Here is a 138,270-nt window from a genome sequence, read left to right on the forward strand (position 1 = left end):
ATCGAAGCCACCCACACCCCAACGCCGAGGGGGGGGTGGAAAAGGGGTGGCTTGTTGACGCACCGCACCAACTGAAAAATCTATTTCCGCTTCCCGGGCAAAACTTTCCTCTGCTCGCCGGGAAGAATTTACATAATAGCATTTTCATAAGTTGTCAAAATCATTTCCGCAGCAGTCGCACCGATTTTCCCACACTATATTGTTGTGAATTTGATTTGGTCAAGCAATAGAATAAACTTTCGCCACACAACAGCGAAGGAAGGAATTTCCTCATTGCCTTTTCCCCGCACTCTCCGTGTCACATGGGACAAATCGCAACTCTCGCTCCTCTTTTCACATCCTGAACTCTCTCCCAAAGAAGTCCCTTTTGTGCTTACCGGACACCCAAGGGGGAGATATTCCAATAGATCTTCAATATTATATCAGAAAACATGCTAAAATTTCAGCACGACTATTAAGAAATCAAGATATGTTTTGAGAAATGATTGGGATTTGATGAGGACATTCATTTAAGGCTTTTTATCTGAATCTTTGAAGGATTCTCAATAATTTGTGAGATTAATTGACCTTAAAATGACGCAGAAAACTCTTAATTGTGATATTTTTGAGGTTATGATTGACATTAAAATCGATTTTACTCCTAGAAACCCTTCAAATCAATGAATACAAATATTTTTACTTATCCTACCACTTAAAAATACATCTTTTCCCCACTTAATGCATCAGAATAAATGTTTTTTTTTAGGTTATGAATCAATTTAATCATGAATTAGTCACATAACCTTAAAAAAAACTCATGAGGATCGATATTTATAAGCGAAAAAGATCAAAGAAGTTCACAAAAGAGCTCTAAATTGGGTGGAAAGAAGCTTTTTAGAACAAGATAATCCAGATTTTCACTTCTCAACGCTTCTGCCCGGAATATCTCCCCCTTGCTGTGACTCACTGGACTCAATTCAGCCCGGACAGAGTGTGAAACCCTGCGAAATTAGATTCCAAATCGCCCTTCGGGAGTGCCGTGGAGTCTAAGAATGCAGGATTGCCACTTTGTCAGGGCAGAAATCTCATGAATTGCTTACAGTTTCTCCTCGCGTGGATAGACGTCAATTCATCTTAAGGATCTCGACGCTCCAGCAATGCTGTGTATTTGAACACCCTCGAAAGTGCAACAGCTACTAAACAACCCCGCCCTCGACCAGTCAAATCCTCCCCAACAAGCGCGCAGCTTCGAGTCACCCTTCGGAGGGAGCTTTGCAAGCACACAGACAGAAAGCTGCGGGGAAACAATAACCGCGGGAAGCGCGTGCTGGTTTTCTGTGAATGGGAGCGAAAGCTGAGAACACCTTGCGCCACCATCACCACTCTTTGTGCAGATTTATGTGCTCTTGTGTTCGCGAGGAGCGCAAAGAAAAGAGTGAATGTTGTGCGAGCCAAAGTTGCTTATGTGAAAGATGCGAGATTTCCGCAACATTTCTCAATAAATTCACTTTACCCGAAAGAGTCAAACTTTGTGTTTATCGCCGGAAGTGTTTTTCGGTGCACTATTTTAATTACTTTTCCGCACAAACTCATGAAACTATATGTGAATGGAATTGGAGACAAACTTTTGACGCAGATTGTGAATGATTTTTACGCAACTTGACAGTCTTTTAAAGCTCGCATTTGCAATTGTAAAAAGCTCCATCAAAATCATTGTAATTTGCATGAATTTCAATCAGACTTTTGTATGAATTTTTCATCTTGATCTAATGCAAAAGTCCTCCTTATCACTCACCAACTCTCTCTCTTCTCTATCCTTTTTTTCCCACCGTCAGTGCTTGAGAAGTGTTGGAAAGCTGCGAAGTTTTGCCGTGGATTTATTCCACTTTCTTTCACATCTTTTGTCTCTCACTCCTCACGCCAAAGCACACACACACACAGCTCAAAAGCTCCTCCTGCCATCCAGCCGAGCTTTCATCGGCAAGGGTGGGAAAAGGGAGGCTGGAATTGTATTGGAATAAATTGAATCTCGGGCGCTGAACGACGTGGAAGATATGTAAATATGCGTGTGTGTCTGAATGTTTAGTAATAATCCAAATTTGTATTCAGAGATATAAAAGTTTATTGACAAATGTAAAAAAGCACAGGCTCGTATTTATCTTGTTGATACACACGACGACACATCCGGAGAACTTCTTCTACTTTTTTTCCACCCAAGCGCCGTCAGAGGGTGGAAAAAGTAGCGATGAACAGCTGCCAAAATTGCAAAAACATTCAGTATGTGTGTGTGTGGGGGTGGATTTTCAGCGCACAGCCCGTGATGAAGATGAAAACAACCCCATTAAAGTGTCCCTCCAATTATGTCACAAATACGCCAAGCGAGGGTGAGCTTTCGCACGGCCACTGACATCTCTCCACCCACCCTGGGAAACTGCCTGGGAAAATGTGAAAAATTCTCACATTGAAGAGGACGCGCGGTGTGTGGAAAAAAAATGAAGCTCAATGGGACTTTAAGCTCTCACGAGTCAAAGTTTATTATGTGTGTAGATTAAATTGGAGTCCTTTTGAGTGGGATCATCTCCACTGTTTACACTGCGATGGAGATTAAAGCGAAGCCCCGTCAGAGAACTCAAATTGACTTCCACTGTGAGATTTTTCAGCAATTTTCCCCATTTCTAAAACATTTTGAGAGCAAATGAGGAAAAGCACCAGCGAGATTTCTCCATGTAATTACTGAGAAAAGCCATGATTGACAATTTTCTCAGAAACACACAGGAATTTGTTAATTGGTTTTTGTGCTGTAATTAGAAAAAAATATCAAAGCTCTTCTATATATGAACATTTCATCACTTCCTTCGCGTTATCTTTAAATTTTATATAGGGAAACACTTTAAAACTTTTCACCATTTTCCAAAAGTTCTTGAATTGTTTCTATACATTTCTCACCGTATTTTCTGTAAATTACGAGCTTTTGTATCGAAAGAATAGTTAGAAAATCTATTTCTTGCCAAAAAGATGTGTTTTTGTGAAAAACAAGGGGGAGATAATAAAATAAAACTTCCAAATTAACCATCAAACACTTCTAGAACGTGAAGTTTTTACACTGTTTCCATCATTAATCCGATATTTCTGCAGAAATTCATTTAAAAACGCTCTTTAGGACTTCTTTTCCGATCATAACCTCAAAATATAACCAAGAAATCTTCAAAAATTCACTTTAGAAGGTTTTTAGATAACAAAATCATCTGCTTATTGCTGATTGAGAGTCAAAATCATGAAGAAATTTCTCTAAAATGTACATTTTTGATATCAAAATGACTATTTTTGAGGTTATGTCCGAGTTCAATACAATTTACCAGTGTTTCGTGGCATCAAAAGCTTAATTCTGTCAATAAATAACTTTTTTCTCGGACTCAAGCATAAGAATTAATGCGCAAAATGTGGATTATTCACTAAATCTATCCGTGATTCTTTACATAACCTAGAAAAGTATTATTACGATTGTTTTTGTGTAAAAATCCAAAGAAATCCGAAGTATTGAGATAATTTTGTCAATCAACTTTTGAACACTTCCACTTCTTAAGTACTTTTGCTGAGCTGTACTGAAAAACTGTCTCGTTTTTCTACTCGTTTTATTAAGAAAAACACAAAGAAATGCAGAATTATGCTTAAATTTGTAGGTGAAACATATTTCCTCTTTGAATTGCAACTCAATTAAGTGGTGCATTAAAGTGGTGAATAGAAAGGATCTTCAACAATGCCATAGTTTAATGAGTGACTGTAATTATGTCTGTTTTATATGCTTGTCACTGTGGCTCGTGATGGAATTATTTCTGCACTCATTGATGCATTGATGCCGCAGTTTCTGTATCGATTCACTGGCGAGTTTGTCCAGTTTTCCATCGATTTCCGCCTTGCCGAAAATTGTCACATCCGATAAAATATCACTGAGTGAGAAATATAAATTTTATAAAGAAGAAAATACACAGAGACAAAAATGAACTTCACAGTTGAACTAACTTCCATGGGTGAATTTTCCTCGGCACACATTCACTACCATATATATAGTGTGATTCTTGGAAGAAAACAGGAGAAACGGGAGAAATTTACGAGTAATATTTGTCACGGACGGCGGACTCTTCATCCTCGACGAGGCGCGGCGAGGAAAAAAAAGGAGCAGAGATTCTCCGGAGGTCCTTTTTGCGCCGGCCGAGATCTTGCACGGGATTCTGCCGCGTGGGAGGGAATTTCTCAATCGATGGCATAATTTCTCAATTATCTCACTCCAGAGCACACAATCAAAGAAGTCAGTGTGAGCGCGAGAGTCTTCCGCCCTGTGAATTTCCACCTGTCTGGGGAAATTGGATGTCATCCGTGGCCAGGAATAGCTGGGGATCAAGGACAAGTTGCTGGAGTGTCCAATTTATATTCGTCAAATGTTTTTCCATCATTTCCCACCTCCTCGCACTTTTCATCGGAGCGCCTTGAGAAAGTTCGGGCATGCGAATGAATGTAATTTTCAGGTGATAAAAGCTCTTCGCTCTCTCGAAAAAGGTGACCAAAGAAGCTTCTCATTGGGGTAGATGGGAATTTATTGAGGCGTGAAATTCCTCGAGAGAAATCACCAATGAAAAATCCTTAATTGATTTCACTTTTCCAAAAATCCTCGTAGCAATATTGATAACATTTCGACATTGATTGCAGAAACGAAGAATTTCATTGGCTTTTCGCGAGAAAACTATCTTCTCACACCCCAATAAAATTGCTTTCACCCTCTAACTTTCATCAGACGGAGCTTTTTCTCCGCATCTCAATAGAGAAATGACACGTAAATTATTCGTTTTCTCAAGAACTTGTTGGAATGATTCCCGTTTCTTTTTTTCTTCTCCTCCACCAACTCGAGCGAAAAGTTGCAAAGAAAAGTGTCGGAGAGAAATCTCCTATATATATAGAGATATTTTGATGTATAATTCAGCGAAGCAAATGGCAGTCTTGTTTGGAAGCGAGCTTTATTCCAGCACAAAACCAAATCGAAACTTTTACATATTGTTGCCCATTAATCTTTTTATGTCACATTAAAGAGACTCGCTGTGGGTGGAACTGAGAGTGTCCCATAAATATTTTTCACTTTTTCTGCCCTTCTCGGCGCATTTTAAAACACATCATATCCGCCGATGTCGATAAGTTTCTCCCCCTCCTTGTCCGCCCAAGGGGGAGATATTGTGTTTGCGAGAATTCAGAACAGAGCCTCGAAAATGCTTTTCTAAGATATATCGTTGCAACTTCACAGATCCCAAATTTCAATTCGTAAGAAATATGAATTGATTTTGCGACTTTACGCTTTTTATAGCTTATATTGGCGGCCGCCAGGCGGCGCTAGTGTAAAGTACGATTGAAATACAAACGAGAAAGCGTTGCGAGGCAAAGTTGAAAGTTTATTTAATACGAATTTCAGCTGTTTGAAAGTTATTCAGTTTTAAATGTTGCTTGCAAATGCTTTGGGACATTAATCAGTTGTCCGGAAACACATAACCTCAATCTGGTGCATTGAAATGTGAACAAATGACGAGATGAATGCAATAAATCTGTATTTTCTTGCTCTTCAGGCAATTTTTCTGGTTTCTTCCAAGAGTTTTTCTTGATTTTACTCGATAAGTTATAAGAATTAGACGCTATAAAGGTTTGAAACGTTTCATGAATGTTATGAATCGTAATCTTGCATCACAGTTTCACAAATTCATAACTTTGACAGCTTATTTAATATGAACTGAATATAAAGTTGCATAAACGCATAAATAACGTTTGAAATATCAATCTTTACGTCTCAACTGAAATTATTTCCTTTTATTTGTTGAATTAAGCATTTGATTTTAATGAATAAACGCGAAATTCTAGAAAATGTGGTAAAAATAGCGTCAAATTCAAACATAACCTTAATTTTTAAAGTAATAATAAGTTAGAAATATTCTTAATAAAGATCAATTGAAAGTTTATTATCTAGAAATGTGTCTTCAAGAACAATTTTCACAAATATCGCCTGGAAACTTTTGTCTGGAAATGTCAATAGTTGTTGTAAAGCTTCCAGCTCCACTATTTCCCCCTTGGCATCACCTCTGTTCGCAAGGATAAAAAGTATTGTGCCGATTCGGCAGTGAGCGGAGGATGAAATATGCGATTTTCTGATCAGGCTGAGGATATGGGATTCGCGAGACACGTCGACAGTTGCTTTGGCATCTATTTGGGAATGTCGCCCTGCGACTATTCACCCCCCGTTGCCGCCGTTCGGGGTATTAATGTCGGAAATTAGACGCCATATGTGATATTCCTGTCTTATCGTGTGTGACAAAGGGTGCGCCAGTCTGTAGAATCCCCGGAATTCCTCGCTCGGGTGTATTTAGTTAGGCATATGGCTCGAGGACCTCCGGCGAGGAGTTCTCCGGCGCGCACACCGAGAGGCTGAAGAATGTGATTTATACGGAATATCTCTGCAAGAAAAGCATCTCTCCTACACCAGGCGAAATATTAAATTTCTCACAAACACACACACACGCGCTCTCGAAGGAGCCGGAAACGCCCCGAAAGGAATGCGGCCGAGGGTTAAAGTTCTCAAGGTATCTCGCTGACTCTCAGCCGCCGAAACTTCCCCGGCGCACAACACACACAAAAGAGAGAAAAGAAGTTGCAAGGAAAAAGGGATGCTGCAGGATCTATAGCTTGCAGAATTCTTGGCTGTGGCGCGCATTGAAATATGTTCAAACTTTTGCCTTTCCAAAGTCGAATTGTTCGCCTGTAATTCTTCTTGTATTACACCCCAAAACTCACTCGCATAAGCAGCAAAATCTCACTTAAGTGCTCAACTTCTTGTTCTTCAAGACACACACAATATATAGTGTCCGAATAAGGGGGAAAGTTTTTCCTCTTTTCCCTCTCATTAATTGAAAATATCTTATACTTTTTATCCCAAGCTTTAGAATCTTGTGAAAAGTTTCATATTCTTCGAGCCTCGAGGACGCTTCAATCAGTGTCCTGAAGAGTGAAATCCGGTGAGTGGAGACGCCTGGTCGCTGAAAGCTTCCTGCTGCACAATTTTCTTTGCTCGCTCAGCCATGCACAAAGTTGACACACTGATCAATCAGGCTTATTGACGGTGTTTTGCATGCTCGAGCTTCCTCTTTTGATGAATCACATCACAAGATTCTGTGAAGACAATTTTTCCAGAAATTCCTGCAGTTTCTCCCTTGAATTTTCACAAATCAGAATATGCGCTATATTAGGTGGCTTTCTTTCTTTTTATCACCCCAGCGCTTTTGGCAAGATATATGCTCATCCATTCAACTTTTCTGGGCACATTTAAGGGAAAATTTTCATACAATATTCATCGCATATCGTTTGGGAGAGAAATGAATTATGGGGATTCCTCTATACATACCATAAAAATCGAACAGTCGCTTTCATCGCTCACAGAAGGCCCCAATCTGTGTGCCAGGAAAACACCCTTCCTCCTCAAGGGGTGGGAGATATTAAATAGAGGAGCAGTGGTTGGAAACTTCCAATGTATGTATGAAAAATATTTCATCATTGAACCCTTTCCGCGATTCAATGGTGGAATTTCTAAATAAGAATTCACTCTCTCTCTCTCCCCACAAATTCACCCCCGATTGCATCAATGGCGAACAGACTCGCGTTATGACGTGAGGAAATGTTCATATATATATATTCAATATATATCGGAGGCGCACAGCGAGTGAGAAAAATCGCTAGACAAATTTTATGCGGAAACATCCATTGGATTGTATAATAAATGCATTTGCATAAATATCGAGTACATTGAGTTATATAATTTGCATAAAACATTATTTGAAGGGTGGCGGAGGGATTGAAATTACAGTGTGTTCACCACACTTTGCAAAAAGCTCCCTCAAAGCTCCCTCTCCAAGGGGTTGCTAATGTGGTTTTTCACTGCCACAGAATCTTGCATCTCAACTGCATTGCGATGCAATTTATTCGGGAATTTCCAGATTGATTTGATTCGTCGTAAAAAATAAAAATAAATGAGAGAGAAAAGGACTACAGAAAACTCTCATCTTTTCTCACCACAAATTTCCACTAAATCCGTGCTGAAAATTTTTATTTCCAATCAAAACTCTCGCTAAATAATTTTTTAAACTCCTCAATTTATCAATTTTCCTTTAGAATCCTTCCTAACATTCTCTTTGACGCTTTAATGTCCTTCCTTGGGTTTTGAATCTTCTCCTAAAGACTCTTTTTAGAGCCCAAAATGCCATTTTTCACCTTGTTTCCCACAATTCTCGCTTGGAAAGCTACTGATATCGCATTTTCGCGTCCTTTTCCTTCCTTTTTCACACATTTGCACACTCTTTGACTTCCTGGCGTGATCCTGATCAAGAAAGAGAGGAATTTAAGTGCGAAAATAAAGCTGTTCAGTTTATCAGAACTTCTACAAGTCTTTCCAAGTAACCTAACTAGTCCGAAATATGTTGAATATTAACCAAGGAAACTCTTATTTTTCACAGAAAAAACATTCTAATCTCATCATAATCACTAGTTTGGGATAAACATTGATGAATTGACACTTAATTCAACTCTTTATTACAGCATTTTGGTAAATTCTACACCGAAATATCTTTCAATTCGTCTGTTGGCATAAAATTTTGAGGCTTTTGCACGGAATTCAAGTTGTTTATGACTTCATCTGTTTCTTTAAGACCATTCGCGAATATCGACAACTTTTCTCGAACCAAAAGACTCTGCATCCCCGACATTAGCAACCCCTTTTCTCTCTCTTTCGTTGGCTTTTGTGGATGGCAAATTGCGAAGCCCGTAGAAATGCTTTACAATTTAAATGCACACGCACACAGAGGCTGTCAATGGGACATGCGAAAGGGATATCAATCACATTGTGGAGGCAAATAGGCCGCAGATCATCCAATATGTCATCAAAAGCAACAAAAGCAAACACTTGATATAGTTTTGGGCGGCAGAATTGCTTTCACAGCGCTTCTCCGGAGAGCCTGAATTTCCCCCAAAACTTTATTGTATGTTTCCAAAAGGGGAGCAGGAAAAATATTATATACACTCAATATAAACTTTGTAATATTCCACACGTTAATTACATTTTATACTTGATGAAGCTCTGGCTCTTGTCATAAACTCACCATCGATTTCCCTCCTCACGATTAATGATAAATCAATTATTCAGAGTTCAATGAGTGGAATTATCTTCATGAAATATTCCATTTTCATTAAATACCACATATTCTCTCCCTTTCGATACACAACGAGCTTAGGGGTTGCGCAAAAGGGGGTCAAAGTGGAGTTTGCCGAGAGGGTCGTGCGGCTTCTGGGACGGACGGTTCACCGCAGACTTCTTGATATCTCATCCCATGTGCGTGTTATCTGAGATCTAGGCGAGATGGGCCAAAGTTGGGGCATTCCGAAGAATCCATGATGAATTTGCGACGCTGTTAAAACATCCAACCCACGTATTTTCGAATGGGGGAGGCTTTTCATTTTGGACACCCCCGCTATGTGTGTATATGCTTTCCACCTTGTGGAATTCGATTTCCACATAAACCACCTTCTGACGAGTTCATCAAGTGAATTCAGGCCACTCTCATCTCACTCCCTGAGTTGGACTTTATGAGGCACAGAGTGGCCGCAATTTATGCTGAATTGCAATTCCTTCTTCTGTACTTTGCGCTCATCCTCCAGGACAGGATTTCCTTGGGAAAACCAGATACCAAAAATCGATCTTGGCTAAACAAAAGGACACCAAAGCGACCACAGGGAAAAATAAGGGGCTTTCACTCTCTCTCTCTCTGCTTTCCTCCAGAATCACCCCTTGTCGTCGGCTGCAGAGCAAAGTGTTGTGGGGAGAAATATATCTGTGAATTGAACTTACTTTAAGCCTAAAATAAACGGCTGCAGCAAATTTGTCAGTAAGAAAGCAGTTTGGTCAGTAAAAAATGTCATAAAAGGAAGTATTTTTACGGTTTGGTCAGTAAATAAAATTTTTGTTATCAGTAAAAGAATTAGTTTGCTCACCAAAGTTAATAATTTATTGACCAATTAGTAAAAATACTGTTTAAATTTATTATTTAAATTTGACTAAATGAATTATTTACTGACCAAAATGATATTTTTTTACTGGCCAAACAAATTTTGCCAAAATAAAGTGATTTCCGATTGAATAAAGCTCCTGAATTTATGGTTATTCATTCTTTCCATTGCATTGTTAGCAAATAAATGTTAAGTAGCTAATTTTCCATGGAATTCACAATTATTTTAACACTTCTAATAAATTTCCTGAGGAGAAATAGAACAATAATTTCAATAGATCAAAGAAAACTGTTGAAAATGATTCTAAAAACTGTGTTTAATTTATATTTATTGATAAAAAAAAGTCTCAATTCTTCTTTCTCAAGTTCTTTCTAGACTCATCTTAGCACGAATGAGAGAATTCAGAGAGCAATTTGGTCAACTTAAAGCTCTTACAGCACATAATCGTGAATCCAACGATATGCAATGCTTGAAATATATTACAGAACTTGAGCTTTAAATTGAAATGCAATTCTTTAATCTCAATTCACAAATTCACTGTATCGCAAAATAAGAGCGAGTGTATTTCTTTGGAGAGAGATTTTACTGAAACGAGAGAAAATCTCAAGCACTGATGCGAACTTTATGGGCGTTTTATCCACAGTCAGTTCTTCAATGCTCTCTCACGAGTCCATATCAATGGGGAAACAGCTGAAAACCCCAACGAGACCCGAATTGTTCACCCCTCGCTCTTCAATAGCAGCTGGAGAGATAACCGACAAGTTTCACCTCTGACCACTTTAGCGTCTGTGCTGAGTCTAAAGGCTCACCCCCTTTTATCGGTCATTTATTCAGGCAAATGCCAGTTTTGGTTTTCTCTCCGTGCCAACCCCTTTCTCGTCCGCAACACAACCATCCCCCCCCCCCATCCGCTCTCACCCCCGCCGCCCCTGAGAGAGCTTTCTTTCGCCCACCAGCTCGGCGATGCACTCGCCGAGCGGGGCTTTGGGGAGTTCTTTTCGGTCTGTGTGCCACTATTAAAGTTTCAACTTGAGCGATTTAATTTGGCTGAAGGCGATAATTCCCCACGAAAATTTATTAATCAACAACAGAGACCGCATTTTCCCAGCGCCGATCAACTTTTTAATTCAATTTTCCACCCCATAGTGAAGTGGTTTCTGGCTCAAAACTGTTCGCACACTCATTAAAAATAAACAGTCACACGAAGCCATGCGGATGAATAAATAGCACACACACACAGTGTAGCAAATCCCTCTTCGTCCTGACCTCCTTATTAAATTACACGCCCGTGATTTAGGGAGATCCTTCTGCGTCTTCCGGATATTTCGGGGCTCCTCCTCGCCCCATCCCTCATCCCTCCAGCCGAGCGGCAAGGGCAAATACACTGTGAGGCCGATCGAGGAGGGAATTGCAAGTCAAACAAACTAGCACAAGATAGATTACATCCCGTGTGGTTTCCGCAAGATTTCCTTCCAGCAGATAAGCAAATTTCTGCGTTGGTAAGTGACACGTGGAGTGCAAAAATGCCGGAGCCTCGGGGGAGTCAATATCCCGAAGACAGTGGCAGCTGTCGTCGAGGGATGGCGCCCAATTCGATTAAATGCTCTTCAAGCGCCGAAAGCTCGAGAGGTCAATTGTGTGCGCGCATTGAAATATGGACGCAATTATTTATTGTCTTGTGCAATTTTACGATCAAGGGGCAAATCTCAAGGCGATTTTTGAGGCAACTTAATGTTCTCTAATCAATAATAATCAAATAATCAATATTTTGAATAATATAATCAAAAAATTATTATTTTCCCAAGTAAAATTGCATAATAATTCAATTTTGAATAAAAAATGGAAATAAATTATTATTTTCCCATGTCGGATTACAAAAGAAGCGAAAGACTCAAATTCTAAAATAAATTATTAAAAAATTAATATTTTCTTAAGAAAAATTGCAAAATAATCAAATTTTGAATAAAATATTCAAGGAAATATTAAAAAAAAATCATTATTTTCCAAATAAAATTGAAAAAAAAATCAAATTTCAAATAAAAAAAAGAAATAAATTATTATTTTCCCAAGTAAGATTACAAAAAAATCGAAAGAATCAAATTCTAAAATAAATTATAAAAAAAAATTTTTTCCCAAGTAAAATTGCAAAATAATCAAATTTTGAATAAAATATTCCAGGAAATTATTAATAAAATGATTTTTTTTTCCTAGTAAAATTGAAAAATAATTCAATTTTGAATACAACAATAAAAGAAATGATTATTTTCCCAAGTAAGATGAGTTTAAAAAATAAAAATAATCTAATTTTTATTAAAAAAAAATTAAAAAATAATTATTTTTCCAAGTAAATTTGCAAAATAATCAAATTTTGAATAAAATATTCCAGGAAATATTAAAAAAAAGATTATTTTTCCTAGTAAAATTGAAAAAAAAATCAAATTTTGTATAAAAAAGAAATAAATCATTATTTTCAATCAATAAATCAGAATATTCCGAATATTCACAATAATTTAATATATTTAAAATTTATTAAATATTCAAAAAATTACAAAATTTGAATTAAAATCACAAATAGTAAAAAAAAACAGAATTTTGCATTAAATAATCAAAAATTTGATAAAAATTACGAAATAATAAAAAAAGGATTGAATAATCACAAAGTTAATGATCTCAACTTGCGAGTCACTTCCCCCTTTTTGACGATATTCCGAGGGCTCTTTTTTCCCTCGCGCGCTTTCGCGCGTAAAAAGCTGAAGCCCGAGAGTCGATTTGTGGCTTCGAGGACGAGCCACAGCGCGTGTTATCTAATATTGCAGATCGGCAGGGAAGGTGAAGGGTTTGCCGTCCTGAGCGGAGCTCTGTTTATACCGAGATTTATATGTGGGTATCCATTATTTGAGGAATCAACCCATTTCATCCCCTAAAGCTGCTCAGTGTCTGAAATCTGAACGACGTTTCAATTTGTTTTGCTCTGGAGACTGCATCACTAAAACGGATTATTGGTGGCCCCGGATGTGAGGCTCTTGTGTGTCTGTGCGGCGATGGTTTATTTTTGCGTTTGGGGGGTGGTGGGTTTGGGGGGTTTGCGGGCACATGAGAGCAACCGCCCGGCTTTCGTGCGATAAAATATTGCGCTCTGTGACACCGATGTCAACGTCAACCGCCCTTCAACCCCCGCGTGCGCGCGCCCCGAAAAATCAGCCAGCCAAATCGGAAGTTTATACACAATACTTCCTCTCCACCTTCGGCCCTTTTTCTCATTTTCCGCGCCGCAGACGCCACCACGGCACAAATTCGATTCACTCATCGACAGATACGCGCGCGCCCCGCGTGCAAATTCCGGCCCCGCACTTTTCACCCTCGCACGAGCCCGAAATCGACGGTGTGTGCAATGGAAGTCATTTGGAAAATGACTTCACTCCCTCACTGCCGAGTGCACTCGGAGAAATCGCGGCATTAATGGCTGGCAGCGTGTGAATAGAGTGAGATAATTGATGACTTTCCACTGTTCACGCGGAGCAATATTGACTGTGCACTGAATACTCTAATTCACAAACACTCTGTAAAGAAAAATTCACACTAGAAGTAGTGACAATTAGCAAATAATCCACAGATTTGATCCACACAATCAACTGTATTAATTGTTTTGAAGAATTTTTATACTTCTGAAATTCATCTCTCAATAAATTCCTTCTTTCAAAGCAAAAACATTCAAACAGAAATTCAAAAATAATGCTTAACACTTCAATTACAGTTTAACACAGCTGATAAATTGGTGAAAAGTGTGAAAAATTAGGAAAAGAGCCAAAAAATTGACAGTCAGATTGCAAAAATTGTGAATTTTGACCATTAAAAATGATTTTCATCGTCATTCTGGGACGCCACGTGTCTTGTCTTGAGACCAAGCTGCAGTCTTAATCCTCAAAATCTCAAGTCTCAAAGGATTTGTGGTTTCACGTTCTACAAATCGTACTTTTGATAAGTAAAAACACTATAAAATCGTGAGTTTTCCGTGTAAAAACTGGATAATTATGCTTCTAATTTGAATTTTTACTTTTAAGATTCATATTTGATTTTAGAATGCAAATTTTTCATTGAGTGCGAATGCTGAAATTTGCCAAAAGGAACATAATTTCAATAAATTCATGCTAAAATACTTCACGTGTGCGTGATTTATCCCAGTGTATGTTTTTTTTTTAAACCTTCTCACATGTTCAACAACCCCAAACCATCGAAATTGCCTCGGATCGGTGAATTTGAGGGTGGCATGATTTCCACACCCCAGAAATCATGTTTTGTAATTGAATCTTCTCGATTTCGTCTGTGTGTAGATTCGCGCAAAAATGTCACATCTCTTGGCGCGGCGGAAGTTATTTTTCGCATCTCCCACGGGCCCGATGATTGTGACGAGTGAGGAATTTGGGTGCCATCAGAGCGCACAACCCCTGCGGATTTGGCGGGAAATGAAGAGACTTTCGCCATTCCCTCGCGCGCTGCACCGCAAATTCATGCCAGTCCACCTCGAGCATCCAATCACGCGGATTCCGCAGAAACTCCCTCGGCGATACGCATTTGCCAATGAGTCTCAGAAGACATCAAAGGAATCTTCGTCTCCTGTGCATGGCGCATTTGCACAAGACGCTGGCGGTCTGAAGAATGACGCAATTGACGGGTGGATTTGGGGCGCTAATTTGACTTCAATTGCTAAATCAACACAAGACGTTGCGCGACAAGTGAGAAGATTGAAAGGCAAAGGAGAGACAATTTTATTGACACAAACTCACTTATTTGTGCGCAATTAAATTCCCATTAATCTCACTTTGAGACACGCAAATCGATTGTGTCACACTCCAATGATATCTTGCCATCTCTCTGGGCTGCCAAGATGGGCGGAAGAGTTTACTCAGGAATGTTCATTACATCTCCTTCGGCAAACTACATCACTGAGAGCGCACACGAAAGGTTATTAAGTACTCAAATGTCTTGGCACGAGAGTCAATATTCCAGCTGTGCCGGGGATGAAATTAATTAGCACTTAGTGGGCAAAAAAAAATATGATTCCTCCAGTCAAGGTGATTAGATTAACGTCTTTTTTTCCTCTGCCAATATCCAACAATCATGCATGAGTGAGACGTTATCTGCCAGCTGGTGAATTTATTGTGAGGTCAGACAGTTTAAGATACACTAAAGTACATAAAACTAAATAATGGAGTGTATTTAACCCAACTCCCTTCGTCCTTAATGCTCTGCGCCGAGAGCCAAGAGGGCGAGGAGTGTATTTTTTGAAAAGCTCTGGAAGGGGGAGAAAAATGATCAGAGATGGGCAAATGGAGTGCTATTGACGGAGGACTGACTCGCCCCACAGTCAAGGCATTAAAATCATATAAGTAGATTATAAATAAAGACAGAGCGAGAGAGAGAGTCATTTAATGTCCCGAAGAGATAATGAGACTTTCCCAAGAGGGCTTCTTTTTGTCCACATCCTTTGTGTGTGTGTGCTTTTTCCCAAGGGACAGATAATACGGCTAAATAGTGTACAAATTCTGTGAAGAATCACAGACACTTCCAGAACATTTGCAGTGCTTAAAAAATTTTTCCAACTGTCTAAAGTAACATAACCTCAAATTTAGAAGTCTTTGTACCAAAAAAGACGCAATTTTTACTTTTATGTCTATGAAAATTCACAAAGAAACAGTATTTTAGATATTTTCAGCCCATATTTTATAGCATGATTAAATTTTCAATCGCTTTTTGGATACACTTTTAATCATAACCTGAAAATTGCCTTAAGAAATCAAAAAGAATCCTTGAAAGAAAGTTATTTGAAATCTTTAAACGCTCAATTATTCGAAAATTAGCAAAAATTGTCATTTCAGAGTAGAAAATCTATTAAAAAGCTCTTCAATTAGACAATTTTGTATAATTAATCAATATTTTAGAGGTTATGATCAGTTTTAGCATAATTAACACAATTTAATATTGAAAATTGCTGATATTTTCTCAAATTTCACTATTAAATGCAAGATTAAATGATTTTGGAAGTTATTTTGTGGCATTCAAAATTCAAAACAATCTAAAGAACATTATTTTTCACTTAGAAATAATTCTTATTGGCTTTAGATAATTTTCCGATAAAATGTGAGGTTATGAATTTGTTAAAAATCCATTCAAGAGGAAAATGAAGTGAAATTTATCATATTTTGCAGTTTATTTGATCAAAAACGCTCAATTTCACTTGAAATTATTCATGCACTTCCACTTCCAAATACTTCAGCTGAACTGTACATCACTTCTCACCAATAATGTCTCCCCCTTGGCGTGTGCTTTTGCCACAGACAGAGCTTTCCCGAAAGGGTGCGGACGAGGGAAATATATGGAAATTGACATTCGAAGGTTTTAGTTAATGAGAACGACTTCATTAAGAGCACACACAGACATTATGAAGGTAATGAGAAAATATTCATCCAAAACACACAGTCAAATCAAATTTTCATAGACAAACTTCTCTGGTGGTTATTGAATAAATAATCAATTACACCTCAATTTGTCATCTTCATCAATTTTACCGCGCCGATTTGCAATTAAATATTAAAATTGCTCATTCACCATTTATGTTTTGGATCATTTCCGCGGTGGATTTGCTTCCTGTGCATTTCCACAACAGTCCAATATTTCACCATTCAGCCTCAGAGGCTTCTGCATTAGTAATATGACATGAAAAGCCCGAACTTTTCCCCTCAATACATAGATATAGAGCATAATTTCAATGAACTTCCCTCTCTCTGAGATCAATTCTGCTTCATCATTTCCAGGCGTGCAAACAACTTTATGTGAACTTACGTAAGGTCACCAATTGACACACGATTCAATTTCTACGTGCCAAATAAGTAGTGCGAATGATTATGTGTAGATCTAGAAATTATGTGTGTGAGAAGAATTAATTGCAAGTCATTTGTTTTCAAGCGATAGCACTCAAGGCGTCTTTGAGATACACAACTTATCGCTAAGAAGCATCAAAAGATTGTCGTGCATTCCATCAATCCACTGATCAAGAGAAGTCTTCCTCACCAGCTAGATGAAAACCAGCCAAAAACAGCGTGTGCAGTTGAAGTGCCTTGATGAAAATGCTCAAGAAAAACATCTTTTCACGCTTATCATCTTTATTATTACGAATTGAGAGGCATAGCGTGATTTTTGGGTATGGAAACAGCTGCTTATCAGTGTTATAAATAAGTATTTACAGAATTATAAATTCATCACTTCGCCCAAGTGTTCAATCAGAAAAGTGTTGATCATCCGCGTGAGAAGATCTCGCGAATCCTTCCGCCGATTTTGACGTAGAAAAGTGCATCAGAATGCTGGACGACAGTGTGATATTAACTCGATCTTCGGGTGTTTCTGCCGAAGGCGTCAAGGATCAGTATGCTGACGGAAAGGCGGCCAAAGTGTGGGAGATCTTCATCGGTGACAAGCGCTCAAGGACGGACAATTACAGGAATTTCCTCGTGAATCTCCTGAAGAAGCACGGCTGCAAGAGAATCCTCGATGTTGCGTGCGGAACTGGGTAAATTATCAATGCGTGTTATCAGTGCATTTTGTCAGTCATTGAGCGACTTTCCTTGCAGTGTTGACTCCATTTTGCTGGTGGAAGAGGGCTTTGAGGTGGTTTCCGCCGACATTTCGGACAAGATGCTGAAATACGCGCTGCAAGAGCGCTGGGAGCGTCGCAAAGAGAAGGCCTTCGACAATTGGGGTAAGTTGAAGATCACGCGCGCTATCTAAAGGTCAAGAAAAGGGGGAGATAATGTGCCTTAGATCTGTACATCACTCCGTGACACTTCTGACAGTCTCTGTGCAGAATCTTTAACACTTCAGACACTTTTTCCATCGCTTTAAAGCCTCCTTCAAGTGTTTTTTACACTTATTTAAGATTCGTTTAACCTTAAATTTACTTTAAACCCTTCAAATGCTTAGATTTCAGATTACTAGAAAATATCTTAACGTCTAAGAATTTGCTTTTAGACCATTTTTGTCTTCATTTTCAAGTTTTATCTTTGGAAAACGCTTAGAAAAATTATGAGCAAATTGTGAGGTTATGAAAACCGTCTTTTAAACCTTTTTGGACTCATTTTAATCATTTCAACGCTGGAAATTACTAAATTTAGTGAATATTACAATGTTTCTACACGATAATGAAATTGAATTTTAAATTGAAAGAGACATTATTCTTGACTGAAATGACATTTTTGAGGTTATGATTGACTTTTAAGCTTTTTCTCAGAGAATATGAATTTATTTTGCACACAAATGCTCAACTCTGCCGAGAAAAAGAAAAATATTCCCAGTTTAAACACAAATTTCATGATTTTGAGTGTTATTTAATCGCCAGAATCTGTTTTTAAAGGTTTTAAATCAATGACATAACCTAAAAAATCAATAAAATACATTTTTCTAGGGCCAAAAAAAATAGAAAATGATTGAATTTGTTGAAATCGAAGCTTTTGCAATACAAATACACTTCTGTACACCATTTCTGGCAATTATCTGCCCCTTGGGTCAAGAAACCCGCGGGAAATGGCCTGAAATATCGCCACATGATCTGTGAGAAACTGGTTTGCAGTGATCGAGGAAGCCAACTGGCTGACGGTGCCTCAGGAGCTCGGCCACCTGATCGGCGACGGATTCGACGCTGTGATTTGCCTGGGAAACTCCTTCGCGCACATGACGGACTCTTATGGCGATCAGCGCGATCAGAAGCTCGCGATCGCGAATTTCGAGCGATGCGTGAAGCCTGGCGGTCTTCTGCTGATCGATCATCGCAACTACGACAACATTCTCAAGACTGGAAGCACGCCGTCCAAGTGCATCTACTACAATGTAAGTGCAATCTGTCCATCCAGCGACAATCTCACTCTGATAGCGACTAATTGCAGAATGATCACATGTCTGACATCAAGACCTCCGTTCTCTATGTGGGCGGAAAAGCCACGCAGGTCATTCTGGACTACTCAATCAGCAACGGCAACGGCGAAACGAGGTATTTATGCGATCGCCACAGCTGATTTTCACACATTCTTCTCAAAAGCACCTTTTATATGCACAGTGAATTCCGATTGTCTTACTATCCGCACAAGCTGGAGGTCTTCAAGCGCATTCTGGAGGAAGTGTTCGGGAAGAAGGCAAAGTACGACATTTACGGTGACTTCAAGCCTCTGACTGAGACTGCGACTCCCGGATTTTACATCCACGTTGTCCAGAAGGCCAAATAATTGCCGCTTAATGAGCTTCACGTGAATTAATCGCACTTTATTAGATAACTATGGCATAGAGTTGGGCGATTTTCTTACATTTCAACCTTCACGTCATTTTTTTTTATATGCAAAAATAGAGATTTTTATAAAGAGGAAAATATTGTTGTGTGTTTTTCACCATTAAATCGTTCATATCTCAGGAAGTTTTCATCCGATTGTCTAGAGTGGTACAGATTTGGAAAGGTCATTTTCTAAGCTAAAACTCATTAGAACATATCAAAGTCGCCAAGTGGTCGCAAGACAGTCAAAATTGACACTTTTTGCTGTCAAAGCTGAAAATATTTACTGTTTCATACATAAATAAATTCCTATAAAATAGCGAATGAATGCGAAAAATACGAGTTAAACCTCAACTTATAGAGCATTTCTTAGGAAACATTTCCACAATATATAATTTTTTTCTACGAAGCCTCTGAGTATAAACAATTGAGCTTAGGTATTAATTTAGCAGTTAATAATACATCATTTCCACCACATAATGCCTTGCAGATGTGATAAAAATCAGCGGATTTTCACAAGTAAAGCAGTTTTGGAAAGCTCAAGGAATTTCCTCAAACTCTTCAGAACATTGCAATTATATTGAGCCAAGATTTTACTAATTTTTGAGCGGTTTTCTGCAAGACGTCACAAATAATAACGTGTTGAGTGTCTCAAGCACAACTCTGCGCACGAGTCATAAATTGAGTGTGTTTCTGGCGAAAAATGGTGCTCATTTATATGATCTTGAAGCGCGCGCAATTGGTGATCGCGAAAAACTGGTTCTGCACTGCAAATTGAGCATCTGATATGCAGGCCAGACACACACTTTTGATGTTGCAATGTTGCGAGCAGAAAAACACCCAGGCAATGTGCGAGGATGACACACAAGATTGTCACCATAATTGCATTTTTTGCACAATTAGCCTGCAATTGAGAGACACTTTCGCACCTCTTTGGCTGGGAGAAACTCTGGCGGGCTAATCGCCGGGTAAATGTCACGGTAAGTGAATTAATGGACTCACAGGTGACAACATCGTCATCAGGGTATCTCCGGGGGGAAGAGCGGATGCCCTCTCTCTCTCTCTCACTCTCTCGGCCGGAGATTATCCGCCCCCAAACCTCATGAAGTATTAATCTCCGAGATGACGGAGTGTTCGCAACTCGAGAGGGAGAAATTACATTGCGAAACTCTGTGGCAAGGGGCAGATATTGTGGTCGGAAGTGGTGTACAGCTTTGTGGAAGTGTTCGGGAATCGGAAGTGGTAAAATATCTTGAATATTTGCATAGCAAAAGCTTCAATTTCTATATGATTTTACTTAGATTGAGCAAGTTTGATTGGTTTGATTGCTTTTCTAGGTTATGTGATTGATTTAAAACAGATTCTTTCGATTTAATAACACTTAGCAAGACACTCAGTCTTCAAATTTGTGGTTAAGTTGAGATTATTTCTCTTTTTCTCCACAGAATTTATCATTTTTGATCGACAAAACTTGATATTGTTTGAGAAGAAGCTTAAAAGTCAATTATAACCTCAAAAAATCCAATTTCAGTCTAGAAGAATGTTTCTTTGTTGATAAATTCAACCTCATTATCTAGAAGAAACATTCATAGATTCACTATATTTACTCAATTTGAGGTTTATAAAGATCTAAATCAGTCCAAAAAGGGGTTTTTAAGTCCACTTCATAACCTCACAATTTGGTTAGAATATTTCAAAGCATTTTCTGAAGGCAAAACTCTAAAAGAGCGATGAAAAATGCCTCCTTGAGGCGTTCAGGAGTGCCTAAAGTGTTGAAAATTCCGCATCAGAGGAATTGTGGGTGTGTCTGAGAGTGGTGTACAGATTTCAGGCATATTATCTCCCCCTTGCTCTGGTGGCAAAACTGATTCCACTCGTGATAACGTGGGATTCATAATGAATAGTGAGAGTGCGAAATGCAATGGAACAGCATCTCTCCAGTTGATAGCAATATCCGTGACTCTTCCACTAGATTATGCACAGGGAAATTCAATTGTTTCCCTGCTCTTTATAAATATGAGCAGAATTTTCACCACCTTCTCAATGCATTCGCGGGAGTTTTCATAGTCGCCAGTGTGTCTTAAATTGTGCGTTATGCTTTCTTCCGTGCTGGCAATTTGCGTTGCTGCGCTTCTTCTGCACCACTTCTGGACCAACAGAGATCTCTACAGACTCTCGTGGATCATGCCAGGCCCCATTCCGATTCCCTTCCTGGGCAACGCCTACAATCTCATCGGGCGCAGCCACGAAGGGCTTCTTGAGATGCTGAACAAGCTGGTGAAAGATTATCCGGCGCCACTGATGCGATATTGGATGGGAACCAAGATGTACGTCTTCATCAAGAAGCCCGAGGACTTGCAGGTCATCCTCACCACGCCAGAGTGTCTCAATCGCGATGATCTCTATGAATACACCAAAACTCTGGCCGGAAATGGACTTCTTGTGCTTCCAGGTGAGTTAATTGGCCATCAACACAAGTCTTCGACACTTCTGAACGCCTTTAAGGACATTTTCCATCATTTTTCCGACTCAAATCACAATTTCTGTCGTGATTTTCTCTTCTGACCGAATTGTGAGGTTATGAATCCGACTTTAAAACCCTTCTTAGACTCATTCTAATCCTGCCAAACCTAGAAATTAGTGAATAATATAATTAATAATGCCACTTTAAAGTACAAAACGCGGAAATAGCCAAGAAAATATGTTTTTTTCTATACCGAAATGATATTTTTGAGGTTATGTTTGACTTTAAAGTTGTTTATTAGTCAATTTTAAGTTTATTTTTTGACTAAAATACTCAATTCTGCCAAGGAAATGAAAGTATTCCCAGCTTAAATACAAAATTGATTATATTGAGGGTTGTTTAATCACTAAAATCTGTTTTAAATCAATTACATAACCTAGAAAAAGTAATAAAATTGATTTTTCTGAGCAAAATGATGTTGGAAAATGTCTCAATTTGATTGAACAGAAGCTTTTACAGTGCTTCAAATTCCTAACACTTCCACAAAATCCGTACATCACTTCCTACCATAATATCTTCCCCTTGTTAGTCAATAATTTGCATGGAAAATTTGCATTTCGCGTGTGTTTTTGCTCAGTTGACGCTTGGAAAGACCATCGAAAGTATCTCAACCCAACATTCAGCCTCAAGATCCTTCAGAGCTACATTCCGATCTTCAATAAGGAAACCCAAACGCTCGTCAATCGACTGAGGAAATTCGATGGAAAGCCAGAATTTGATATCTATCAATTCATGGACGCTTGTACTTTGGACATTGTTTGTCGTGAGTGTGAAAAAAGCAGTTTATTTCGGTTAATTTCACAGTGAAAGCTCTGTAAAATCCTCAGAAACCACGATGGGAAGCCAAATGCACATCCAGAAGGATCAGAACATTGACTATTTAGAGGCCGCCAACAAGTGAGTTTGCATACAAAGTGATTTAATAGTATAATATCTGCAATTTTGTCTGACATTGAATTGGATTTTTTTGCAGTTTACTCTCAATCATCACGACACGCATTTTCAATCCACTTCTGCACGTGAATTCACTGTTCAGGCTGACAAAATGGTACAAAATTGAGCAGAAGAGTGAGAAAATTGTCTTTGGATTTGTCGATAAGGTATATATATTTTCTGTTTCATCAACTTGAACTTGACTAACTGACTTTGCAGGCGAAGCTGGTCTATTTAAGATGTTCTCATGCTCGCCATATTTCACCTCACAACATTGCGCTCAACATTATTTCCTCAAGATCCGGTTCTGTGCAATCGGGCAAAAACAGTCAATTAGCATTGGCAATATCGCTCTCTAACATCTCCCCAGACAAGTTTCACATGCAATTGTCTTCTGTGGTGTTTAATTAACTTTTATGTGAGTTTTTTTGCAAACATTTTAATCACACATCAATTATCATTTTGCAACACAAACACAAACACACAGATTCTGCAAAACAAGAAGAGAGATTATCACGTGACGCCAAAGGAAGATGACGAGCAGATTTCCTTCAAGAGTCCTCAGCTGTACATTGATCAACTCCTTAAGCTCTCCGTTGAAGGAGGAATTTTTACCGATGACGATGTCAAGAGCGAATCAAACACAATCATCTCAACAGTGAGTAATAATTGTCGCTTTAGAGAGCTTCTCACTTAATTACCGGAGAAATTCACAGGGTTTTGAGAGCACGGCGCTCATCACGTCTTATTGCGTCCTCATGCTGGCGATGCACCCCGAAATCCAGGAGAAAGTGCACAAGGAAGTCAGCGAAGTCGTGGCTGATCCCGCGAACGTGCAGTACGAGGAGTTGGGCGACCTCAAGTTCACCGAGAGGGTAATTAAGGAGACCATGAGACTCTTCCCCACAGTGCCGGTGATTGGCAGAGTGGCGAGTGCTCCTTTTCAGCTGAGTAAGTCTCCTCGAAGCTCTCTCCGTGGCCTCAAGACTCAAGACTCTCCCTTTCTTCCCCCCCTTCAGGAGAATTCACGATTCCCGCCAACACTCACTTCCTCATCTGCCTCGTGACGCTGCACAGAGACAAGGCGATTTGGGGCCCCGAAGCGGATAAATTCAACCCCGACAACTTCCTCCCCGAGCACTTCCAGACAATCCACCCCTACGCCTATGCGCCCTTCAGCGCCGGGCCGCGGAATTGCATCGGCATCAAGTACGCCTACATGCTGATGAAGGTCCTTCTGGCGCAGCTCGTGAGCAGCTACAAGTTCCGGACGCATCTGCGACTCTCTGACCTCAAGCACCGCATCGACATCACGCTGAAACTCAACAACAAGCACATGGTGTCCGCCACGGCCAGGAACAAGTGACAGAGCGGCGCAAGCCGAGGCATTTCCACCCTCTGCAGCCCAAGAAAATGCTCAATGTATATTCTGAAGACAAGGAGGAAATAAATGCAGTCGCACGATTTGTTTGTTCTTTCAAATTTCAAATATGAATTGGAAAAAGCATTAGAAATCTCTTGAGAAATCTATAGAAATCCGGTTAAGAACATCCCAATGACAAAACATAAGCAATTTTGACTCAATCAAGAAGATCAAAATGAAGATTATTAGCTCGAAAATTGACTTTCACACAATTTTTATCCACTAAATGCTCAAATTTGCATTTAAATTGAAAAATTTCACAATAAGGACAAGTGTTTAAAACCTAGAAAAGCGATATAAAATTGTTATCTTATACGAAACGACGATATTTACATAATAATTTATATTTAATCGTGATTTGAACCGGAAAAAGTATAGAGAAATCTCTCAGAATCCGGTTCAGAACTTTCCAATGACAAAGATAAGCAATATCAATTTATAATGACTTGATAATTGGCTCAAAATGAAGAGAATTTATCTCGAAAATTGACTTTCACACTGTTTTTCAACACTAAAATTACAGTATATTCCCAAATTTGCTAGTAAATACGAATGTTTGCAGTGTTATTGGCTAGAAAAGCGATATAAAATGGTGAATTCAGAGCTTTTGTTGCACATTCTTAAGATTTCTGACTAAAAATGTCTTGAAGAAGCATGGAAATTTCCACTCTTTGCCCATCTTGAGTCGCGATCGCGCAAAACGCGAAGTGCTGGGCAAGGTTTAATCGCAATGCAAATGCTCCAATGTCTGTTCTTCGGCGCGATGTTGAGGCGTGTCCGCGTCTTGATTCCCGATTCAACTTTTGCGTTTTGGTCGACCAATGGACGATCGTGAGATCAGCAGCATTTCGTTGTGGCTGGAGTGATTATAAAAAGGCGCGACATCAAGTGGAGAATCTCCAGTTCCGTGTTGAGGTGTTTTTCGAGAGCTTTTCCTTGACTAGGCGCGATGTGGGCAATTCTCGTGCTGCTCTTCCTCGCCACGCTGGTGTGGCATTTGTGGTCGAAGCGTGAGCTGTACAGACTCACGCTGCAGATGCCAGGACCCTTCATGATCCCGCTGATTGGGAACTACCAGACAGCTTTGGGCATCTCCAATGAGGGACTGCTGAAGCTGGTGCAGTTCCTCACCACCAGCTTCCCGACGCCCGTGCGATGGTGGGTCGGCACGACGATGTACGTGATCGCGAAGAAGCCCGACGATCTTCAGGTCATCCTCAACTCGCCCAATTGCCTCAGTCGGGCGGACGTTTACGAGTTCCTGCGCTCCTTCGGCGGTGACGGATTGGTTTCCCTCGAGGAGCCGCAGTGGAAAGTGCACAGGAAACTCCTCAATCCCACCTTCAGCCTCAAGATCCTGCAAACTTACATGCCAATCTTCAACAAGGAGGTGAAAGTCCTCGTCTCGCGCCTCCAGGAGCTGTGCAACAAGCCAAATCCCACGGACATCTACAACTACATGGACGCCTTGACTCTGGACGTGGTTTGTCGTGAGTATTTTTCGAGGAATCGCCGCATAGCCAATTAACCGCACGAACATTCCGCCAAGGGGGAGATAATATGACCAGAAGTGGTGTACAGATCAGAAGAAGTTTAAGGAAGTAGAAGTGCTTCAATTTATACAATATTTGGGTCACAAGCTTTGATTTTCTGTTGATTACTTCACTTTTAGAAATTAATTTCTATCCAAATCCTAATTTTGACATATTTTTCTAGGTTATGTGACTGATTTAAGACTAAACAATAACTTAAAATTGAAATTATTGTGCTTAAATTGAAGACATTTTCATTTTATGAGTAGAATTGCGTATTTTTACACCATAAAAATCGATGATTTTAAGCAAAAACAATTCAAAAGTGAAACATAATCTCAATTTTTCTTAATAAACTGTTCCGATTTTGAGTAAGAAACGAAAAAGGAAATGCTTTAAAGGATTGTGGTTAAGAAAAATGCACTAAAGTGTAATTTTAGCTGAAGAAAACCACAAAATATTGTATGAAAACGTGAATTTTGAAGTTTTCAGTCAGATTTGAGTCAGATTTCAGTTAAATTTCAGTTATTAGTTGATATTACTCTTAGAAAATGGTGTACAGATTGAATACTTACTATCTTCCTCTTGCATTCCCGCCATAAATTCTCAGAGACGACAATGGGAACGGAGATGCACATTCAGAAGAACCAGAACATTGAGTATCTTGAGGCGGGAAACAAGTAAGACGCGTAGTTTACACATGTTTCAATTTGCATCTCTAGAAAATTATGACTTGCGCATTTTGCAGTTTATTGTCCATCATCACAACTCGCATGTTCAATCCTGTTCTGCAGTGGGATTGGTTCTTTCGCCTCACGTCTCTGCACAAGGTTGAGAAGAAGAGCTCTGACATCACCTTCGGATTCGTCGATAAGGTGATCTTATCGCAGAAGAAACACATGTTTGTCGCGTGAGAGTGTTTAATGAGTGACTTTTGCAGATTCTGCAGAGGAAGAAGATCAACTACAAAGCGCCCGAAGTGAATCTTGACGATGATCAACCGCTGAAATCACCCCAAATCTACATTGATCAACTCATGAGGCTGCGAATGGAGGAGCGGAAGTTTAACGATCGCGATGTTGTCAGCGAAGCGAACACAATTGTCGCCACGGTGAGAATTAACGCTAGAAAATCAAGTTTTTCCTCACTTTCTTAACACAATTTGCGGTGTCTTTTAGGGCTTCGAGAGCACAGCTTTGGTCAGTTCTTACTGCATTCTCATGCTGGCCATGTTTCCTGAGCATCAGGAGCGAATCTACGAGGAGATCAAGTCCATCATGCCCAATAGAGAGGACAATGTTCAGTATGACGACTTCAGCAAGTATGAATTCTTGGAAAGGTAATTGTAAATCACTCAATTAAGCACAATCAGTGCATAAATGCAATCGATACAATCAATTAGACGATTTAAAAGCGTCACATTGAGTGCATTCTGAGCATAAATCAGGTGCACAATGCATCGGTGGCTATTAAAAATCAATAACTCTTGCAGATTCATCAAGGAGACAATGCGCCTGTTCCCCTCAGTGCCGCTAATCGCCCGAACCGCCACAGCTCCGTTCCAAATGGGTTAATCGAGACACTCAAAAGCCGCTCAGCCACGTTTTCTCATATTGATTTTCCTCTTGTCGACAGGAAAGTACGTCATTCCGAAGGGGACAAATATCGTGTGCGCCATCAGCATGATGCAGCGCGACAAGGAGGTTTGGGGCCCGAACGCCGCCCACTTCGATCCTGACCACTTCCTGCCCGAGAACCTCGAGAAAATGCACCCCTACGCCTATCTGCCCTTCAGCGGCGGCCCGAGGAACTGCATCGGCATCAAGTACGCCTACATGTTCCTCAGGACCATCGTCATCCACCTGGTGAGCAACTTCCGCTTCCGCACGGACCTCAAGATGAGCGACTTCCGCCACCGCATGGACATCACCTTCAAGCTCATCAACAAGCACATGGTGTACGTGGAGAAGCGCGCTGAGCAATAAATCCCGACTAAAGGTGGCGATGAAAGTCTCATCATTGGCGAAAAAGTGTGCTAAGAAAGTGATTTATGCACAAAACCCGCTCAGCTGCATTCAAATGGCCGAATTAGCAAGTCTTCTGCGAGTCAAGTTCATGATCTTAGACGACAAGGAGGAGATATTGTGCAAAACACTCTGTAAAACACTTTTTCACAATAAATTAGAGCACTTTTTGTATCGCTTCGGAATGTTTTACATAAAGAAATCAATTCTTATGATTGTTTTCATGATTTCGTGACATTTTAAGATGAAATTTAGTGAATAAATAGATTAGTTTTAATTCCTAAACAACCTATAAATAACTTACAATTGCAGTTTTGAAGCGATTCCCACTCAAATAGGGAATGTTAAAAATGTGTTACATTAGTTTTAAACAGTTTTTATTAATCTGAGTAACACATAATATGACTTACAATGCTGATTGTTTTGAAAACTTCACAATTTCTGTTAAAAAAGTTACCAAAAGTCGTAAAAATTTCATCACTTGTGATAAAACGTTAAATTTGTAATTTTAAAACTTTCTCCAAATCGTGTTTTAACCGTGTTAACAACAAAATAACAGATTGGAAGCTGTGGAATAAGCTGCGATCTCAATCAATATTAAAACACGCTTTAGCGATAATAGCAAAAGGTGTTCTTCCTTGGAAGATTAAGCTTTTACATGTTTTAAATTCAACATTCGTCAGTTTAAGTGGGAATCGCACAATTTTTCAGGGTAAAATCGCGTCTAAAATATCATTTTAATTTATTTTAAACTCAAAATAACCTCAAAATATTGTCTCTAAAGAGTTTTCCGGGGGTTTTTCTGTCTTAAAGCCCAATTTTTAACTGTTTTCCTAATATTTTTGGCAAAATATAATTAATTTCTGTATGAAACAAGTTGAAAAATCATCTCTTTGCTTCATAATCTCACAATGGATTGACGTACAGATTTAAGTGCATTATCTTCCCCTTGGACTGGAGATTGTCTGCAATTCAACACTGTGTCTGGCGTGGATTTTCACCGCCTGTCCAGTGAAGTCCAGCCGAAATGCAGGCACAGGAGATTAAATCAATTACCGCCAACATGAGTGATGATGTCAAGTGTGATGATTTGGGCCACTCTCTGTGCGGCAATCTCGATGGAATCATGAGGGACACAATGGCAGACACTTCCTTTCCACCCCACAAATTCACGTGTGTGTGTTTGTGTCACACTTTAATGCTTTTCCACCCAATTCGCCTGCAATTGTTTGCACACTCACACAAGCGCGCTCTAATGGGGAAAATCATATTACTTTCCCACGGGATTCCACTTAAGAGCCATCATTAATTTTCCCCACGTTATTTGACAGGGTGGCGGATTGGAAGAAAATGGGAAATTCTATGACATTTACAGGTAATTCTCAATTTCTCACATTTCACTGGGGAAGAAAAAGCGTGGGAAGAATTCTCGAAATTCTCTCTCGCGCGCACGTAATTTGCAAATCATGGGAAAACACTTGCGATTTCAACTGAATTCATTACTATCGATGAGTATAGTTTCTTCCACTGCAAACACTTTGATTTTTCTCCCCTCTTCCGTGAGAGGAAATGAGCTGAGAATTCTCTCATTTTCCCCAGCGTTCAGCGCTAAACGTGCGCGCGCAGCTTCGGGAAAGGTTATAAAAGTGCGCTTAAAGCTTCCGTGAGCTTACTTGAAGTCAAAGTGGCGTCGAGATAAGATCACGATGCTGGGAATTGCGCTGATCTGTACAGTGTTTGTGCTCTGGTTCCTCCACTATTTGTGGCGCGACTGGGAATTATATCGCGTGGCATGGAAGATGCCCGGACCCTTGATGTTGCCCTTGATTGGCAACACTTACTGCACTCTTGGACTGTCGCACGAAGGTAGATTTGATTGCTGTGGAAGTGTGAGTGTTTCTAGCGTGTGCATTTGCAGGTCTTCTGGACTATCTGAAGGAGTTGTGCACAAAATATCCCAGTCCGATGCGATTCTGGCTCGGACCGAAGCTCTTCGTCATGATCAGTCGACCGGAAGAGTGCCAGATTGTCTTCAATGCCCAGGAATGTCTGAGCCGAGATGACATTTACGACTACATAAAGCCTTTCACGGGCGATGGACTCGTGACACTTCCTGGTAAGATTGAAAATCAACCCCTAATCTTCACTTCGAAGCCTCAAAACCCAACAATTTCAGCTGCAACTTGGAAGGATCACAGGAAATTCCTCAATCCCTGCTTCAGCTTGAAAATCCTCCAGAGTTACATGACAATCTTCAACACAGAAGTCAAGACGCTGATCGAGAGATTGGGTCAGAAGGAGGGAAAAGGACACTTTGATATGTACGACATGATGGACGCTTGCGCTCTGGACGTCGTTTGCCGTAAAAACACCCCTTGAAACATCCCTAAAGATTGCATTTCCTGATCGGAGAATTCTTTATGTTGCAGAAACAACACTCGGAACACAGATGAATATTCAGAAGAATGAAAATATGGATTACCTTGACGCGGCCAACAGGTGAGATTTTCCACGTAATTCACACTGATTGTCACTGATCCGCCTTGGTGATTTTTTTCTAATTCACCCAATAAGACAATTTCCCACATTCTCAAGCCAATTCGCCTTGCCTCGGGACGTGAACTTCCTGCTTATTTGACCTGTTTTCTTGTCCACTTTTTCAAAGTCTCCTGGCCACGATGACAACGCGGATCTTCAATCCTTTCTACCACTCAGACTTCATCTTCAACCTCAGCAAGTGGTCGAAGATGGAGAAGAAGAACTCCGACATCACCTTTGGCTTCGTCGATGACATCCTGCGCAGGAAGAAGGCGACGTACAAGAAGGCTCTGCCCGAGGAAAGGGCGCCACTGGACGAAAACACGTCCTTCAAGTCGCCCCAATTGTTCATCGATCAGCTGCTGAAGCTGTCGATGGAGGGCAACTATTTCACCGACACAGACGTGAAGAACGAAGCCAACACCATCGTCGCCACGGTGAGTCACTCGCCCCTCGATTGCATCTCTGCAATTAATGCCCAACGACGTGCTCCTCATGCATAAAGACAGTGATTTCGGACCGAGTGAAGCGTGTGTGAATTGAGAAACTTCCTGTCTCTCCCAGGGATACGAGAGCACCGCCCTCATCACGTCCTACTGCATCCTCATGCTGGCCATGCACCAGGACCTGCAGCAGAAGGCCTACGAGGAAGTCAAGAGCGTCATTCCCCGGACCGGCGACGATGTCAAGTATGACGATCTGGGCCAATTGGATTACGTCGAGCGATGCCTCAAGGAGACCATGAGGCTCTTCCCCACCGTACCAGTCGTGGCCAGGAAGGTCGATGCGCCCTTCAAGCTGGGTGAGAAGCTTTTCCCCAAAGTTCTGCATGTATTTTGGGATAAGAAATTGAATTCTGGGGTGGAAAATAATCGATTTCTTCCTGTTTCAAGAAGCTTTTTCGTGCTTTTGCGTGTTTTCCAACCACAAATTTGGGTTAAAAAGATTCTAATCGAAAGTCTGCAGCTTAATTAGTGATTAAAAGAGCAAATGAAAATAACATTTCCTTAATTTCTTGAATATTCACAAGATTTCTCAAGAATTGATTATAAAATTAATTGTTTTTCACTCATAATCATCTCCTTTCTTACAAGGATATTTCTTGGAAATTTTCTTCTTATTTGCAATATTTCTTGAGTGTCTTTTGTAGTCAAACAAGAGCTTTTAATTTAGTCTTTCAGTGGTATGAAATCAAACCTGTCTCCTTGATTTATCTCTGCAAATTCCTCCCCTAACAATTCATCCCCTCTTTTCCCAGACAAGTACACAATCCCTGCCGGAACACACATCGTGATTGGCGTGCTGGAGATGCAGAGGAATCCCGAATTCTGGGGTCCCGAAGCCCACAAATTCAACCCCGACAACTTCCTCCCTGAGAACTTCGAGAAGATCCACCCTTACGCTTACGTGCCCTTCAGCGCCGGGCCGAGAAACTGTCTGGGGATGAAGTACGCTTATATGCTGCTGAAAGTCATCATGGTTCATCTTCTCAGCAATTATCGCTTCACAACTGACCTGAAATACGAGGAATTGCGCCATCGGGTCGATATTACGCTGAAATTGACTAACAAGCACATGATTCACGTGCACAAACGCAAATAGAGCACTGAATCCAAAGTGCGAAGTGATTCACAGGTGGTTTAAGAAGAAAACATGAGAAAAATGCATTAAGCTGAGCGTCATGAGAAGTGATTAAATGGAATTTTCATACCCAGAATGATGTTTTAATTAGTATTACATTGTGAAATGCCCCGCCCATTGCGATGCCACGCCCACAATTTTGTTCTAATTTCAATTTCAAATGACTCTTTAAAATATTAAACTGTGTCACAACAGTGAAAACTTCCCTCTTCGCGCCATTAAAGCTCCTTCGCTAGTGTTTTTCCACCATTACAACCCTTTCTAATTTGTTGCTGCTGGCAAATAGAGTTTTGTCGCCGAGCGCAATGAAACGCTTATTCAAATTGAGTTAAGCACCCTAAAATTTCTCTGACTTTCACCAGTGTGTGCAGCAATTAGAGAATGTGAAAGTGTATTATAAGTAGATTCAAAGTTCTTCTCTCTCTCGTGAGCTTTCGCTTCTGCGGCAAGTGTTTATTTTTTTTCTGTCTCTCTCTCTGGAGCACCAAAGTGGCAATTAGATGCGAATACATTTCATTTGGTGTGAAATGCAATTGCAGAGAGCGTCTCAGGAGGAGGAATAAACATGGAATTACCATTCAAATGTCCCTCAATTCTCAATGCAATCAATCTGCATTCTTTTCACACTGCGCCACTGGTGATATAATTCTATTGTGCCTTGGCGAAATTGCTTCTCTGACACATTCAAGAAGACACCGGAAGTCAGAGGTCATGAGTAAATTGAGCATTGGATGCAGATCGTGATGGTCACACAATCAAATTACACATTTCACGTGAGAGAAGCTCATCTTCAATCTCCTCTGGACACTTGCAGAGCGTCCGGAGATGAGAAATCCTGGGGATAAATTCAATTAAGAGACGCCCAAAAAGGGGCACTTCAGTGCGCAAAACAGTGTCACGTTGCTTGAATTTCCGAGAAACACTTGTTTTCCTTGCGATCCTCACCGTGTGACATTGATCGTGGCTTTGACCGCATCGTCAATTTAGTATTGAGTGCATTTTCACCTGAACCGCCTCTAATTCTATGCAATTACATCGGGCAGAGAGACTCTCATTAGACTTAAGTGGCGGGTTTTTTGCCGCGACCGAAAGAATATGGCGCAATTGGCGCGCCATGTTGTGAAACCAGAGCGAAAGATTGCAACTTGATCACCCTCGGAATCAACCACGCGATCATCCATCACAGATCACAATTGCACAATTGGACATGGAAGACCATAAGGAAGTCACGCTGACGATAAAAACTGCAACATTCTTGCCATGCATTCACGCACACACAATTCCCAAGAAAACTACGATCATGAACTTCACACCAAAAAAAAATCCATCTGACGATCATCGTGCGAGATATCCGCCCAATTTGCTGCACATTTCCGCATTCCGGCGCGAATTCTCAGAAGCTCATTTGGCGCCAAATCACGCAGATGATCAACATCCACCCCCACATTGCGGTCAAGAGCGCGCGCGGCGTTTTCTGCAAACTCACTCACCTCATTTTCCTTCAGCCAATGCCTCGATCATGAGAAACAGGTTGGCGAGATCTCAGGGGCCGGCCAAGGATGCCAGTCGCTGCACAGTTCAGCTGGAAAATTGCATTATGCACTCTGTTTTTCTCAAGAAAACCACAGATATTGCGATCAATTACTCACAGCCACTTTTCGCGATTATTGAGGGGAAATTCGCACTAATATTGAGTCGATTCGTCATGAAAATAATTGTCATTTCACATGTTATTCCTAAAATCAAAGCCATTAAATCCGAATGAGTGTTTCTAGAATAAATTTCAGCCTTTCAAACACCTTTTTTACAGGGTAAGAATTTATTTCTGCTTCCAAAAGACACTTTAAAAACGTCGGGTTTAAAATTTAACATCAATATCGCTGCGAAATTGACCAAATTTACCTCAAAACCCTCAAAACGCCCTTCAATCCATCATTAGAATGTTAATATTGGTCTGTAATAATTATTTTCTGATTTTTTACAGTTGATTTTATTGATATTTATCAAAATTTTTGACTGAAACGTGTGAAATATTACTTTCTAGAGTCGATTTTCATAGTATTTTAGTACATTTTATCCAAACAAGATCTAAACAATTAACTTTTCATACTTTGTATGAAATTTTTTCTAAAGTTTTCGAGTAAAAAGGAATTTAAAAAATAAGACAAATATTATATTCATTTAAAATCTGAGAGTATTTTAGGAAAATCCTGGAGAATCTAACATTAAAATGTATAAATAGTCAAATTTTCATTCTTTAAAAATCTCTTTTACAGTGCTTCGTGGATAATTAAACCCGTCGAATTGCATTCTCAAATATTCTCTTGAATTTCTTAATGGAATTTAACTCTCTAAGCTATTCACGTGGGAAAAATTCTTTTAAAATTCGTAACAAAGAATCTCACTGAGAATTTATCATGAATTTCTCAGCAGCATAAGTGGTAAAATTCCATGTGAATCTCACTTCTTGCCGCACAACTTTGCTTACCACAGCAGCAGCTTTTCCAGCAGAACTCTTCAGCTATGCAAGTTGACCGTGAGTCGCATTCCTGGGGCAAATTTCCATGTGTCTCCATCTTTATCGCGCTGCAGCTTTCGCTCTGAGCTTTGATCGTTCCATTGAAACCCCTTCTACGGCTTTTCCAGTGCGATTCTCAATGCTGATGCCTGGGAAAATCAGCAGAATCGTCAGTCTAGCGCGCGCTTCCCAGGCAGTTCGGTCGGTTTTCCTCCAGTGTTGTTCTTCGCGCAGTGCTTAAGTGCTGAATTGATCTGCAACATTGTGGCAAAAGTGATTCTTTGGCTGTGCAGCCATGATTGTGATTGCGCTAATCGGTGTGGTTGCGGTGTTTTATCTCTACTATTTGTGGAGCAATCGGGAGTTCTACAGGACGGCCAGGAAGTTTCCTGGTCCTCTCGCTCTGCCCATCATTGGCAGCGCTTATCACTTCATCGGCTTGTCCAATGAAGGTGAAAACGCGTGGCGAATTCTCTAGGGGAAAAACCAAGGGGAAGATAATATGCCTCAAATATCTACAACACTTCCAGACACTTTTAAACTTATTTGAAAGCATTTCTTACACTTCCTCAACTGTTTTCTACACGAATTTCTGACTTATCACAAATCTAATCCAGATTTTTCCGTCTCAAGAAGTTTAATTTCTTCAAATGTTTAGATTTTGAATGGCAAAAAATTGAATTTAATTTTCTTTGATTCATTCATGGCAAACTTGTGTCTTGATTTACTAGTTTTATGTTGTAGAAAATGCGTCAAAAAATATTTTATCAAATTGTGAGGTTATGAATGCAACTTAAATATTTTTCTTCACTTAATTTGAACCTTTTTACACCCAGAAAATTAGTGAATAAGGTGAAGAATACAATGTTTCCACAAGATAGTGACGTTAAATTTGAAATAACTGAGCTCAAATCCCATTTTTGAGGTTATGATTGACTTTTAAGCTTTTCTTTTTACCTAATATGAAGGTAATTTAAACAGAAAAACTCAATTTTGCCAAGGAAAAGAGAAATAGTCCCAGATTAAACACAATTTTCATGATTTTGAGGATTTTTAAACGACCTGAAGCTGTCTTAAATCAATCACATAACCTAGAAAAAAGGAATAAAATTAATTTTTCTAAACAGAATTATGCAGAAAATGCCCTTAATTTGTTGAAATGGAAGGTTTTGCTGTGCAAATATTCTAAATATTTGACTACTTTTAATTCCTAAACACTTTCCGTGAAGTTGTACACCACTTCCAAGCATAATATCTGCCCCTTGGAAATAACCGATCGCAGCATTTGTATCGGAATTTATGGGTGATTCGCAGGCATTCTCAATGTTCTGGATTATCTCACGACCAAATTCTCCACGCCGCTCGGTTACTGGCTGGGCCCGAAGTTCTACATTCTGGTGACAAAGCCGGCGGATTGCCAAGTTGTCCTCACATCGCAGCACTGCCTCAATCGCGATGATGTTTATGACTTCACAAGGAGCTACGCAGGAGATGGATTAATCGCTCTCAAGAGTAATGAAGGCAGTGAAGAGCCCTCAAGACAGCTCAAGTTTGCCTGACAAATTACTGAAAAATCTCCCCTTTGGGGGTGGAATGGTAAATTAATTGCAGATCCCGCGTGGAAGGAGCATCGGCGCTTCCTCAATCCCTGCTTCAGCCTGAAGATCCTGCAGAGCTTCATGCCCATCTTCAACAACGAGGTGAAAACCATGGTGGAGCGTCTCAAGCGTCAGGCGGACGACGGCGGCACATTCGACATGTACAAATATATCGACGCCTGCACATTGGATATGGTGTGTCGTGAGTATTACCGAGGAAATTCATCACTGCTTGGCGCGAAAGCTCATCTGGGAAATCACAGAGTGTCTCACTTTTGAGTGATGCGCGCGAAATTGCACTCAATGAATCACCAAATTGATCAGCTTTGGAATTTCACCAAAGAAATCACGCACGCAGAGCTTTGTGAATCATTTAAATACCCAGAAGAGCTTTTTCTCTCATTTCCCCACACGCAATTTGTGTGGCCGCACAAGTCTATGAATGTCTCAGACAGTTTATTCTTTCTTCACTTCTCTCCACATTTTGCCAGAAACAACGCTGGGAACACAGATGAATATTCAGAAGAATGAGAACGAGGAATTCCTCTATGCGGGCAATAAGTGAGTAGATATATATGTATTGGATTCTTGAACCAATTCTGTCGTTTGCATTCATGTCAAAAGCACATGAATGAACGTGCGAGCTTCGGCTCAAGGTTCTCCACATTCGCATGGCAGAAATTATCAATCAAACAGTCCCTGGGGTGAGTCATTAAGTGTGTCTCATCCGCACACTGACTTCCAGGGCGCTTTATCTCCTGTCACCACTTCAATTCAATGGTCAGAAATCAATAGGTTGACAGGTGTCGTCCGCCCCGGAGCGGAAGATTGCGCAGAGTGAGTGTTTGGCAAATGGAAAAGAACGAGAGGTGTTCATTTGGAGGGCTTCCAGAGGAATTCCACCAGCATTCATCATCCTCTGCATTGTGCGCCTTGACAGCAACAATTAACTCACTCCATCGCATTCTGCCCCAATCTGAGCCTCCATGAGGCTTTTCCCACAGGAATCCTAAGAGGATTTTCCAGATGAATTTTGAATGTAACTTTCTCAGAGAATTATTCAGAAGCTCCTCTTATTAAGCTCTTTATTACAAAATTATTATAGTTATTGTTTGCTAATAATCTCCAAATTGCTAGTTTCAAGTCTATAATTAGTCAAGAAGTTTTTTAAATGGACTTTCTTTGAGGTTATGTTTGATTGAAGCACAATTTGCTGGGTTTTGTAAATTCAAACCATGTAGAAAATTGATTTTATGTGAATTTTTAATTAATGTGAAGATTTCAAAGCATCTTATCTCACTTGCTCGTTTTTCTTTGAAGTAATCGACAAATAAGTCATCGATAATGAATTTTTATCAAGTTTTTAAACAATTTTATGAGAAAATGGTTAAAATCGACAGTCTAAAGAGTATAATTAGTGAAAATCAGTCCTATTTTCCCTCTAAAATTGTAATAAAATATTAAATAACGCACAATTTATGTCGATAACTTCAATTACTCCAATGTAATTGGGATGAAAATTGAATTTATCCCGAAAAAAGCACTGGAAGAAAATAATATCTTAATCATTCTGAAGTGTACACCACTTCCAATCTGATATCTGTGCCTTGGGCAAATCAAAGACAGATAAAGACAGCATCGTAAATCCACTGGATTTAATTGCACGAACCTTTGAGTCGTCTGTGCCCCGAGGAGAGCCGGTGATTGGCCTCATCTCAAGTGTTCTGCTCTCCACAGACTCCTCGAGATCATGACGCACCGCATCTTCAAGCCGTGGTATCATCTGGACTGGGTGTTCAGGCTGACGAAGATGTACCACGAGCAGAAGCGCTGCTCCAACATTACGTACTCCTTCATCGGCAAGATCCTGCAGAACAAGAAGCGCGACTTGGCGAACAAGAACGTGGAAGGCGCGGAGAAGAAGTCGGACTTTGATGAGAAGAGCGACTCCTTCAAGTCACCCCAGATCTTCATCGATCAGCTGCTGAAGCTGGAGGGAAGCCACTTCAACGACTGGGACATGCTGAGCGAGGCCAGCACCATCGTGGCTGCGGTGAGTGGAGGATTTAAGCTCGAGCACATTGCCAATTAATTCGCTTCCCATTCTGGAGCTGATTTATGGAATTATCAGGGGAAATAAATGAGGGCCTCTGGGGAGGCACAATTAATCCCCCTTTGGCTCCCACGCGACATTTATTGTCACTCTATTTTTAATTGATACAATTAAGGCCCCAGAAAAGCTCAGCGCGAGCTTTTCTCCGTAATCGCCAACACATTGTTCGTGTCTGTGCAAACATTTTACGGCAAATTGCCTTATTATAAACCAAATGCACTTTGATTAATTTATAACACATGTGTGTTTTCCGTACACGATTTCTCAATTGCAGATCCAATAAATTATTTATAAATAACAAACGATTAAAATTGTTGTCACAGAATAAACATTTCCTCTAATCCACATCTTTCAGGGCTATGAAACATCGGCTCTGATGATTGCTTATGCCATTCTCATGCTCGCCATGTTTCCTGAGTATCAGCAGAAGGTTTACGAAGAGGTGAAGAGCATCTTTCCCTCGAAAGACTTTGACGTGTCCTACGATGACCTGAACAAGCTGGAGTTCACCGAGAGGGTCATCAAGGAGACCATGAGACTCTTCCCAGCAGTTCCAGTCATGGCCAGAAATGCGACACACAGTTTTGACCTCAGTAAGGCTCAAAGACACTTAAATCCTGGTTAATTTTATGCCAAGGGGAAAATATTATCTATCTGAATGAAAATTGTGTCACATTCTGTGATGTTATAAATCATGAAGTTTTCAGGCGAAATTTTTGGCTGAAAACCCGCTTAAATATCACTCTTTTCAGTATGTTTTTTTACCCATAACCTCAAAAACAATTAAGATTTCATCAAGAAAAAGTGTTAAAGAGGTGAAAATCTTTTACAATTCGTCAAATAGATCAAATTTAATTTAAAATTTATTCATTTTGAATCAAAAACAATTCTGGAAATTACTAAAACAATCATTTTCAATTATCTTGAATACTATTTTTGAGGTTATGTTTGAAATCAGAACAATTTTCCTGTCGATTTTATCTTCCAATGCTTCGAAATTGTCATTTTTATTGCATGCAAAAGCTTCAGAGCGTCAAAAATTGAAAATATCTCAAAACCTAAGCACAATAATAGATGAAAATCATATTTAAATTAGTCTCATAACCTATAATTGGTTAATTTGCTGAAAATCAAGCAATTGAAGAGGAAATATTGTGAAAATCTCAAACTGTAGCTAATTTCGATAACTTCCCTGCAGTTTTTCACCACTTCCTGCCGCCCTATTTCCCCCTTGGCTGACCCTTTGTCGCTCTTGCAGATGGCATCACAATTCCCGCCGGCACGGCCATCGTCATCGGCACGATTAGCATGCACAGGGACGAGAAAGTGTGGGGCCCGGAAGCCAAGAAGTTCAATCCGGACAACTTTCTGCTGGAGAACTGGGAGAAGCAGCACCCTTACAGCTTCATCCCCTTCAGCGCCGGCCCCAGAAACTGCATCGGCTTCAAGTACGGCATGATGTCCATGAAGACCGCCATCGCGCACACCATCAGGAACCTGAAGTTCTCCACGCAGCTGAAGCTGGAGGAGCTGCGCTTCGAGATTGACGTGACGATGAAGCTGGTGAACAAGCACTTGGTCACCGTCGAGAGGCGAGAGGAGTGAGCTTTTCCCCTTTCCCCAAACTAATACCTTCCCAGCAGTGAGATTAGCAGAAATAAAAAAGAGTTTTGCCAAAGGAAAAACCGCGGCATCTTTTGAATTGAATCGCCAAGAAGTAGGCAAAGTTGTGCTTTTGGGTGGAAAAATGCGGCTAAAGAGCGCAGATTGAAAAAAAACCATTGACTCATGAAATTAGCAGCATTAATAGGTATATTAAAGACCTCTGCTGGAGTGTTTGCACATCACAGAGAATTTCCTGCCTTATCAAAATAAACTCCATGACCTGCGGTCAGTCGTAAACGTGATTTTGGGCGCGCAATGGCGAAAAAAGGCGGCGTGCGAATTGAATTGCGCCCAAAACCACGAATTTCTGTGGCCACAGAGAATTGCCACGCGCGCGAATGTCAATGTTAATTGCAGTGAATGCGTGACCACAGCGAGTCTGCTGCACTGCTCGCCACAGCCTTCGATAGCTCAGTTGGTAGAGCGGTGGACTGTAGAGAGAGATTTCCCTCGGAATCCGCCGGATTCCGCGGGAGTTGCCCAGAAATCCATAGGTCGCTGGTTCAAATCCGGCTCGAAGGACAACTTTTTGCGCGCGCCGTTTTGCAAGAGCTTTTCGCAAAGACACAAAGTCGCGATAATGATAAGGAAGATGAGCAGTAAATTGCATCAACAAATTCACACATCATCAAATGGTGATAATTTTCGTGATAGGTTGAATTTATTTCAAATCTCTACTGATTTCCCATAAGAAGCAGATTTTTGTCGTGAATCTTTAAATTACTCATATTTATATAGCAAATTAGTGGATTTATTTTTTAATAAATCAATCAAAATCATAGGAAATATTGATATTCTCATGAATGCAACACAAATCAATAATTTTCTTACAATGAAGACCACAAATTTCACTCAAATTTCACTCATTCTGTTCGATTAAGCAGAAAATCAAGTGCAATTGAAGGTAAATCTTGGCAAATTCGTGTTAAACAGTCTCTCGCTCTCACTCTGTATAGACAATAAAACAAGCAATAGAACATGGGAAATTATTGATTATCTCAGAATCTATGCGGTATGTAAGTTCAATGGCTCGATAGACGCACAAAATCTTCAACTTGAAGCTGGAAAACTTGACTTTGGGTGTTGAAATACGACAATTTTGGAGGCTTTTTGTGACCTTCTCAGCACATTTTTGCTCATTGAGCTTCTCAAGAAGCTCAAAATTCACCAATTTGACGATAGAGATTTTTATTCAATTGAATTTAATCATAGAAGAAAAACGTTTAGCAATTGATAAGTGTAGAAAAATCTGTGGTGTTAAGTCAATATTTATATAGGGTGTAATTAATTTGACGGAGTCTTTTAGTTGGGAAACTCCTTTTCTAAAGACGCACTTTTCCCTGCTTCTCAGCTGATTACTCGACAGCTTTCTTGTGTGCAATTCTTCGCCAACACTTTTTGTTTGATGTCTTCTATTTGACGAATAGATTCGCAAGTTCTTCAAATATATACATGAAGTAAATGCTTGGATAAACATTTGTCTATATTTTTTGTGCACCATTTAATCTCCACACATAAAAAAAACACCTTCGAAGAGCCGAAGAATAATATTCCGAAAAAATCACTCCTCTCGTTTCTCCCACTTTAATTGACGCCTTTATGTCCGGGGCCTATAAATGTCCGCGGACATTCGGCGGCGCACTCATTTGTTGTGCAGTGATCAGTGCCAGTGCCTCAGGATGTTCGCGCTTGTCGGGATAGTGACTCTGCTCACGCTAATCTACTTCGTGTGGACGCGATGGGACATCCTGAAGCTCACTTGGAGTCTTCCCGGACCGCTGCCTTTGCCGCTCGTGGGCGCAGGATATTTGGTCCTGGGCAAGGGCAACAAAGGTAGCTTAAAGTGTGCATTAACACGTCTTTAATCGCTCTTTGGTGATCGATCGTGATGACGAAATGTGTGCTTGGGAGTGTGTTATTGGAATGACATCAATTTGTGCTGGTGTCTTTGCAGATTATCTGCAATTTGTTGAGTGGCTGTTCAAGAAATACTCCAGCTTCCATCACCTTTGGCTCGGACCGCGCATGTACTTGCTCGTCAGTGATCCCAAACTCATCCAATCCGTGCTGTTTGCTCCGGAAACCCTCAATCGCGACGATATATATGATTTTGTGAACGTCCTGGGCGACGCCGGCGGTCTGCTGACGCTCAACGGGCAGACGTGGAAGAATCACCGCAAGAACCTCAATCCCTGCTTCAACGTGAAGATCCTGCAGAGCTACATGCCGATCTTCAACGAAAAAGCAGGCATCATGATGAAGAACTTGACCGCAAGACTGCACAAAGGACCGTTCGATTTCTACGAGTTCATGGACGCTTGCACGCTTGACATGATTTGTCGTAAGTATTTCTGCATCTTTCTCAAGGAATATATTAACGTCTCGTTGCTAAAAATTACTGCAGAAAGACGCAGAAATGAAGATATTCGCCTGATTAGCAGCAAAACTGTGCGAATTTTTTCACATCTACTTCAGCAGCAATAATTCCTGTGTTCTTTCTCACTCGATCTTCAAACATTACTCGAACTTGAGATTATTTAATTACCTCTTCTTTCATGATTTTCACTCAAGACAGCACTCAAGAAGCTCTTCAAGCGTAAATGACGTCATTTGCATCAGAAGAAAATCCCTCGATCATGCTTAATGGCTAAAATTCTCACTGACTTTCCAGAAACAACACTCGGAGCTGAGATGAACATTCAGAAAGGACAGAATCAGGATTATCTCTACGCCTGCAACAAGTGAGGATCACTAAAATTATGATCTGTAAATCATACTCAGATGTGATCTTTGTCTTTCAGTCTCTTGCCGATGATCGGCATCAGGATTTTCTCGCCGTGGTTGTATCCGGACTTTCTGTTCAAATTCTCGGAACTCCACAAGACAACCGAGAAACTGCGCAAGATCACGTCGAACTTCGTGGAAAAAGTGATCAAGAGCAAAGCGTCAAACGCCGAAGAGACCAAAGGTTACAAATCCGAGCGACGTTTGTCTGAAGACGAGTTGACGTCATACAAGAAGCCGCAGATCTTCATCGATCAAGTGATGGAGATGTTTAAGGAAGGCAAGCTGGAGACGATGATGGACGTGAAGGCGCACGTGGGCATTAATATTGCCGCGGGATTCGAAACATCCGCTCTGACCAGCAGCTATTGTGCTCTCATGCTTGCCATGCATCCCAAAATCCAACAGAAACTGTACGAAGAGATCGAGAGCATCTTCGGCAAAGACTGCAAGAATCCCGTCGTGGAATACGAACACTTCGACAGACTGGAATACCTCGATCGCGTGCTCAAGGAGACACTGAGGCTCTTCCCAGCCGGTCCTTACGCTGCGCGCAAGGTCAGCAAAGACTTCAACTTGGGTGAGTTCTTTTCGTGCAAATGCGTTGTTATTCACTCTTGCGATCTTCTCGATAACAAGCAAATATTTGAACTGCATCGCGATCATGATCGCGCTTTTGTTTGAACAGACGCGCCGTCAAGTGATGAACAGAAGCGTGTTTTTAACTGTTTTTACGGACAACTTCTGTTCATTGAGCATTTGATTTTCCAGCACAAGTTCACACACGATCTCTAATAATTACATCCATGTAATTATGTTCATGTGTTGCAATTCACACCTTCTTTGCCTTTTGCAGCTGGCCACAAGGTTCCCGCCGGCGTGCGGATTATGGTTAGCATAGTCACAGTGCATCACGATAAGAAAGTTTGGGGCGAAGACGTTGAGAAGTTCAACCCGGACAACTTCTTGCCGGAGCGCGTCCAGGCGCGTCATCCTTACAGTTACTTGCCTTTCAGTGCCGGTCCGAGAAATTGCATCGGCATGAAGTACAGCCTGATGAGCATGAAGACGATGATCATCCATCTGGTGTCCAACTATCGCCTCAGCACAGAGCTTCGCATGGAAGATCTGCGCACGCGATATGACGTAATGCTTAAGCTGATCAACAAGCACATGGTGTCCATTGAGGCGCGGTAGAGGCTGTGATGAGATGTCTTGCAAGTTATATAAATAAAAGCTTGCAAGTGTCAAGGTGTGCGGATTGTCTTATTTCATGGTGGGCAGCGGAAAGTCCCCAAGTGAGATCCAGAAATCAATCTCCTCAATCTCAGTCGGCGAAGAGGAAAGAAGAGTTCTGCTGAAGAAGGTGTCTGAGAATTCGGACCAGATTGTGGTCAGCGACAGAAGGGAGGAGTGTGTCTTGAAGGTTGATTCCTTCAGTTGATTCTTTGAGTATCGACGCCAGAGTGCCACAAGTTGTGGAGGAATAAGAAATGTGGAAAGCAGAGTCGGAAAATGTAATTTTGCCTTTTTTTCCGAAGAAATAAACGTTGATTTAGACGCTTGGTTCTTCGCTCTTTGAGAAAAGTGATTTATTGGTGGCAATTTCCTCACAACCTCAACATTTTCATCATCAATCTCATATCTCTGGCCTACAGTGCAACATCCTGCGAAGGAGAATGCAGTCACTCCTAGACGGATTCACTTACAGTCCTCTCTTTGCTACTTTGCAGCTGAAGACGCTTGTAGGAATCGTGGTGAGGGAAATTAGGGAATCTTACAGTCCATTCCAAACTACTTATAGGCAAAAGCCTCCAGCAGAAAGCCGTAGTGAGATAAGGAGAGTTTCTTAAAGGTGTTTTCAACCATTTCCACGGGAAATTCTTACACAAGTTCAGACGCTGTTGTGGAGTTTCTCAAGGAGCAAAGTATTCTAGAACCTGGCCAAGAAGTGGGAATTTCGTCAGGAGAAGTCAAAGGGAGGAAAAGGACGCACGATATGCACTGCTGATGACCTGGGCTCTTCAGCAGAGTGACTTAGAAGACGAAAGACGCGCAATCAATGGCTTTTGTGCAGCTAAGAAGCTTGTGACACCGGAAACAGCAACAGCAGAAGAAATACGCTAACCGAGGAGCCCAGACAGCTGTTTGAGGGTCAGCGGCGTGTAATCTTACAGAATCTTGATGGCACTTGAAGTTCCAGAGGAGTGAAAGCCAGGATCTTAGCGCTTTACGACTCAATTAGAAGCTCTCGAAGTTCTAATTGTGGCAACAAAGCGGAATCTCAAGTCCCAACAATCAGCCAAAGAGTTCGGATTGCTGAATCTCATTTTTGACCACAGATTTAAACCATGACAAGCATCTGGTCAAGATTGATGTAATGCCTAATTAATTTGCGGAGTGTTGATATTACACGGAAACTTCTTTCTGACGCCAGTAATTTCTTGAGGACACTCTTTCCCGGGCATTTCAGACAATCACTCTCGACAGCTTTCTTGTGTGCAATGCTTCCGCCAACACCTTTATATTTGATTGTCTTCTGTTTGACGAAAAGATTCGCAAGTGATTTACTTCAAATATATTCTCATATGTATAGTTAAATGGTTGGATAAATATTTGGCTATTTTCTGTGCACCATTTAATTCTGACACAAAAAAAAGACTCATTCAAAATTCTGCGTTTTGTGTGTGGCTTTGCAAAGCTCCTTTGCTATTCTCTCTCTCTCTCTCTGTCTCTCTTTCTCTAACAAAATAGTTATCAAAGCAATTACATCGAGTAAGAAGCTTGTCTTTTGATCTCTTTGGCGTCTCTTTGACCTTTTCCTCCATATTGATCCCAAACTTTCACCGCAAAACCCATTCTTTGCATTTGATTCAGGCATTTGTGGCCGTCACAAAATGCTCTCTTCAGCGGTGACGAAGCTCTCTCGGCAAACAAGAAGTCGATGATGTCTCGATTGTGGCAAAAAAAGTGGCTCAAAATGCGTAAAAGACAACATCCAATATTTGAAGACACCTCCAAGAAGAAGTGGTGCTCACTTGAGAACGTCAACAACACCTTTTAGTGATTTGAGGCCCCTTTCCGCTTTTCACTTTCCCTTAAAGAGCCACTTTTTCTCCTTCTTCTTCTTCTCCCTGATGATGCTCTCAAGATATTGCACACAATTGTATAATCGCTGGCCAAAGACCACGACAATGTAAGAATCTGACCAAGAATGTGAATTTACGAGCAGTGTGAAAATCGAATAGCAAATATTTGGCATTCTTCGGCACTTTCTGGCATGCTTAATAATTATTCCATGCGAACATAGGAGTTTTGTGCCTTTGAGATGCTGTGCAAAGCCCGATAATCGCCCAAGCCAGAGATTCTCACTCTCGGCAAAGTTATGTTTTGTTTCCCATTCAGCAGAACAAATGCCTAAGATCAATATAATTACTCTTTCCCTTTTACCAGTCAACTATGTCATGTTTTCCCATTACGTAATCCCCCAGAAAAACACTGAGGAATTCCTCTGTGTTGTGAGGCACAAAAGAACTTGCTCTCCTGCTCAAGGTCTGCGTGCGCTTTTCTTCAGCTGTGCAGTCACGTTCCCTTCTTCCTCAAGTCCATGGACGCGCGCGAAAGCACACGCGAGCTTTTCAATGGCAAACGCGGTGGAAAATGGAAATTCCTCCGCCGACAGCTGGTCAATTAATCTTCATTTGTGTGCATCAACAATGGCGTGTTTGTCACGCCGGGAGAAAGAGGCTGATGAGATTTTTTTCTCCCCGCGGAAAAGCCCATCAATTGCGCAAGCCGAAAGGCCGATCGTCATCGGGACAGATGAGCAAATGGTCTGAGGGTCTCTTCTGAGGTGCGAAGAGCTTCGTATTTGCATGGACTCGCGGAGTCACAAAATAATACTCCCTCCAAGTCCATCGTCAACGTCGTCTGATGGGCACATATTTACACAGCATAATGATTCTAATTCACACCAAACAAGGGGACAATCATTGGGCATCTGAGGCACATTTTCTTCCTTGAATGGCTTTTGAACTTACATTCTGACTGTCTTGTTTCTTGTTCACATTTCTATGCGTTGTCAGATGAATGTAAACACTCTCGAGCACTCAATTTCTTGTTCTCCACACTGATCAAATACAAAGAATCTGCTCACCTCCTGTTATTTAATGCCATCCTGGCACTTTATTATCTCAAATTGGGCAAATACTTCACACATTGTGGGATCTAAAAAACATACAAAGAGGGAGAGATCAGCCACTTTCCGATTAAACCTAACCTTTCACTTTACCTGAACTCTATTATTAGTTCTTCTTTACTATCTCTTCTGTCAAGTCCCTTCTGTCTTCCTATTCCTGTAAATTAATCCTTTCTTAATCTCATATTCCGATCCAAAATAGTCTTAACTTACAGCTTTTATCACTAAAATTCACTTTTCCCCTTTTCTACTCACAACGAATCTGCTCACCTCCTCTGGATGTGTCTCCAAAGTGTCTTGTTCACAGTCTGGATAGCAGTGTACTTCTTGTGCGCTGTTTTTAAGAAACATCGGACATGAGAAATGCTGACTTCTTGAGTCGCTTACATGACACACTTTCCTATTTTCGCTTTTTCTCTTCTATTTCCATAAATACATGACTGTTTATGTTACTTTTTCTTCACAAACACACCAACTTTTGCTGTCAATTTGTTTGCATCAAATGCATTGCGAGCCCTTTTGTACAAGTTTTCGCAGAATGACGCGCCTCTCATTTCTCCCACTTGATTTTTTGGGATGTTCGCGCGCGGGAACATCGCGATGTCAGCCTATAAATGTCCGCGGACATTCGGCGGCGCACTCATTTGTTGTGCAGTGATCAGTGCCAGTGCCTCAGGATGTTCGCGCTTGTCGGGATAGTGACTCTGCTCACGCTAATCTACTTCGTGTGGACGCGCTGGGATGTAATAAAGCTCACTTGGAAGCTTCCTGGGCCGCTGCCCTTGCCGCTCGTGGGCGCGGCCTACAATATCCTGGGCAAGAATCACGAAGGTAGGGCATGAAGTGCGCATTAACACCTCGTTAATCGCTCTTTGGTGATGATCTTGGTGATGAAATGTTTGCCCGCGAGTGCGTTAATTATTGGAATGACATCAATTCGCGCTGGTGTCTTTTGCAGATTATTTGGAAATGGTTGAGGGAATGTTCAAGAAGTACTCCAGCTTTCATCACTTCTGGCTCGGGCCGCGCTTTTACTTGCTCATCAGCGATCCGAAGCTTATCCAATCCGTGCTATTCGCCCAAGAAGCCCTCAATCGTGACGATGTGTATGATTTCGTGAGTTTGCTGGGCGACGGCGGCGGTTTGCTCACGCTGAAGGGACAAACGTGGAAGAATCACCGCAAGAACCTCAATCCCTGCTTCAGTCTCAAGATCCTGCAGAGCTACATGCCGATCTTCAACGAGCAGGCAGGAATTATGATGAAGAACATGAACGCCAGACTTAATAAGGGATCATTTAATTTCTACGAGTTCATGGACGCTTGCACGCTTGACATGATTTGTCGTAAGTATTTCTGCATCATTCTCAATGTGTTGGCTTAAGTGGCATTGATTATCTTCTGAAGAAATTAACGTTCAGTTGCTAAAATGTCTCCAGATAGACGTAGAAATGAAGAAATTCGCCAGATTAGCAGCAAATCAATACGAAATTAGTGTATATTTAACGTCTACTTCAGCAGCAATCATTCCTGTGTTTATTCTTAGAGCGAACACAGACTTGAGGGTGATCTCGTAAATTACCCCCTAAACGAAGGTGCAAAAACGTAGAATCTCTAAATCATCCCCTTAAGTCTATATTTGCTCGGATTCCATCTTCAGATGACACTTGAACTTGAGATTATTTACTTTCCTCTTCTTAATTTTCCGATAATATTAAACACACAATTCAAGTGCAAATGACGTCATTTCATTCAGAAGAAAATCAATCAATCATACTTAGTGACTAAAAATCTGTAAATTTCCAGAAACAACACTTGGAACTGAGATGAACATTCAGAAAGGACAGAATCAGGACTATCTCTACGCCTGCAACAAGTGAGGATCGCCAAGATTATGATCTGTAAATCATACTGAGAAGTGATCTTTGTCTTTCAGTCTCTTCGAATTGATCACCATCAGGATTTTCAGGCCTTGGTTTCATTCGGATTTCCTGTTCAAATTTTCCGATTTCCACAAGACAACCGAGAAACTGCGCAAGATCACGTCGAACTTTGTGGAGAAAGTGATCGTGAACAAGGCGTCGAGTGACGAAGAGACCAAAGGTCACAAATCCGAGCGACGTTTGTCTGAAGACGAATTGACGTCATACAAGAAGCCGCAGATCTTCATCGATCAAGTGATGGAAATGCACAAAGAAGGCAAGCTAGAGACAATGGTAGACGTGAAGGCGCACGTTGGAACAAATATAGCCACAGGCTTCGAAACGTCCGCCTTGATCAGCAGCTATTGTGTCCTGATGCTTGCCATGCATCCCAAAATCCAGCAAAAAGTGTACGAGGAAATTGAAGGCATTTTCGGCAAGGATTGCAAGAATCCTGTCGTGGAATACGAACACTTCAACAGACTAGAGTACCTCGATCGTGTCCTTAAGGAGACGCTAAGGCTCTTTCCTGTTGTTCCTTACTTTGCACGGAAGGTCAGCAAAGACTTCAACTTGGGTGAGTCATTTCTTTGTCGCACTATTGAAACACGCTTACTCACGCTCCGCCATCTTGCTTTCGATCATCCGCGAGCGTCTTTCGTTGAATGATTTTTTATTTGCAACAAACAATTCGTCTTAAAGTGACCAGATTGATCGAATTTCACGATTAGATTCACTTTTCACTGGAGCGAATCAACTTGGGATCAATTTCATCACTTTATTCAAGATGAAGCCTGACGTATCCCGACTGTCCTGCGTCGATCCTCCGAATTTCGGAAAACCCAGCTGATCCTCTCTCGTTCCTCCATTAATTAGTCAATATATTTCCCCTAAAACTGTCGATATTTTAATCACTTCAATGTAAAAAAAAGCAAATGATAGATTTCTTAGAAAATGCTTCAACGCAATTCAAAATACTGCGCAAATTTCTCAAGAAGAAAAGCATTTTGAGCACGTAAAACACTCCTGACCATAATATCTCCTCCTTGTCTTGCATGTACGTTGTTATTCACTCTTGCGATCTTCTCGATAACAAGCAAATATTTGAACTGCATCGCGATCATGATCGCGCTTTGTTTGCACAGACGCGCCGTCAAGTGATGAACAGAAGCGTGTTTTTAACCGTTTTTACGGACAACTTCTGTTCATTGAGCATTTGATTGTGGAAAATCGGGACGATAAAGCACAGATTATATCATATTTGCATAAGTTCACACACGATCTCTAATAATAACTCATGTTATCATTTTCATGAGTTACAATTCACACCTTCTCAGCTCTTTAGCGCTCTTTTTGGGAAATGTTTGACAAGACTAAACACTTTCTACGCACGCTTTTCGGCCTCTTTCAGCCGGCCACAAAGTTCCCGCCGGCGTGCGAATCATGATCAGCATGATCACAGTGCATCACGACAAGGAGATTTGGGGCGAAGACGCTGAGAAGTTCAACCCTGACAATTTCCTGCCGGAACGCGTGCAGACGCGTCATCCTTACAGCTACTTCCCCTTCGGCGGCGGCATCCGCAACTGCATCGGCATGAAATACAGCCTGATGAGCATGAAGACGATGATCATCCATCTGCTGTCCAACTATCGCCTCAGCACTGAACTGCGAATGGAGGATCTGCGCACGAAGATCGACGTGACGCTGAAGCTGATCAACAAGCACATGGTGTCCATTGAGGCGCGCTAGAGCCTAGGAAAATGTCATTAACTTATTTGTTTTGCAATTTAGTGTGTAAAGTAAAGAAGAGACACAAGGTTTTTCCACCAAATCCACCGTCTTTTGGCTCTTTTGGCGGCAAATAAGACGCAATGTTTGCTCGCGATCGTTGGGGAAGATCAGAGACCAATCGGCACGAGATATTGCGCAAATAGGCGTCTTTTGCAGTGAATCTTGAGTGGAAAATTTGTGAATTTGATCGCAGATCGATACAATTTCAATTTCTGATCACGTTTTGCTTATTCTTATTAATTTATTTGAGTAAATTGATGATTTTGGAGATAATTACTGTTGAAATTCAGAATCTTGAATCTATTTTTGATATGATGAATAGAGAAATTCGAGGAAAAACCTATCAAAATAGCTTTAAAACAGATTAATTCCGAGGAATTCCTAATATTGCTGATCTTTTGAGCTGAAAAACTGCTTAAATCTGCTTTAAAATTGATAGAATGTTCATGCGAAATATTGATGATAAATTGCACTCGAGTGATCGTCAGTTGTTTCCACCTCTTTGGCTTATCAGCATTTTTTCCGCCGTCTTGATGATCGTGCGCGCTTTTGGCTGAGCGAGTTTTGGAGGCCATTCGGAGCAGTGAAAGTCACCGCGATCGCCTCAATACTCGTGCCTTCGATAGCTCAGTTGGTAGAGCGGTGGACTGTAGAGAGAGATTTCCTCGGAATCCACCAGATTCCATGGGAGTTGCCCAGAAATCCATAGGTCGCTGGTTCAAATCCGGCTCGAAGGATTCTTTTTGCCTCCTTCGGCGAATAAAGCGCAAATTTTGCCCACAAAAGACACTCTGTGAGTCTCTCAAGCTCTCATGAAGTGATTCTCTTGTTAGAAGTTTCAGTTTCAAGCCATTTTATTGCCCACAAACACCCTTGAACACTCTTAGACTCTTCTCCTGCCCACGCGATCCCGCGGAATGAGGCGCAATTCCGAGCCGTGCTTCAGGAAAACCGTTCCCGCCGTTTGCGCCGGACTAATGCCGATGCCGTCGTCCGTGATGATGGCGCTGGTGGCCGGCGGCACCTTGAATTCCTCCGCGGCGAACTTCAGCACCGCCGTGAAGGGAGTTGATTCGGGAACACTCAATCTGGTCGAGAGACACCAAAAGTCGTTAGCAACATTTTTGAAAAGCGTGTGTCTCGGATAAAGTCTCCAAAAACACTTTCACTTCAGACACGATGAAAGATTCTCATGAGTCACAAATTGACTGGTAAATTGTGAAGAAGAGAGATTAACTGGCATTCTTACACTTTGAAGGGCAGCTTGGGATCCGACGTGAGGGTGATCTTGAAGGTGACTTTAGAGACGCTGCGGAAAAGCATGAGAGAAACAAGGAAACATAAGTTTACTGCATTCTGAGCAGAAATTGAGAATTAATTCAATTTCAGGGATCTTTTTAAGTCGTGAATTGATGAGAGTGTCTTTCAGTACTCACGCCATGACGGAATTACTGGAGTTTCTCTATTTATCGGGATGTTTTTGAAGGAGACCTAAACGGCATGACAGCCACCTCATCAACACAAAACACTTTGGAGACTTTCGGCTTGTCATCTTGACAGCCGAGGCACACTTTCCCGATTCGTTGAATTTCTCCCAAACAGCTAAAAAAAAATCAGAATAAGACAATTTCCACGGAGTTTGAGAAGGCTTGAGGTGTTTTTACTCATAAATTCTTGTCAATTCTACATAAAATAGTCACTTTTCCCTTTGGAAATTGAGACAAAAAGCGGGCTCAACCGGGATTTGAACCCGGGACCTCTCGCACCCAAAGCGAGAATCATACCCCTAGACCATTGAGCCACTTAACGAAGACCACGCGCCAAAACTTCCCACCAAATTTCCACCAAAATCGCCCCCATTTACCTGCTTTTATCCACATTTATCACACACCGTCGAAATCCACCGACTGTCCAGGCGATTTTAGCGATTTTCACCCCAGAATTCAACACTTTCTCACCCTTTTCCCGCTTGGAGACTTTCCAGCAAGGACTCATTCCCGATCCCGGAGGAGTTTCGTCAAGAATTCCATCGTTAAGATCAGAACAGTGGGAATTTGAATAGAGATTCGCCGTGTGAAGCGATGGAAGTGGATTTGAGAGCTCTGCAAGCGGCTCAATGGTCTAGGGGTATGATTCTCGCTTTGGGTGCGAGAGGTCCCGGGTTCAAATCCCGGTTGAGCCCGTTTTTTACAAACATTTTGCCACTTTTCATCAATCTCAGAAGCTTTCTTTGTGACATTCTTTTGAAAGTCCATGAAAAAATAGGAGATAAAAAGACTGGAATTTGTCATTTTAAATATTTTATTCTTACTTCTTCAATGTAACTCAAGTATATATATATTTATATAATAATAATATATGTATTTATTATCAGGAGTTAAATTATCAACAATCAAAATATTTCTTGCTTTTTTCATCATAATTTTTGTCTTATAGATTTTTTTCTCATTACAATTTTTTTACTTCCCTTCTTTTACTGCTGAATTCGTTTACTGGTTTTTACTTTATTTGTAGTTTTCCAATTCTATTTATTTTACTATTAATTCAAAATTATGTTCTCATGATTCTCATCGTGTTATTCTTGTTTTTTTAATGCAATTTAATTAATTCATCAATGCTAAAATCTAACCTTTTTTTTGCTATTTCGACAAAATTGTGTTACAATAAATTGCATTTTTTGTTGATTCTAAACTACGGTTAAAAAGACAAGTTGTTGGAAAATTAAAGGAAAGAAAATATATTTCATGATAAAGAAACAAAGATTCTAAAGGGCAAATCAACAACGAAAGAATTTAAGGGGGAAAAATCAATCAGTTTTTTGCAAAGGAATGCTAAATTATCTCTTTCCTTAAATTGTTAATTCATACTTTCTACGTTTTCATTTCATCTTTCTTTAATTATGTTTTAATGCTTATAGGCAAAATATTTTTACTTCTTTTTCTTTTAAGATTATATTCTCTTCATTATAATTTTTATCATCCATTTTTCCATCTTTCTTTCTTTTTTATATTTATGTTAAAACCTCAGCAATTTTTTTTTTAATATTATAAGTAAATATTACACAAAGAAATATTACCATCAATTCTTTTTTCATTAGATTTTTTTTTACCATCTTCTTCTTAATTTAAATACTGAAATCATCATCATTCTTCATGCTTTTTCATCCACATTTTCCCTTCTTTTCTTCTTCTTCTCTTTTCCCCGACAAAAAAAAAGACACGACAAAGAAAAACGGACTTAAAGTTAATCTCTCAGTGCGTCAATGAATTTGATCAATTTGATGTTTTGTCTCTCAATCTTTTAGCTATTTTTATCTTTAATTTCTATGCAAGAATCAAGTGTATTTTTCTCTTTTACTACATCTTCTTAACTTACAGTGTTTTTCTGACCAAATTTCTCTTTTCCCCAGGAAATTCTACACACTATTTTTTTTCTTTCTTTCTTTCTGTATATATTCAAATACAATTCCACCCCTTTTTCTCTCTCTTATTTTCTGTTTCTCTCTTTTATTTACACACATCAATCGCTGAGCGCGCGGGGAGTCGAAGCGTGTGCCGGAAGTGGAAAGGCGCGGCGCGGGGAAAGAGCGGCGAATGTCTACATGCGGATCGTGCGGCTCAAGATGGACTTAACTATGCCGAAGCTGAGCGTGAGCAGCTTGGCTAAATGCTGCGCGGGCGCGCCCAGGCCGCCCAGGAGCGCGCTCTCGCCCTACATGCCGTAGCCCTGATAGGGCATGTTCGGCGCGTAGCCGGGCACGCCGTACGCCTGGGCGTACTGCGGCGGCACGCCCATGCCCGGGCCCGCCGTCAGCATCAGCTGCGGCTCCGGCAGGATCATCGACTTGTGCTCCGCCTGCTCGCCTTCCTGCTGCCGCTGCGCCTCGTTCAACTCCAGCTTGTCCACCTTCGACGTGTACTCGCGAATCACCTGCGCAAGAGAAGGGAAAGAAAGAAACAACATCGCGCATTAGTCACGGATTAGCAATCAATCACGACGATAGAGCGACAGACTTCTTTCTGCCATTCAACACACTTTCTATGCGTGGGGCAAATTTAAGACTAAGACAAGAACTAGAAAACAAGAACAAGAAACTAGACAAAATTGGGCATTTTTCAACGAATTTCATTGCATTTTACACACAGAGTCAAACGAAGAACTCTTTGCAACTTTAACTTCATCCCATTCTTAATAAGCTGTCATAACTATAAATTCACTAAAAGATGTTACAAAATTACGATTAGTATCTTATAAGAAATGTGGTGAATTTATCTTCTGCGAAGCTTGAAATGTTAATTCATATTTTTCATCCCATAAAGACAAGAAAACCCGGAAAATTCATGTGAAAATCAAGGAAATAGACAATAATGATGTTTTTATTGGATTTTTCTGACAATTGAGATTGAGGTTATGTGTTTTCCGGACACCCACCCTTCAAACCCTTTCCAAGGAAACCAATTAGATTTCCCAACACATTTCACGCGTACATGTCGTGACACGGACATTCTGGTTAGCAGAACTTTTCGAGAATTCCATGCGACGGGTGCCTCGAAAACTATAAAAAGTCGAAATCGCCATTTTTCAGCAAAGCGAGTGAAAAATTTTGCATTAAAACAGTTGCGAAATTTGCCAAATTTACTTCAAAATACTAAAAATGCCTTCAAATCGTTCGTTAAAGTGAAAATATTTCTCTGTATTTTTTATTTTGTAAATGTTTTATTAGTATTTATTGAAATTTTTCACTAAAATGTGGCAAAATTAATAGAAAATCTGAAAATATTACTTTTCAAAGTCGATTTTTAATGGTTTTTGAGTCGATTTTATACAAAAAATCAACTTTTCATACTTCAATTGAACTTTTTCTTAATGTTTTCAAGTGAAAAAATTTAAAAGATATGAGAAATATTCATTTAAAGTCCAGAAAAACATTTTAGAATAATTCTGAAAATCTACAAATATTTTCTAAAAAGACGTTTTATGCATTTGACTGCAATTTTTGAGACATTTTTCTTGGAAAAATTGTTCAGCGTAAATAATGAAAATTCGACTTTTCATTCGCAAAACATGACAATTTTTTTCCATTTGTGCTTTTTAGATAAATAAGATATTTTTCTATTGTCTCATAAGATACAAATCTTAAAATTCTTGTACAGAAAGAACAAATAAAAGACTTTTCAAAAATACATGAAGACGAAAACTATGATAAATCGACTTTTCATAGTTTTTCATTCACCCGTCGCATGGGAAACACGCCCAATGTCAGGAACAGTCGTGGATGAAGATGTCTTGTCACTGGAAAATGGCAAGAAACTGGGCGGAAGTTGTGTAATATTCTGCTCTTAAAACACCATCAAAAAAAGCCATAAATTACATTTTGACAGCTGAAATTCGTATTAAATAAACACCAAATTATGCTTTGCAACACCTTTTCGTTCGTATTTCATTCGTACTTTACACTAGCGCCGCCTTGCGGCCCTAAAAATAATATATGAAAACATAAAGTTGCAACAACAAATTAGTAACTTTTACGAACTGAAATATAAAATCTGTAAAGTTGCAACGAGCTCAAAATTCAATAATAAGTAATCAATTTTCCTGACAGTTTGTAAAAATCATGTGGGAAATCCTAGAAAAATCCTTAATATTGTCTCAAAATGATGAAATTAATGAATTTTCATGATATTTTTTGCATTAATTTCAATTTATGAGCAAAATTAAGTGAATTTTAACCCATTTCAAAAGGAAATCAAGAAGAAAATCTCTAAAAGAACCCTTAAAATGATGTGATTTAATGCAAAAAGAAATATTCACATCTTGAATCATCTCAAAGAGACATTAAACTTAAAGGATTCTAAAGGAATTTTACGAAGAAATCCATCAAGATTTCATCTCTTCTCATCCACACAAGATTAATCTTCTTGTCAAAGAGATTCTTCTTCTTTCAAGTCTTAATAAATCAGCAATTTGCGCCCATTTGAGCTGAAAAATCACCTGAATCAAGTACGGCATGGCGAAATCCATGATGTTGTGTCGCCAGGCGAGCTCCAGAATCACGTCCGGCCGCAGCAAATCGTAGCACTGCAGACGAAAGAAGAAGCGAGAAAAGCGCGTGAGTAAAGGAAATGGCGCAAATTGACAAGGAAACGAACCTGGAAAAGACAGGCGGCGAAGCAATCGAAAGCGCCTCTGTCCAGGAACCAGCCGAGCAACTCCTCAGCGATCTCCTGCTGATGCGACTCCGCCGCATATTCCATCGCGTCCTTGAACAGGCGATCCTTCTTGCACAGCTCAACGCTTTGCTTCCAGCGATTGTTGCCTGAAAAAGCAGACAGAAAGTCAGTGAAAGTGTTAAAATTCTGTGGAAAATCATGTTGAATTTGATGCAAAAGTACTTCAAAACACTTCATTTCTTTATTATTCTAAGTATAAAATAATCTTTCTGTCTCAAAAGGATAGAAAATTAATTTAATTCCGCGTTCTTTGCATTATTTCAGGATGAATTAGTCAAAATAACTTGAATTTTAAGCGGTTTAATAAGGAATTCAATCGTTTAAAATGAATCCAAGTCATAAGATTCGATTTTTTCTCAAGCTTAATCAAATTTTCATTGTTTTAAAGACTATTTTGATGGAATAAAAAATATATAAAGTTTGTTAATTGAGTTAAACATGGAGAAACTGATATTTTGAATCAATTTTCAGTACAATTCATCCCATTATTTTGGAGTTATTGAAGTTATCGACAATTACCGACACTTATCGACAAGAATTTCTTGCAATTTCCTTGTTTTTAACACAATTTTAGTGGGAAAATAAGACTAAATCAGACTAATTACTCTTAAAACTATCAATTTTAACAATTTTCCCCCAAAGATTGTGTTTAAAAACAAGAAAATTGCACACAATTCGTGTCGATAACTGTCGGTAATTGTCGATAACTTGAGGATAAGGATGAAATTACCTTTGTAGAGATAGGCAGCGATGCGCCTGAACTCCGTGAGCTCGTGCTTCTCCAGCTTCTGCGCCAGCGCGATGTTGTCGAAGTTATCGAAGGCGTCAATGGACGTCCTGAGACCCTGATAGTCCTCCTCCTCGATCAGCAGTCCATTCAGTGCCTCATTGATGGCCTTGTTGTTAAGATTCTGCACAGAGCGCAAGTACGGCTTCACCAGTTGCAGATGATTGGTCTTGGTGAAGAAGCCAACGGCGCGCGTGTGATCCATGCGTGGCGCCAAGACCAACAGCATGTCGTTCAGCAGCAGCGGTTTGTAGTCCAAATAGAACTGAATCGCCTTGTAGTACAAATCAATATTGGCCACCTTTGTGATGATATCCTTAAAGTGTCCCTCACGCCACGCTTCTGTTGGATGTGACATCATTGCCTGCACAGCATTATCATATTCTTCATACTTGTCATAGAGAAAGACCAATTCGGACCACAAGTGTGCTTGTTCGGCGGCACGCAAGACTTTCGGAATGTTCACACGTGACCAGAACAACTCCAGATGTTCACGCATCTTGCTGGGTTTGTATTTGGAATAGAGAATTGCCAATTCCGTGAACATTCCCATATGAGCACGCTCGAGACCCAAAGCAGCCTCAAGAAGTGCAATGAGTTCCTCAAAGTGTCCACGATCTTGATAATAATTGATCAAATCCTCCAATTCATCGGCATGCACGACAATGTGAAGACCACACATTTGCGCCAGCCGGAATTCCTGAGCGTCCACACATGCGAAACACACTTCCTTCCACGTGCGCGTCGAATTGGCCTTCCTGGCGCTATCCACGGCGCCCTGGAACTCCTTCAGATGCACCAAAGTGATGGCGAGACGGGCGAAATTGCTGACATTGTTGTACAGCAGCTTTGCCGCATCGTACATGCCATCGTTGAAGCATCTGTCGCCAATCTTCTGGATGTCAGCATGATTTGGACCCGAGATGAACTCCTCCAGATCCGCAAGACGTCCAGTTCGTGCATAAGCATAAATCAACTCACTCTCAATGTAACTCTCGCGCGCCTTCATCCTCGCCATCTGCAGATAGCGCACCAGATCGTCCCAGGATTCATTCTTGCTGGCCGTCTCGACGACATCCATGTAAGCACTCGGATCGTCAGCTTTGATGTACGAATCGATGGCCTCCTTCACGAGACCTTTCTGGAGTTGTGCGCCGGCCAATTGAGACCACACCGCCGGCTCATTGCAGCGCTCAGCGAACTCATTGGCGCGCTCAAGATTCTCCACCTGTTCAATCAACACCTGAATGGCCGACGTGTTGACGTCGAACTTCTTGAAGATGGCAAAAGCCTCTTCGTACAGTTGATTGCTGATGGCAATGTTGGCAATGTCCGGCGCATCGTAATTGTCCAGACGATTGATGTAATCCATCACGCGTGTGCGATCCGCCTTGATTGCCGTCAAGATGAGCAAATTCTGCAAATTACGATGATCAGAAAACACTGATGAATCCAAGACAATCTTCTCAAGCAATTCAATCAATTCATTCGGCAAATCTGCCGTCATGAAAGCCTTTACGGTCACAGAAATATCATCAGGATCTTGTGTCTCACTCAGTGCCGTCTGAACAACTTGATCAATCAACTGACGCTTGTAAGGATTCGCTTCAGAAAGGACTTCAGCCCACAATTCAGCATCACGACGACGCACAAGATATCTCGCTTCAGATTTAAACAGTGAATTCTCATTGCACACCGCAATCAACTCCCTATCGCACTGTCCACGTTCGTACGCCACGCACGCCAAGTGCGGATCACGCTTCTCACAGTAGCGTCCAACCACGCGACTGTCATAGAATTGATTCTCCTTGAGGAAGCGCTCAGGATTGTTATTGGAATCAATATAGATCTTCGCCAAGGCATTGTGTGTTGCCGGTTCTGTGCAACCTTCGTGCACGCGTGACTCCAACCACGGCAGCAACAGCTTCAATCGATTGCGCTTCTCCACTTCCTCCACCAATTCATCCGTGGAAAATTGTCCCTTCACCACCAAAATCAGATTCTTTATGATATCCTCAGAGCAATCAACATCCAACAATCCACCAACAACCACTGGCAAGCGTGATGGATTGACTTTCTGCACATAGATTTCAATGTACTTCTGCAGATTGTTGCGATACAAATACAACACGAGATCGTGAACAAAGTCAAAACGATCACAAACAATAATCAATGGCAATTGATCTGTCAATTTTGCCTCCTTCAAGAAATTCTTCACACGCTCAGGATTGTAACAGTTGCTCTCGCGACAAATGCGCTCAACTTCCTTAATCTGTGTGGTTTTGCACGCCGCCTGAATGTACTTAAAGTGCACCTCAGGATCCTGACTGAAGTTGACAATCGATCCGAGGAAGTAGAACAATCCTTCGTAACTCTTGAAGCTCTCAAACAGATCAATTAGCGCCTTTGTTGTCAACTGTTCATGATACTTCGTGGCAATTTGCACGCAAATCTGCAGATTCTGCCGAATATTGGCCGTCAACATGGCCTTCAAGCACTCCAGCGAATCCTCCACACTCAGCGTGCCGAAGAAGCTCAACAGCCAGTCGGCATTCAGCAAGTGCGTGTGCACAACTGCCCTCTTGATGTCATACAGATCCGTGTAGTGCTCCAGGGCGCGCTGCAGCAGACCCGCCTTCTCGCACAGCTGCGCAATGTGCGCACGATCGTAGTGCGTGAACATGGCGTTGCCCAGAATCGCGTCCGCCACTTGTGGCGCCGACATCAGATTCATCTCCAGCAGACGCGTCTGCAGCGGCCCTTCGTTGGGCCGATTGTGCTTCAGCGCATCGAGAAGGAACGCCGTGCACTGCTGCACCATATTCTGCTCCATGAAGATGTCCACGATCTGATTGATGTCCGCCAGCGGCTCCTCATCAGCCACCAGCATTCCCGCGAATCCAGCGCCCTGCTCGGGATTCGTGCGCATCACCGAGCGCAGCAAGTAGATGTAATCCGGCGTGTAGTTCACCTGCGCGGCGCAAAGAAAGTCAATTATTAGTGATAGAACGGAAATTATAGAGTAATCTTGTGGAATATTTGAGGTTTCATAGAGTATTTAATATATATGAAAACTTTAAACCGCCATAACTCCCAATCTATGGTTTCAATCTAGCATCGTAAACTATGTTTAGAGACATCCTGATCTTGAGTACAACAGGAAAAAAGTTTGATTCAAATGTAAGGAACTTTCGTCGAGATAAAGACGTTTAAAGTTAATTTCAATATGGCCGACACACATGATGACGTCACAAACTAATAAACATTATTTTATTTAGTGAAGAAATGATGGAAATCAGTTCGCAAAACAGCAGAAATACTGGCCAATAAAGCGTGTAAGCTTTGATCTAGAGTAGAAAAGTGTTTTCGCTACTTTAGCGCCCCTGGCGGATGTTATATCAACTGACATTTGCTTTTTGTGCTGTTTTGAGGCAATTAAACCTCGTCGGCCTTAATAAACCCAGGTTAGAACGATTACAGACTTGCTGGTGATCCACGGAAGGATAAGCCAGAGCGCGAGTTGAGCCATAAAACTCGACTTATCCCTCTATGTATCGAACTTTCCCGACATTTCACAACACAAAAACGGACAAAATGATTAAATTCTTCTGCGAATCTTCCATTTTCGCAATTTTATCGTAAAATTTCACGCTTTTTGATAAAATAAACAAATCATTTGACAGCTGAAAGGGGAAAACGAAGCAAAATTGTCGCTAGTGTCGACAAAGAATAACTTCTGAGTGTGATTAGTGCCAGTTCAGCCTCGATTTGTCGCTAATCTGACCTTTTCACACTTCAAGCTCATCCACAGAGGATTGATCCCCGTTTGTATTGATTCGAGGGTTATCCGCAAGTCTGTAATCGCTCTTGGAGTCAGAGTTATTGTCATTTTTACTTTCAAACTCAGGATCAGGAAGAACCTAGAGTCTTAAGTGTAGCTTCATTGGAAAGTTCTCGATGTCTTCCATAGAATTCTTGCCAGAGAAACTGAGCAAAAGAATCTGAAATTGTACTTTTCAGTGGTTTCTCACCTTCTTGGCGTACAGCACAATCTTCTGGAACTGTCCAGTCTCGGCGAAGCACTGAATCACTTTGTTCGGCACATTGGAGCGCAAATAGATGGAAAGCGCGAGCGTCAAATCCGTGGGCTTGATGAGATCGCCCAACTCTTCGCTGCACTCCAGCTTCTCCTCCTTCAGCCACTTCTCGCACAGCTGCTTCCTGCCCTGCAGCAGCACCGGACGGCACAACTCCAGCGACTCGTACTTGTTCAGCTTGCCCTGATCCAGCAGAATGCCGAAATATTGCAGCAGCGGCGGCGAATTGGAGCCCGCCGGCGTCTGCACTTGCTGGAAACTCTGAATGGTCTGTGGCGTGCGCAGAATTCCCTTCGGTGCCAATGCAGCGACCTTGGCCGCCTCGGCATAGTGTCCATTCTGGAAGAGATTGTTGAACTTGTGCACAAACAACTCTTCAGCGCCCGACAAATTGTTCCGCACGGCAATTCTCAGTGCCAAATCCGCATTCTGCAGCGTATTTGTGATGTAGGGAATGAGATGATCCTCCTCAACAGTCACAGACAGCACTTGACCCTTGCGATTCACCCCAATAATCCCGCCGCTCGCCTCGTGCGGCGCCGTGACGAAGATCGTCTCCGCCGAGATGCGATTCATGTAGATACAAGTGGCCGTCTCGATGTCGTACAGATGAATGTAGCCGTATTTGGTGATCAAGTAGATCACATCGTACTTGTCCGACACTTGCATCGCCACCGGAAAGTCATTCTGCGCCTCTGGCGGAAAGAAAACATCCACGGACTTCTTGGCGAACGCCTGATTGCCGGCGGGCGGCGTTCCCACCTCAATGATGTACAACTTTCCACCCTGCGTCGAGCGCACGGCGAAGCAGAATAGCGTCGACGCCTCTTGATTCTTCTCCATCTTGAACGTGGCAAAAGACGCCGCGTGACCCTCAATTGCCTGCGAACACTTTCTCTCCACCGAATACAACTGCATCGCGCCCACGACGCGATTCTGCAGCGCCGTGATGCCTGAAGAAGAGATCAAGAAGAACACAATTAAGCAATTAATCCATTAATTCAGCTGTTAAAGCGATGAAAATCACACAAAAATACGGAAAAAGGGATTTTATTGATGAATTTCACTCCAAATTAGAGCAAATGAAGGAAATTTGTACGATTTTGTAATCGAAAAACACGATTTTAAGTCGCTAGAACCATAAAAATACACATTTCAAGAGGCTTTTGCTTCATTTACAACTCAAAATTCACGATTTTGAGCTCTTTTCACAGCTAAATTTCCTCTGAAAATATTTTACATAGAATTCTCAGACGATTTTTGGTGTTATTTTGACTCTAAAATCGCTAGAATCCAAAGATTTTCAACTCTTTCAAGGCTTTGCTTACGTATTTGACAGAAAAGCTTACAAAAACCCACTCAAAGAGTTGAATAGACAAGAAATTTAACTCTACGCAAAGTGAAAATATGTGCAAAATGCACGGAAATGAAGAATTTCAGTGAATTCAGCATAAAATGCGACTCATAAATTGTCAAATTTCATTATAAATCAAGACAAAATATCATGATTTGCAAGAAAAGCTTCATTGGAAATAATCCAATTAATTAATCATTTCATTCGTGATGCTCTTGAGAAAACGTGATTCAATAAACACTGCTCGATTTGCACAATTTATTGCTGTGTTTCTTGGAATCTAAGACACTTTGCAATTGATTCAATGTGACAAATTAACACAAATAATCAAGACATTTTCTGATTCAATAAAGTGTCTTAAATTTATGAGTTTCTCTGGTGAAAATCTGTCGCCAAAATTGACTTTTCTCCGCTCTTGATGATTGTCAAAGTTGATGCAATCAATGCACAAAATGCTCAATTGATTTTATAAATAGTGCTTCTATTTCTCTCTCTCTCTCTTTGTCTCTCTTCTTGTCTCGCTCTGACACTTTTCCTCACACGCTTCAATTTATTTTTATTTGATTATCTCTAATTGGGTTGATTTTTCGACACTTGTGCGCCAAACAAAGTTCCTTGTTTGCTTCTTGTCACTGAGCTTGATTTAATAATTCATCATTGGGCTTTGCGTGCGTTCTTTTCGGCGCTGCAAGCGAGCGAACGCAAGAAGAAAATCTTCTCCAAAGCCCCAAAGAAACCAGCCAGAGAGAAGAGAGAAGACAATAGGCAAAGTGCACTGACGCATAGAAGAGATACAAATAGACGCTGATTGAATAATCATGTGGCTTGAGAACTCTTCTCGCCGTCTTTCGCAACATCACTTCAGCTTAGCAGCAACATTAGAGCGATTACAGACTTGCCGCTTATCCTCGAATCGACGCGAACTCGGATCAATCCTCTGTGGATGAGTTTGGAGTGTGTAAAGATCAGATCAGCGATAAATCGTGGTTGATCTGCTCCTTTACACACTCAATATATCGACGGGTGTTTCGAAGACTATCAAAAGTCAAAATCACCATTTTTCAGTAGAGTGATTTGAAGTTTGAGAGGTTTATCTTTCAGTAAATTGATAATACTGCTCTACTCTACTTTTATGCAATATTTCCCAGGTTATTCCACTGTTATTTGTTGAAATATTAACTAAAATACAGAGAGTTGATAGACAAATTGGAAAAATTTGTTACAATAAGTCGATTTTAGATAGTCTTTGTGTACTTTTTTCCAAACAATTCGTAAAAATCAACTCTTAAAGTATCAAAAGTCGACTTTTCATAGTTTACAGCGCAGCTTTGAACATTTTTCTACACACGGGGTTTTTAAGAAAAATCGTATTTCTTTAATTTTTGCCGATGTAATATTTTTACACTTAATAGAACACAAAAAAACGATTTTTGATACTCTTCGATTCACCCGTCGATATGGATTAGCCGTAATTAGTGGCTGAACTGGCGCTAAACACACTCAGAAGTTATTCTTCTTTGTCGACACTAGCGCCACTGTGCTTTTGTGTATTCAGTTGTCAATTGATTTGTTTTTCTTATCAAAAAGCGTGAAATTTTACGTTAAAATTGCGAAAATTGATGATTCACAGAAGAATTTAATGATTTGAATAATCCAGGAAATAATTCACAAGAGATTCGCCATTTTGTCTTTCCTGAGTCGTGCAATGTTTCGGCGCATTTTCGCACGAGCGCGCTTCCGTCGCGAACCCCAAAATATCGGCTGAACCTTCGATATATCGAGGGATTATTCGCGTTAAGCGAACTGTCAGTCGAAGACACTCGCGCTTTCGCTTATCCTCCCGTGGATCATCAGCAAGTCTGCAATCGCTTTTATAATGTGCAAAACTCCGAGAGTGCGTTGAGTCATCGGCAACGGAGAAGTTTTGACACACTTACCGACGAGCAGGAGCCACTGCTGCTTGGGGTCCGTGCGATAGTTGATGATCTGACAGTTGTTGAGCGACGAGTGGCGATCGAAGACCTTCTGAGGCGTCGAGTCGCCCTCCATCGACCAGTGATAGACGGAATTCTCCGTCACCAGCGCCAGCGTGTTGAGGCTCATCCACTTCCAGAACACCACGTCCTCCGTCATCGTGTGCGCCTTCATCTTCGACTTCATCTCGATGTTGAAGATCTGCAGAGTCTTTTGTGCTGCAAAAACCAAGGGGAAAAATGCCCAAATTAATTATCAATAAAACAAGTTTTCTCCTGAAATTAATTTCAAATTGAAAAAATCAATTATTCTATTTAATTTTTGAATATAATTCAAAATTAACAAGACTTTGAAAGATAAAACGTTGATAATTTATCTTCACAATATAAAAATGTTCTTCCTTTAAATTAATATTTTTTGTGGTTTCAAGACTTAAAAATGCAAGTTTTTGACACATTCTAATACAAAGAATTATTTTCACATGAAAATTTATGCATTTTTCATCGCATTTTAAAGTCTTTTGTAAGAAACTTAATTCTAGTTGGAATTTTTCTCTTTAAATTAATTACAAATTGACGAAAATTCATCAATTTTCATCATTTTAAAAATACTCTAACAAGCAAAATGTTAATAATTTATCTTCACCACATGAAAATATCTTTTTAGGACTGAAAATTGTTGTGAATTTAAGCGATTCTTATCGCATTTTGAGGTCTTTTGCAAGATACTTTATTCTGGTTTGGATTTTTCTCTTAAAATTAATTTAAAAAACAATTTTTTCATCTAATTTTCGAATAAATTCAGCAGTTTTTGTAATTTTAACAAGACTTTCACAACATCTCAACATAAAACTATCTTTCTAGGACCAAAAAATGCTTCAAAAATTGACAAATTGATTTAAAATCCTATCAAATAAGATATTTTACTGAAATTTTTCTTCTTATTTGAAAGAAAAGCATTAGAAAAGAGTCTAAAATTGACTAACAAAACTTAAATCACTATTTTTCAGTCCCAAAAAGACTCGTTTCAACAACAAAGCGGCACAGAAAATCTTCTCTTGAGCCAATTTCTTTGCATTTCTTCCTGAATTTCCGCCTATGAAAGCCCTAAAAAAGGCAGCAAAGGACGAAAGGACTGACCTTTGAGAGCGATGACTTTGCTGGCCGGATTCATGATGGCCGAATCGGCGCTGATCGGGCGCCGGATGGGATTCGCCGTGTCGTTCATGTCGATGATGACGACTTGAGCCGTGTCGCCGACTTTCTCGCGCACGCAGATGAACTTGTCCGACTCCATCGTCAGCGTGCTGAAGGAAATCGCATTGATGTTGATCCCGACGCTCGTGAGCTGAAATCCAAAAACCACAAACAGAATGAATTTCCTCCCATCTTTGTGTGACCCAGAAAATTATTCCCATCAACGCGACGCGCGAATGGGAGAAAAATATTGATTTTTTCCTTAGAAATTTCACATGACAGAAAAATTCCCCCCAAATTGAAAAAAAATTGACCACAGAAACAGAGAAAATGCAGAATCAACAGAGAGAAAGAGAGAGAAAAGGACAGTCGAGTGGAAAATAAGAAATGAGAAACGAAGAAAATCTCTCAAGCATATTTCCTCAATTGAAGTGAAAGCTTGGATAAGAGTAATTGCCTCAGTTTTTTTTCTTTCTTTCTCTTCTTCTTCTTCCAAAACATCTCATAATTCTTCAATCTCATTCTTTCTCCTTCACAAACTTGATATTATTATATTAATATTTTTTTGCCCACTGAAAAACACACACGATTTGCGTGTTTTCTCAACATCACAAGAGGATTTTTTTTTGTCATTATTTTGCAAAGCAAGATTTTCCTTCCAGCATAATTCGACGGGTGCCTAGAAAACTGTAAAAAGTCAAAATCGCCATTTTTCAGCAAAGCGAGTTCAAAATTTTGCAGTAAAACAGCTGCGAAATTTGCCAAATTTACTTCAAAATACTCAAAATGCCTTCAAATCGTTCGTTAAAGTGAAAATATTTCTCTGAATTTTTTATTTTGTAAATGTTTTATTGGTATTTATTGAAATTTTTCACTAAAATGTGGCAAAATTAATAGAAAATCTGAAAATATTACTTTTCAAAGTCGATTTTATACAAAAAATCAACTTTTTCATACTTGACTTGAACTTTTTCTTAATGTTTTCAAGTGAAAAAATTTAAAAGATATGAGAAATATTCATTTAAAGTCTAAAAAACATTTTAGGATAATTCTGAAAATCTACAAGTATTTTCTAAAAAGACGTTTTATGCATTTGACTGCAATTTTTGAGACATTTTTCTTGGAAAAATTTCTCAGCGTAAACAATGAAAATTCGACTTTTCATTCGCAAAACAAGACAATTTTTTCCATTTGTGCTTTTTAGATAAATAAGATTTTTTTCTATTGTCTCATAAGATACAAATCTTAAAATTCTTGTACAGAAAGAACAAATAAAAGACTTTTCAAAAATACATGAAGACGAAAACTATGAGCCTCTTTATGCCGTGTCGGCTTTAATATAAATGCAGCATTTATATTAAAGCTAGTCCGACATGGACTTAAAAGTCGGCTCAAACCGCGCGGTGGCGCATGCGTGTGAGCTGTCAAATTCTCACACACATCCTCACTGAACGTCATTCGTGACTGCGCGTCGCGTTGCGACATGATTCGAGTTCAGTTTAAGCGCGTGTGTCCCGGTATCAACGCCATGGACTAAAATAAAGCCGAATATTGTTAAATGCTACTTTAATGATAAATTTAGCATTTAACTTGGCCCGGCATAAAGAGGCTCTATGATAAATCGACTTTTCATAGTTTTCCATTCACCCGTCGTAATTAAAAACCTTAAATTCTCTTCACTTTCTTCTCTCCCTCTTTTGCTGACAATTACAAGAATTTAATATAAATAAATGTTGCTCTAAATTATTTCCAACATTCAACAGTGTTTTTTTTGTGATAATGCGAATTAGACAAAACAACTTAAGTCAGCAGCAAATAACACTGCAAAATTCTTGCTGATAAGGCAGAAAATCAAAAGCAAAAGACAAACTTCGATGAATGATTCACACGATTGACAAGATATTCAATTGAACAAAAAAAGAGGGAAAAAAACGCTGGAAAATGATGTCATTTCGCTGAGAATCAAGATAAAGAGGCAAATGCACTTTGAAGATCTTTTCTCTCTCTCTTCGCCAAAGTCAAATTGAGCAAATATTTACTTCGCAAGAGCGTCATTTTCAAGGCTCTTGCAAAATTGAGCAAAAATTCATTGTGCGATGGAAGTGAAAATAGCCCCAAAAAATCATGAAACAATCCAAGAATAGAAAAAGGCCAGAACAAGAGGACGATAAAGAGGTCTTTTTATCTGCCACTGACGCGCGATTCACTCCTCTAATCTTGACTCTCTTTATCTCTCTCGCGCTTCGCTCTCTTGGATTCTCTCTTCGTCTTCTTCTTCTTCTGGTGCTGCTCTCAAAATCCTCCCTCAAATCAAAAGAAAACTCTCGCAGCGTCAATTGACGAACCCTTTTTCCTTCAATTCCTCGTGTGTGTGTGTGTGTGTGTGTCCATTGATGGGAAATTGCAGGAAAAGTCAGACGACGAGAGGTCAACAAAGGGAGGAGGAAAGCGTGGGCGGCGAGCGGAAGGAAATCGATGGCAGAATGCGTGGGTGACATTTTCATCTATGCTTCTATGCTTCATCTATGCGCCCACGATGGAAGAAAACACCAAAAACCACCCACTCTCGCCGTCCGCGGCATTTTCCCACCCATCGCGAAGCCCCAAAGCACAGAATTGTGGCGCAATTGACGAAGCCAATCAACAGACAGTCGCCGATCGACATTTTCTTACTGCTTCGGCTAAGAAAAGTCTGCAAAAAGTGATCATTTTGAGAGAAAAAACAGCAAGAAAAACACTCAAATTTCTCTTTTCTCATTCTTAGAAGTGTTTTTGTGCTAAAACTTAAACAAATATGTTGATTTTTCAAGTGTTGAATTAAGTTTTTAGTCATTTTCTCACTTATTCACCCTTTAAACTTGGTAAAATTACATAATTTCATACAGAAAAACACAGTTTTAGTGATTTCGTTGAGAAAATAATCATTTTGGACTACAAAAATATGAAAATGTAAAGAATTTAGTTTATTAAGAAATAATTTGCTCTGAAATTACTAATATTTGTTTATAAATGTGATTTTTCATGTTTTTAATTAAGTTTCTAGAGTTTTTCTCACTTATTCACCCTTTAAACTTGGAAAAATCAACCAATTTCATACAAAGAAATACAGTTTTTAGAGAATTCAATAAGAAATTAATCATTTTGAACTACAAAGAATATAAAAATGTTAAAAATCTAGTTTATTAATCAATAATTTGCTCTGAAATTATTAATTTTTGTTAATAATATTAAGTTTCTAGAGTTTTTCCTACAATTTCAGTCATTTAACTTGATAAAATTTACTTATTTTTATTAAATTGTGTCTGGATTAAGTTTTTTTCAGACATAACTATTGTAATTAACTTCAAAAATCCAATAATATTTCATGTGCAGCGCAATTTTCTTAAAGAACATGTCAAGAAATATGATTTATCGATGCATTAAATCAACATTATTGTAATTATTTCAACATATTGCTCAAGATACGAGTATTTTTCGAGATAAAATCAACTTAATCACACGCTTTTGAGTAGATTTAATGAGATTTATCTTTTTCCTTTGTATTATTTTTTTTCTAACAATTTTTAGTGATTGAAAAATTGTTTTACCAGCATTTTCAGCAAGAAAAAACTGACTTTGAGCTGAAACAGTCGAAATAAATCATTGTGAAGAGTGAAGAGATAAAGAGAATTAGGTTTATGACCTTAGAAATCAGGCGGATTTGCAGAAAAACCCTCAAAGTTCAGTGTGAATCCTCAAAAAATGGGCAGAAATGACAGGAAAAGAGCATCAAAGTGTGCCTTGAGTTTCCAATAAGAGACGCGGCGCAGCCAATAGGAAAACCACAAGTGTTTGACGTCAATCCAATTGGCCCGAAAGTGCGCCGTCATAGTCATCACGGCTCTGTGTCATCCCGTTATTCCCTGTCTATCTCTTGTGCTCCCGACGAGGCCCAATAAATCCCCCGAAGTGTGGAAAATTCCCTCGGAAGACCACGTTTTTCGGGTGTCACTTGGTGACCTCGTCGCCGCCGCGTGACTGAATCGAGGGCAGTGAAACTATGGGGCGTCCGCGGGTGGCTCTGAGGTGGGATGAGAGGCGCGCGCGGAGCGTGGGTGAGATTTTCATTGTTGAAGAAGAAAATTCCTCCGCCGCAAACAAAGTGGCTGCGCAAACGCGCCATTTTCCTCAGCCATCAATGCTCCACCATCAATTCGCCACTGTCCGGGAGACAGGGAGCGCGTCCGGGTGGCCAGGGAGGAGTGTGTCTGGCCGCGAGAGACGCCGCGGAGGTCATCAATCCGGCCTGAGCAATCGCCCAAATGCTGATGAGTCACGCTCCAACACAGCCACACACTCTTCTGGCCACTCTGGCCACCGCAAAACGCCCGCCCAGCGCCCCCGGCGCCGCGCACAAGCCCCCCAAGTGACTCACCTGCAGGTGCTCCTGGAATCTAATCGGCAAGTCCGTCATTTTGTCGCTGCTTCTCCGCGGAAAATCACTGAATCTGGCGCCTCAGGGCGGATGCAATAAGCCACAATTTGGTGTTTCAATAGAGTCTCTCGCCAAAACACTGGGCGGATGTGCCGCACTTCACTTCCGACTTGGTGAAAACGCCTTTTTTTCTGTATCTTTTTCTCTCAAAAACTCTCGCGATATTCCGGAGGCGATTCAGCGAGCAAACATGGCTTCCACGGGCGCTCCTCAAGTTCCGTGTGTGTCTCTCACCCTTTTTCACACCGTCTTTTCACACACAGTCACCGCTCGCCGGGTGGCAAATTCACGCGCACGCGATCACGTGGTGCGTGGGGAGTGGCGTGAATGGGATTTGCGTGCACGAGCGATGGAATTGCGAGCAAATTGGGCGTTTTTCTCGTCACCGGACAAATTCCACAGCACAATTGCAATCGGCTGCCACATCTACACCCCTCCGGAAGCGACGGATGTCGCCCGAATTCGGAATGTCGAAATTTCGAACATCGCGCGCCATCATGGGCGCGTTTAACCTCACTTTGGGAAAGTTTCGAGTGTTTTGGGCGGTTTTTGGGAGCGAAAAGGATGAATTTCCTGCACACTTTCCACCGCACGGTGGCCACGAGTGCCGCAATGGGGCGACAGAGGATCCCCGTGTTCAGTGCCAGCAAACAGAGCAAGATCATGAGCAAATTGGTGCACGGCAGGGACAAAGGAAGGCGCCAGTGGCACGAGAACAACATCCCGTCGGGGACTTTTGACCGGGCAGCCTCTGCCCAGGCCATCAGCAATCCCCGCGGTCATCCGAAGCACGTGCTGAGGCGCGTCACGGTGCTGAACAAGCTGTTCATGCGGAATATCGCCGACATCATGTCGACTGGCGAGCTTTCGCAGGAAATCGTGGGCAAAGGACTGGAGATTAGTCGCGTTAAAGTGTCTCCGGACTTCCGCCAGGCGTACGTGTACTGGCTGGCGAAGGGCACGGAGGAGGACGAGGAGCTGGAGAGTATGCTGAGCAGAATCGCCGGCCGGCTGAGGCACGAATTGTCGCAGTTGCGCTTGATGGGCGAAGTGCCGAAGATCATCTTCCTGAAGGACTTCCAGCACTCCAAGTTCAGCGATGTGGACAGACTCCTGGCCAAGGCGGACTTTGGGGAGGACTTCGAGCCACTGTACATGGGACAGAAGCCAAAGGAGGCGATAGCTCAGGACAAGAACGAGATTTTCCCCTCAAGCGCGGCGCTTCCGGAGATGCGTCAGGATGTTTTTGGGCTCAATCACGCCGACATCATGCAGAGAATCACGCGAACGCTGAGCAGAACGCGCTCCGCGTGGGAAAAGTACGAATTCGGGGCGGAGCCGGAAGAGCAAGTGCCGGGAATTCAGCGTCCGGACGTGGATTTCGAGTCTCGCGCAGAGAGAAATGCTCAGCTTGAGAAGAGATTCAATCAGTTCCTTATCAGCGCCAGAAACAGACCCACAACGCCCGAACGGAAGCGACACCAGCCGGAGATTCATGTGATTCCCAGGGACGAAAGCCCTGAAGAACCTGTGGATAATTCGCTGTTCGAGGAGGATGATTTCGACGAGTGGCCAGAAGAAAAGCCGTGATTTTTGGGATCTTTTCCATTTATTTCACGGAAATAAATCTTAAAAGTCTGTTGACCTGATTATACAAAAGAGGCTTTTGTACATTCCCGGAATCGGCTTTACTCAAAGAGACCAAAGCCCATGTCGTCGTCCTCAGACTCGGATTCTTCCTTCTTCTTCTCCTCTGCAAAGAGACAAGGAAGCGCAAAAGCATGAGAATTTGTCCAGAAAACCGACATTTTGGAGCATTTTCACGAGATTTTCAGACACAAAAAGGTTAGAATCACATCGAATCATGCGAAAGATGGTGAAAATGTGTTTCATCATCGCTCTTTGGAGGCTCTTTTGGGTGTCCGGAGGGCAGTTTTTCTTACCTTTCTTCTCCTCAGCGGCGGCTGCTGGAGCTGCAGCGGCTGGGGCTGCGGCAGCAGCGGCGGCTCCGCCACCCACTGGCATCGAAGAGAGCTTCTCGCGTCCTTGAAAGTACAGAGAAAACATCGTCAAATCCGCTCAACACAACAAAACCACGTGTTTTGGCGTCCGGAAAGATCAGGTTTGGGGTATTGTCACACACTTGGTCAAATGTAACGGGTCACCGCTATGGGGCCCTTCAGACAAGCTCATTTCATCACGCTCAGCGTCTTACGGAGCATCTTTCGGCCTCAGAACTCACCTTCAGCGATCAACTCCTCAACGTTCTTCCCGTTGAGTTCGCCGACGACTTTCTTCACGCGCTCAGCGTCCACTTCGACGCCCACGGAGCTGAGGATCTTCTCCAGGTCTCCGGTGGTGGGGTTCTCCTTGCCGCCCAGCACGGCGAGCAGGTATGCAGCCACGTAACGCATTCTGTCCGGGAAGAGAGAGAGACACAGTGAGGTTAGGAAGGGAATCTCAAAATATTCCAGTCATCTCAATGAATATCGTCCAATCGACACGCCATCGGCAATCAAGGCGCGCCATTGAACATATTCTGAGGGAAATATCAAGAAAAACACTAACTTTTAAGTCCTTTTTCCGACACGAAACGTAAGCAGCACACAAAATGCGACTTTCTCGTCTGACGATTTGTGTTACAAGAGGCCGACGAGTGGTGGCGTTGCCGTGAAGTGCGGCCCGAAAATGGCCGAAGATTTTGCCACCAGGCGGCGCTGGGGCGGCGAACTGTCAAAAGAGGCAGAAATTATGTAAACAAGTGAAGACGTGTAAATATTGCCAGATAAAGTGCTTTTAGTGACTCTATGCTGTGCTGAGGCGACTTCCTGACCATGGCCAAGTGTGCGCTGGAGCCCAGTTCGCCGGTGACGAAAGTCTGGAAGCCGGAGCGTGAGTAGAACGGCGGGAAATGGCGTGAATGCGAACTGGACTTTCTCTCTCTTTGGGTGCTGTTTTAGTGTACAGAATCCAACTGGAGGCGCCCACGCCCAAGGCCGTGATGCGGAAGCACGACCTGGACAGCGCCCCAGAGCAGTACGGCTGGGAGTACCACGGCGAGATGGATCACAGGCGCTCGGAGGAGATTCTCAGCGATACGCAGGACGGAACGTTTCTCGTGCGCCAAAGTCCGGGCGCCGCGGACTTCTTCACGCTGTCCGTGCGCTTCAACCGGCGCACGAAGCACTATAGGATCTTCCACCGGCCAGGCTATGGGCACTACCTGAAGGAGGACTTCAAGCGCTTCGACAGCATCCACGATCTCGTGGCCGACGGCCTGGTGAACTTCTACATGCAGATCCACGCGGCGCCCGTGTTCCAGGAGATGCTGGCGCAGACGCAGCACAGCTACCACCAAAGCCCCTACATGACGCTCAACCGGCGCAAGCTGCGCGCGCTGTCCAAAGATCTGCGCAAGACCGTCCTCGCCGCCGGCCTGCCGCCGCCCGCCGCCGCCGCAGCGCCCGACGAGGCCGACGTGCTGCCCATCGTGTACGAGAAGCACCACGCTTTCAAGCTGCACAGCTTCAAGGGGCTCAACTGGTGCGAGTTCTGCGCCAACTTCCTCTGGGGCTTCACGGCGCAAGGCGTCAAGTGCGAAGGTGAGCGAATCCGGCGCCTTTCTTGCGCTTTGGCCGCGCTTTCGATGTTTAATCTGGCTCATGATTAGGAAAAGGTTGAGATTGATTAATTTTTCAACAGTTTTGCAGCTCAAAAGGACACTAAATTCAAGGATTCTGCTTGATTTGTTGTCGTTTAGGGCTCAGAATTGAATGTATTAGTCGGAAAGAGAAGAAATTATGTCTTTTCTCAAGTTTTAATGCTTCTTTTATGGAATTTTTGCAATATTTTCCAATAATTCAACACATTTTCCCATTTTTTCTCATGATTTTGCCATATTTCCATAAGAAATTGATTGAAAGACACCAAATTACACTATAATTCAGTCCTTTTGCGACATTTTGAATCCTTTTTTGCCAATTTTCCACTCAAAATTCACTGCGAAAGACGCTTTTATGCCTTTTGGCGCAAATATTACTTCTTTTTTTAGTGTTTCTTTGAGGGTTTATTTATGTAAATCTCTCAAAATGTCCTTAATTTCTCTGGTAAAAAGATTCTGGGTGTCTCACAAGACTAATTCAATTGGTTATTAACTCAACCAACTTCCAAGAAAGTGGAAAATCTGGGAAATCAAAGAAGTTCTTCAATGTCGATCATCAAAATCACACTTTCTTCTGGCTTTCTTAACCGAAATTCTGTTGTGCTAACGCGCTGTGGGCTTGGCTAACGCAGATTGCGGCTTCATCGCGCACAGCAAGTGTTCAGAACTCGTTCCGCCGAAGTGCGTTCCAGATCTTAAGCGGCTGCGCGGCGTCTTCGGCACGGATTTGACGACGCTCGTGGCGGCGCATCACTGCAGCGTGCCGTTCGTCATCCGGCGCTGTGTGGACGAAGTGGAGGCGCGCGGGCTGCTGCAGGAGGGAATCTACCGCGTGTCGGGCTTCGCGGACGAAGTGGAGGCGCTCAAGCTGGCGCTGGACAAGGACGGCGACTCCACGGACATGTCCGAGGCGGCGTACAGCAACGTCAACGTGATCGCCGGCACGCTGAAGCTCTTCCTGCGTCTGCTGCCGGTGCCGCTCATCACCTTCCAGGCCTATCCGGCCTTCATGGCCGCCGCCAGTGAGTACAAGACGCTCTCCAGACGACGCTTTGCCTCCTTTGCGTCATTAGACGACGGAATTTGATGCAAAGATCGTGATTTCAAGCCAAGAACTTTGCATTTTCTGTCGTCCAAGTTGATTTTCGAAAGGAAAAGACGCAGAATTATAGAAAAATTCAGTAGAAAAACGAGAAAAACGCTTATTTTCTAACGTATTTTCAGTAAAATTGGATGAAATATTGCTTTTTAATAAAATCAACATAATTTTTGTCGCTCAATTTGCATTATTTGATGATAAATTTGCTTTTTTGATCAATATAAATTGAATTTCTCCATTTAAATGATTTATTAAGATTAATTTGAATACAGAAAAACCGGAAAAACCCAGAAAATCGCAAGATTTGTGATAAAAGTGCAGCCAAAATGAGAAATTCTGCCTAAAACACATTTATTGAGCACGAAATTAATGAAATTACATAAAATTTGCTGTTCAAAAGACATTTCAAAGCATTTTTGATCGTTATTTGAATGCTTTGCATGAATAAATAATTTTTATTGACTTTGAAGAATATTTTCCGGTCAAATTTTGCAATTTCCTTCCTTTTTCTTCTTCATCTTGAGAGTCTTTTTGGTGTTTTTGGCTTTGAAAACACTTCAAATATCATTTGATAGCTTGAACAAGTCTATAAATTGCGCCAATTGCAGACTTTCTCTCACTTTCAAAGCCACTTAAAGTGCGTCTTTTGACGCTTTGATTGCAATTTCTCTCCTCTGCAGAGCTGCGAAATGCGCGCGATCAGATTCAGGGCCTGCGAGACGCCGCCAAGCAGCTTCCGCCGGCGCACTTCAACTGCCTCAAAGTTATGATGGAACACCTGAACAGGTGAGTTTTTGCTTGCGATCAGCGAAAAGCGGGAAGATTGAGGAGTTTTCTGTGTCTTTTCTTGGTCATTTTGCAGAGTCGCGTCGCATCAGAGCGTCAACAAGATGACGGAATACAATTTGGCGACGGTTTTCGCGCCGACGCTCATCGCGACGCCGCATCACTTGACGGACTTGTCGCAGGAAATCTTCATGCTGTCGCTGCTGATCGGCGATTGTCACAAGATCTTCTGAAGTTCTCTCAGTATTTTTGGCGATCTTCAAAGGCGCGTGCAAAAATTTGACGCAATCACAAAAATCTCGATTGAATGTGATAGGAAAAAATTAATAAATTAATTTATATAATTGTTGTGTGAATTGGACAAATGCAGGAAAGAAGAAAAAACAGTCTTACAAGATCGCCGAAGATTCAATATTTTTCTACCTTAGCAAAGAAAGTTAGCAAAAAAAGCACTCTAATTTTTTCTATATACACAAAAAAACACCCCCAAAAAAGCCACAAAGTGCACAGAAAATGTTTATACGAATGTGAAGATGAAATGCAATAAATTGTCACACGTGCGAAAGCGTCTTTTCTGGTTTTTTTTTTTAAGATTGAGCAAGAAAAGTGACGCGGAAAGAACTGGTTCAACACCAAGGGGGAGATAATACAGTCAGAAGTGGTGTACAGTTCAGCAAGAAGTACTTCAGAAGTGGAAGTATTCAATAACTTACAATCTTCCTTTCTTGTGTGATTCTTTTATTGACAAATCATCCAGATTCTCTGGGATTTCTGTTGAATTGTACGAAGAAACAAACATTTTCTAGGTTATGTAGCAAATCACGGGCGGATTTAGTGGAATATTTAGCATTTTAGCACATCAATTATTATGCTAAAGTCGACTAAATTGCTCAACTTTGAGAAAATTAAGCATTTTCATGCGATAAACATTGCTAAACACTGCAAACTGTGTGTTGAAGTCGATCATAACCTCAAAAAGAGTTTATTTATACCACTTTTTCCACGATTTTGACTTTAATTCAGTGATTTTGAGTTGAAAATATGATTTTATCCTCCAGAAAGCTTTCAAATTGAGTCTTTTGAGATCTTTCAGTGATATTTTTGAGGTTATGGTCGGAAGAGACGCTCAAAAAAGCGATTTCAAGTGGATTTTTACGGAAATATCGCACGGAATCTTAAGATCTTTATTACCTTTTAGGAAATCATTGTGGAAACAGTCTAAGAATTTGAATTGCTGGAAGTTTTAAGAAGTTGTGTACAGATTAAGAGCATATTATCTCCCCCTTGGGTTCAACGCACGAGACTGAAATTTTGCGAAGCCAGTGATATTTTGGAGGCTCTTTTAAAGTCCGGGTCATCCATTTAATATATCCAGATCCATAATTTCGCGACGAAGAGCGAAGAGACAAATTTCAAATGGTCATTAAGAAACAATCTGCATAAATTGTGAATAGAATCCAATGCATTGTCTTCTTTGCCAATAAAACCACCCACAGATTGATTGGCAAATCGAAAAATGCTGTGCGTCGCCTTATTTGGCGTCTAAACTATTAATAATAAAGCGACGCTAAGACGCGTTTTCTTGTCTGATCTTGGATGAAAATGAAATTGAAAAAGTGTGTTTTTTTCCAATTTTTATTAAAGCGCCAGAGAGGAATTATTTAACATTTTAACACCATTTTACGCATTTTTACTGAAATACTTTTAAACCTCTTTCAATGCTGGGCAAAAGTGAGCTTTTAAAAATGAGCAAAAAGACATTAAAAAATGATTTAGAGGATATAAAGAAACGAGTCTTAGATGAAAGTGAAATCACGCCTCTGCTTTTTACCCAAATTCTGTTGAGCGTTTGAAGCGATTTATCATGCAAGATGGCTTTAAAAGCAGTCAAAAGCAAGGGGAAATAATTTAGCTGAATTCTGTACACCACTTCTTAAGACTTGGACAAAGTTTTCAATTATTTAAGATCGTCCACTTGAAAATATAATCAAATTTCTCAATTTTAGTCCATGATTTTCCTTTTTTTTGATTTCAATCAATTCAGAAGTCAAAAATAACTCGAGAATATTATTTTTAAAGTCCAAATGAGCATTTTAATGAGTAAAAAACCAACTTTAAACTAATTAATAACATAATTACTGATATTTTCAGTAGAAATTCATGCAAGAATCCCAAAAAATCTGCTGTTTTGCAAAGAAAAACACATTTTCAAAATTATCCTAAAACGTTTTATAGACTTTGAATGAATATTTCTCATATCTTTTCAAATTTTCACTTGAAAACTGTAAAGAAAATTTCAAGTGAAGTATAAAAAGTTGATTTTTAGAACTTTTCTGAATAAAAACTACTCAAAAACTATTAAAAATTGATTTTGAAAAGTAATATTTCAATAAATACCAATAAGATTAATTAAAAAATAATTCAGAAAATAATTATTAGAAGGTGTTTTGCGGGTTTTGATGTAAATTGAGCGATTTTCCAGCGATATTAATGTTAAATTCTCAATTTGTTCTCTTGAAAAAATGAAGATTTTGACTGTTCATACTTTTCGATTCATCCTTCGATTCACAATCATTTAATAATCTTATCAAAAGCTAGGTTGTAATTTTTATGAATAGAAAAATGGTTAATTTTTGGTGTGAAATTGACCGAAAAGAACGTCAAAAAGCTGTAAAAACATCAACTTTCCGGCATATTAAATGGAAATTATTACAATTAAGGCTTAAAAATTGATATTTTCAGAAGTTATTCAGTTGCTGAATCTGTCTTAAGGGTCTTTAAGTCAGTCTTATTACCCGAAAAAATTGATCAAGATTGATTTTTCTAAGATTCGCGCCAATCTTTACACCACTTCTGCATCTCAATATCTCTCCCTTGTGCACAAAGTGATGATGATAAATATTCTAATGATCAGTGGGAAAAAAAGATAAACAAGCCTCTGGGTGGAAAAGCTGAGAGAAAAAACGGAAGAATTCGCGCTTGACCTTAACCATCCTCCTCATTGTCTGCCTTGCGCGCAACTCTCGAAGTTGAGCGCGAAAAAGAGCGCGCAAACCTACTCGCGCGCGCGCGCCCATCCGCCATCAGAGCTCTTTTTCCTTGATCTTGGCCACCTGATCTGCATGTGTGGCGCGACAAGGCGATTAATTGGCGGCCAGAGACTATAAAATCTGTGACATAATCGCGATGGGACTCAGTTGAGGTGTTAATTTCGCCAACAACGGATCTCTTTAGCTCGCGCGCTCCGCCCAAAGAAAAACAAACCGTGTTGTTCGCAAGTGTTTGTCTAAGTTACACAGGTGAATCTTTGCACAGAAAAGCAAGAGCAAAAGTTACATTTCCGACAATGGTGAGTCTCAAAATAAGGCGTGCTTTTGTGTGATCTCAGGTTGACGAGCGCGCGAAAGATTGTGTAACAACAAAAGTCATCGAAAAATTGGTTTCAAGGTGAAGATCTCGCGCCAAATTTGGATATATTTCACCCAGATTTCCAGTGTGATGTTGTTTTGGACTAAGAAATGCGCTCAACTACGGCGATCACGGCGATCGCGACAGCTTCTGTGGCCATATTTTCAGGCTCTAAACCACTTCGGCGCTCATACATTATGCATTATAGGCGATCGCGATGTCGCCCAAGGAACCCGTTTTCCCAAAACTCTGTGCTGAGCGCTTTTCGTGTGTCTCTCTTTGCAGAAGACGCCACTTGTGCTCCTGGCCCTGGGGGCGATCCTAGTGCTCTCGCCTGGCGTGCTAGGTAGGCAAACCGTTTACACGGATAACTATGGCAATTCCTACTATCGATACCATGACCCGTACACGTACTACAACCCATACACCTGGCGGCAGCAGCGCGTGATCAACCGCGGATCCTTCGATCAGGACCTCAATGGTGTGGATCACGATCACACACTTAAACTCTGTTCTCTCACGAGCACTTTCCCGCCTCATTTCAGCACGAAAAAACAAACACAGACTCATAAACAATCCTTCTCTCATTCGAGCACACCTAGCTTGCCAATCTAGCCTACCTAGGCCAGCTGCCTAACCCCAGATTCTGTCTCTTGATCCCCCGCAGCGCAGGGATGCTCGAGGAACCCTTGTGGCGTGGGCGCTCAGTGCCAGGAAGCGGCTGGCGGCCGTCCAGTCTGCTCCTGTCCCGCCGGCTACAGTGGCAATCCGCTGACGCAGTGCGTTCGCCTAGGCTGCATTGAGCACAGCGAATGTGGACTCCATCAAGTGTGTCGATCAGGAAGTTGCGTGAATCCTTGCGCAGGAACTTGCGGCACAAATGCCCATTGCGAGGTAAGACAACAATCTTAATGAGTGTTGACGAGAGCTGTGGTGAAGTGTAATCAATTGGGATCGAAGTTAGATTTAAAAAGAGTACAAAAATGAGTAATTCGGCGGCAGACGCAGATGTGAAAACACTGAAAATTCGAAAATTTCGAAAGATTTTCAAATTAAGGCACTTAAAATCAAATATCTACGATCTTTCTAGGACAAAAATGCCTATAATGTCAATGTGAAAATCATTCAAACATGACTTTGAAGATATTTGTGGTGTTTGTGTAGAAAATTTGGGAGTTTAGAGACACTTTGACGCCCACAAAAGCCTTCAGCAATTTGTCCAAAAATGGTAATTGCGTGTAAGACACAATCAATGATCGGATTTCTGGGATTTCTGCAATGTTTTTCGGCCTTGTGCTCTTGATAAGGCAAAGTTAGCAACCTCTATTTAAATTCGTTCAAGGCTACGACGCATAATTCTTGGGAACTCCCATTGATTACCTCACAAAGTGTGATCGCGTGATGGATTTTCGCGCTCTTGATCGCCTTTTTGGGTCATTTCCTGTTCCAGGTGCGCAACCACGTGCCGGTGTGCAGCTGTCCGGCAGGATACAAGGGCGATCCCTTCAGCTACTGTCGCCAGATGGATCCAGGTGAGCTTCCGATTCACTCCCGCGCCCACAAACACTGTCCAAAGTGACATGTTAATTGCACAGAACAATTGCGCACTCAATTACACTGCAATTAGCATGGCGTTTAATCACAAAGAGCATCGATATGGCCCACATTTTCACCTTGACGTGCGTGCCATTTTTTCCCCGCATAAAAAGGCCTCCGAATGACAAAATTATGATGGCATTTTCGCGTTGGCGACAAATCTTGCCATTCAATTGAGCAGACAAATAAGGCTTCCGTGATCTTTTCCAGCTGAAATCGATACACTTTTGTGTAAAAGGATTAAATCCCGAGGGGAAAATAAGCGACTTTTCCTGTGAATTTTGAGTAAAACAGACAAATTAAATATAATAATTACTGTTTATTCAGCTGTTTTAGTCTGAGCGTCAATTGATCTTTTTATGCGGAATTAAGCTAAAGAGATCAAATTTGGCAGAATAATTGGTATCAAAACATGATAATTAATGGGAATTATTGATGCTTTTTGTGCTAATAAATTGATTTATACACAAGGATTAACAATTAACGCCAAAAGTGATAAATGTATCGCAAGAAGTCACAATTTGGTTGGTAAAACACCCTAATTTCTGCTCAGAAATAACCGCAAAATGACCAAGAATCAGTTCGTGGATTGAATATTCTGACCAGAGGATCTTCCTTCTCTCCCCAGCCGAGCTGTGCCATCCGTCGCCGTGCGGCGTGAACACGCGCTGCGACGTGATCGGCGGCACGCCGACGTGCACGTGCCAGGCGGGCTTCTTCGGCAACCCGTTGACGGGCTGCCGGCACGAGTGCGAGCAGGACGGCCACTGCGCCAACCAGGAGTACTGCCACGAGTTCAAGTGCGTGTCGGCGTGCAAGCAGTGCGGCCAGGGCGCCGCGTGCTCGCGCTCCACGAACCACCGCGCCGTGTGCGAGTGCCCCGCCGGCTACATCGGCAGCCCGTACACGGAGTGCCGGCCCGAGTGCCTCGGCGACCGCGACTGCCCGTCCGGCCGGCCGGCGTGCATCTACGGCATCTGCAAGAACCCGTGCGAGGGCGCGTGCGGCGTGAACGCCGACTGCAACCTGCGCGGCCTCACGCCCATCTGCAGCTGTCCGCGCGACATGACCGGCGACCCCTTCGTCTCCTGCCGCCCCTTCACCAAGGAGGACCTCTGCAACCCCAACCCGTGCGGCCAGAACGCCCAGTGCACGCCCGGCTACGACAACACCAACCGCGAGCGCCCCGTCTGCACCTGCCTGCCCGGCTACACCGGCAACGCGCTCACCTACTGCTCCCGGGTGAGCCCCATTTGACGCCCGCGGAGCGCCAGAGCCTCTGAATGCCTTGAAATGTCCTTGACTGACGAATTTTGCACGAATTGCGCGAAATGCATGAAAAAGACGCGCTAATTTACTAAATTTCATTATACAATTTATGGCAATGCGTCAAGAATTATAATGAGCATTATTTAATGTTTAATTCACACTTGAATTGGCTGAAATTCGTTGTTTATCAACTGATTTTGATTATTTCTTCATCAAAGAGATCCAAAGACGTTTTCTTTTCTTGTGTATTTCAAAGCTCTGGAAGTTGAAAATCCATTTAAACACATTCATGACAATTCTTTGAAGCAATAATGCTGGAATTAAAGATTTGATTCTAGGAAATACGCAAGAATATGAGAAAATCTTCGATTCTATTTGACTAATTTCAATGAAATTCACTTCGTTTGAAGGCTCAAAACTCTTCAGAACATTAGAAATTCATCAAATAAGCGATAGAGGCGCTTTTTAACACCTTTTAATGACTGAAATTATGACAAACAAAGCTTGCAAAAAGGACATTTTTTAGTAGTGTTTAATTATGCTCAGGGGGAGATAATTTGCATTAAAACACCACTTCTAAACATACTTCTAGAACTCGAAGTTTTTAGACAGTTTCCACATTAATTCTCAAATTATAATAAATCTCTAAAGTCTCCATTCGATATTTCTACTAGAATCAATTAAAAATGCTTTTTTTGGACATCTTTTCCGACCATAACCTTAAAATAACACTGAAAAGTCTTTAAAAACTTCGTTTGGAAGCTGTCTTGATCACAAAATCATCTGTTATGAGTTCTGGATTCTGTGTAAAAATCATGCAAAATCTATTCACTAAATCAATTCTTTATTCATTACATAACCTAGAATTTTTTTATTATTGATTCTGCGTGAAATTCGAAAGGAATCTTCATTTGTCAGTGAAATAAGCACTCTTCCATCTTATCTCCTCCTTGGTTTCCGCCACAAATTGACTCTTAAGCGTCGAAGATCAGCTGCAAAATGAGGTTTTCTGATCCTGTTTTTTTGTCCTTCCAGGGCGAGTGCCAGGCGGACAGCGAGTGTCCTGACCACCGCGCGTGCATCGCTCTGCAGTGCGTGGATCCGTGCGTGAACCAGTGCGGCGTGGGCGCCGATTGTCACGCCAAGCGTCACGTGGCCGTGTGCACGTGTCCCGCTGGCTTCACGGGCGACGCTCTCGTGTCCTGTCGCCAATCACGCAGCTATCCAGTGGCGCGCTACTACAAGAAGCGCGAGACGAAGGCCGACGAGGCGCCCAAGAAGGCCGAAGAGCCGGAAAAGGCCGAGAAGAAGGCCTAAAATACTCACGAAGAACGACAATTTCGCAAGTACGAAAAGAGATTTTTGGGGTAAATATGTATATAAATATATATATTTTCTCAATTTTTCGTTACACAAATCTTTACGCTCTATCGGTTGGTAAGAACTCTCTTTTCCTCATAATTTAGGCAATACAAGTTCACTATCGCTAAGTTGTCTTCACTTACGCACTATTTTTTACTTCTGTTTTTCATCTCACAATGGATTAATTATAATGTTTCTCTCCTCGATTTTTTCTTTCTTTACTTTACTTTTTAATAGTTTCTCTCTTTCCTCTATTTTCTTTGAAGATTTGCAAATCTACACGGCGAAAAATGAACCCAATTCAAATAGCTCTAACTAATTATGCGACGACACAAAATCATGCTGGCAAATATTGCATAAAAATTTGATTAAAAAAACAAACAAAAAATGATTTTCTCACTAATATTTTGGCTAAGTTTTTTTTTCTCTGCTACAAACTCAAGTCACTGGAAGTCCTTTTCAATTCCCTTTCTTCTTATTTTGGAAGATACACAGATTCTCACAGTAAAAATTCATGAAACCGTCATTTTTTTCGTGTATGTTTTTCTCTAACTCAATTTCACTATATAGAAAACATTCCAGAGGAAAGCAAATTGCAAAAAAACAGTGGTTCTAAATCGATGATTTTTTCTAGCGTTGCTCTTTCGTTCTGCCGACGAGACAACTCGACCTTCTCATTTTTTTTTCTGTTCACTTTCGAGAGCAAAAGGTGGAAAATGAAATAAAGCATGTGAATATTCCATAGTTGAGCAATTTTAGTGAATTTCCAAGGTGTTTCCGGAGGCGCACGGCGTTTGTTTACAAACACGACAAACACATATGCAGTTGGAAAGTTAGAGGAAATTTGTGACATTTGAATTGAAAGCGTTTCTTGCAGTGAAATTATGGAAAAATTCTCATTCTTTACAGTTTTTATCGTGTAAATATTATAAATATTGCTTTTTTTAAGGTTAAAAAGGCTAAAATTCCACTCAAATCAACGTCAAACTTCAGTTCTTCGTTGAAAAGTGAGTAAGAATCACAAGAATTAGTTTTTAAAAAGGTTTTTAAATTGATTTGTTTTAATTTGTTCACAAAAATCACGACAAAAGTATAAAATTCAACTTTGAGGTTATGTTCACTGTTTCTTCTTGCTGGAAAATGTGATTAAATGATAAAATGTTGTTCAATTCTGACTTTTCATGTCAAATTCAATGAATTTTTCAATGGCAATTCTCAATTTGTGTGTCAGAATACAAGATATTCAGTCAAAAAGAATAATTCTGTCAAAATCAGTCATAAAACGTCAGAAAATTCAGTAAGAAATGCAATTCTTTGAGTTATTACGATGATTTTGATCATAAAAATCACTTTTTAGTGATTTATTACATCCACAATTCCATTAAAACAGCTTAAAAGCAATTTTCTCCACTCAATTATGCAAGATTCAATTGACAGTAAATTGATGTGGAATTGACACTCTTCTGTGTGTCTCCGAAACACCTTGAAAACTCACCTATATTTACAATTTTCCACTGTGTTATTAGGTTTTCGTGGCTGTTACAGTTAAAGTATAGTGATTACACATTTCTATGTCTGCCCACAAGCGCTCAATCATTCGCAACATTCGCTGATATGGACTTTTTTCACTTCGCCTTTCACACACTTAGAAGAGAAAAAAAGATGGATTATGATGCGATATTCTCTCGCCCTCGACTCACACACTCAGTGCACGCCTTATTCAAAAGTTCCTCAATGTATTTACACAGTAATTCACGATATTGATTAGTTGGATAATATCTTGTGGATGCGAGTTTATATTGCTAAAAAAAAAAACCCCTCAAAAATAGTTCTCTCTTCTCATCAATTCTCTCTGTGTGTTTTTTCCTCCCTTATTTTTTTTTTTGACTTATTTGGCTTTTCTTCACATTCTTTTCATTCTTTTCTCCAGTTTTAACACTCGTTTGTCTGTTGTGTTGTTCTTCAAGAGCGCGCGCGATGACAGAGAAAGAGAGAAAGACGAATTTATGGGCTGAAAAAGCAATGATTTTCCAACCACGAAAAGTCTGGCTTTTTCCCCTTTTTCTTCTTTGATCAGTTTTTTCTTCTTCTCTGTTCACTAAGAAATTTTTATTTACTACAAAACGTCCAAATTGTATTGAATTTCATTGGAAAAAAAACAACAACAATAACAACACAAGCAGACGATTTGGAATGGTTTCAACGTCATTTCTCTTCACTCTCTTTCTCTCCCTTCGCGTGTGTCTTTAAGGACTTCTCACAAGAGAAGAAAATGTTTATTATTTCTCGGGTGTATTTATAATTAAATGTTCTCTCTCTCTCTCTCTATTTTCCCTTCATTATTATTATACTTTTGCTGGTTTTCGTGTTGACTCTTTTTTCTTCATTTTGTCTATTAGCAACACTTGGACTTTTTCTTAATATGCGTTTTCAATTTCACCGTGTCATTGGCAATTTGCGCATTCTGTGCATTCTGACTGAGTTTGTGCTTGAGAACCTTTTCCGTGATGGCGAAGAACATCTCCTCCACGTTCACGTTGTCTTTGGCCGACGTCTCAAACAGCTGAATGTCCATCTGACGAGCGAAGCGCTGCGCGTCCTCAGTCACCACGACCTTCCGCTCCGGGAAGTCATTCTTGTTCCCCACTGCAAAACACGCCCCGGAAAATCATCAACCGCCCCACAATTTGCCACCCACCCAAAACACTCACCCAACACTTTGTTCACCACATCACAGTTCTGCTCGATCTCCTGCAGCCAACGCTTCACGTTGGCGAACGACTCGCCGTTCGTCACGTCATAAACTATTATGACTCCGTGCGTTCCTCTGTAGTACCTGGAAAAGGAGCCAAAAAGGAGCTCTCAAAGTCATCTTCGAGTCATCAACAAAGATGCTTTATCTGATGCCATTTCGCGCACTCATTTTGCACTGGCAGAACAAGGAAAATTTGGCAAGAAAGTGCAGAATATTACGTAAAATGGCATTTTCTCATTGTAAAAACACACAATGGAACAATCGAGGTGTTCTTATTTCAGCCAGAAATACAGTCAATTCAACAAAGAATAAAGAGAAAGGAGGAAAATGTGTTTGATTATTCATTTTACACGCAAAAACTATTAAAATTGTGCATTTTATCCAAGACACAAACCAAGAAATCAAGATTTCAAGATGAAAATAGAAAAAAGTGAGAAACCAAAGAAATTCACCACTTTATTCATATTAGAATACTTAGAATCAATCCTATCATAGGCAAAATTTCTCTTTCGCTGTGAAAACTTGAATTCTTTCCCAAAGGTTTCAAATTTGACTTAAGTTTTGATAGAATTCAGATTAAAACGTGTTGAAAAGCTCAATAAGCTCAAGAAAACAATATTTCTTATGCAGAATGTAGAGAAAGTGAACTAAAAAGCTTAGAGAAACCAAAATATTCTTCGAAAAAAAGTTAAATTCAATTTTTTCTATACATTCTATCCGAGACACCTACCAAAATACCAAGATTTCAAGACAAAAGTACAATTTAAAAAGTACCAGAGCTTAACTAACTGCTCTATTTATGAAGGAATTCTGGCAAATTGGAATAGCTTGAATTATTTCTTTCATAGAATTAGCACGGACACCAAAATCTTGATCTTGAATCTTGGACAATCCGGCGCATTGAACTCTCTCTTTCGCAAACACCTCGACTGCGCCATGGAGTGTGGAATTTACATATCATTTTGCATTTTCCCACGCTTCTGAGCATCTTTTCTTGGCAAACAAACACATATTTTTTGGCGGCCAGAGAGAGACTTACGTGCTCGTGATGGTTCTGAACCTCTCCTGACCGGCCGTGTCCCAGATCTGGAGCTTCACGCGCTGCCCATTGATCACCACGGTGCGGATCTTGAAGTCCACGCCGATCGTGGTGATGTAGCTGCCCGTGAAGGTGTTGTCCGAGAACCTGATGAGCAGCGACGACTTGCCAACGCCTGAAACGAGCGCACGAGATCAATTTCCAGCACTTCTGTCGCTTCTGCGGCCGACAAATGCCCCCGAAATCTCGCGGCGTCGTAAATTGAGTAATTGCGCCCGTTGAGCGAGAGAGATTGATAAGGAATGCGGCGCGCAGGAAGAGCATTTCCTCGGCGGGAAAAGCGCCCTCGTGCGGCGCTGCCTCGGCCCATGATTAATTAGAGAGACTCAGAGAGATTAGCGATACGGGACGCCCAATCTTCGAGACATTCCGTCACAAGGGAGAGACAATCGCCCGAAATCTGTACATCATTTGCTCACAGTTCCTCAATTTATACGGAAATCAGGCGTTTCTACGTTCTTCAAGAGGAATTCTCAAGAAATTGTGAGGTTATGAACCAAAAGAATCGAAAAAAATGGTTTTTTTGGCTAATTTGTATCAATTATCTTTCTGAAAACTGACTAAAAGTATTCTGACAAATGGTTAAAAGCAGTATTTTTCAAAGAATCTGCTGAAAAACGCTGTCTCAATATCTTTTTTTAACCATAACCTCAAATAATATTAAGAGAACTTTAAGAATCTCGTTTAGAATCGAGATAGAAGGTAAAATCAGACGAAATCAATGTTTTCCAATTTGATAATGACCTAAAAATGAACATAATTTATCCCCAAGGTCATATTTTTGAGGTTATGTTTGGTTAAAACTCTGTTTCTCGCCTTTTTATTCAGCGGAAATGCTCGATTCTTGAAATTTAGGGACAATATTAATGATTTTGGAGGTTATTTTATTCTTTAACCTATCTTAAACCCGTTTTTAAATGCATCACATAACCTAGAAAAGCGCTAGAATTTTTAGAATCCTTTATAGAACCAAATATATCCAGAAGAATTTACAAAAATACGGCAATTTCCACTAAATATCATTGGTATTTCGCACTTCTCGGACTTCCACTGTTCTGTGTACACCACAGCTGATCAGAATGTCTCCACCTTGCGCCCTCATCTCTTGTCCTCTGTTTACATCGCGCTCTTTGTGCTGCGCGAGAACGAGAGTGAAATCCGAAAGGCGGAACAGAGAGAGAAAAAAGTCATGAGGTCTTCCAGTGAATGAATCACGCGCTGCCCAGCGAGAAGCTCCTTCGCCGTGGTCAATCTCGGCGCTTCCGAGAAATGCTCCACGCGATGCTGGAGCGTTAGTCATCCGCCCAAAAAAAAGCGCCCTGGAAGTCATGGAAGACGCTGGATGGCGTCCGGAAGGGCCGATTTCTGGGGCTTCAGCCGTGCGAGCGGCTGGAAATGCTGTGTGGGACCTCGAAGGTGGGCAGAGCGAGCGAAGGTGAGGTCTTGGAGGGAGATCAGCTGCTGATTAGCGCTGCCAAAGAGCCTCGGTTTGTTTGCCGAGTGTCATTGTTGGGCGCACAATTGGTGTTGATTGGAGTCGTTTGGCGAATGACGCCAAATGAGGCGGCCACGGAAGTGATGTCAGGAGCTGAGAATGCTCCTCCAGGGTCACCCAGATGTGCTCTCCACTGCCCCAGATTCGCCCCAGAGGCGCTCAATATGGAATCCCCATCCGGACACACACTTTCCCACCCAATTTCACACCACTTCCACACTGTCTGCGCACCACAAATCCCACCCAGAGCCACCGTGCAGAGTGTCTGGACAACTCACCACTGTCTCCAATGATGAGGAGCTTGAAGAGATGATCATAATCCCTGGCCATTGTTTCCTGCGCACTCCCTCAACTTCCAAGCCTCACTACAAGCACATGAAGCGCGTTTCACGGCACTTTTCCACCAGCAACGCGTCTAGCACTTGCCACACCGCACTCCTGGACACTTTTCCGGGCGGATGTCACAGGGGATTCATGGGAAAATCGAGAGGAAAAGCCACTCGCGCGATCACTCAGGCGTGTTTCTTGACAACTTTCCCGTTTCTGCATGTTTGGCCGACGCCAGCGCCAGCGGCAAGTCTGCGCATCGCACAAGTCTCCAAACTGTCATTCGAAACGTCACACTGGCCGCTTTTTTGCTGTGGGAAAACAACAAAAATCGCATTTTTGAGGGATTTTCACGTGAATTTTCCCTGCGGAAAGTGCTCTCCCGGCCTCTGGCACCCCACCCGCCTCCGAGAGTGAGTAGTATTCCTGGGATTTCCACTGGGATTGCCTGGAATATCCTTGGCGTGCATTTCTGACTCCTTTTGCTTCTCTTCATTGCAGTGGACTACGATTTGGACACTTCCGGAGGTCTCATGCCGGTAAGTGTGCAGCCACCGTGACCAGAGGTATCTCTACTAATGTGTCTTTGTGTTGTGCAGGTGATTCAGGAGCTGATAAAGCCACCAGACGAGGAGGGCGCGAAGAGTTGCAAGAAAACTCAGCATCCGTACTACAAACGTCCGGGAAGGGGGCACAATCACGACTCCTGCGACGCCTGTCGCGAGGGTGGCAATCTCATTTGCTGCGACAGGTGTCCGTCGAGCTTCCATCTGGGTTGTCAGTAAGTTTGCGCGGTGGTTTTGCCATGAGAACGTCTCTGAATGCGCGTCGTTGTGTCTTTTCAGCGATCCTCCGCTCACTGAAGAGGACATTCCGTCTGGCCAGTGGCTCTGCCACACCTGCCGGATGACCCCAAAGACGACGGTGGATCGGGGCAGCAAGAGTGAGAGTGCAGCGGAGAACTCCAGGCCGTCATCGCCTGGCGACGAGGCGAAGGAAGCGCCGCAGAAGCGTCTGTGCAAGCGAAGCAGCTCCAGAGCGTCGGCGTCCAGTGACTCCAGCGTGTCCAGGAAGGTGCTGGAGATGCGCAAGCTCACGCCCATGGAGGAGTTGATTCGTGCCGCGAGTGTACTGAATCCCAGGCAGTTTGAGTTGCCGCGCGAGCTGGAAATGCACCATCAATTCCCGGGCGATGACAAGCTGGAGCCGTCCGGGTGTCAGAGGAATGGGAATGGCAAGAAGATCACACGTCGGACGAAACCCCACGAGTTGGACGCCAATGGATTGGTTCCTCTGCCCGCCCGGACGTGCTTCACGTGCCGGAAATCCTGCAAACGCGCTCCGCTCGTCGCCTGTGACTTCTGCCCGCTCTTCTTCCACATGGACTGTCTGGATCCGCCTCTGGCCGCCCTGCCGGCCAACGTGTGGATGTGCCCGAACCACGCGGAGCACTTTGTGGACTGGAAGCTGGTGCAGAGCGACTCGCACAGCGAGAGAATCAAGCTGTGGAGCAAATTCACGGGTCCGGTGGATCAGGAAGTGGTGAAGGCGCAGTTCCTGCGGCGCGCGTACAGCAAAAACCCACCGTTCCGCGTGAAGCTGAAACCGAGGCCGCGCGACGTGGCGCAGATCCCGGAGATGATCGCCTATCACTACAGCAATCCGCCGGACTTGCTGCCGTCGCTGCGCAGCGTGATGCGCTACGAGGCGGTGAAGATGCGGGCGCAGGAGAGGCTGCAGGAGGACGCGGAGGCGCTGCCGTTGGAGGACGACAAGGAGGAGGTGGCGATCAAGGAGGAGAAGTGCCAAACGGAGGATTCCGACACACTTGAGCGCGAACTGAGTCACTTGGATGGGAATCTCATCAAATTGCTCGCCTATCAGCGCCTGCAGCAGATCATGAGTGAGAATCCGGATCTGATTGGGCGCGTGCACTACAACAATGTGGCCAAGACGATCCGGGAGTTGTCGCGATCGAATCCGCTGAAAGGCGCGCCGCTGCCCAGTGAATTGCTCTCGTCCAGCGACATTGCGCGCATCGCCAGTCTGTTCGAGTCGCCGCTCAAGGATGACAAGTCGCGCATCTGCGAGATGATCTACGGCCGCAACTCCGTGCCGCCGCGGCTGCGCGAGCCGCTGGGGCAGGAGAAGATCCGCGCGCGCGCCGTGCTCACGCCCGTCGGCGACGTGCTGTGCGCCGTGTACATGCGCTACCGCCGGCTGACGATCGGCGCCGGCGCCGGCTGCGACCTCGTGCTGGAGAACTTCGGCCGCTGCCGCCAGACGTCGCAGAAGCACGCCGTGATCTTCTTCGACGACGCCACGCAGCAGTTCGAGCTGCTCAACTACTCCGAGTTCGGCACGGAGGTGAACGGGCAGTTCTTCTCGCTGGACTTCACGGAGCGGCCGCAGGGCGAGGAGGCGCGCCGCGGCTCGCCGGAGCCGCTGGACGAGAGCAAGCGCAAGGCCAAGCGCCGGAAGAAGCACAAAAAGGAGGCGGACAAGGAGCCGGAGAAGGAGATGAACGGCGTGGACATCGAGAGTCTCGTGCGCAACGTCATCGACCGGAAGCGAGGCATCAAGAGAATCGAGCTCACGGTGGACAAGAGCGCGAGGTGAGAAAATGCTTTTCTTCATAAATGATTTTTCCACAGAAAATGCACTTTTTAAAGAATTAATTGAGAAATATGAAAATTTCCAAAATTTAAGTATGAAATTTCCTATAAATATTATACAAAATTATCTTAAAATTATTTTATTTGGTTGAAAAGTATTTATTTGATTAAAAAAAGGCAATTTTTCAAGAAGAACTTAATTATTCGGCTTTATTTAATCTTTTTTTCTAAGATTGAATGAAGATTTCCAACATTTTATTGCTAAAATGTCTTGATTTTCATATCAAACTTTTTTTCAATTAATTTTCATATTCAAAAAGTAAATATTTTTGCAAAAATTCACTATTTTTTTCAAAACCAGTTGTATAAATTGATATTTTATCAATTTAACAAAGCCAAATTAAAAAAAAAAATAAATAAAAATACAGTGAAATGTACTTAAATTTTAAATAATTAATAATTTCATTTTCAAAAAAGCCAATAAAAATTAACACTTGGAAGATAAAAGCGATTAATATTAAAATATAATAATTTTTTAAAAAGATTATAATAATTTGGCTTCATTAAATATATTTTTCTAAGATTTCGTGAAGATTTCCAAAATTTTATTGCTAAAATGTCATGATTTTCATATAATTTTTTTTTTAAATAAATTTTTACAGTGGAAAAGTAAATATTTTAAATTATTTTGTAAATAAATTAAAAATTTCTTTTTCAAAAAACCAATGAAAAATCAACCCTTCGAATATAAATGCAAATTATATATTAAAATATAACAATTTATTGGAAATTCAGTGAGAAAAACACGTTGAAAATCCTTCAATTTCTCTGCAATTCTGTAAGGAATTAATTTCAATGAATGTAATTTGATGGATTTCAGCATGGCGGCGCCGGAGCAGTTTCCGTGCAACTGCGCGAGTCGCTTGCCGCTGACGGCGGGCTGGGAAGGATCTGCGATCCTGAAGCACGGCTATTTGCTGCGCTTCGGCTGTCTGGCCTTCGTCTTCTCCGTGATCGACGAGGCGCCGCTGGACGCCGTGGATTGAGGCGCCGCCGGCGCTGCATGCTAGCTAAATCGGATTGTAGGTGAAGTTTAGGATTAAGTCCTGTTCAAAAAACTGTACGTTAAATTGTCCCTCTTTTGCCAATAAATATTCCTCTGTGAGATGCTCAAGCGTTGCAAGGTCATTAATAAGTTGCTGAAGCGGGATTTGGTCGTCGTCTCGCTGGTGGAGGAGGAAGAAAAGCTCCTTGTGTTAAGTCCCAAAAGTAATTTATGTGTGTAAATTGCGAGTGTGTGTGAAGGAATTCTCATTTCCCTGGCTGTGGATTAAAATAATGGTCATCATCGGGCGTCTGCGAGTTTTGCCCCCAAGTTTCCCTTCTATTGCTATTTATGGCTGCGAAAGGGAAATTGATCCTGTTTCCTCTGTCGACACACGAAGCTTGTGGCGTGAAATTTACGAGTCACGCCGAGGTGTGCGCTTATGGTAATTCTTTTATAAATGCTCAACTGCTGCTTTATGAGCTCTTGTCCTCCGCAGCTTCTGACTTTTATCGCGCGCCAAAAGGGAGATAAAAGTCAAGGGCGCTGCAAATTGAGCCCACTTTTCACGCTGCGATGCACAAGATATGCAAAATAATTACTTTATTCCCCATCTAAACTGTTCAGCGCCAACTCCTTGAGGAGAATGTGAGTTAAGAACTCGTTCTTCTTCGCCTTGCGTAAGGATGGGATTTTGCGAGGAGAGATATTAATATTGTCACACTTTCTTCACTATCTTTCTTCCGGAGAAATCTTGAGTAAATTGAAATTTGGCACAGAAAATTGACTAGCAATCATCTTTCTAGTTCACATTCATATCGTTGCTCATGCAAATGTGGAGGTTTTCGAATGTTTTCAGTCTAATTCTGCTAAACGGGTAAAATTCTCAAGCTTTGTTCTAATTCTACATCCATAGCGCCAGAAATCTTGGAGATATCTCCCAAGTATCCTAAAACTTAACTGAAATCTAACTGACAATTTTATATCTCTACTTTTTAGACTGTCTTAAAGAAAGTTTCATACAATATTTGATGATTTTCTGCTTTAAATTGCACTTTTTCGACACTGAATTCATAATTAGAATACTTTTAGCTAAAAATTTTCGTGTTGTGAGGTGAAATTTTGAGGTTATGTTTCATTTGAACCCTCTAAACTTTCACAATCGCTAGTTTTATTGAGTTTATTACATGATTTTATGTTATTAAATGAAAACAACTTCGTTTTCAATGGAAGAAATTCTATTTTAAACTCTTTTTTCATCTTTAATAATTCACATAACCTAGAAAATATACGTCAAAACTACGATTTGGATAAAAATTTTGATTCTGAGAGTGAAATAATCAGCAGAAAATCAACGATTGTGAACCAAATATTGTATAAATTGAAGCACTTCCATTTCCTTAAACTTCTACGGATCTGTACACCACTTCTGGCCATATTATCTCCCCCTTGGTCAGGTCCTCGAGTCTCGTTGTGCCGAATGAGAAGAGCTTTAAAGCGCTTGAATGTCTTTAAAATAGAGAAAAACTCAAAAATTCCTTCATAATCTGTGAAGAAAATTCGACTAATATTATTCACGTGCACAAAATTGTGTTTAAAATGAGAAACTTTATCAAATTGTGTACATTATTTCCTATCAAAATGTGTTTTTTGCTTGAAACTTCGCTAAGACACAAAGTCAATCGTTGAGCTTCCCTGAATGTAAAAGTTGTCTTGCTTATCATATCATTGTTTTATGCTTTTCATAAACAATTAGTGGGAAAAATGTTTATAATATAGAGGAAATAATGCAAGAATTGCTGGTAATAATGCAGCAATTTCTGTATTACTTACTCGACTGCACATTTTCCCAAGACTTTTCCTTCACAATTGCCGCATCTCGTTAATTCTGCGTCCTTTTTTCCTCCCCCAATTATGGGCCTCGCTAGAGTTTCTTTTGATTTGCAGCAAATTCAATTTGTGCCGCAGAATTGCAGCAAATTGGTGTCAATTTCCACTTAGTCAAAGGCGAGCTTTGAAGGGAAGTTTTCATGTTTCTTCATCAATGGCCGAAATGTAAATGGCGTGTTCAGTCGAATGACAATTTAATTACCAGCCAAGCAAAGGAGGCTCGAGTGGGCGAGAGAAAGTGCGTTGATGATGTTGTGTTCGGTGGTGTGAGTTTGATTATGAATGAAGGAATATCAGCCTGAAAGGGATTTTCCGGCGAAGAGCTGGAGGAAAACCACCGAGTCAGACAATGAAGAAGCGATAAGAATCAAGGGAAATTATTTTCTATTATACCGCCCCCAAAAATCCACCCCATCAACCGAGAGAGAGAGAGAGAGGGAGAGAGCTGTCTTGCCGATGATGAAGAGGGTAACTTTTGGATAATAAAAGATAAACGTTTATCGTGGCAATTGCGGACATTGAGACGAAAAGCTCTCCACTCTTCTCCTGGCCAAATCGAATGCAATCTCTATCTTTGGCAATATATTCACGCTCGTGCCTTGCTCTTTAGGGGATGGGGTGAGTTTGTGGCCACAGAAAATATGTACATAATTTATATTTTTGTCACGAAGCCAGAAACTATAAAATATCTCTATACGTCTTCGGAAGTCGTGGCGAAGCCATGAGATCGCCTTTAGTGGCTCTTCACGCTCTGGGTCACACTCTCGATGACCTCCTCGTCCGCCCACGACTTCGTCCTGGTGATAAAAAATGGCCGTGGAGTCCGCAATCCTCGCAACGAGGGACAATCATTGATTCGAGTGCACAGAATGCAGCTGCAAATTGATACAAATTTCCACTCGAGGAAACTTTAGATGGGAAAAATTTCTTGCATTCGCATTGAATTCATATCAAAGCTCTTATCTTTTCACCCCCGATAGAGAGGGAAAAGTGAAACAAAGTCAGCAGCTTTTGTTGCGAGGATTGTGAGAAAACGAGCAGAATTTAGTGCAAGACAACAAAGGTTGTATTTTATAGAGAGAGCTTTGGCAAAGCTCGCAAATATATATTGTATGCATCGCATTAATACACCTGAGAAATTACAATATTGCAAAAACCCTTATTAAAACCGTCTTTACTCGTTGGATTTCACGGAATTTGAGAGCTTAAATTTCACATTTTGCTATCAGTTTGAGAAAATGAAGGATCGTGAAGTGAAGAAAGTGCTGAGAAATTAACAATCTAGAGACTAATTAGTCCATACTTATCAACAGAAGTTCCATTTTTCCTCTAAAATAATGTTGAAGAAGGAATTTTCTTCATTTTGCATCGATAAGTAGCAGTGTGGAATTCAATTTTTGATCATTCAAAGCGAAATTTGCCTGTGACGCTGTCAGAAACGGCGCCATATTGGATGAATTTTGAACGCCAGTTAATTTTTGTGTTATTTTAGGTTAAATCGGGCTTAAAACTGAAGCTTTGCCATATTCAACCGGTTGAATAGATGAATTAGACTGAAGATGTAGGAAAACCTTCACATTTGCGTGGCCAAAGATATGAACGTGAACTAGAAACACGATTGCTGTGCCGATAATTCTTTCCCAGCATTCTCTCAATCGTATTTGTCGTGTGTTTCCCTTGAGATTAGGGCGATGTACACCACTTCCCGTGCAGATTGAGGCACGCCTTGTCCGCCTTCCGCTCGGATGGCTGACAAAAGCTCGCGCGATGATGGTGAGATGATAATAAATTTTAAATGTGCGGCTCTGCGCCCTATTAGGGCGACTGTGCCTCACATGGCGTCTTTCTCACAAAGTTCCGTGCGTGTTGCGCGCGCGAGAGAGTTTGTCTGGCATGTAAATTGCGAGATGTGTATGTAAATGCTGAGTGGTTATAGAAGATTAGTGACAAAGATAATATTCTCAAGTGTAAGAAGAATTCTAGTCATCTAAGAGTTATTCGGGATTATGTCACATTCCATAAGTTTTCTCATACATATTTATTTGGGCGGAAGGCACAATCGCGAGGCATGAATTTTCCTCCCCAGACAACAGCATCACCAAAAAAAAATGCTTTTCCCACTCCGTTTGCGTCGGCAAAATTTGCAGACGAGGGATTTCTGCCGAAATTTATGCTCTTCTCTTCAGACAATAGCGCCTAATTCCCTTTTTCCTTCTGTATTATTAAAGCTCTACGATGTGTGTGTGATATTTTTTTTTAAAAATGGCTGCGTAACGGTCGAACCCAGCTGACCAACTGAAGCTTAATGAGTAGATATTAAAAAAACACCCCCTTTTTCACCGGCTTATCAATAAATTCGGGGGGAATTTCAAGCCTAAATGAGTGTAAATAAATTGCAAATTCTTTGCAATAAATTCCACGTCGACGCTATAATTAGCAAAACTCTCACAATTCCGCTGATGGAAGTCTTCAATATTTAATTAATTTCCATTGGAGATTTAATATTTCGTGCCGAAGGTATATAAAGAAAAAAATCCTCCTCATCCGCACTCAAACATACTTTTTCATCATCTCTTTCACTTCCATTTGTCGAGGGTTTTCCTTTCCCACCCACAATTTTTGCAAATATTGTGACTCAAATTTCAATTACAGCATGAAAATAACACGCAAATATACCAGCAATTTTTTTACGAGCCTGATTTTCCATGTTCTCGCTTTTCCCCTCAGCTCAGGTCTCGTTTTTTTTCTCCACCACCGGCAAGTCAGTGGCACATAAATGCGGAGGGAGGATTGGAAAATGCTGCTGTAGTGGCTTCTTTAATTTCCCTGAAATAACCAGCAACGCGTGTTCCGCCGAACCAGACGAAATGTTCCACCCCCTCTTCCAACCCCTCCAGATAAAACCAAAAAGTCTCTGCATCCCACGGGAAATCGTATCAATAAAAAGTTATTTAATTTAAAATAAAATTAACACATTTCGCCCAACAACAGGCAGAAAGTTTTTCTGCAAGTCCATTTGAGTGGTTTTTCTGACTCTCCACCACTCTCCGAAACTTCTTCAGGGGGGTTGGATTTTCTCAATTTTCTCTCATTGCGCCCCCAAAAAACGGGGATATAAAAAAACAGGGCAAAAAATCGGCAAAACAATGTACTAAAGGACTTTTTTTATTGTAATTATTGAAATGTTCCGCCTCAATTAGCAGTTGGATGATGTTCTTTCTCTCCGTGCTCTCGAGGCTAAATGGACCTTTTGTGGGAGGTTTCGTAATCCGCATCGGATTAAGTTGAATTGAAAACAATGGAGGAAAATTGGCCAAAAATCCTCTCATATGCGGTTTGTCAATGACAAAACCTCATCTTTTAAGTCGCGTGGGAGCGAGAAAATTATGAAAATCTCCTCATTTACTGTGGTAAGACGTGTTCTGATATTAGTGGTGTGTTTTAGAGAATTGTAGGCTATCTTTTTAGCTTTCCAAAGCGCCATTATTCGTCAAAATACGCTAAGAAAAAGCGTCGTTTTGAATATTTTTACTGTGAAATGCATTAAAATGATTTGTGTTGCAAGAAGAGGTTAAAAGCACCATTTTGCGGCGCTCTGACAGCCTTGATATGTTCTAGGGAATTGTAGGCTATCTTCTTAGCTTTCCAAAGCACTATTATTCGTCAAAATCCGCCAACAAATAGCGTTGTTATGAATATTTTTAATGTGAAATGCATTAAAAAGATTTGTGTTGCAAAAAGAGGCAAATAACGCCATCTGGTGATCGTTTTACAATCTCTACATGTTCTAGAGAGTTTTAGACTGAGAAATTACCTTTCTAAATCTGTCTTACTTTTGACAATCGGACAATTATTTTAGAATATATCGACATGGGAATTGGAGTTCTTCACACATTAAAATACAACTTAAAAATATCATATTTGTAGAGAAAAGCATTTTCTTACCTTGTAAGAAAATGTGAAGAGGTTAAAATGCCAACAATCCGCTGAATATTGCTTCATTAACATATAAGCAAATTAGCCTCAGCTCGGCAATATGACGGATTAATACGTGAATGAGGAAGAGATTCCCCACAAGAATAGTCTTGATGAATAATTCGGTTCACCCTCTGTCTTATGGCCGGGCTTATCCACTGAGCCCGTCAGTGAATCACAGGATAATGGAAAGTATAAATTTCCCCGAATGTCTCACAAAACTATCCCTCAGACGGAAAGCTGGCGGCATTAATGTGGAGCATAATATTTTAACATTTTAACATATATATGTGTTATGTACCTCTACCATTGTGATATTGCTTAAGACTTTCGACTCTCATATCTATAAGTCTCAGGAGTTTTGGCCTAATCTCACCCCCGCGCGCGCCAACTTCACCTCATGTGAGTGTATGTGTGTGGGGGGGGGGGAGTCTTTTCGGGGGGCGGTGGCGCACAATTTGACGAAGACACCGAGACCTCATTTTGGCAGAAATTGCTCCTCTCGCTTCTGCATCCACGCCAGGGCATCAGCATAATTACATAATGTCATTAATTAAGAAACCCACACCTAACCGGGCCCCAACATAAATAATTACACACCGCCGGAATGTGATGAGGTTGTTTATGTGAACTTTATGCTGACGAAAGCATTAAACTTTCAGCTTCAACCCTTCTTGTCGCGCCCCTCCATCGAGAAATGTGACTCAAGTGTGACTCCGAAGGGCGTCTCTGGGTGTAATTTGCTTCGGCGACTTTTCAATAAAAATCCAATTAAACAGACATTTCGCCGCCCGACCCCCGTTAAGATGATGGAAATGAAAGGAGCATCGCTCTGGCAACACGATTCCTCTTAATGACTTTAGACTTCTTGATGAGAGACACTTTTTTCCACCCTTCTCAGTCTCAATTTGCTGAGTAATCTTGTTTTTTCCCCCTTCCCATTCCTTCGACCGATTTGGGCGTGTGTATGATTTGAGGGTTGCCAGATGCAATCACTATCTCTTGAGCCACGCGTGTGTGTGACGCGTGTTCAACTGGGTTTTTCTCATTTTTGAAACTTAACGACATTCCATTAAACACAAAATCCAACTTCAATAGTTGGAAGGATATTAAAACTATTCTAGCGAAATATTTTTGTCGTGCTTTCTGCGCTGTGGCAAAATGGGTAAATAAGATTCAGTGAAAATGTGATGTAATAAAATAATTTTCGCCCAGAATTTAATTGAATAGCATCAGAGCGAGAAAATGACGCTGTGTGTGTGTGTGTGTTCCTTTAAAAAAGGGATGCTTTTGCTCCTCTTTTCATTAATTTTATCATCTTCAAATGACACTTTTTGTGCACATAAAAGCTCCTCCGTGAAAGACTTTTCATTAACTCTCCCGCCCTTTTCATTCTTGCCTCCTTTTCTTGAGGAATTATCACTGTGCAGAAAAATTGCGCCCTTTATTTTCGACTATATATCTATATATGTATATCCCAAATCGTTCTGCTAATCATGATGCTTCTGGATGGCTTGAAATTGACTCCGTGCGAAAGGGGTTTTCGCCCAGGCGAAGACTGTGTTTTGCTGGAGAAAAATAAATTCTCAGACGGCAAGAAGTGGATCTCTGAGCCATTTCCACGCTCATTTTCATCCCAGCGAGAATGGCAACATTTTGCCACCAGTTTATATTATTGCGTATTTTTTCACGGTTGGAATGCGGATGGTGGCATTTAATTCCGTATCGCAAGAGTGGAGGATTTTAATGAGCGGAAAGTAGCAATGATTTTCCCTCCCCTCCAGAGAGGGATGAAAATCAACGAGCTTTCCATTGACTGTGGCACAACATTAAAAAGTCCTTTCTTCATCTCTCTCGCCTAATTATTTTATCGAGTCATTGTGTGCCGAAGGACTTTCTCACAAAATAATCACACCGCGAAATGTCTCATTAAATCTCCTCTCATAATGGCAAAATCATCTGCACCAGCCAGTGGAAAATGTATCTTTGATATTGAATTTAATTCTCAGCCGCCCAGAAACTTTCACGCGCGCCCATTCCAATGATTTATGCCCACCACAGTTTTCCCATTGTCAGCAACCCCTAATAATCGCGCGCGCTCACCCACGAAATTCTGCAGCGCAAGTTGTGTGGATTGAGATAAAAAGAAATTTATAAGATTCTCGCCTTCACACGCTCACGGCAATCGGATTTCTGCAGAAGAACAATCAACAATTTCAGGTATTTTCGCAGAATTATTTTGCACGGGATTTAATTAAATGGCAGGAGTTCATCGACATGATTCGCGCGCGCGGCCATGAATTCTGAGGGGGTGGAATTTCGACGCTCGCGCCATTTATCACACGGCAAATTCATCGTGGGATATTTAAGAGGGGGGGGGGCGAAATCACAAACAATAATTTTAAAACTCATCCCCTCACGAAGCCACCATTTATCCTCATTAGACCAAACAATTGCCAACCAAGAGACTATTTATTGTCTGAAGAAGAATATCGCGCGATGTTAAGGAACTTTTCCATTGTCTATTAAAATGTTTTAAGCTCCGCCCATTTATAAGCCACACCCTAAATCAGTTAATCTTCCACATCTGATTGATTAATTTGCTACAAAAACCTCTCAATGGATGAAAAGTTAAGTCAATTCGGACAAACATCCTTGTGCATATATTTTTCCCACTGCATGATTAATTTTGAAAAGCTCATCTTATCCGGGAAGTTTCTTGAGTTGTTATTTGAAAAAGAAATATCAACTCGTTATCGTGTCTCGCGGAAAGCTTCCGCAAGTGAAATTGCAAGGAGACTTTCCGCACTGAGAGAGAGAGAGAGAGAGAGAGAGTCCTTTAACAAGGACAGTGACATTTTTGCTGCGATATTTTCCTTGGGCGAAGAAGAAGAAGAAAAAAAAACTTCCCCGTCGACTTACACAAAATACCCTCAAGCAATTGAGCTTGAGATGAAAATATTTTATTTACCATTTGGAAGATTGTGTGGAAATGAAAGTAGCAATTTTGAGCATTTCATTTTGATGGGAATCAATGAAAAATGTGTGTTAGTTTGGCGAAGAAAAGGCGGCAAGTGTGTTAAAAGTTGCGCGCGGGGCGGGAAAAAGTTGTGTTGTTAGACAAAGTTTCAGCTCTTGTGGCTTCAATCACATCCCTCGCCACACACACACAACCACCCTTTGCCAATGTCTCGAGAAGCCAATATGGAGCAGCTGAGGGACAAGTGTAATTTGTAAAATTTCACTTGGTGGAAACTTTCTTCGTAAGTATAGTTTAGCTTTTTTCCCACCCTCTTCTGTGTCTCAAACCCTTCTTGCCATCGCAGCTGCCTGCTTTCTCACGGACAACCGCAGCCCCTTGAGTTGGTCTCCGGGCAGGAATTCCTTCCTGGCTGCCAATTTTCGCAAACAGGTAGAAAATGTGCAGCAGAGCGTTCTCTGTGCAACCGTATTCCTGTCTTGAGGAGCCGAATTGGGGACTCTCCGTTTCACGTAACAGGTGTGCAATTTTTTCCATTCCTTCACTGTGTCCAAGGCATCAGAGGCGTAGCCAAAGCACGAGAGCAAGACCGCCAATTAACCCATAATCGACAATTCTGGGAAAATACCTGCTTTCGTCGCAATTTAAAGGTCAAAATCGTATCGGAACTTAAAGAGGTTTTCCCAGAAAGCTTCATATTCGTTATTTATTACCCAAATTTCGGGTGTCCAAATGAAACGAAGGAAAAATGTGGCAAAAGATCGATATTTCGCGACGTCACGTGTCTTGAGAAGACCTAGTCGCAATCTTAATGGACTACAATAAAGGATTCTAACACATCGATTCACATCTTCTATTCATCTACGATATCATCGATGCAGTATAGAACACGTTTAACATTGATTGTTACTAAAATCTCAACAATTTCTTTGTGTCTTTCAAAGGTTAAGAACTTACCTGTCGCAAGCTACGCCACTGTGCTGTGGCGTTCCGTTTGAAGGCAAATTTATTCGGTATTTCACTCCCCATTTTATTCTCATGAACAATTTCTCCCCCATCCTTTTGCACCGAGTCGAAGGCGCGCGCCTCGTCTCAAGGAAAATTCTTGGCAGTCTTCGGCGAGAGACACAAAAGAAGCCACCAAAGTCCCAGGCAATTCCCCATTTCATTTATTTGATATGCAAATAGCACCACAATGAAGTGTTAGTCAATAATGTTTCTTTCATATGCAAGCTTTCTCACACCCTTCCCGCCCCTTTCGCCCCCGCGCGCGCGCTCGCAATAAACTTCAACGTCACAGAGCTCATGTCGAAAAGTCGCCGGCAAACATCTTGTTCATAAATAAAACTGCTCTCGCCATGCATAAATTGCTTTTATGCCTGATTGACAGAAACATTATTTTCCTGCCTTTTTTTCCACCACCCACAAAACCCCCGGCTTCGCACCCCCCACAATGCCAATTCGCGTGAATGCAATTGGGCGGCAGTGCGCCAGAGTGAAAAACAAGACGTGAAGTTGAAAGCTTTCCGGGAAGCTCTTTTGTGTGGCTGTTTACAGGGCCACACAAACTGACTGTGAAGCGCTCAATTCCGCGCAACCCAAAATGGCAAACACACTTTTCTATTTTCATATTCATTTATGCTTCTGTGTTGATTTCCAATTTGTCCTTCAATTCAGGAAAATTCAATGCCAAATACGCTTTGCCTTTGATGTTAGGGGAAAAAAAGTCAACACAGACTTTTCTGAAGGAGGAAATGTGAAAAAGCTGAAGCTTTTTAAAGCTTACAATTTCACTTTTCAATTCACTGATGGGAAATTTTATTTTTGGAAGATATTTTCCAAGGGGCAAATCACAAGGCGATTTTTGAGGAAACTTAATGTTTTTCTTATCAAATAATCCAGTTATTTGAGTAAAATAATTTAAAAAAAGGATTATTTCCCCAAGTAAAATTGCAAAATAATCAAATTTTCAATAAAATAATATTAAAAAATGATTTTTTCCCAAGAAAAATTACAAATTAATCAAAATAATCAAAAATAAAAGGATTATTTTCAATCAATGAATCAGAATATTCCAAATATTATCAAATTATTCAATTGAATTCAAATTTTGATTAAATATTGGGAAAATAATCAAAAAATAATCAGAATTTTGTATCAAATAATCACAAATATTAAAGAAAAAACGATTGAATAATCACAAAGTTAATGGTTTCAACTCACGAGTGATTTTCCCCTTGATATTTTCTCGGAATCTACATTTTTGTCATGCATTTTTATATTTGGGGTAAAAAAATATACATTTTAATGGTGAATTGAATTCACGCGAAATGCACGCAACAAAGGAAGAACAAAGGACAAATAATATTTCGAGTGGAAACTCAAATTCAAAGCATTCTTGTATATACATTTTGAGCTTTCTATCGCTTTTTTTGCACCCCAAATATATACAATATATTTTTTCCACTCTCTGCGCGCTTTTTGCACACTTTTGCCGGCATTTGATAACTCCATATGCGAGGATTTAATGCTGCAGCGCGACTCTTTGCCAGGCCCACAAAGGTGATGAAAGAGCTCACGTTGCCCCATTATGTGCTCGTGTGTGCACACTTTTGCGCCCCTCGCGCCGCAATATCTCAATTTTCAAGCCGGAAGAGTTGACGTGAAATTTGAATTCCTCAAAATGTTGGCATTTCTGGACAATTTTTGCTGGCACTGTCGACTGAATCCTTCGCCGGAGGCTTTTTTTTCTCCTGCGCTGCGAAAAATGACCGACATGACATTTTATTTATCGCCATCAAGCGAGTGAAATATTCTATCTTGTGTGACGTTGGAAACTTGCCCACTCTTACGAGCCTTTCATATCTTGAAGCTTTCGCCGCATGATTGAGTTTCTGACATTTTATTCGCCGATTTGAGCACGAGTGCTTTCGAAGAAATACGCAAATTATTAGCGTGTGCTTAAATAAATGGTTCAATTGCTTGTTTTACATTTTAAGATTGCTGTAAACGGTTTTATGTCTTCACACTCGGAAGGTTTTTGAAGCTTTTTGCACTCTCTGCACTCTATCAAGCTTCTTTGTCAAGGTTTAAGATGAAAAGTGGCAACATAACCTCACTTTCATTCGAATAAAGGGGGAGATAATATTCCTTTAATCTGTACACAACTTCTTGGCACTTCTGAATGTCTTCAAATGCATTTTCCATCGTTTTTCACTCTTTTTCAGCTGTTTCGCACTCTTAATTCTGACTTATCACAGTTTAATCAAGATTTTTCCATCTCAAGAGGTTTAAGTTTCAGGATTTGTTCAAGACAAATTTCTGTTGCTTTGTAAAATGTTTAGAAAAATTCTAAACAAATTGTGAGGTTATGAATTCGGCTAGAAAAATCCTTTTTGGGCCCATTTTAATCCTTTCAAACCTAAAAATGAGTAAATATAGCACGAGGTGGAGTAAATTTATGTTATTATTATTCAAAACCACGGAAATAACTAAACAAAGAGACTAAAATAATATTTTTGAGGTTATGATTAACTTTTGAGTTCGTTTCTATAACTTAAACTTAATGACTTTGAAGTTTTTCTTAACACGAATGCTCAAATCTGCCAAGAAAAAGCAAAATATTTTCAGATTAAACACAAATTTAATTATTTTGAAGGTTTTTTTTATAACCAGAAACTGTTTTAAATCAATCACATAACCTAGAAAAGCAACAAAATTGATTTTTCTAGGCATCAATGTGCGGAAATAGAAACTTTTGCTGTGCAAATATCCTAAACACTTTGCCATTTCACATTTCTAAACACTTCTGTGAAGCTGTACATCACTTTCGGCCATAATATCTGCCCCTTGGTTCGTATAAAAGTCTGTTTTTTCTTTTATTCTTCCTTTTCTTGGGAGATTTTATCATTTGGTTACAAATTTCTCAGGAAACTAATATGCAGAGCACAAATGAATGACAAATAATGGCCAAGATCGCTCGAGTGACTGTAATTTCTGCACCATTTCATCGGTGTTTAATTGATTATGACGCATTCAACGTGATTCTTTAAGGCATTTAATGCACTTCTCGGTCACATTGATCGATCAGAGCTTCGCACCTGTGCAAAGTGTTAAGTGCGCGTTGTCTAAATCACAATCTTCACGCTTCGGTGAATTGACACCTGACACTGATTGAGCAATTTGCAGTATTTGCATACTGCTCGGCTTTCACGAGGGCGCCGCAGGAATTATTGTCACCGTGAGAGGAGGGTTGGCGGGGGGGCGACTTTCTGCGCCACTGCAAATTGTGCACTCAGCCAAATTCTCCACAAATATTTATTGAGCGTGAACGCCTGATTACACCCATAATTAATCATCCCCAAGACGTCACTAAATCACTGCCTTTTGGCATTGCCTTCACTCCAGGAGCGACTGTAAAACTGGGTTAAGACTGCGTGCTTAGCATTCAGCAATCTTGTGTGAATTTGTGCTGAAGCTTTCTGTGACTCTTCAATGAGATCGTTTAGAGCATACCATGAAATGGAGTGAGAAAATCCATTCTTTCCAATTAAGAACACAAAGTCCAAAGCCACAAACTACCAAATAGTTCAACTAAGGAGAGAGTTGTCATATTCAGGGTGGCATTTATTATATAACATTTATGAAATCACTTTATATGCAGATGAAATATCTGGGAAAATTGGTTAATTTCTCCTTTTTCTCATCCGCATAATATCTCAATTGGGTCACAATGAGCCTGGGAATTTCCATAGGCGATCGGCCAAGACAGTGGACCAAATGAGGTACAAGCTGTTGACCACAGAATAAATTAAATGGTCCACCCGATTTAATAAAACAGTTAATTAAGTAAATTTCCCATGCAGCGCCCCTCACCACCCCCTCTCACCCCCTCCACCCCAATGGTAATGTCCCTGGCACAATAAATGGTCTCCGAAGGCCCGAAGAGTGCGAGTTCATTAATTTGTATGTAACAAAAGTTTCCTCCGACCGCAATGAATGGACGGGAAAAGGGGTCCCATTTTCGGGGAGACGCACACGGACTTTCACTGAATGTCCGACCATCTTCTGGACCGCCACCCTCCATGGCCTGACATTAGCAGCATGAATATTTAATTTTTGCTACATTTCAACTCTGCGAGTGGAATTAATTTTCGAGGGAAATTAGACTGACATGTTCCGCAGACATTGTCCGAGTGTACAACATTAATAAGTTCATTATACGTCACGATGAGAGAGGCGCCAAGGGGGAGATATTGTGGGCCATTAAAGCGAATTTTCCATCTCCGCTGAGCTTCTTCTGATTTTCCGTGAGAAGAGATTCATCACAGTGCAGATTTAGAATGTAAAACTGCAGCTTGGTCTTGATTAAGACACGTGACGTCGCGAAATATCGGTCTTTTCTGACTCTGGAAGAGAAGAAGGAAACGATTCAAGGCTAGAGTGTCGATGGAGACAAGATTCTAACGCTCTGAAAGAAGTCCTGGACATTTTTAGAAAATATTTCTTATGCGCTGTTTGAGGTTATGGTGAAAAAAATACCCAGATAATCGGTAAAACCACAAAAATATCAACTGAAAACTTTAAAATCTCATAAATATCGTTGCTTATGATACTTTTTCTGTGATAAAATTGAGAATAAACATATATTGACTGAAAGAAACTGACGTGCAGAGATTTAACTGTATTATCTCCCCCTTGGGAGGGACTTTGGGGGTGGTTTGGGGTGCAAACGTGTGAAAAATCCTGGATTTCTCCGTCAGCGAAGTGACCCACGAGGCATACAAATCCCGAAAGCTCCGGCGCAAACACCGCGAAAGCTCCTTTTGTCTGCTGCGTTATTAATAGAATTGACACTCAAACCCCGCACTTGAAAATTGCCGCCCAGCGTTTGAGCACGTCTCACCACTCTCAGATATTTATAGCACACTCCAAATAATAGCTTTGTTTATAGTTCACCCTCCCCAGGAAAAACCACCCGCAAAGCTCATCCGCACATAATCGCGCGGGAAGTTCTCCTCTTCGCCTCCTAAAGCCCAGAAAGTCATCTTGAGACAACACTTATGGCACATCGCGTGGCTCTCGAGGAGGCACATAAATAAGTGACTGGGAATCTCATGCGAAAAACAGTCACTTAGGAGTCCTTCTGTGGCACCCTTTTCCACCCCCTTCGTGAAATGTGCGGTTTTGCCATCCCTCGGGACTGTGAGAACATTGGGAACTTTTATCGTCGCACAAAAGTTATTTCTTGTACGCAGAAAGAGTTTCCTTATGGCGGTGCAAATTTGCTGGCATTCAGGGAATTCTGTGCAAGAATCCAGAGGTCTTTTGCATAAATCAACCTTATTAATATAGATTGGGGGTGCTTTTTCGTCGGCGCTGAAATCCATGTATATGGAGGAGAGATGGAATTGATTTACCTTCGAAATCTCACTCTAGTGCAGAGAAAAGGGAGGAAAAAAGACTTCTTCAGCAGCTCAATTTCTAGCTTAATATTGAGCCATATCATAAGAAAGTACACTTAAGTGTTTATCGCGGCAACTCCCTTCCTGGCATTACTTCCAACGACAATTGCGTGCCCTCCTGCCAAGGTGTGGGTGTTGACTTCGCCGAGTAATATGAACCCCAACACACACATATCGGGAATGGGCGCAAGGGGTAGATATAAAGCGGCGAACGTGCTTGCATTAAACATTTCGGGGATTTCGTATTGTTGTCAACGGAAAAGCAAATAATTAACACAGCACCGCAGAGCGTCGTGTGTTTGCATGGAATGTAATTCAACCCCATAAACACAGGGGCGCACAGACTCTCTCACCCCCCAATCGAGAACTTTCCTCTTCTGCACACAAATACACACTTTGTACATATACTCGATAATTTGGCAATGTTTTCCACCCCGGAATTCTGCTTCACACTCTGTGTGAATTCTGTGAAAGGGTAGAAAAAAAGGGCGCTCATTGAGGATGATTTTCTCTGGTGCTCTGCAATGGATTTCACCCCAAAACACACCTGGAAAACGCAGAGAAGGGGTGAGAGAGAATTGTAAGCTGGCCGAAATGTTTCGCCGGTGAATCAGAGGTTTCAGGCATGCGTCTTGACGACCATCGTGAGATGTCAAGAGAGTGGAGAGATTTGTGGAAGACTTCTTCTCCATCGAGAGGGGAAAATTGTGTGATTTTTCGTGTGTTTTTGATAGTTTTTCCACACCAAAACACCATTTTACGTGCATTAGTGATGTGAATGGGAAAGTGACACACATTTTGCCGCCACGAAAGAGGTAGGAAAGCTTGCATTTACTCATTTTTCTATTGTCAATATCCAATTACATCAATTGAAGCTTTGCTTGAGCTGAAAATTACACCCCAAAAAGGGTGAAGAAAGCTCCGGCGAAAGTACACAATATCAATTGAGAGAGTCCGGAAGAAGGTGGAATTTTGCAAATAGTCTCAACTAGAGTGATAATTTGGGATTTTCCTCATGCATTCGTGACACAGAATATAAACACAACTTGCGCAGAACGCGATTTTCCCTTTATCATGTGAGTGCTTCGCGTAAAAACGAGGGGCTCGAAGCTCTCGTGTTGCCAAAAGGCGGCTTTGGCCTCTTTACAATTGATACATTATTCGATATCATTCATATGTGAGTGAAGGAATGAAATTCTAGACTCCCAGATAAACAGCAAATGACGGTGTAATTATCAGCCTTGAGCAATTGATGCTCTTGAGGCTTCGGTAAGTGGATACACATGTTGTGTTTCTCACCTTGAACTGTAATTCCATGAGTTTACATGCGGTTCAGATTACTAAGAAAGTGACACTTTTGCCGCAATCTGCCCGGGGAATTTCCTGTCTTCTCACATTTTACTATTCTTCAATTGCTCACGATTCACAGAAACTTTAAGAGATCGATTGCAAAATGGGCAGAATTTTTTTTTAGCTAAATTATTAGCTTATTTAGTGCAAAATTGAACTAAGGAATCGTTGCAACTTTATAACATTTTAAATAAGCTATCAAAGAAGCCAAAAAATTTACGTGAAAACCAAGAAAATGGACGATATTGAATGAATTTATCCAACCAGATTGAGTTTATGTGTTTCCGGACATCTTCCGATTCTTTCTAAGGAAACTCATTGGTTTTCCAAAGTATAATCGCTAGAAAATACGATCAATTAACACAGGAAAACAAAGAATTGCTAATTTAGGGGATGAAGTGTCACTTCTGGCTCGAGATACAAATTCAAATGTCAGAAAAAACGTTTCTTTCTACATGATTCTTCAATTAATTTTCAGTGCATTGCGGTAAATTTAATTGAAATTGATATTTTATCTTGTTATCTTTTCAAAATTTATTTATAAAATAATTGTGGACAATTTTTAAAAGATTTAATAGCGAAATTCTCAATTAAAAAGCTTTTAAATACCCAATAAATAGACAACATTGCTTAAATACGTGATCTTTAATCGGATATTTACGGTTTTACAGGGTTTTCCGCAAGGTTTTACGATAAAAAGAGGGAAAATTGGAAATCTGTAATGTTGCAACGACTGTTATGTTGAGCTTTTCTTCAGTTAATCATCTTTGATAACCCTTTATTTCGCCTTCCTCACAATTAATTGCTCACATATTAGCACAATTTAGCTCAAATAAATGCATTTTCACAGCCAAAGGGAGAAATTCTTTCCCCAATTTTCTTCCAATCCCGCATTTTCTGTTTCTCTATCTTAAATATTTGCCAAGGCATCAATTCTCGATGAATTAATTCGTCAAATGACAAATTTATGTGTCAACAAACTCCTCCCGAAGTCCTCATTTCTGCCACTCTATGCGTTTTTCGGATTCCTGATGGCTCTCTTGACACCCTCAAAACTTCCCGCCCTTAACTTCCTGCGCCGATAATCGCTTTGGGCCTGGCGACATGAGAAATGAGCCTCATTGCGGGCCTGGCCAGAGCGATAGATTTCTCCTGGCCGTGGGAAAGCTGTCACGGTGATGGGGCGAGTCAATTTCGCCCCCTCGAGACCCACTTGCGCCCCCGCCGCGGCGCCTGTCACTCCCACATCACGCCCTCGTCACGGGCGCGAGAGCGTGAGGGGGAATTAAAACATGAGTTTTTTAATTGGACACCCTCATTGGGCGCGCGTCACTGGGGATCAGCGTGTGGGCGAGATGACACCTCTTTGTCACTCGTCCGCGGCCCGATCTGCGGTCAAGTGTCACGGCTAAGCCGCATTAGGACGGCGCGGGGGATGAAATTACGCTCAGGCAATTACAACCCCGGCGCGAGGGATCGGAAAATAAACCTGAGGTCAACAGCATCGCCAGATGTGTTTTTCCCTCAGCGAGAAAGAGAGCGAGAGTGGAATTAATAAGATTTCACTGCGGGGATGAAAATGGAAGAAAAAAATGTGACCCAAAATAACCCACCAAAAAGAGACTTTCTTCCAGCAAAAGTACATTCGGAAAAGCGCGCGCGGAAAAGTTATCATCTTGTTTTGCTATTTTTGTAATGGCCTTCAAGAGCAGTTTTTCAACAGCACAGGAGAGCCCAGAAAAAAATTGTTGTCAATTTATTATAAAGAGAGAAATGTCGGAAAATTCCTCCAACCACAGATGAGAAAAAGGAAAAAAAAGCATTTTCGGCACAGGACAGCACGTGAAAATGGGAAAGCCGCACAAATGGTGGGTGCCATTGAGGGAAAAGTAAGGGAAACTAATGGAAAAGTTTGAGATATGTGTCGGAAAATTGTGTGTATTTCAACTGAAAATGTGTATCTCGTATATTTATACATATCATTCTATTTTACGTTAGATTGATTCTGATTAGTTTGGCTCCATATAAGGGGAAACTTTTACAAATTCACTTGCCATTTTCCACCTGCAATAAACAGGGAAAATGTTGGGAGTTTCCGGTACAGGGCGCACAATTGGCAATTCTCAAAGGGGGAGATAATTTGCCCTTAATCTGTACATCACTTCCAAACACTTCCAAATTTCACATTAATTAATTTAACTTGAGTTTCCATTCGATATTTCTGCAAGAATCGACTTTAAAATCACTTTTTGGACCTCTTTTCCGTCCATAACCTCAAAATATAACCAAGAAATCTTCAAAAACTCCATTTCTGTTCTCATTGTGATTTGCCAATGAACTTAAAAAGGCCGATTCAGTGTCAAAATTGTCTAAACAGCTTTCTAAATGAAGCTTTTTTCAATTCCACATTATTATTTTTGAGGTTATGTTCGAGTTCAATACAATTTGCATGTGTTTCTTGGCATTTAAGGTTCAAAAAAGCACTGGTTATTGAATGAAAATGCCTAATTCTGCCTATGATTGGCGATCTTTCAGACTTCAGCATAAGAATTGACGTGCTAGAATGCGAATTATTCACTAAATCTGTCCGTGATTCGTTACATAACCTAGAAAAAGGATTTTTATTATTAATTTTGCGTGAAAATCGAAGGAAATCCACTTCTTAAGTACTTCTGACTGTATTATCTGTTTAATGGGCGTGGCTTTCGCATGGGCGGAGCTTAATTCACTCAATAATCTCTTCTCCTCTTCATGAAGCATCGCAACATTTCCCACTTTTCCGCACACATTTGTCAGCCTCTCGGAGATGATTGCTTTCCATCATCATATTAGTGTGTGGGAAAATATGAGAAAATCTCCCATTTCTAATATTGCCAGCAATTTATTAGGAATTCTAACAAAAGCACAAGTATTTTGCTATGCAATTTGCTGGATGTGGAGCAGCTGTGGAAGTGATAGTGACTCTATAAATCCACTATCATCCATTATTTCGCGAGATTCTCTCTTGGAGATTCTCGCCTCAGCATTCCATCAACATTAATTTTCACCCCGCAGACTTTGCTGAAAACTTAAACCCACTTTGGGCGGGTGAAACTATGCATAAAACTATTCGCGATGGGTTAAATCTCCGTCCCCTTTTTCGGCGCACAAACACCATAGCAAGATGGGTTTCTGGAGCTTCATTAAACCTCCTTTGCTGTCATATTTCATGAATTCCGTGTGAACTTTTTTTTATTCTGTCGCCATTATTTAGTCTCAATTGATTTCCCATTTGGAGGGGAAAATTCGCAAACCATAATCCGCCAGTCAAGTGTGGAGACTTTAATGGAATTCAACCTCTTCTGGTGGCGGATTAAACTCAATCTCACAACTGAAATTGATGCCTGGACTTTTGGCGCCCGGAGAGTCAACTATGGATGTGATAAATTTAATTACCTCCCCAAGGAAGTGACAAGGATCTGCACAAGAAGTTTGCCCACATATGAAATTTGTGTTGATTAAATACACCATGCGAAAACTTTCATTCACAGCCTCTCCCAATTGCATTTTGCCCCACAAACATTGCCAAAGCCATGAGAGAAGAGATGATTTTTGAGCAGCTCCGTAACTTTTGGTGGTCTGATTGCCTCTTGAATCCCAACCAATTTTCATGGCTCCTCAAGTTTGGTTATTCAATTGTCAAGAGACGACAATTTTAATTACACGCTAGCTTTTAAGCTTTTAGTCATTAAGCTAAAAGCCTTTGGCAAAAAGTTTAGGCGACAATTTTCATCTTGCTCGTCTGATGGTGATTATTTGACAATCAATTAAATATGCTTTTCAATCAATGTTCCATCCAGGAAAAAGCACTCAAAAGACACGCATTAGTGTTTGTAAATTCTTTAGCTTAGGTACATTTATCGTGATTTAAATTGTGAATTCTGACGCGAAATTGAACTCATTTTGCTTAACAATTTGTGTAGTTTTTACTCAAACAACTCTTCGAAATGTTGCACAATGCAATTTTGGTGTCTAAAATGTCTTATTAAATGGAATGGAGAATAATTATTCGTCAGTGAATTAAGCAATATTTGCTGTATTTCTTTTAGCATTTATTCAGCAAAAAAGCCACAAATTCAGTATTATTGAGCAAATGTCTAATAAATTGGATAATATTTGACAAATCATCATTTAATCGAAATTCTCTGTCTAAAATGAATAAATCTCCATAAAGAGAGGCAAAAATTTCAACTCGACAAGACAATTTTGAGGTTATTTTTCCCACTTTTTCTCAAAATCGCGGAAAACAGGTTTAAGTTAAAGATCCTTTGAGATATTTCGCGTGAAATACAGAGTCGTTTTTCGACGCTGTAAAACAACACGGAAAAATAGGGCATTTTTAGCATAAAAGCGTCGCAGTTTGTAAAATATTCTTGTGAGACTTTTCGTGGAAATGCTCAAAAGAATTCCCTTTTCATCTTTTGTTTAATGGATATGAAAATACGTGAAAGTTTATAGAATGCGCTCTTGATGGAAAATCCTTTAGAAAATGCCACGAATATTCCTCCTCATCAACAATATTCCCAGAGAGCTTTCACCGTGTTTGCAGGGCTTGAATTGATGGAGCTTTCAATGTTGGTTGGCAAGAATTAATTTACTAATGCGGTTTGGAGTCATATTTCCACGAATTGCACAGCCGAAAAATGATTTCCCGAGCGGAAAGGCAAAAGGAAGTAATTCAGAAATATAATTTGCATTTGCCAAAGTTAATACAGAGTCGATTTTATGACGTGCAGTGTTTGTTCGGGGAAAATGGCAAAAGAGACTTTGATATTTCCCACGCGAAAATGCATCTCGCAGTGGCGCAAATATGTTCGCACGACCACTTGTTTGCCACATTGTGTGCTTTCCTCCTGCTTTGCCACTAAGGGTGGGTTTTGCCGAAGAATGTCTTCATTCGGTTTACTGCCAAAGTGCTTATTATTATCTCTTCGACAGCGCGCAACACGCGATGTGCAACATGCACAAAGTGTCCGCAAATATTATTGCAATTAAATTTCAATTAGCGCGCAATGAAAGTGGCCGCGATGGAGGCGCAACAGAATGTCACGAACATTCGGCGGCGGCGGCGGAGAGGGAAAAGTTTTCTTAGACGCCAGATTATCTTTTCCGTCACGCTTCCTTAATTGAAAGCAAATATACAAACCGAAGGCAAACAGTGGGAAGAGATTTGTCGATTTGTTGCTGAGAAAGTTCGCGATCTTCCGCGATAGACAAAAGCCATTGAGAGATAATTTCAACACAGAGAATTGTGCAATTGTTTAAGCATGAAATTCAGTGGCATTTCATCAAATTGTTCTGAGAATTCTGCGAGGTTCTAGGAAAAGAATTTCGTTGATTTTGAATGATGATTGATTTTGCGCGAATGCATTGAAACTATTTCTAAATTAAACTACAAATGGAAATTTGATGGGTTTTCGTGGAAAAGCCATTATGAGTGTGTTGTTGAACATTTCTGGCTAATGAGATACATAAATTTACAACAAGGGGAGAATTTATGTCTTAACTATGTATGTTTAGAAGAATCTTTAACACTTCTAAACATATTTCAAGGCATTCTTAAGACTCTTTCAATTGTTAAACTCAAGTTTTCATCCATGTTTTTCAATCTCATCAGCTTTAGGCTCTTCAAATGCTTAGATTTCAGATCATAAGAGCTGATTTCAATGTTTTTGTCTTTGAAAAATACTTTAAAAAATTCTGGCAAAATTGTGAGGTTATGAATCTGACTTTAAAGAGAAAATTCTTCTTAGACTAATTTTATTCCTTTCAAATGTTGAAAGGAATAAATGACAAGGAATTAAACCACGGAAATAAGTAAACAAAAGACGATAATCTGACTTAAGTGACATTTTTGAGGTTATGATTGACTTTAAAGCTGATTTCTACTGAAATTCACTCCAATTTGAAGTGTTTTTGAACACAAAAGTTCAATTCTGCTGAGAAAATGAGAAATAATCTCAGTTTAAGCACAAATTTTATACTTTTGAGGGTTATTTAATTACAAGAATCTGTTTTACATCTAAAACATAACCTAGAAAAGCAAGAAAATTAGATTTTCTAAGCAAAATAAATTAGAAAATGCCTAAATTTGTTGAATCAGAAGCTTTTGTAGTGCAAATATTCGATATATTTTAACACTTTCGATTCCTAAACACTTCCGTGAATTTGTACGCCACTTTCAATCACAATATCTTCCCCTTGATTTGCAATCCAATCCCAGAATATTGATGTGAAGACTCTCATAGAGCATTTTCCAAGCCGTTGAAAACCCTCAGATTTGCAGAATAAAGAAAAAACACGAGAAATAATGTAAGCTCGTGAAATTTCCAGTGAATTCTGTGCTTTTCATTTGCCAATGGATGGAATTATGAGAGGATTTGAGCAGAAATTGCACTAAAACAATCAGTATTTCTTCTCTTTTATACAATTGTGCAAACTTAAAATAATCACTTCGCATATAACAACTCAATTTCACTTAATTCCTCCGCAATTCCACAAGGAATTATCATCTGCGCTCATTTTCTACCCACTTTAATACCTGGGAAATTAATCTGCGAGTCTCATAACGACATTCCACACTCAACTCTGGGGCCATATATAAAGTCCAATAATGCAGCCATGCGGAAGAATGCGCCGCGGGGACAACAATGATATGAATAATAACTCGCGGGGGTGGAGAAATTGAAATTAATGACCATGTAAAGTGGGGTGGAAAAGCCGCACGAATTTTTTCGCCAAACTACTCAGCGCCGCGCTAATTTATATTGCGCGCCAGTCGCACATGTGGCGCCGCGAAGTAGCGCCGCGAAGATGAGATCAATTGATATCCCATTCGGCGGCGGGCGCGCGTCAATCCATCATCCGCGTCTGTCGCGAAAGGCTGGTCAAATATTGCAGATGTGACGTTGATTTATGCCGCCCTTTTGTTAACAATGCGATTCGCGCGCGATTGTCGCGGTCCAGCAAGTCCGGAAGCAGAGGCAGTTTCGCGCCAATGACAGCATAATCTTCCTGTCACAGATAACGCCACTTCAGTGGTCGGCCAGGCTCTGTCGCGGCCGCCGCGCGAAGTGTCACCACCCGAGCCTCGTGTGGCCTGATAATGCGCCGCCGAGCGGATCGGAAATCCTGTCTTGAGGGGCGCGCATCAGGCTATTGAGGGATAAAAGAGCCGCCGGAAAATCCCTCCAAGGCCCCGTCGGTTTCCGGGAAATCGGCTCAACAGTTATCCATCCACACAGCTCTTGGCCAAGGGGTGAATAAATGCATTTCGCAGTGAATTATGGGGTAAATTCGATTGGCAACTAAATCAATTGAATTCCCACTGAAACTAGGAGTGTTAAAAATGTGTTACAGAAGTTTCAAATAGTCCTTAACAGTCTGATTCACAAGGCTTAAGATTTCACAATTTTTGTTATTTGTAATTCTCGTAATTCTCTTTCAAACGTGTGTTAAGCCAATTTGAACAACGGAAATGTGTTAAAACAACCTCCAGAGGTTGTTTTAAAGTGTCAAAAGCAGTTTGACAGATAAATCTGTTTTCAAGGCTCTAATTTTGCAGCTTAAACATGAAAGATATTTGCAGTAAATTCTTTTAAGCACGGATTACTGAAAACTAACACTGTTTTAATGGGAATAATCACTTTCAGCTTTAAATTTACTTTAATAATTGAATTCCAATGCTTGCTTTATGATTTTTCGGGTTTATTGACTGAAATCTTGTTTTTTTGCTTGTGAAATTGAGAATTTAGATTAAAAATTCCAAATTGGACAGAGAAATTGCTCACAAATTGTCGCGTATTCTTGACAATAACACAATTTTTATTAAAAAAATGTCATATTCCGTAACAATTTGCGCAACAATGGTTACCAAATTGTATTTAAATGAGCAGCTTAACTTTTGCACTTCTGTGTTTAATGAACAAAACAAGATTTAATAATGCGGTTATTTTTACAAAGCACACTTCGCTCTGCATTACAAATTGTCGGGGAATATATAGTGAAACGTGCGACAGTCACCCCTTGTCCTGGAGGGTTGTTCCTGCACATCGGGATTACCGCACGGTTAATTTCACTCGCTGTGCATCAGTTGGAATTTCACGCAAAAGCTCATTGGCCGCACATCAACTGATTTATTCAGAGGTCCTTTGAAAGCGCGGCCGGAAATCAGAGTGCATTTAAACATGTTTTAGCGTCAAAGGCGCCACATTTACACTCATCATCAATCAATACTTCTCCCCTAAAATATTAAGTGCCCTTTTCCCACATGAAGAAGCATTTCTATTTGTGTGTGTGGCTTTTCGCATTCTCAGCCGTACGAATTTTAATTGAATCATTCATCCACGTGACATAATTAACATGTGAAATTAATTCATCTGAGCTCATTCATCACGAAGGAAATCCATCAAGAGTGACAAATTCGTGGAAACTGTTGCGCACAAACTCCGTGTGTGTGTTTGCGAGGAAGTTGATGGTAATGAGAGAAGTTTTTCGCCAATGTCTATATAGGAAGTTAATCGGCAAAAGCTCTCAAAGAGTCCCTCGCGGAAAGCTCTCTTTCCGTCTCTCAAAGCCCAGAGCTTCGAAGGCTGCGCCAGCATGTGTGAGGCGGCCATAATATGCGATCAGCAAGAGTTATTGCCGACTATTTGTCTTGCTGATGAACGACTCTGGGGACTTTCACCGCGATGTCGCGTGCTGGAGAAATATGAAAGGCTGCCGCTATATTTCTTCCCGGACGGAGTGAACACTTCACCGTGAAGTGTGTGTGTCTCTCCTGGCCCGAGAGAAGAGGCAAGTCAGCAGGACTAAATGAAAAATTCCCTCCAAAGGGGGAGATAGTATGCCTCAAATCTGTACAACACTTCCAAAACACTTCCAAATTTCCCTAACAATTCTAAAAATATGAAATTGATGGTCTGTTTCCGCATTAATTCCCACATTTTAATGAGTGTCTTGAAGTTTCATTGGATATTTCTATAAAAATCGACTTAAAACCGCTGTTTTTGGACATCTTTTCTGATCATAACCTAAAAACTTCCATTCGAAAGCTTTCCAGATCACAAAAACATCTTTTATGATTTGCTAATGATCTTAAAATTGCTGATTTACAGTCAAAATTGTCCAGAAAGTTGTCAAAAATTGACATTTTCCAAGAGTGAATGACTATTTTTGAGGTTATGTTGAATCTTAGCACATTTTGCACTGTTTCTTGGCATCAGAGGATCAAGAAAGCACTGTTAATTGCTTGCAAATGCTTAATTCTGTTAAGGACTTCCAGAATATATGTGATAGAATGCGAATTATTCACTAAATCTGTCCTTAATTCGTTACATAACCTAGAAAAAAGATTATTACGTGTGTTTCTGCATGAAAATCGATGGAAATCCAAAGAAAAAAAGCACGCTGGAAAGAAATATTGTAGATTTTCCAACACTTTCACTCCTTAAGTACTTCTGCTGAGCTGTACACCACTTCTGACTGTATTATCTCCCCCTTGATTATCTCCTCCCTCGCTGAACAGCTGAAAAAGGTGGTTTGGGATTTATTTGCACGCCGGCAACTTTCATCGGCAGAATTTCCACTATGTGTTGTCAAAGCACGGAATTTTTGTCTGTCACTGTGTATGAAATTTATTTTGAATACAAATGGTCCTCTATAAAACGATTTCGAAAACAATAAACATCAACTGCTGCTGAACTCACCCTCTCTCGCGCTTCCGCGCGTCTCGCCCATATATTTTCCCAGGGGAGTGACAGGGAAGAAGTAAAAAAAAAGTTGCTGATTGAACATTCGAGAGCTGCCGGAAGGCGACCCACAATTCAGGGGAGGAAATCCTCAAAAATCGACTGCCACTCTCGACTTGTGACTTTTAAATGAATATCAGAGCTCACGCCCACAATGAGAGGCATTGTCTCAGGATCATGGGATTATCGTCAGGCGGTGTTTCTTAGATCCGGGACTTCTTTGGCACTCTCAAGCTCACCCTCGGGCCTCGAGTTGCCGCGCTGGCGACGAGAGGGATTTTGCAGATGAAAGATTGCGGATTTATTGTGGGCTGAGAGTGGAATTGATTAATGGAAGCTCCGCCCATTTGAATGCTCCGCCCATGATATTTCTTAATAGAGCAAAATGCATGATTCTGTTGATATTTTCACTGTTCATTGAGTCTATAAAAGGTAGTGAAAGGGTAAAAATCATTCAGGTTTCTTAGACAGTTTACTGAGAAGAAAATACGTCACTTCCACAATGTCTGTAAATTGTCTGCAAAATTTATACAATAATAGTTAAAAATCAAAACTGACGTGAGTTTATTGTTCTCTGGGAAGTATTTTAAGCAAATGCACTCTTGTTGCGTGTTGATTTCGAGAGAATTTCACACAAACCACGCCCACTTAAATGCTCCGCCCACAGGGAATGTTTCTTCGCTTAAAACGTCTTACTGCTCAGTTTCTTTCTCATCGTCTTGACGATCCGAAGCTTTCATCTGGAGCTTTCGCTTGTCTGTCGACTGGAACATCTTGAGACATTCCGCATGGAAGTTGTGGTATTTTTTCCTTGGGTGAGAGACAGCGGCAAGAGGAATTCGCAATGTGCGGAAGAAGAGAGGCCAAAATTGTTGATGGGATGCGTGTGTCGGTGTGGGCGGGCGTCTGAATTGGGTGGAATATAATAAAAATCGAGGGAAATGGCATTTGATATTTGGAAATCCATTACATTTTCAAAAGGAGCTCCACTGTCTCCGGTTTCCGCGCCGCGCTCAATATTGTAATTTGAGATTATTGGAATTGCGAATATATGTAAATTGTGGTGACACAAGTTAAACGAAATAAAAAATATTGCTGTTCTTATGTTCTTCAATTTTATTAGAACATCTCCCGCTTTCTGCACACATTTCATCTATCTCGTAAAAAGATATATTAAAATTGAAGGGAAAATTTTTACTCGTTTCCACTCCAGATTTTATTGCGTCAATTTCATCTCTACCCTCGTGAGAACCTCTTTTGATACCACTTTCACGGCCTCCGCTTCTGAGGGGGTGTTTAAGGATCGTGCGTGGGCAGAAAGGAGAGAGAGATTAGAGATGAGACTTCCTGCGAGGCATCACTGAATATTTATTGAAATTACCACTAATTTCTCCGGGTGGAGGGGTGAGTTTTTACCGCCCTTTTGCCGCTCAAACAGTATTTATTGACTCACTCTCTGTCTTCCCATCATTGCCCGTGAATGTTTCATAAACAATTTGTACTTTCCATCAATAAAATTAACATAGAACAGTGAAGAGGAGAGAGCGCGATCAGTGTGCTGAAAAGTGGGTGGAAATGCGCCAAAGGAAGACACAATTGATGGGGTGTTTCTATATCCTTTTTTACTGTTTACTCTCTTCGCTTGTTGTCTTCCCAGACAGAAGTAAACTTTGCCAATCAGAAAAATTCACCCACGAACGGGGTGCAATTTAATAAAGTTTCCGCGGTGCTTCTGTCACCAGATGCTCCTTCAGAAAGCGCGCCCCCTTCACCCCCCGCAGGGCACTCACTTCTACCCCCTTAAAACAGACTCCGAAAGCTCCGAAATCCGTGCTGAAGCGACAGAGGATTTGATTGAATTTCATCGGCAATTTAAATATCAACAGAGTGGAAAAAAGTTTTCTTATTTATTATTTGTTTATCGTGTCGGACGAAACACATAAAATTCCCTTTGACTCGGCAATATTTTGCGAATTCCTCAGGCATATTTCTCGTGTGTGCTCGTCTCTGCCACAAATCACTGTATATCTCCTTTTATCCTGGACAGAGAGAATATTTCACTCGAGGGGTCTTTGTCCTCAAACATCCCCTTCCCCTCCTTCCCTCTCTCCTTCTCGCCGCCTAGACAGAGAGCGCTGCTCATCGATTAAATTGAAAGGCGCTTCACATATTGAATTTCAGCCTTTTAGCCATCATAACTCCATTGATATAAATCACTGGCGATGCGACACAATTTAACATTTCCTCTAAAGTCTTTTGTGCACACTTGTCCACTGCGGACAAGCCACGAAGGGATGATTGCGATAGGAATTGTGGAAGGATTTTGATGATTTTCCGGTGTGTTGAATGTCATTCAAGTTACGCCCACTTAAATGCTCCGCCCACAAGAAATGTTTCTTCATTTTAAACATCTTAGTGCTCAACTGAAACAGTATTGTTTGACGAATATTCGTGAAAATTTGCTTTTTAATGGCATAAATTCATTTCTATTGAACTACGTTCAAAAGGACGTTAAAATTTTGGAAAATCATGTGAAATTTTACTGTTTCTCCTACTTTTTGTATGAAAAATTGTCTTTTCTTTGCATAAATTCTTTTCTTTTGAACAATATTTAACAGTCTTTTAAAAAGGACATTGAAATTTTGAAAAATTGCGTGAAATTTTGCGATTTCTCCTTTTTTGTGTGTGAAAAATTGCCTTTTCCGCCTTTTCTTTGCAGAAATAAATTTTTATTGATCTGTGTTAAACAGTCTCTAACAAAGAGAGTTGAAATTTTTGAAATTTATGTAAAATTTTATTATTTTCGTCGTTTTTCAAGGAAAATTTGGTTTTATTCACACAAATTCATATCAATAAACATGCATTCAACAGTCATTAACGATAGAAGCTAATATTTAGGAAATATATATGAAATTTTCCTATATTTGTCGTATTTTTTTTATTCTTCTTGATCAATAAAAAATTTCAGCATTTGTAGAAAAAATATTATTGGCCAGGAAAAGAGTCTGAAAATTTGCTTTTTATACAGAATAAATTTACAAAAAAACAAACCTAAATTGTAAAATCTCCACTTTTAAGTCAAGCTGAGCTTAAATATCTTTAGTATGATTTTCGCTGGAGTTTCCACATGATGTGGAAATTCGTGCATAATTCTCGCAGGTAGATTGTAAATCATACACGAGAGAGATGTTCGGGGATAAGAAATCACTTAATAAACTTTATACAATCTCATTTGGAGTCACTCTCGTATTTATGGAGTCTCGCGACTGGCCAAGATTGGATGCAGTTCTGGATGCAGTGGAGATTTTTTGCTGCTGAAGCAATAAATCTGGCAGTTTACCTTGATGAAATTGTGGCGCAGAGGGTGGGCCATTGATGAAATTTGCCCTGCGAGTGGTTTAACATGGAGGGTAGCATTTGCCATGGCACATAATTTCCATCAGGCGTGTTCAGCACCGCAGGATTTTCCCTGTGGTTTATGTGACACTGTGCCGGACACTTTTTGCCCAGCTTAATGGTTCGCATTTGTATATTTCCTGGGGGCTTCTGCATTGGCAAAAACACGCGCGTCCTCGGGAGGAGATCCAGCCATTTATCCTGGCGGGTCGAGAAGAAGAAGAAGGGAAGCTCTCGCATCATAATCAAATATTAACGATTTCAACCAGCTTTTTCTTCACTCTTCCCCAGATTGGCGGCTCGTGTTTTTGTCCCCTTTTGGGGGGGGTGGAAAAATCAAGTCCCACTTTTTTCCACTCTCTCTGCAAGAGCAGGAATTGGATTGAGTATTTGGGGATGGGGGAAAAAGGACGCTGCGGAGTCTGGATAAATGAGGAGTTTTTGGACTCATTAGGCGTTCGGGACATTGAATTCCTCCGTGTCACTCCACATAATTTAATTTACTGCACGTGAACATGAGAATTACATGTCGAAGCATGAGCGCGGCGGCAATTTGTCATGAGACACTCTCTCGTCATGTTCATAAATTTCACATGAAAGCTCCGTGAGCAAACAGAGGGAAAAACTCTATGATGGCATGGGATTGAGGTCAAGCTCTGAAGCTTCCAATTATGTCTTCGAGTCGCTGAATCTGTCAACGCTTAGCAAATTTTAAAAAGTAATTCATTTTTATGAGCGGAAAGCACCAAATTCGCTCGTGGGATGTTTTCTCTCTCTCTCTCACTCACTCGGCTGGAAGTGTGGACAGAAATAAATTTATTATCCGCACGTCGTGCGAAACACGTGAGAAAAAATGATGGACGAAAATCTAATTTTCACTCACAAGCCGACGGTTGAATCGAAAACTGTGAAAAGTCAATTCTTCACAGTTAACGTTTTATGCATTTTTGAAAAGCTTTTGATCTTATGAGAAAATAGTAAAAAAAAATCTTATTTATTCAAAAAATACATATGGAAATTTTTTATATTCTGCTATGTATATTTTTTCTAAGAAAATTGTCTCAAATTGTAGTTAAACGTATAAAAAGCTTCTTGGAAAAATTTTTTTAAATTTTGACTGAATATTTCTCATATTTTTTGAATTTTTTCACTTAATTAGGTAAAAAAAAGATCATGTTAAGTATAAAAAGTTGATTTTCAGAACTTTTCTGGATAAAATGTACTCAAAGACTATTAAAAATTGACTTTGGAAAGCAATATTTTAAGTTTTTCTATCAACTTTGCCATATTTCTGTCAAAATTTTCAATAAATTCCAATAAAATTTCTTTAAAAAATTCAGAAAATATCTTTTAAAAGATATTTTGAGGCTTTCCAGCGATATTATTGCTAAATTCTCAATTTGCTCTCTTGAAAAATTGACGATTTTGACTTTCCGCACTTTTCGATTCAACCGTCGAAGCGCGTCAACAGTTTAAAGTCACATCATTGAATATGTTTTGTTGCATTTCTTGGTCGATGTGGGAGAGTAATCAAGGACGAAATATGCTTCTGGAGTTTGTGTGTGTGTTAAATTTATCGTGAAATAGCCACAATAGCAAATTTCACCCCCGCACACGAAGATGATAACGATGACGATTGCGCGCCATGTCAAGTGAATTTGTTGCCATTCACACCCTCTCCCTCTCCCTCTCTCTCTCTCTCTCTCCTTCTGTGGGGTGGAAGAAGGGGAAAGTGGGGCGATTCCGTGGGAATTCGCATCTCTGGAAGGGGCTGAAAAATGGCCAGAAGGCTGGGAGGAAGAGCGACCGTCCTTATTCAACTTTTGCCGTGATCTCATGACCCTCATGCAGCGATAACGCTTTCTCTATTGTGTGTTTTCCTTCAGAGGGAAGCGATGAAGACACTCAGAAAAAACCGCTCAACATCTGCTCGATTTTCTCTGTTTACAATCCGAAAATAATCGCTGTTTTTTGCTTTACTGGATGTTTATTTCTGTCCACAACTGAATGAGTAATTTTAGCTCATAATATGTAAAAATATGTGTTGAACACTGAGATGGAGTTTATAAGTGGGCGGAGCCTTCGAAAGGGCGGCAAATAATCAAACTTGCTTCCTATTTATTTACATCTCTCTACAAGAATTCAGCTGTGTTTATAGTCAAACCACGCCCCTTTCAATGCCCCGCCCTTTCTGCATTCTCTCTTCGCAAGACTCTCAAGCCTTTCAGGTATTGAAAATCTCCATAATTAGCTGAGACTTTCTCTGAGTGCGCTTCTGGCAAATTACGAGGAATTGCACAACTCCTGCCGGGACTTCTTGGGACAATGCGGTTCTGCAGAGGTTCGTGTGAATGGAAAATGATTCAGTGTTTGCTGTGGGAAGGGCGAAATCTCATCTCGTAGCAGACAATGGGGTAATTCCAGTGGATCTCCCGAGGCTCACCCCACAAATCAGGGCCACACACTATCAGCATATTGCCTCTTTGGGCTTCCCGGTCACGTCCCGGCCGGGATTGGGCTCACGATCCAGTGAATCCCGGCTGCCCGAGAGAGTCATTTGCATATAGACAGATGATGCACAATTGGGCCAAATCGATGGGAGTGGAGCGAGTGTAATGCCATGTTTGGGTGTTTTGAGTTGGTCAGTGATTGATGCGCGTCTGCAGTTGAGCGGCTGTGCGTGGCCTTTTGGGCCACCCGGTGGGCGATGTTGACAGAGTTTTGTGGCCCGCGAACGCAAGGCGATCGACACAACATGGCCACGAGTGCTGCATGTTGTTGTCTCTGTCGCACCGCGACCGATGCGGGAAAAGTAAGAGAAGAAGCGAACACGATCAGTGGCAGAAATCTCGTCGAGACGAATCCACCAAAGTTGACAATTAATTGGCCACAAATATTTCATTCAATCAATCAAAATAGTTCTGTGTGTGCAATAGTGGCAAATAGCAATAAGTGCGGGCAATTTGACGCTCATCGAAATATCTTTTTTCTTTCCCTCCAACATCGAACAGGCGCATTAGTCACGCAGCAAAAGTGCCTACAAGTGAACTCCCTGTCTATTTATAGACATTTCTCTTTGACTTGTTCCAAAAAGTACAAAACACAGTGCCAATTAATTGAGCCCCCGACGCCAGGGGACGACGACACAGCTCGACAGGACAGAGGACTCTTTGCACAGCCTGGAAGATGCCAGTGTTCCACACCAAGACCATCGAGAGCATCTTGGAGCCTGTGGCCCAACAGGTAAGTCCGTCGCCTGGCGATCCTCTCTCGCTCTCTCCGTCCATTTCCACTCAGTCAGCGTTCTAAAAATATAGTTTCATCAGTGGTTTCGCCACCCACACACACGCACCCGTCCAAAAGCCACCACACATGTGTGATGTAATGCCGCCGTGTGGAAATGCTTCACCCGCGAAAACACCGCCAATTTTCCCGCCGCGCGATCGACCCACTCTCGCACGGCAGCCGGGAAGATCAAATGCACTTCCTTCCCGCCGCGCGAGATTATCTGGATTCCAGCGTGAATCTCCCCGGAATTCCTCTCATTCCGGCGATCGCGCGCACATTCCGCGGCTAAATAGGCAGAGATCGCAGAGATTAATAGGGGATTCCGTTAGAGATTTGAGCTAGAATGCATAACTGTCTGTAAATTTGACCAATTTGACGATTTCTCTGCATATAAAATATTTATTTAGCGCTTGAAATATGAATCTCGAACTTCAAAGAGGCTTTCTTGTGATGCAGAAGACGCAGAAACCGCTGAAGAGTATTAATAATTTATTCACATACGAATTAATCCCAGTAGTTAATGAATTTAGCGATTAATCGGCCGACTAGTGTGGCTGTTGAGAATTTAAATAAAAAAATTGTCGAAATTGTGAATAGGAGAATAAGAAAATTTAATCGCAAAGCCTTAATTTATGGTGTTTTATCCCATTTCATTAGTAAAAAGTTCTAAAAGCAGAATTTTATTCAGCTAATTTCAGAAAATGACAGGAAAATGACAGTAAATATTCATTTTGACAGTAAATTTATCGAAATTTTTTAAATCCCTAAATATTCTTGCGACAATTTTGAACTTATTTATGATCCAAAGGATCCAAACTTTGATCCAAATGAAATTCGGCGATTAATCGGCCTATTAGTGTGGCTGTTGCAAATTCAAACAAACAAATATAAACCAAAAAAGAAAGAAAAATCAATTTCTCAGCGAAAATCTTCATGCTAAACACTTTCCAAAGGCTTTCTTAACACACTTCTGAAGGGAAGGAAGCGTACTTTATCCTGATTCTCAATCGCAGGTCTCCAGATTGGTGATTCTGCATGAGGAGGCGGAGGATGGCAACGCCATGCCGGATCTCTCGCGCCCGGTTCAGGCGGTCTCGATCGCCGTGACGAACCTGGTGAAGGTCGGCCGCGAGACGATCAACAACTCCGACGACGACATCCTCAAGCAGGATATGCCGACGTCGCTGGCGCGCGTCGAGGACGCGTCGCAGCTGCTGGAGCAGGCGTCCGCCATGCTCCGGGCCGATCCCTACTCCGGCCCGGCGCGCAAGAAGCTGATCGAGGGCTCCAGGGGCATCCTGCAGGGCACGTCGGCGCTGCTGCTGTGCTTCGACGAGTCCGAGGTGCGCAAGATCATCCGGGAGTGCAAGAGAGTGCTGGACTATCTGGCCGTGTCCGAGGTGATCGACACGATGGAGGATCTCGTGCAGTTCCTCAAGGATCTCTCGCCGTGTCTCAGCAAGGTGACGCGGGAGGTGAGTGCGCGCGAGAAGGAGCTCACGCATCAGGTGCACAGCGAGATCCTGGTGCGCTGCATGGAGCAGGTGAAGATCCTGGCGCCCATCCTCATCTGCAGCATGAAGGTGTACATTCACATCGTGGAGCAGGACGGCAAGGGTGCCGGCGAGGCGGCGGAGAATCGCAACTACCTGGCGGCCAGGATGTCCGACGAGATTCAGGAGATCATCCGTGTGCTCCAGCTCACCACGTACGACGAGGACCAGAGCGAGCTGGACAATCTCACGGTGCTGAAGAAGCTCTCCAATGCCATTCGCAACAAGATGGAGCAGGCCAACGACTGGCTGGCCAATCCCTACGCCCTCCGCGGCGGCGTTGGCGAGAAGGCGCTGCGCCAGATCGTGGAGAACGCGCTGAAGATCGCCGATCGCTGTCTGCCGCAGCACGCGTCGGCGATCCGGAAGATCGCCTCGGACGTCACGGCGATGGCCAATGCGCTGTGCGAGCTGCGCCAGGACGGCAAGGGCACCACGCCGCAGGCTGAGAGCCTGGCCAGGGAGATCCGCGGCCGCCTCGGCGATCTGCACCGCGCCGTGCAGGACGCCGTGATCGGCGTGGACAAGGCCGGGCTGCAGCAGGCGGCGCACACTGTCCAGGGTCGTCTGGAGCAGGCGTGCCGCTGGCTGAACAATCCCACCGTGGACGATCGCGGCCTGGGCAAGCGCGCCATCGACCTGATCGTGGCCGAAGGGAAGCAAGTCGCCGAGGGCCTTCCCGGCCATCAGCGTGCCGAGATGCTGGCGCTGTGCGACGAAGTCGAGGCGTTGTCTGACCAGTTCGCGAAGCTCTGCGCCGCCGGCTTGGGTGACACGCCGGAGGCGCAGGAGATCGCGCGCCGACTGAATGCGAAGCTGCACGAGCTGAAGAAGCAGATCCAGACAGCCGTGGTCAACAGAGTCGTGGAGGACTTCATGGACGTGGGAACGCCGCTGAAGCAGTTCATGGACGCCGTGAATGTGCCCGAAGGCACGCCCGGAAGGGATCAGAACTTCGCCCAGAAGGCCGCCAATCTGCAGGCGTTCAGCGATCGCGCCGCCAAGACCAGCCGCATGGTGGCCGCCGGCGGTTCGGGCGGCAACAAGAAGCTGGCGGAGATTCTGCTGGCCTCCGCCGCCCAGATCGACTCTCTCACGCCTCAGCTGATCTCCGCGGGCCGCATCCGGATGAACTATCCGGGCAGCAAGGCCGCCGAGGAGCATCTGAACAACCTGAAGCAGCAGTACGCCGACACGATCGCCCGGATGCGCGCGCACTGCGACCAGGCCACGGACCCGGCGGACTTCATCAAGGCGTCCGAGGAGCAGATGCAGAAGCACACGTTCCTGTGCGAGGAGGCCATCCGGCAGCGCCAGCCGCAGAAGATGGTGGACAACACGACGGGCATCGCCCGGCTGGCCAACCGCGTGCTGGCCGTGGTGAATCAGGAGGCGGACAACTCCGAGGATCCCGAGTACATCGGCAAGCTGAACGCGTGCGCGGCGGAGATCCAGAACCGCGTGCCGGTGATGGTGCAGGACGCCAAGGCGGTGGCCACGAACATCAGCGATCCCCAGGCGGCGTCCAATTGGCGCGACTCCAACAAACAAGTGAGATTTGATTGATTACCGCCGAAGATCGGCTCACGATCTCTGTTCTTTTGCAGCTCCTCGCCGCCGTTCGCAACGTGCACGGCGCCGTGGCGCACGTGCCGGAGATTCCGCAGCCGCCGGACATGTCGGCGCTGCATCTCAACGACCGCGCCCCGCCGCGGCCGCCGCTGCCGCGCGAGATCCCGCCGTCTCGCCCTCCGCCGCCGGAAACCGACGACGAGGACGAGGTCTTCAAGTCAGTTCCTCAGGCCAATCAGCCGATTCTCGTGAGTCACTTATTGATTTTCCACTCCATGACGACACACGCGCGATCGTGTTTATCTTAGGCATTCTTTCAGGGTGAAATCAATCGGAATCTGTGTGATCTCAAAGCGAGATCACGATTCCAGCACAGATGTTCGCTCTTCACTCACACTTGCCGCCAATGGAATGAAGCAAAGTGGATTTTTGAGCGGGTTTTCCTCGAGAAAACCCAAAGAGAGTGCTTTATTCCATCGGCAGCCGGTGTGATTGTGAGTTTCTGGCGGTGATTTTCACTGCGATCCTCTCTAATCCGCAGATCGCAGCTCACGGATTGCACCAGGAAGTGCGCCAGTGGTCGTCGAAGGACAACGAAATCATCGCGGCAGCTAAGAGGATGGCCGTGCTCATGGCCAGACTGTCGGAACTCGTGCAGCAGGACTCGAAGGGCAGCAAGCGGGAGCTGATCGCCACGGCCAAGCTCATCGCCGAGGCGTCCGAGGACGTCACCAGACTGGCCAAGCAGCTGGCGCGCGAGTGCACGGACAAGCGCATCAGAACGGTGAGTAGAAGGAGTTCAAAGGACGCTTTAACGCGGGGAATTGATCAATTTCAAGTCTTATTTTATCGAAATGAATCGATTAGTTGCAAAAACAGAGAGAAATATTGCTTAAGAGTCGTTGCAACTTTACAGATTTTGTATTTCAGTTCGTAAAAGCTATGAATTTGGGTTGCAATTTGACTGTTTTTGTGTAAAGTACGAAAGATTGTTTGTTGGGGAAACCAATCAGTTTCCTTGGAAAGTCTCGAAGGATGTCCGGAAACACATAACCTCAAATCCAATCAATCTAGCAAACATCGGTTTTCATGTGAATTTCCTGATTTTTCTTGATAAAACGCGAGGAAATAATTGAATTGTCTTCAAGTGTCAACTTTCATACAATTTACGAATTCATAACTTTGACAGCGTATCTTAAATGTCATGAAAGTAAAGTTGCAAAGACGCTTCCATAATTTTTTCTATAAGAAATTCAAGAAATTGATTTGCCGTCTGGGAGTGGGATTAATCGTTCTGGGATTTGTGCAGAATCTGCTGCAAGTGTGCGAGAGGATTCCCACGATCGGGACGCAGCTGAAGATCCTGTCGACGGTGAAGGCGACGATGCTGGGCGCGCAGGGATCGGACGAGGACCGCGAGGCCACGGAGATGCTGGTGGGCAACGCGCAGAACCTCATGCAGAGCGTGAAGGAGACCGTGAGGGCGGCCGAGGGCGCCAGCATCAAGATCCGCTCCGACCAGACGAACAACCGGCTGCGCTGGGTGCGGCGGCAGCCGTGGTACAGGTACTGAAGGACGCCGGCCAACGAGATCAACACAAAGTGCCGCACTTACTAATTCGCAAGTTCATAAATAAACTTTTGTCGGTGTGCCTTTTTCTTCTATATACCAAACTACATTAAATTAATTCTTCATACCTTTTGAATGAGATCTACAAGACAGTTAATAACTTGCAGTCGGACTAAAAATAAACTCACGTCATCCTCATGAGCTTCAACACATTTCATAACTTTTCATAGCATTTATGTCATGCTTCGGGCGCACAAATGTGGCGCTCAGAGCATGAATTGTTGACCAAATGTTTATTAAAATGTTCAAAAGACACCTCAAAATCCATTGACTCTTTGAAGAAACATAAATAATTCATCTTAACATTGAAAGTTTAAAAAAGAATTACCTGCCAATTTGCCAACTTTGTCACACTGAGATTGTGAAAATGTGTTTTCTCTACTTAAATATAGTGTTTTTTTTTTGTCTAATAATAAATAAAAATATCGCGCGAACGACATTTTTTTTAGTAATGATTGAAACTCTTTACTATCGACTAATGCCAAATTGTTACAAGATTAATGTATATTGAATGTTTTTAAAATAGATTTAGGCCTCTTTTTTAATTAATAACTATTACAAGGAATTAATGTGTATCTGAAACTAGAGCGAAATATACAATTAAATGGAGAAAAAAAACAGTGATTTTTCACTCTTTTCTGCACAATTTATATCAAGGGGGAGATAATACAGTCAGAAGTGGTGTACAGCTCAGCAGAAGTACTTCAGAAGTGGAAGTGTTCCATAACTTACAATCTTCCTTTCTTGTTGTGATTCTTTTACTGACAAATTATCCCAATTCTTTAGATTTCCTTCGATTTTCACGCAAAATTCATAATAAAAATCCTTTTTCTAGGTTATGTAACGAATCACGGACAGATTTAGTGAATAATTCGCATTCTAGCACGTCAATTCTTATGCTCAAATCCGAGAGATCGCCAATCATAGGCTGAATTAGGCATTTGCGTGCAGTAAACATGGTAAATAGTGTTAAATAGGAACATAACCTCAAAAATAGACATGTGAACTTTGGAAAATGTCCATTTAGACAACTTTCTGGGCAATTTGGACTGTAAATCAGCAATTTTCAGGTCATTGGCAAACCATAAGATATGTTTTTGTTGCCTGGAAAGCTTTCGAACAACGTTTTTGAGGTTATGATGAAGAGAGATGTCCAAAAACAGCGGTTTTAAGTCGATTTTTATAGAAATATCCAATGAAACTTCAAGACACTCATTAAAATGTGGGAATTAATGCGGAAACAGACCATCAATTTCATATTTTTAGAATTGTTAGGGAAATTTGGAAGTGTTTGGAAGTGGTGTACAGATTTGAGGCATATTATCTCCCCCTTGATTTATATAGTATAATTTTGGAGCAAATATTTAGTAAGCTTACGAGACACTTGAAATTCCCGCTTAAGCTGCGCCCCTTTAGAAGCTCCGCCCACATATTCCTAATTTGTCATATTTCACACGAATTTCTCCCACAATTTGTCTCCAACTACGCCACTGTCTTTGGCATTTATCATGTAGAAATGCGCGATGGCAGCATTTCGCTGTTCGGAAACGATGCAAAAATAAATATTTAACGTGTTTACTCTCCGTGTAAATTTGTATTTACAAACTAATTTGCTCCATTCACGGACACTAAAAATTTATCTATTTACTCAAGAGTGTGGAATTGGCAAACAAGAAATGGAGAAATAGCTCAAAAGCATGGCGACAGAGACTTGTTCACTTGGGAGTGATAAGATTTCTGTCTGTGAATCGACTGCCTTATCGTCGTCTTGCAGATAATATGAGGAGGCGGAGGAGGAGGAGGTGTTAATTGCCTACGGAGATGTCGGAGGTGAGCCGCTGCCGAGGCGCAATGAATAAACAATGGGGCGAAGGGGATAAAGTGCAATTCTATATGGCCCATTGTTGCCTCGGCAAACTTCCCCATCGAGATTGCCGGGGAAAAAGTGTTGGGCGCGCCTGGAAAAAGGCGGAAGGCAGCCGCAGAGTTGCCAGAGAGCGAGCGGCTTCCTTCCATGTGCGCTCCGATGCTCCTCAAAAGGGCACCACAAAGCGCCCACGATGAAGAGAATTAATTAAAACACAAAACACAGTCATTCGTGAATGAGTAGGGTGATAAATAATTCACTCTTGACACTGCACAGCCTCCGAAATCGCGTCTCACCTCGTCCGCAACTTATGACATTCTGCAATATTAAAGCTCCGGCTCTCTAAGGGGAAAATCACTCGCGATTTCAGATCATTCAATCAGTTTTTTGATTTTTCGTGAGTTTCATTGAAATTTAGATTTTTTTTTCGCCATAAATTGCCGCTAGAGGGCAGCAGTTTGAAGGCATTTCAAGTTCTAATTGAATTTCCTTAAAGAATCTTATGCCAAAATTGAAATAATGAGCTAATTTGGGTGATTTAAACAGTGTTAAATACTAAAACTACCGTATAATTAAATTTGTAAAACAAATAAAATATAATATTTGCTGTTTATTCAATAAATTTGTCCAATTTGCCTTGGGAAATACAATCCAAACTCTCAATATGGCTTTAAAACACTTAAAACCTGATCAGCTGATTAGCTGATAATGAAATTGAGCTTTTTGTACGCGAAAATCTTCATTTTTGTATTCAAATTTTCTTCTCTCCTGGCCAGGATCACGTCAGGAAGTCACAAAGAGTGAGATTGCATGAGAAAATTATGCGAAAAATACAATTAAAGAAGCTTTTCAGGCCAACTTTGCTGCCCTCTGGCGGTAATTTATGTAAAAAATAATCACAGACTTAAATATAATTAAATTTTAATTAAATATTTAGAGAAAAACCAAACTTTTGAATTTTTTCCTCAATTTTTCCTGGAAAATAATCATGTTTTACGATTAAGATTCCTCAGAAAATGGCTAGTGATTTTCCCCCTTGGCTCTGGCGGTTGAGAATCACAATTTCGCCTCCTTCCGCAGCACAGAATAACAACACCCGCACTTTTGTGCGATAAACAGGAGCTTCTCGAGTGTGTGAATAATTAGATTTGACTTGAAGTATCGTCTAAACTGCACTAAATTGTGCTTTTGTCGAACCTGTGGTGGGAAATTGAATTATTTCGCCACAGGAAATCTGTCGCACCCTCTCAATTCAGCTTGAGGGTGAAATAGCCAAAGGAATATCTGTTTTTCCAAGGGAGAGAAAGGAGATAAGGAAAAGCTCTTTTGCTTCCACGGAAGAGATATAAATGCTTAGAAATTGCGTAGAAAGTTGAGATAAAGTGTTAAGAAGTCTTCTGAATACTTGCAATATTCCTTCCTTTGCCTTTTCAACAAGGACTTAGGAAGAAGTTCTTCGAATTGTCCCTGAGAATCTCATGGATTTTCACTTAGAGAAATTTATCTAGATTCAAGACATTTTCAGGAATTGAAGTCTTCTTTGTGGCTTTTTAGAAATTTGAGGCTCAATTTGATGATTTATTATAATAAAGAATATCGACGGGTGAATGGAAAACTATGAAAAGTCGATTTATCATAGTTTTCGTCTTCATGTATTTTTGAAAAGCCTTTTATTTGTTCTTTCTGTACAAGAATTTTAAGATTTCTATCTTATGAGACAATAGAAAAAAAATCTTATTTATCTAAAAAGCACAAATGGAAAAAAATTGTCATGTTTTGCGAATGAAAAGTCGATTTTTCATTGTTTACGCTGAAGAATTTTCCCAAAGAAAAATGTCTCAAAAATTGCAGTCAAATGCATAAAACGTCTTTTTTGGAAAATATTTGTAGATTTTCAGAATTATCCTAAAATGTTTTTCTGGACTTTAAATGAATATTTCTCATATCTTTTAAATTTTTCCACTTGAAAACATTAAGAAAATGGTTCAATTGAAGTATGAAAAGTTGATTTTTTGTATAAAATCGACTCAAAAACCATTAAAAATCGACTTTGAAAAGTAATATTTTCAGATTTTCTATTAATTTTGCCACATTTTAGTGAAAAATTTCAATAAATACCAATAAAACATTTACAAAATAAAAAATACAGAGCAATATTTTCACTTTAACGAACGATTTGAAGGCATTTTGAGTATTTTTTGAAGTAAATTTGGCAAATTTCGCAGCTGTTTTAATGCAAAATTTTGAACTCGCTTTCATGAAAAATGGCGATTTTAACTTTTTATAGTTTTCAAGGCACCCGTCGATATGCAAAAAGTGTGCCAAAAATAATTTCCTAATCAATTCTGTAATTTTTATTGAACGTTTTGCTCAAATTATTGCCTATTTTTGAATAGTTTCTGCAAAACAATATCCAAACTGAGCAGAATAAAGTCCCAAAACTCAGTACAAAGTCAGGCATTTCTTGCTTCGGGCTCTAACTTCACCCCATCAGGGTGTGTTCAATGCGAAAGCGGAGATTGAAACAATGTTCGGGTGCACCTTAAAAGCTCTCCTCAATCCGACAAATTGCAGAGAATTCAAACAATGAGCACAAAAGTAAGGTTTAATTGGAGTTTTTGGGTGAAAAGTTTCTACTCCGGTTTCGGATCTTTGCAGATAGTCTCATAATCTCTGATTTGTATGCATTTTTCGAGGAGAGAATAACTTATTTCATTCATCCTCCTCCGCCCCCTCTTGAATAGCATATCGCGAAAGCACAAAAGCCGTGGAGGGAAAATATGCAAAAGAACTGTGCAAATAATAACGTGAGGAAAATTTCTTCCAACTTATTCTCTTTTCTCTTCAGCACAATATTTACTTTGTGCTTCAAGCGAAAAAGCTCCGTGAACACTTTGAGCCTCTCTCTCTCTCTCTCCTCTTGCTTGCCCAAAACAGAGGGGGTGGGGGAGGGGGATGTTTTGGGTGGTGGCGCAGGAAAGTTGGCGGAAGCCTTTAGCCGTATCTGAACCTCATCCTTCGTATTAATTTCAAATGCAAGCTTATTAAAATTGTTTCTCAACTTTGAGATATGAAACTTTTTTCCTGCCATCGTCACACGTTTTGCTCCCTTGTCAAAAAGGGGGATGAAATATAAGTCGTGCTCACTTTCTCTGTGTGCATCTTTGACCAAACGCACGAGCATTTAATGGTGAGAATTGCGATTTACGCGTGACAATTTTTCCGCCCAGGAGATTTAAATTAAATTACATAAACTTTAAATCCCACTTTTATGATTTTATTTTTTTCAAGCACACCGAAAAATCCACCTCTAAAGAGTCATTATTTATCATTTAATCCATTTCATTGTGCAGACTTTTTGTGCGCCACGGAGCAATTTGCAATCAAGGAGAGAGGCGAAGGATATCCGGAGGAGTCTGAATAACATGTAATCTGCGTACAACTCCTTGAGGAGGTACAAAAGATGCCGTCTTGTGTTGCATACAAAAGGCAGGGATGATTTATGTAAAAAGTGATTTAAAAACGCAATTTAACTTTTATTCTTCTCACTGTCGAGTTGAATGACAAAATATTTTGCCACAGAGAGGAGAAGAAGAAGGAGATAAACTCTCCTCCGACGGAACTAAGAAGGCACTTTCTCTGCATTCGTGCTCCCCAAAGTATGAAATGATACACGATGACTCTCTTCTTGGGGGGATTTTTCACCGGTGGATAAATCGTAAAATTGTTTTACGTGCAATTTGGTAAAGGAAGAGATTTACTGACCCAAGAAGACATTCACAAATTCCACCACGAAGCTTTCCAGAGAACTTTTCCGCGTGCGGAGAAGTGGAAAAAATATAAACACCGAGAAATTCCATCACTTTATAAATAAATCAATCCATCCTGGAGGACTTTCGTCCCTTTTTCCCTGCTGTGCGAAATTTATTTTGCCATCCCAAAAATTAATTCCTTCTCTTTTATGAGATTTCTCCGGTGGAAAACACTCGAGAGAGCTTTATTTCACTCTTCAGATTCGGGGAAAAATGTGAATTGAGATATTTTCCAAGGGGGAGATAATACAGTCAGGAGTACTTAAGAAATGGAAGTGTTAAGAAACCTACAAAATTCTCTTCTTGAATTCTGCTTTAACTGAGAAATTATCAAAAATTCTTTGCATTTCCTTCGATTTTCATGCAGAAAAAACCGTAGAAATCTTTTTTTATAGGTTATGTAAAGAATCAAGAACAGATTTAGTGAATAATTCGCATTTTAGTGTATGAATTCTTATGCTCTAGTCGAAAAGGTCAATTGACAGTTCCTCTTTTTATCTTTTGACGACATGAAACACTGAAAAATGTATTGAAATCGAACATAACCTCAAAAATAGTCATTTGGATTGGTAAAATGTTCATTTAGATAACTTTCTGGACAATTTTGACTGAGAATCCAGTAATTTTAGGATCATTGGCAAATTTTGAATGTCTCTTAGTGACATTTTGAGGTTATGGCTGGAAAAGACACCCAAAAAGCGGTTTTAAGTGTATTCTTACACAAATATCGGATGAAAATTCAATACTAAATAATCTTTCCCTTGAATTGGACTGCTTTGACGCTAAGAAATACCTAAAATTGTGCTAAGATCGTACATAACCTCAAAAATTACCATCTTTCTGGGCAATTTTGGCTCTAAATTAGCAATTCTTAGTGATATTTTGAGGTTATAGTTGGAAAAAAATACCCAAAAAAGTGGTTCAAAGTCAATTCTTATGGAATTATCGAATGGAATTTCATGTTCTTGAAGTGTCAGGCAAATTTAGAAGTATTTAGAATCTGCATAAAGATTTAAGACATATTATCTCCCCCTTGAAACTTTCCTTGCCGTGCTGTATTTGAAGAAATTAATTACTATAAAGAATATAATATTATATATTTGCTGGGGTGAAATTCCCCTCCCCATTCGCAAGACTTCCTCCAGCATCACGATGAGATTTCATTTTTATGATTTTTATAGGTATAATAAGTGCTTCTCCACAATGTGGCTTCTCCTGCACTTTCTTCGCTCTGAATTTCCACTTGGGGAGTATTAAAGTTTGCCATTAAAATTATTTGTATGATCATTTCTATTATTTTCTATTTCCACACAGCGTCATTTCACTCCCTGCACATGACTTTATTGAGCCAAAAAGTGGGCGAGAAAATGGAGCATTTTTATGGCGTCATTCTCATTTTGGAAAATCACGAAAGTTTTTGGGGCGAGAAATCAAAATAAAACCTCCCTCAATGTTCCTTCGTCTCACTGAGAGAGAGCGAAGAAGTCTCTTTTCGATCTGA

At 41.2% G+C, this 138,270-nt stretch overlaps 14 protein-coding genes and 4 non-coding genes across 23 annotated transcripts; 13 read left to right on the forward strand and 5 right to left on the reverse strand.

Moving 5' to 3' along the window:
• The first annotated feature begins 17,323 nt into the window (after positions 1 to 17,323).
• LOC132263935 (glycine N-methyltransferase) lies at positions 17,324 to 19,468 on the forward strand. The gene is made up of 5 exons (XM_059763960.1): positions 17,324 to 17,623; positions 17,685 to 17,812; positions 18,680 to 18,936; positions 18,993 to 19,096; positions 19,163 to 19,468. The coding sequence occupies exons 1-5, from the start codon at positions 17,415 to 17,417 to the stop codon at positions 19,326 to 19,328; spliced, it is 864 nt and encodes a 287-aa protein (XP_059619943.1). The 5' UTR covers positions 17,324 to 17,414; the 3' UTR covers positions 19,329 to 19,468.
• A 1,930-nt stretch (positions 19,469 to 21,398) lies between these two features.
• LOC132265248 (uncharacterized) lies at positions 21,399 to 27,984 on the forward strand. Its single transcript, XM_059765826.1, has 14 exons — positions 21,399 to 21,821; positions 22,471 to 22,656; positions 22,721 to 22,790; positions 22,867 to 22,993; positions 23,314 to 23,484; positions 23,543 to 23,777; positions 23,846 to 24,190; positions 25,191 to 25,739; positions 26,392 to 26,461; positions 26,530 to 26,656; positions 26,722 to 26,892; positions 26,960 to 27,120; positions 27,274 to 27,350; positions 27,417 to 27,984. The coding sequence occupies exons 1-14, from the start codon at positions 21,464 to 21,466 to the stop codon at positions 27,764 to 27,766; spliced, it is 2,997 nt and encodes a 998-aa protein (XP_059621809.1). The 5' UTR covers positions 21,399 to 21,463; the 3' UTR covers positions 27,767 to 27,984.
• Positions 27,985 to 29,481: 1,497 nt separating this feature from the next.
• On the forward strand, positions 29,482 to 39,976 carry LOC132265249 (uncharacterized). Its single transcript, XM_059765827.1, has 14 exons — positions 29,482 to 29,671; positions 29,724 to 29,921; positions 29,982 to 30,167; positions 30,235 to 30,304; positions 30,471 to 30,780; positions 30,908 to 31,145; positions 31,602 to 31,943; positions 34,796 to 34,954; positions 35,817 to 36,014; positions 36,114 to 36,302; positions 36,592 to 36,661; positions 37,838 to 38,153; positions 38,569 to 38,806; positions 39,472 to 39,976. The coding sequence occupies exons 1-14, from the start codon at positions 29,512 to 29,514 to the stop codon at positions 39,816 to 39,818; spliced, it is 3,021 nt and encodes a 1,006-aa protein (XP_059621810.1). The 5' UTR covers positions 29,482 to 29,511; the 3' UTR covers positions 39,819 to 39,976.
• Positions 39,977 to 40,278: 302 nt separating this feature from the next.
• On the forward strand, positions 40,279 to 40,400 carry Trnay-gua (transfer RNA tyrosine (anticodon GUA)). The gene is made up of 2 exons: positions 40,279 to 40,315; positions 40,365 to 40,400. It is a non-coding gene; the product is annotated as a tRNA-Tyr (tRNA).
• Positions 40,401 to 41,494: 1,094 nt separating this feature from the next.
• Positions 41,495 to 43,909, forward strand: LOC132265250 (cytochrome P450 4c21-like). Its single transcript, XM_059765828.1, has 5 exons — positions 41,495 to 41,711; positions 41,833 to 42,219; positions 42,550 to 42,619; positions 42,680 to 43,242; positions 43,519 to 43,909. The coding sequence occupies exons 1-5, from the start codon at positions 41,495 to 41,497 to the stop codon at positions 43,857 to 43,859; spliced, it is 1,578 nt and encodes a 525-aa protein (XP_059621811.1). The 3' UTR covers positions 43,860 to 43,909.
• Positions 43,910 to 47,301: 3,392 nt separating this feature from the next.
• On the forward strand, positions 47,302 to 50,576 carry LOC132265183 (cytochrome P450 4c21-like). The gene is made up of 5 exons (XM_059765750.1): positions 47,302 to 47,691; positions 47,819 to 48,205; positions 48,666 to 48,735; positions 48,796 to 49,358; positions 50,193 to 50,576. The coding sequence occupies exons 1-5, from the start codon at positions 47,475 to 47,477 to the stop codon at positions 50,531 to 50,533; spliced, it is 1,578 nt and encodes a 525-aa protein (XP_059621733.1). The 5' UTR covers positions 47,302 to 47,474; the 3' UTR covers positions 50,534 to 50,576.
• A 615-nt stretch (positions 50,577 to 51,191) lies between these two features.
• Positions 51,192 to 51,312, forward strand: Trnay-gua (transfer RNA tyrosine (anticodon GUA)). The gene is made up of 2 exons: positions 51,192 to 51,228; positions 51,277 to 51,312. It is a non-coding gene; the product is annotated as a tRNA-Tyr (tRNA).
• Positions 51,313 to 51,417: 105 nt separating this feature from the next.
• On the reverse strand, positions 51,418 to 73,378 carry LOC132265179 (large ribosomal subunit protein P2). Of its 3 annotated transcripts, none has more exons than XM_059765746.1 (4): positions 73,256 to 73,378; positions 72,930 to 73,102; positions 72,631 to 72,732; positions 51,418 to 51,473 (listed from the first exon to the last, which is right to left on the reverse strand). In XM_059765746.1, the coding sequence occupies exons 2-4, from the start codon at positions 73,099 to 73,101 to the stop codon at positions 51,430 to 51,432; spliced, it is 318 nt and encodes a 105-aa protein (XP_059621729.1). In that variant the 5' UTR covers position 73,102; positions 73,256 to 73,378; the 3' UTR covers positions 51,418 to 51,429. The 3 variants fall into 3 exon arrangements, with proteins under 3 accessions (XP_059621729.1, XP_059621730.1, XP_059621728.1); XM_059765747.1 differs by lacking the exon at positions 51,418 to 51,473 and adding an exon at positions 66,717 to 66,745; XM_059765745.1 differs by lacking the exon at positions 51,418 to 51,473 and adding an exon at positions 72,278 to 72,440 and having other exon boundaries at positions 73,256 to 73,371.
• Positions 51,444 to 52,130, reverse strand: LOC132265181 (ubiquitin-fold modifier 1). The gene is made up of 3 exons (XM_059765748.1): positions 52,012 to 52,130; positions 51,825 to 51,884; positions 51,444 to 51,663 (listed from the first exon to the last, which is right to left on the reverse strand). Exons 1-3 carry the CDS (start codon positions 52,014 to 52,016, stop codon positions 51,459 to 51,461), a joined length of 270 nt encoding a protein of 89 aa, XP_059621731.1. The 5' UTR covers positions 52,017 to 52,130; the 3' UTR covers positions 51,444 to 51,458.
• Positions 52,305 to 52,376, reverse strand: Trnap-ugg (transfer RNA proline (anticodon UGG)). The gene has a single exon. It is a non-coding gene; the product is annotated as a tRNA-Pro (tRNA).
• Positions 52,686 to 52,757, forward strand: Trnap-ugg (transfer RNA proline (anticodon UGG)). The gene has a single exon. It is a non-coding gene; the product is annotated as a tRNA-Pro (tRNA).
• Positions 53,468 to 70,744, reverse strand: LOC132265182 (clathrin heavy chain). Its single transcript, XM_059765749.1, has 8 exons — positions 70,628 to 70,744; positions 66,157 to 66,364; positions 64,981 to 65,235; positions 61,624 to 62,642; positions 57,536 to 60,563; positions 56,725 to 56,891; positions 56,567 to 56,653; positions 53,468 to 54,505 (listed from the first exon to the last, which is right to left on the reverse strand). The coding sequence occupies exons 1-8, from the start codon at positions 70,664 to 70,666 to the stop codon at positions 54,287 to 54,289; spliced, it is 5,022 nt and encodes a 1,673-aa protein (XP_059621732.1). The 5' UTR covers positions 70,667 to 70,744; the 3' UTR covers positions 53,468 to 54,286.
• On the forward strand, positions 71,015 to 72,326 carry LOC132265177 (uncharacterized). Its single transcript, XM_059765742.1, has one exon. The coding sequence runs from the start codon at positions 71,015 to 71,017 to the stop codon at positions 72,275 to 72,277; it is 1,263 nt and encodes a 420-aa protein (XP_059621725.1). The 3' UTR covers positions 72,278 to 72,326.
• An 85-nt stretch (positions 73,379 to 73,463) lies between the features above and the next one.
• LOC132265176 (beta-chimaerin) lies at positions 73,464 to 76,803 on the forward strand. The gene is made up of 5 exons (XM_059765741.1): positions 73,464 to 73,579; positions 73,648 to 74,289; positions 74,981 to 75,370; positions 76,128 to 76,233; positions 76,310 to 76,803. The coding sequence occupies exons 1-5, from the start codon at positions 73,522 to 73,524 to the stop codon at positions 76,464 to 76,466; spliced, it is 1,353 nt and encodes a 450-aa protein (XP_059621724.1). The 5' UTR covers positions 73,464 to 73,521; the 3' UTR covers positions 76,467 to 76,803.
• Positions 76,804 to 79,335: 2,532 nt separating this feature from the next.
• On the forward strand, positions 79,336 to 84,611 carry LOC132265453 (neurogenic locus notch homolog protein 3). 4 transcript variants are annotated; one of them, XR_009468575.1, is made up of 7 exons: positions 79,336 to 79,582; positions 79,927 to 80,122; positions 80,309 to 80,535; positions 81,092 to 81,173; positions 81,866 to 82,479; positions 83,542 to 83,873; positions 84,503 to 84,611. XR_009468575.1 is itself a non-coding variant. In XM_059766157.1 (7 exons), exons 1-6 carry the CDS (start codon positions 79,580 to 79,582, stop codon positions 83,821 to 83,823), a joined length of 1,404 nt encoding a protein of 467 aa, XP_059622140.1. In that variant the 5' UTR covers positions 79,337 to 79,579; the 3' UTR covers positions 83,824 to 83,852; positions 84,135 to 84,250. The 4 variants fall into 4 exon arrangements, 1 of the variants encoding a protein (XP_059622140.1); XR_009468574.1 differs by lacking the exon at positions 84,503 to 84,611 and adding an exon at positions 84,135 to 84,248 and having other exon boundaries at positions 79,337 to 79,582; XR_009468576.1 differs by lacking the exon at positions 84,503 to 84,611 and adding an exon at positions 84,135 to 84,248 and having other exon boundaries at positions 79,337 to 79,582; positions 79,927 to 79,987.
• LOC132265454 (ras-related protein Rab-35) lies at positions 84,119 to 89,702 on the reverse strand. Its single transcript, XM_059766158.1, has 4 exons — positions 89,496 to 89,702; positions 87,663 to 87,837; positions 86,580 to 86,704; positions 84,119 to 86,514 (listed from the first exon to the last, which is right to left on the reverse strand). The coding sequence occupies exons 1-4, from the start codon at positions 89,545 to 89,547 to the stop codon at positions 86,264 to 86,266; spliced, it is 603 nt and encodes a 200-aa protein (XP_059622141.1). The 5' UTR covers positions 89,548 to 89,702; the 3' UTR covers positions 84,119 to 86,263.
• A 113-nt stretch (positions 89,703 to 89,815) lies between these two features.
• Positions 89,816 to 93,326, forward strand: LOC132265452 (PHD finger protein 12). Its single transcript, XM_059766156.1, has 5 exons — positions 89,816 to 89,957; positions 90,046 to 90,083; positions 90,144 to 90,325; positions 90,390 to 92,159; positions 93,040 to 93,326. Coding segments are annotated over exons 1-5 (2,157 nt in total). The 5' UTR covers positions 89,816 to 89,956; the 3' UTR covers positions 93,206 to 93,326.
• A 32,553-nt stretch (positions 93,327 to 125,879) lies between these two features.
• On the forward strand, positions 125,880 to 131,524 carry LOC132265175 (vinculin). The gene is made up of 5 exons (XM_059765740.1): positions 125,880 to 126,290; positions 127,349 to 129,439; positions 129,496 to 129,708; positions 130,002 to 130,244; positions 130,770 to 131,524. The coding sequence occupies exons 1-5, from the start codon at positions 126,234 to 126,236 to the stop codon at positions 131,031 to 131,033; spliced, it is 2,868 nt and encodes a 955-aa protein (XP_059621723.1). The 5' UTR covers positions 125,880 to 126,233; the 3' UTR covers positions 131,034 to 131,524.
• The last annotated feature ends 6,746 nt before the right edge of the window (positions 131,525 to 138,270 follow it).

The sequence above is a fragment of the Phlebotomus argentipes genome, unplaced genomic scaffold (assembly GCF_947086385.1).
Source record: "Phlebotomus argentipes unplaced genomic scaffold, Phlebotomus argentipes genome assembly contig_2, whole genome shotgun sequence".
In the NCBI taxonomy this organism is placed as follows: domain Eukaryota; kingdom Metazoa; phylum Arthropoda; class Insecta; order Diptera; family Psychodidae; genus Phlebotomus; species Phlebotomus argentipes.

What these genes read in the sequence shown, in the direction of transcription:
- LOC132265176 (XM_059765741.1), top strand. Translation starts at nt 73,522, where the DNA reads ATGGCCAAGTGTGCGCTGGAGCCCAGTTCGCCGGTGACGAAAGTCTGG. An exon ending in GAAAGTCTGGAAGCCGGAGC is followed by an intron (nt 73,580 to 73,647) that starts GTGAGTAGAACG and finishes GTGCTGTTTTAG; the next exon opens with TGTACAGAATCCAACTGGAG. An exon ending in GGCCTTCATGGCCGCCGCCA is followed by an intron (nt 75,371 to 76,127) that starts GTGAGTACAAGA and finishes TCTCCTCTGCAG; the next exon opens with AGCTGCGAAATGCGCGCGAT.
- LOC132265249 (XM_059765827.1), top strand. Translation starts at nt 29,512, where the DNA reads ATGCTGGGAATTGCGCTGATCTGTACAGTGTTTGTGCTCTGGTTCCTC. An exon ending in CATCGGCTTGTCCAATGAAG is followed by an intron (nt 34,955 to 35,816) that starts GTGAAAACGCGT and finishes GGTGATTCGCAG; the next exon opens with GCATTCTCAATGTTCTGGAT. An exon ending in GACACACAGTTTTGACCTCA is followed by an intron (nt 38,807 to 39,471) that starts GTAAGGCTCAAA and finishes TCGCTCTTGCAG; the next exon opens with ATGGCATCACAATTCCCGCC.
- LOC132263935 (XM_059763960.1), top strand. Translation starts at nt 17,415, where the DNA reads ATGCTGGACGACAGTGTGATATTAACTCGATCTTCGGGTGTTTCTGCC. An exon ending in GATGTTGCGTGCGGAACTGG is followed by an intron (nt 17,624 to 17,684) that starts GTAAATTATCAA and finishes CTTTCCTTGCAG; the next exon opens with TGTTGACTCCATTTTGCTGG. An exon ending in AACGGCAACGGCGAAACGAG is followed by an intron (nt 19,097 to 19,162) that starts GTATTTATGCGA and finishes TTATATGCACAG; the next exon opens with TGAATTCCGATTGTCTTACT.
- LOC132265181 (XM_059765748.1), bottom strand. An exon ending in CCCAAGCTGCCCTTCAAAGT is followed by an intron (nt 51,664 to 51,824) that starts GTAAGAATGCCA and finishes TCTCTCGACCAG; the next exon opens with ATTGAGTGTTCCCGAATCAA.
- LOC132265183 (XM_059765750.1), top strand. Translation starts at nt 47,475, where the DNA reads ATGTCCGCGGACATTCGGCGGCGCACTCATTTGTTGTGCAGTGATCAG. An exon ending in CCTGGGCAAGAATCACGAAG is followed by an intron (nt 47,692 to 47,818) that starts GTAGGGCATGAA and finishes TGTCTTTTGCAG; the next exon opens with ATTATTTGGAAATGGTTGAG. An exon ending in TATCTCTACGCCTGCAACAA is followed by an intron (nt 48,736 to 48,795) that starts GTGAGGATCGCC and finishes TTTGTCTTTCAG; the next exon opens with TCTCTTCGAATTGATCACCA.
- LOC132265250 (XM_059765828.1), top strand. Translation starts at nt 41,495, where the DNA reads ATGTCCGCGGACATTCGGCGGCGCACTCATTTGTTGTGCAGTGATCAG. An exon ending in CCTGGGCAAGGGCAACAAAG is followed by an intron (nt 41,712 to 41,832) that starts GTAGCTTAAAGT and finishes GTGTCTTTGCAG; the next exon opens with ATTATCTGCAATTTGTTGAG. An exon ending in CAGCAAAGACTTCAACTTGG is followed by an intron (nt 43,243 to 43,518) that starts GTGAGTTCTTTT and finishes TGCCTTTTGCAG; the next exon opens with CTGGCCACAAGGTTCCCGCC.
- LOC132265453 (XM_059766157.1), top strand. An exon ending in CTTCGATCAGGACCTCAATG is followed by an intron (nt 80,123 to 80,308) that starts GTGTGGATCACG and finishes GATCCCCCGCAG; the next exon opens with CGCAGGGATGCTCGAGGAAC. An exon ending in CTGTCGCCAGATGGATCCAG is followed by an intron (nt 81,174 to 81,865) that starts GTGAGCTTCCGA and finishes TTCTCTCCCCAG; the next exon opens with CCGAGCTGTGCCATCCGTCG.
- LOC132265248 (XM_059765826.1), top strand. Translation starts at nt 21,464, where the DNA reads ATGCTTTCTTCCGTGCTGGCAATTTGCGTTGCTGCGCTTCTTCTGCAC. An exon ending in TCTTTGGATTTGTCGATAAG is followed by an intron (nt 22,994 to 23,313) that starts GTATATATATTT and finishes ACAAACACACAG; the next exon opens with ATTCTGCAAAACAAGAAGAG. An exon ending in CAAACACAATCATCTCAACA is followed by an intron (nt 23,485 to 23,542) that starts GTGAGTAATAAT and finishes AGAAATTCACAG; the next exon opens with GGTTTTGAGAGCACGGCGCT.
- LOC132265452 (XM_059766156.1), top strand. An exon ending in CTTCCGGAGGTCTCATGCCG is followed by an intron (nt 90,084 to 90,143) that starts GTAAGTGTGCAG and finishes TGTGTTGTGCAG; the next exon opens with GTGATTCAGGAGCTGATAAA. An exon ending in AGCTTCCATCTGGGTTGTCA is followed by an intron (nt 90,326 to 90,389) that starts GTAAGTTTGCGC and finishes GTGTCTTTTCAG; the next exon opens with CGATCCTCCGCTCACTGAAG.
- LOC132265182 (XM_059765749.1), bottom strand. Translation starts at nt 70,666, where the DNA reads ATGACGGACTTGCCGATTAGATTCCAGGAGCACCTGCAG. An exon ending in CAAAGTCATCGCTCTCAAAG is followed by an intron (nt 65,236 to 66,156) that starts GTCAGTCCTTTC and finishes TGGTTTTTGCAG; the next exon opens with CACAAAAGACTCTGCAGATC. An exon ending in CCATGCCGTACTTGATTCAG is followed by an intron (nt 54,506 to 56,566) that starts GTGATTTTTCAG and finishes TCTCTTGCGCAG; the next exon opens with GTGATTCGCGAGTACACGTC.
- LOC132265177 (XM_059765742.1), top strand. Translation starts at nt 71,015, where the DNA reads ATGGGATTTGCGTGCACGAGCGATGGAATTGCGAGCAAATTGGGCGTT.
- LOC132265454 (XM_059766158.1), bottom strand. Translation starts at nt 89,547, where the DNA reads ATGGCCAGGGATTATGATCATCTCTTCAAGCTCCTCATCATTGGAGAC. An exon ending in CCTCATCATTGGAGACAGTG is followed by an intron (nt 87,838 to 89,495) that starts GTGAGTTGTCCA and finishes CGCTCGTTTCAG; the next exon opens with GCGTTGGCAAGTCGTCGCTG. An exon ending in TGTGGTGAACAAAGTGTTGG is followed by an intron (nt 86,515 to 86,579) that starts GTGAGTGTTTTG and finishes CGTGTTTTGCAG; the next exon opens with TGGGGAACAAGAATGACTTC.
- LOC132265179 (XM_059765745.1), bottom strand. Translation starts at nt 73,101, where the DNA reads ATGCGTTACGTGGCTGCATACCTGCTCGCCGTGCTGGGCGGCAAGGAG. An exon ending in TGAGGAGTTGATCGCTGAAG is followed by an intron (nt 72,733 to 72,929) that starts GTGAGTTCTGAG and finishes TGTACTTTCAAG; the next exon opens with GACGCGAGAAGCTCTCTTCG. An exon ending in CGCCGCTGAGGAGAAGAAAG is followed by an intron (nt 72,441 to 72,630) that starts GTAAGAAAAACT and finishes GTCTCTTTGCAG; the next exon opens with AGGAGAAGAAGAAGGAAGAA.
- LOC132265175 (XM_059765740.1), top strand. Translation starts at nt 126,234, where the DNA reads ATGCCAGTGTTCCACACCAAGACCATCGAGAGCATCTTGGAGCCTGTG. An exon ending in GGCGCGACTCCAACAAACAA is followed by an intron (nt 129,440 to 129,495) that starts GTGAGATTTGAT and finishes GTTCTTTTGCAG; the next exon opens with CTCCTCGCCGCCGTTCGCAA. An exon ending in AGGCCAATCAGCCGATTCTC is followed by an intron (nt 129,709 to 130,001) that starts GTGAGTCACTTA and finishes TCTAATCCGCAG; the next exon opens with ATCGCAGCTCACGGATTGCA.